We start from the raw sequence: 144,179 nt of genomic DNA, 5'->3' as shown, positions 1-144,179 counted from the left end.
GTGCGCAGACGCGCACTTCCCTGCGGCGGCGAGGACGTGCACAGACGCACACTTCCCTGCGGCGGCAGACTTCCCTGGACAATTCGTGGACATTTGGTATTTTATTTTTGTGTAGTTTTGTACAGTAATCAAAAAAAAAAAAAGTGTACTTTAGTTTGTCTTTTTTTTTGTCTTATGGTGGGGGTGTTGCGTCCCCTGCCTCTGCTTGCCTGGGTAGTGCAGGTGGAGGTAGTTGCTTAATTACCTAATTGCCTGATTGCCTCCACCTGCCTGTGGCCCAATATAAGCCCAGTAGTATGAGGCAGGGGAGATTTTCTTTTGGGGCTTGTGGTTTGTGTGGAGATCTTTGGTTTTGGGATCTTTGTGTTTGTTTTAGTTTGTCCCTTAGTTTGTAACTTAGATTAATTAATGTCTGGGTTTTGTTCTTAATCAGTTTTTTGGATTGATTTTTTGGTGTATAGGGACATTAAAATATTAATGGGCATGTTTGTAGATAAAGACCTGTGTATTAGTTTTTTACAATTGGTTATACCCATGTCACAATACTAAGTACACCTTTTCAAAACTCTTAACACAGTTCTCTTTACCAACACGCAGGTTGGCACAACAGTTAATCTTGCCTGCAAAATGCACTAAGTCTACCAAAACACTTCATACATGTCTCAAAATCAATGCATTCTACCATAACACTGGCTAAAGGTGTCGCCCAACAAGATCACTTTGTCACTCATAACAGAATGATCTAAAAAACACTAACAACCTGTGGCATTACCAGATGCATAATTTTATCTTTGAAAGATCTTTTTCTTTACATAAACCCAAGGTTCTAATACAAAATAAGAATGGCCCTTCGTTACTGTCTGCAATGTAATAAATTATTTTAATGAATCAATAATGCAGCAATATTTATCAATATGCTTTATTTTTGCCATATTTTTGCATATGCAGTCGTACTGCAATTCCAAAATGCCAACACAAAACGAAACACAAAATGAAACAACATTTCCAATACCGTATTATCAAAACAAACAAACAAAAAAAAAACACATACTGTATGTATAGAATACTCGTTGATAAACATGTACATCATTGCTACGCGGTCCTCTGGATTGGGCCACAAGTTCTCATCGACGTCACACCGTATATTCTCTCTTGCAATACACCTGTACTATTGTAAATTGCAATTCACTCACGTGCCCTTGCAGAATGCCAAATCTTACCTGTTGGTTTGCTGGAATATTCGCACAATAGATGCCACTGTTGAGCGTGGCAGATTTGTCTACACCCTCAGTCCAGCCTCTCTCATTGAGAGACCATGATTTATCACATGATCAATTATAGTAGCCCTAATTTCATCGGAGACTACTGTTCCCTCTCTGCGGTCTTCCACCACCCCTACGCCCACCTCTCCCTCTCCTGGCCACTCCAGCACCCACTCCTCTGTCTCTGGCAGGGTCCATGTTTGGATAAAAAAAAATCAATCCAAAGTTGTCCCCTTGTGTACAGATGGTAATGAAGGCGAAGACAAAACACCTGGGTAGGTCATCAGCTAAAAGGGGGATCAGCTGTGGCTGTTCTAATTTTTTTGTATTCTTTTTATTTTTAGATTTTCAATATATTTCAATATGATATTACCTTGGGAATGTATCAAATTGCTGTCTAAATCATTTTTGCTATGTTTTTAACTCAGGTTTAACAGTTTTGAAATCAGTACGTTAACATGTGCAAAAAGTGCTGTAAAATAGAGTATTGCTGGTGGTTGTGTGTGAGTGAGAAAAGGATTCATGAATTTTGAAAGATGTTGTCATTGAATGCATTTTGTGTCAAAGCAATGAAAAATGGTCCACAGTTTAGTCCACATAGAATGCTGTTGTGCTAACTGTGTGAAGTTTTGAAAAAGTAAACTCAGTATTGAAAAATGCTTGTTAGCATTTGTAAAAAACTGTAAATGGTATGTATTTACTCATGGTTAGACAGGAGGGACCATTAGAGATATGCTATGCAGGTTTTTTGCTGCCCCACCCACACCTCTGCTGAGGACGCCCATGAGTGCTATAGGCAAAATGTCAAGCTAAGAGGTGAGGTGGTCAGATACATAGAAGATAGCATTTTTAGCAGCATAAACAATTCCATATAGATGGTAACAGTAATTAGGCCATGCTATAACAACATTTTACACTGAGTGCACCCCTTAACGTGTGAGAACATTGCATGGGGTGCAGCTATTTTGTGTGTTGCCACGTTCAGTATTTAGTTATTCTGGACATTTAGTGAGAACCGGGATATCAACACGGAATTGTGGGTGGAATAAGTAACACTGGCTGGCCATAGGTACATCATTGCTAGCTGATACACTTGTAAAGTGAATGACTTTTTCACAAAGTTATCTGTATCCTATTCAAATATTAGCATCCTTATTTTCTCAAATACAACATAATGTGTACAGTATATGTTCATGGCTGTGGATAACTGATACTTTATGCAAGTTGTGGCTTATTTACCTGACCTGTGTTCTATAGTTGTTCCAGCATTCTTCGGTACAGTTATTGTGCGTTGCTTCGGATACATTGTCGTATGCCTGAGGTATAGAGAATAAATTTAAATATTTCAATATTTCAAGTTATGCTGTGTATTATCATTAGTGAATCCTGATGAGGACGGGGAGTCTTTGTTTGCAACTTTGTTAGCTTTGTTAGCGAATCTGGATACACATTGCTAGATAGCATGCAATTCAGTTCTCGACTGAAATAAATGCTGGAGGATTACTAAGATTGCAACTATAAACAGTAACAGCAGTTCCTATAGGGAGGAAGACATCTCGATGGAAGTACAGTATTCAAGCAAGTCCCACCTCACATCTGTGCCTAAAAGACGAGCTAGAATTACGAAATTTAAATAACAAAAAAGGAAAGCTGCGATTTGGTGAAACGTACAGACTAGATTGCCAGACAGAAAATTCCTTAGCAGTTTGAATATTTCAAGTAAATCATGGGAAGAGCCCTGTTAAGTTTCTGCCGGTATGTCCTTGTTTCACCTGGCATTCCTTAAATTAATTATTTGTTTTAAATGTATGCAGAAAGATGTCATAATTTCATCAATCACCAAGCTGGCATTAGCCTATGATAGCACGCTTAGACAAGAAGCTACCGCTTCCACTCTTTGTGGTGTTGTTATAAAGGCAGACTTGCTGATTGGGGAATGGGCCTGACTTAAGCCAAAGGTAGATTAGCACCGTAATGTTAATCTTAACAAGTCTTTAGCCACTGAGCTCAGGTAATTTTTTACATGCGTATTTTACCCCAAAACACCCCACACCCACACTCAACCATACACTTGTAAATTTTGTCTAAGCCATACAGCATACTCATGGCTCAAAATGCTAACTTTTCAGACTGCAAACCGTAACCTTCTATACTGGCCTGCTTTGGTTGAGACCCTTGGTATACACAGTTGGCGTATTTTTGGTATAAGAAGTAGTTCTTGATGGAAGTGTGCACAAATTAAGCTCTGTGGACCTTTTTGTTTTTTTTTATTTTTTGGCACATTCAGCACACTGAAGAAGGCTTAGTAAACTAAACGTTTAATTTGTGCGAGTCACTGATGGATGCAATGAAACAATAGTTCATAATATTCTGGTAAGTGCTGTCTATTTCACATTTCCGTTTATAATTTGTGGGATCCAGCACATTACTATCAGTTAATACGCTTGAGTGAGCATGTTTATTTAATTGATTTTCGATGTTCGTGATTAACGATGGCATTACATTTGGAAAGAGACAATGCTGATGGTGCACCACAAAAATATGGGTCCATTGAGGTCTGTTGTATCAGGGTGAGTAGGAGCAGATATATAGATGGTACAGCGGGAAAGTGGAAACATACCTTAATTAAATATTGGGGTGAACTGTACATTTCAGGCTGTGCTGTGGTATGTGCTGGTCATAAAAGCTGTGCAGTGTGGTGTGCTGGTTATGAAGGCTGTGCTGTGTGGTGTGCTGTTTATGAACACTGTGCTGTGTGGTGTGCTGGCTATGAACACTGTGCTGTGTGGTGTGCTGTTTATGAACACTGTGCTGTGTGGTGTGTGGGTTATGAAGGCTGTACTGTGTGGTGTGTGCGGGTTATGAAGGCTGTGCTGTGTGGTGTGTGCGGGTTATGAAGGCTGTGCTGTGTGGTGTGTGCTGTTTGAACCTGTGATGGTGTGTGCGGGTTATGAAGGCTGTGCTGGTGTGTGTGGTTATGACACTGTGCTGTGTGGTGTGTGTGGGTTATGAAGGCTGTGCTGTGTGATGTGTGCGGGTTATGAACACTGTGCTGTGTGGTGTGTGCGGGTTATAAAGGCTGTGCTGTGTGGTATATGCTGGTTATGAACACTGTGCTGTGTGTTATGTTCTGTAAATATGAGGATGAGTGTGAGGGGACCTTTAATCCCACCATGTAGATGGAGGAAACTCCTCAGCTGAGTTTTTTTGCTTACAGGCCTGTAGTCCCCTGACTCTGGCTTTCCGAAAACAAAGCTCATATTATAAGTGGGAAGAAGAAGAATGTGTGAACGAGTAACTAGTAACACCTCATCCACCTCATTGGAGCCTTTAAAAGATCTCTGAATGCAGCCATGTTGATGCTAATTGCCACCTTTCAACATTCCATTCAGAATATTTTACCCTACCCTTTTGTAATTTCTGACCAGTGCTGTTATCCATGACAGTGATGAGTTGAATTGAATCTTTCAATGCTATCTGTGAATTATTTCTACCTTCCATCTGATTGCTAAATTTTTATCATATTAATGTGTCATTTTACTCCTGCTGTCTTCTGTATTGCACTGGCGTGTAGTTTGCGTGGCACCTTTGTAAAAAAATTCCTGTAAAACAGACAGTACATATTATGGGATTTTATTTGAAATATGCTTAACTATTTTTTCAATTCTTAAACAAAAACTGGAAACTGGAAAAAAAAAAGACACTTTGGGCGAAGCCAGGCCACAGCCTCGTCATAATTAAAGAAGGTGGAGCCACAGCGAATGATAAATTAAGGGGGCAGGGCCAGGCTGCAGCACAGCACATGATAAATAGAGGGGGCAGGGCCAGGCAGCTTTAGCGAATGATAAATAGAGAGGGCGGGGTCAGCAAGCCTCACAGCGAATGATAAATAGTGTGGGTGGGGCCAGCCAGCCTCACAGCGAATGACAAATAGAGGAGGCAGGGCCAGGCAGTCTCACAGCGAATGATACATAAAGGGGGCGGGGCCAGGCAGTCTCACAGCGAATGGTCCATCGAGGATGCGTGGCCAGGAAGCCTTTACTATAGGGAGGGGTGAGGAGGGGGCGGGCATACCGCAGGACTGTGTGGTTGGATCCCTCTGAACCCCAAGGCATTGAAAGCTGCTTGGAGAAGGTTTGGTTGGATTTCAATGCAGATATGTGGCAATGTAAGGGCCTGGAATTGTACCCCAACCATCCTGTCCCCCTCCAGGAGCTGCATTCACAGCGTCTGGATATCCGAAATCCACCCAGCCGTGGACTGCGCGTGGATAGTGTGGAGAGTTGACACCCAGCACCACTGCGTAGCGTCTGTGGCTGAAATACAGGCGTGAGCATCTGGACTTTCCACGGAGCCTTATTTTACGTTTGCGCTGGCGTGCGCAAGTTGATGGTCGAGACCGCAGCCCTAATGCTAATGCTAATCTTAACTGTGTAAGACTATGGCATCGCACCCTGTAGACTGTGGGCCAATGCGCTGCACGTCCAGGCTTGACCTCTGACCTTTGGCCACACGTGGTGAGGGAGCAGCGAGCACTTGTGTGTGCTCCCTTCGGCCTGCATGCGGAATATATAGCCTTTGTTTACTGTTGTCCTCTGGGTGATGAGCTTCCAGATCACTGATGCATCGTGGGAAATGGCAAAGAGTCTTAGCATGGCACGATTACAGAGGTTTCTCAACAATAACTCCATCTAAAGGCCTTTCAGCTTGTCCTGGACAGAAAGATAACAGCGGCGGCAAACATCGCACTCAGCAAAACTCCTTTGACTTCATTTTTAACATCTTCATTTATTTCACAATAAGGAATTACATTGAGAACCCCGCATTGTTATTTATTTTCGCTCTTTGCCCTTGAATCATAACATAATTATGAATGGGGATTATTCTTACAAATGCATTTTGAATATTACACTAAATCACAGGTGCCTGCAAAATAATGTCTGGAAGCATCCTGAAAGTAAATTTAATTTGTGCGCACAACCATAATCACAAAAGAAGGAAGTAAGGCATTGTTACTGCAGTATAAATAAAACCGGTCGGGCAGTAATAAGACACACTAAATGCAGCGGTTCCGTAGCCTCTCTTCCCTTCAGATGCAAGCACTGGTAGCTGAAACAGCAGTCCGGCTACATGAAGAGCAAGTTGAGTAGCGGTTAGCTGTCAGCTCTTTTTGGGGAAGTTCAGAGGATGAGTGTTGAATGATGGCTAACTCAGTGCATCAGTAGCCTGAAAAGTCTTTCCTGGAAAAGCCATTTTAGAGGAACGTGCAGTTGGTCGTTCGTAGAGTGCAGGCAAAATCATGCAAAATTATGCAAACAGAAAATCCAGAACATGTCAAGCAGGTTCAGTATCTTTGCAAAGGGGCGAAATGTCATAGGAACTCAGTCCTTTTTTTTGCCCCAGGGCTCAATCATTGTGCTGCATTTCCTTCTAATGATGATGACCTCTACTTCAGCGCTCCAACTGAATTAGAATGAGAGAAGCCTGTGTTTTATTTGACCTGTCTGGCTTTGCATCTCTATTCCGATGCGTCCCTCGGGTCTGAGCAGCGAGTTTGGCACACCATCCATGTTTCTGACCATTACTTCACCTGGAAAGGACAAGTAGGACAGGTTCATAGCTTCTTCCATTGCCCACATTCCATGTTAATATTTAAATTATGACCCGAATAGTGTTGTAACTATTGCTGTATAAGTATTAGTATTAGTAATTATTCTTTTTAAGTAATAAGGGTTTCTGGAGGGAGGATAACAGGAAATGTTCATGCCTGAAGTAGATAAAAGAAAATTAAAAAAAAAAAAGATTTTCTTGGAAGTCAAAAGCTAGGACTCCATTGTGAAAGGGGCATCCCATCATACTATATCTCCCCTGTATTCTTCTGCCTTGTTTGTAATGATATGCATGTGAGCTGTATGTGAAAACCTCAGGACAAATGACTGGATTTGATCTTACAGGCCAGTTCTGACTTGCTGGAGAAATATATTGAGCTGTAACAATGAGAGACATGACCTTGGGTGAAATATGACTGATTGAGGAGGCTTAATGGGATCATAACTACGAGCACATTAACATCTTCAGCCAGTTTAACAGGGATGTGTCTACGAGCATTATAAAGCATATAAATTAGCCCCTTATGAAGGTTTAAGATGAAACATCGATATCAGATTAAAAAATAAATGCAAAAACATTGTCACACAATGTGGTACAGCAAATGTGTAATCATTAACTCTAGTATGATTGTCTGTACTCTACAGCATGCAATGTTTTCTTATATGGGGATGGGATGACATTAAAATAATATTCAAGCATCCACCATGTTTTGGCTATGTTCCAGCTCATGTCACATCCGGTACTACCGACAGCAACGAACAAACCCTTACATTACAGTGTGAAAAATCCTTCCTATAAAATACCAATAACCTATTTAAGACATTCAATTTCAAAAATAATGTATATAACTGAAATATTTTGAGTAGTAGCACTAACATGTCGGCAAATAAATCTTATCTGTGTTCAGTACATAGAGACAGAATCAATGCTGTCGTTCTAATCTTCGGATTAGTACAGATAACAGTATGTCAGCTACGTCTGTCAGCAAGCATATGCCTTAGCCATGCTCAGAGGTTCTCAAGAATAGCATTGTTTTCCAAAAAAGACCAAACTGATTGATAACGTTTCGCCAGGTGCAGTGTCTTTTACTGCAACCACAGAGTGAATGCGTAAGGCGGGGATGATGAGTCCCAACTTTCGATTACACTGACCTATAAAACGCGATTCCAAAAGCAAAATCAGACATGTTATACATCGTTAAAAAGCTTACTCTGTCACCTATTGGATAAATTAATTGTCAGTCAAGTCAGATTGTACAAGGCTACAAAGGCTGACAACACCGTAAACGGCGTGTGGTATTATGCACAGCTATTTTGGAAGGTACTCAGGCGTCACAAATGAGTGTATATTTCACAAACAGATTGTCCAAGGCAATATATGACCACTCAAACTCAAAAGGGACATCTCTGCGTGTAAAACCAGTGGTTGTATATTTATTCCGTATTTAGTCCCAAAAATTAACAGTAGAATGACATGGTATAATTTTAGAAGAAATTGTCTTGTTTATTTTGTTATTCAGTAAGCTGCATTTTCATTGCTGTATTAGCATGTCTTAGGGCTATTGTTTAGTTTATCTTGTTGCTATAATGGAATAAGAATTTTTAGTGGTGAAAAAAATGTTTTTATGAATGCCGTATGCATCGTTGGTGAGGGGTTTAGCTGCAGATGAGACTGCAGGGAGGGGGTGCTTTGTAAATGCACGACCAGCGGGACAATGGTGGCCCAGAGAAACTCTGTCTTCAGCATAGTTGTCCCGAATTGTTGTTACTAATAAATATGGAACACAGAGTTTGTGTTTTTAACTCATAGTTTGGTTGCAGGAGCACTGAAAGTATAAGTTGGAAAAGCTCAGGACGCTGGCGTCATGACCAATTGGGGATTGCACTGTCAAATTAAGATTGATAACATCGTGAAAGTTACAAGTATTATGACAAAATACAAAGAAAAGAGAGATATCATTTCTGTCTGATAGATCTAATGTAGGCCACCTAAATAGAAAAGACAATAGTAGGACGGAGTGTAGCACAGTGGGTAAGGAACTGGACTTGTAACCGAACGGTTGTAGGTTCGATTCCCGGGTAGGACACTGCCGTTGTACCCTTGAGCAAGGTACGTAACCGAAATTGCTTCAGTATATATCCAGCTGTGTAAATGGATACAATGTAAAATGCTATGTAAAAAAGTTGTGTAAGTCGCTCTGGATAAGAGCGTCTGCTAAATGCCTGTAATAATAAATAATAATAACAAAACAAGGCGCAGCTGCATGGCTGCCATCAATTCATGATATTATTTTCCCAAATTAGGAGCGTTCCAGTCAGGCAGTCTTTGCTAATGAAAGTGGACAGGCTCATGGGATCTTACATTTATTAAGTGTGTTAGGTACACACTAGTGTAGTATACACATGCATTAGCTTTTTCGTCGAGATATAACACAGAAAAACTGCTCCTCAGCTGACTTGTGAACAACATTGCTGGGCAAGTAGTTGTTCGTGTGGGTAACATATTAATCATGCCATGTAACTTGCATTGTTTATGTACAAATTATTAGCAGTCTATGGGTCTATTTGCACATGCTATTCTCATTTAAAGCCCTATTAAGTGAACCAGGAAATTGTTGATTACCCCAAATGTCTTTGATAAGTTTTTTGAAATGTACAGTATGGGTCCCCAGCATTTAGAAACTGCCGGATGCTAACTTGCATATGTTGGGCAATTACCATAATTAGCATAATTAGCATGGTTTTGGGGGTTATTGAGGATGCTGAATCCATTTCTGACATTTTCAAAATGGCCATTTAAACCAGACGTGGCCATATTTCAATTAGTTAGTTAGCTACTGTTAGCTTGTTAGCTAGCTAATATTAGCATAACTCACTTTGCCAACTTTTGATAGTGATTATATTAAGACAACACTTAACAACTTGAAATGCAGGTCCAATGTATTAAACATATAAATAACCTCAAAATTGACTCAAAATTCATCAAAATCGGCCCACCGGGATTTGAAATATGGCTGAGCTACTGGGGCCACGACCCTGTGTCATTGCATGCGTTCTGAAGCCATTTTATTAGCTGGGGACCCAACTTGTATGCTGGGTTTCAGCTCTGACTACTGGGGACCCTCCATGTGTAATGCTGAGTTCTGGCCTGAGTACTGGATACCCCACATGTGTAATGTCTGGTCAGCCGAGTCGCGCGACTGACCCCTGTTATGCTGGTTCAGCCTGAGTACTGGGGACCCCCTGTGTATGCTGGTTCAGCCTGAGTACTGGGGACCCCCTGTGTATGCTGGTTCAGCCTGAGTACTGGGGACCCCCTGTGTATGCTGGTTCAGCATAGTAACACTGTACCGGAGAAAGAGACTGGGCAGCACATTTCTGCACATACCTATATTCGATCAACACACATTTTACTGTGTGTTGATCGAATCAAGCGTGTCCAACTGGGCTGTATCTTTAATTCATTGGAGTCCTATCGTATCCAAAAAGGGCGTGGCGCAGGTTTCTGTCCTAGCGCAGGTGTCGTAGCGCTGGGCTGCACCCACACCGACCTCTTTCAGATAAGAATGGACATCCCTGCTTTAAATTCTTCCTGTTCCCGCTTTAGTTGCTGCCGCCTTACCGTAATGCCTTTAATAGCGGTAATTATTAAAACTCACATGGTCAAACTCATTGTCTTCGGGAATACAGCAGGGAAATAAATATTATATCAAGCCCCCCAACAGATGATGAATTAAACAAGATATTCAGCCTTTTATTTTTGAAGATATGTTTTATTTCTGCTAATTTCACCAACTTTAGCAGAGTAATTTTGCATTACAAAGGCTGCAATTCAGCAGGGCCTACTAAATGACATGGCATGAGGGGCATGTGTCCCATGAGGCCTAAGAGAACCTGACTAGATTTTATACCATATATCTGACCATTTGGACATTTTGATTTCCAAATGCTACAAGTAACAATCAGTGCATGAACTCACCATTGTCAAATAAAATATTGGCCTCTGAGTGTAAACGGGTGGGACTTTTAACGTCTGGACTTGAAGACGTAACTGTTCGTGTTTACAGAAGAAGAAAAATTACATTGAAGAATGCGATGGGCACGTGAATGAGTCACATTTCAGAATACCACGGATGCTGGACAAGTTAAAACAAACGTTTCCGTGGATAAAAGTAGATAAAGGCGTGTATTCCACGGATTTCGAATTTCAGTTAAACGTCTTTTAGATCACTGTTGTCTAGAATTGTTTTACTGTTGCCGCGCGTTTCTCCGCGTTTTTACCGTTTTTACGGTACGCAAAACCCTGTTAACATGGTAGAGCTAGGAATGTAAAGAATGCGCGAGACTCCTATTATGCTCAAGCGACAGCAGCATTTAAAGTGACAGTGAGCCAAATTATAGTACGCCTACGTAAACTCACAGGCTGTTTATACAAGCAAGTCGGGCGAGATGAGTAATTAATATTTTTAAATATTTGATATAAAGTATATAAATATCAGATGTTAGTGTATGATGATAATATTAATTTCATGTTTTTGTAACTTTAAGTCTTTACAGGCACGTATTTTAGGCTAGCATCAGCTGCATTGTGGTTTAAAAATACAAAACAATGAACAGACATATGTATAGCTTTGTATTTACGATTATTACTTTAAGACAGTCTTTTCTGCAATGTTGTATTTAAATCAAGTCCGATGTGGCTAAAATTAAGAGGGTTGTGCGACGTTCGAAAGTCTCTATAGACAAAATACAGTACACGATGCAAAATAGTTGTTGAATACCAAAATATGTGCAGGAGTGATGCTTTAAATGTATTGTAAATGGCTAGGCTACCGCATGAATTAGAATAGAAATAATATAAAATTAGCTGAAGGAATATTCAAAACAATACGGAATCAGTATACAGTTGCGGAGTTGCGGCAGCTGGATGTATTTATGTTTTCAGAAGTAAAGACTGCTATATTGCACTGGGCAGTACCAGATACCAAAGTATTTGCATGTTACACTGACAATTCTTATTTCAAACTAAAGAAACATTTTTTCGCAAATTACACATAAAAAATGTATTAGTATACGTTTGCACTTTAAATGTATCTCCATTCGACGGAGAATTTTCTACTTTCCAATGTTCCCTTAGCTGTGAACCACTCAAAAGAAAGGGAGAGTCAGTTCCTGCTGGAGTTCTGCCTGGCAACAGACGTTTTCTCCATTGGTTTAAGTTAATTTACCCACATTTGGTTTCCTCCCATTTTAGGCAGGAAACTTCCGCTCAAGTTTCTGCCAACTTTCCTGGCGGTTTAGATTATCCTCTATTGCCCCACGTAGAAGGACGGCAGCTCTACACCTCACATGGCGAGTAGCGCACGAGCCATATCAGTCATGCAGGCCCTCATAAAACTATTTTAACTGAAAAAGCTGTACGTTATTATTATTATTATTATCTGGCATGTGGCCTGATGAAGGAAAACATACTATTATTAGACTGGACAAGGGCGATATGTGAAACACGCGGTGTATCTAGTCGCACTGATTGCCTGCTGCTTCATCTTTTTGTCGAAATTTTGGTTTAAAGTTTATGAGGCAAATAATAAAACCAATGCGAACCCAAATCATTTTGTGCTTAATTACTGCATGTCCCTCCATTTTGCGCACTACTTCTTTGTAAATACAATCTATGATCTATGGCTCACTTTAGGAGGGTTTATATTGTTGATATTTCGATGCGATACATCTTCCCACAGACACGCGCGTAGAGGAAACGATAGGTGGCAGCGCGTGGTAGTTTCGAATGCGCCTAAGATACCGCCCTTTCCTACACATGCGTTTGAGTACTTATTGCAGCTTTTGATGCAGTCCCTCCGGCAGCTCTCTCTCTCTCTCTCTCTCTCGCTCTCTCGCTCTCTCTCTCTCGTGTTCAATCTGTCTTTGATCTCCCCTTAACAACAGCAACGTCATTGCACAGAGAGCTAAAGGGGAATTTCGTTAGCAGAGTGAAATTCTGGGACCTCCAGAGGAGTTCAACGGCAACAGCAGCGAGGAGCATTCGCGGAACTTCTTGCTCAGCTCTCCTTCCGACTTCACCGAAAGCTCGAGCAAGCCTAAAAAGAGATGGAACACCAGCTACTGTGCCGCGAGACTGAGCCGATCAGGAGAGCTTATCAAGATGCCAACCTGCTAAATAGTAGGGTGCTACAGACATTGCTAAAAGCGGAAGACAATTACCTTCCCTCTCCGAACTACTTCAAGTGTGTGCAGAACGAAATTGTGCCTTACATGAGGAAAATAGTTGCCACATGGATGTTAGAGGTTTGTGCGCGGTTGTTGTTTTTACCCAAATTAAATCGTCAAGCCAATTTACATTTGCATATACTCTGCAGTATTTTGTGTCTTTATACTTTTTGTCATGCCCTTTGAACCCATTTTAATGTATTGGAAATGCCGGCTTGTGTTGATGTGGTGCAAAGCCCAGCCAGCCCTTTAATGCCACGTATGTTCGTTTAATGTATTCTACTGTCATATAATGTCAATATTCATTCAAATCTTGACTTTCCTTTGCTTTCTATGCCATTGCGTTTTCCGACTATAAGCAATATGATAGTTATTGCTCGTAAGCCAAGGTTTGCAGTCTTTACGATGACTTACAGTGTACTTAGTAAATGATTAAACCGTCGTTCATTTTCTAAGCCTGGAACCTAAAAAGATATCTTATCTTAATTTATTTTAAATTAATATCAATGTTACACGTATGCAGCGCAACTCGTGCCAGCAATATGCGCCATCTTTGTTCTCGTGCGGTAAAGTGTTTATTATTGTTTAAATTCTACAGTAAAAGGGTTACTGACTTAAATTAAACAAATACATTAAATACCGCGTCTTTGTGCTGTTCCTATAATTTAATAATGCACCGTGAGAGAAAACGTTTTAACTCTGAGCATTAAGAGTCAGAGCTCAACAAATTGCAGTTCCAGTGTTCAGTTTCTAAAGGTCGCTTCTAAAATATGATATATAACACGTAATATTTTGAAATAATTCTTGTGAAAATGATATAGTCTGTTAGTATACAAACTATGTAAGATTTACACGGGTTTTATGTTAACATTCCGGACGAGCAAATATTTTTTATAAATTTTTGAATTTTCGTATTATACCGAGCTCTAAATGCCGCAAGCTTCTTTCGAATAAGCGCCGCCCTATCATATTAGTTATTTTCCTCAATTACCCACATTTTTATTCGGTAATGTTTACTTGGACCCAATAGAGTATGTACCAAAAAACATTTCCATGTGTTTATTTAACAGTGTAACAATTTTTAAATATTTTAAAATATTTTTTGAAAAGATGACGAACTAAAAAAATCTTCCCCGTTCCCTGCTTTGGACGCCACCTTTGTGTCCTCGAAGAAATGGCTGAAAATATTAGCCAATATTTTTGTTGTTGACAATTATAGCCACAATTACTGAAACGTTTCTAATTTCGTAAAAACGATTTTGAATAGAACTTTTTGTAAATAATTCTGGTTATTTATATTATAAATATATAGCCTGTGTGTGTGTGTGCAGCTCACAAAGAGCAAAACAGCTATGGCTATGAATAAAGTTTGTTGTTAACTGCGAAATGTTTATTCTTCCGATTTCGCTTCCTTTTCCGAATGCACAGGTGGGGACAGGCTACACTTTACTCAGCTCGTACCCTAATTTTATTTTCCTTTTGAATATAGGTCTGTGAAGAGCAGAAATGCGAAGAGGAAGTATTTCCTTTGGCTATGAATTATTTGGACAGATTTTTGTCAGTGGAACCGACAAAGAAAGGAAGATTACAGTTACTGGGAGCTACTTGCATGTTTCTGGCTTCTAAAATGAAGGAAACGATCCCGCTGACAGCTGAGAAGTTGTGCATATACACCGACAACTCAATCCGACCAACTGAATTACTGGTAAACTAACACTAAATGTTTTCTTCGGAAAGTGCGACACACACTGATATTGAAAATGTTTTTTTGTTAGCTTCCTGAATTACAGCTTCACGGGTGTCATTGCTGTATGATGCCTGGCGTAAGCACGTTGCCTCGTGTCGATTCATGTCGCCTAGCTACATTTCATTTGAGTTCAGTTATTTAATCACTTGATAAACAAGCCTATTATCATTTAGACAATGGATTGTATTGAAATTCCAGTTGTAAATGTTAAACGAAACATTTTTTTGTATTTATAGGGAGGTTCTGTTATGCTGCAATATTCAGTTATTTCTGCCCGCACAACGTTGTGTGCTGACATTCATAGAGCGATATCGTCCTCTAGCGGAGTTGCGTTGGAATGAATTAATAGGCATTAAAGGGAAAGTTCGCTTTTTGGTATACAAATATTTTCCCAGTTGTTTTCCGTATTGTTTCCATCTGGGACCGATTTTTGTAATGAACGTGGTGTGATTATTAAAAAAAGATATTATTTCTGATGAATTTTTGGCCTTACAATGGCTGCTTTAAAATGCCCAATACCTGATATTAAAAGTGGATGGTGACCATCCATACATATCTAAAATATTCTTAATCACTCAAATAAATAAGCAAATAAATAAAATCAAATCAGATTAATCAAAACATTAACTAAAAACTGAAATCATATGTTTGAAAAAACACCTTTATAAACTATCCCTTTAATGCCGTGAATAGCTTGTGGAATGAGTTTATGAAGCATTGCGGTTCACAATCTTCTTCTTCCTTTGTCCCCCACAGCAAATGGAGTTATTGGCTCTGAATAAACTCAAATGGGATTTAGCCTCCGTAACTCCTCACGATTTTATTGAACATTTCCTTTCCAAACTGCCAATCCATCAGGACACCAAGCAAATTCTGCGCAAGCACGCCCAGACATTCGTGGCTCTCTGTGCGACAGGTATGCACGGGATTTCATGGGTTAAACGAGTGCTCTGCTGTCCCCTGGTGTACAGGGGGACATCCTGCCATCAGGCCAACGTGTTTGAGTGACCCTAGGCAATGTTGTGTGAACACGGATCCCTGAAAATGGGCCTTTGGGTAAATCAGCTGGAAGGATGACTAAAAGGATATCAGTTTCTTAGGATCATGTACATACACCACAGGCCAGGATTCATTACTGCTTACCAGCAATGGTAAAGTATTTATTTGAAAGGTTGTGTCTGTGTTCATTTCCATTCTGCCTGCTCCCAAAAACAAAAGCTGATATTGATTTCTGACTGCCACAGCAGCTGTTGTCTAAGTGCGTTTGTGGGCCGCCGTTTGTAATTCAGAATGGGTTGTGAAACAGCGTGTGGCCACTGGGGGACCGGCCAAAAACAGCCTCTTTTCAGTCCGTAGCAATGCAGAATTTGAATATGGTCTTTGTGCTCCTATAGGCTGGTCGGTCTGTGGTCGTATAGGATGGTCAGCCTGTGGTCCTATGGGGGGTCAGTCTGTGCTCCTTAAGGGTGGTTAGTCTGTGGTCCTATAGGGTGGTTGATCTGCGGTGTCCAATAGGAAGTATATAGGGGTTCCGTCTGGGGAGGGGGATGAGAGCGAGAGAGAGAGAGAGTGTGTATGTGTGTGTGTATGTGTAGGGGACAGGCTGTTGGAGAGACCTCATAGCCATCTGAAGTTAGCACCTAATTGGGTGTCGTAAATGCACAGTAGTGTTGGATGTCACCAGCTGAAGTTAGCGAAGTTAGCGCTTAATTGGGTGTAGTGAATGCACAGTTGTGTGTGATGTCACCAGCTGAAGTTAGCGAAGTTAGCGCTTAATTGGGTGTAGTGAATGCACAGTAGTGTGTAATGTCACCAGGTGAAGTTAGCGAAGTTAGCGCTTAATTGGGTGTAGTGAATGCACAGTTGTGTGTGATGTCACCAGCTGAAGTTAGCGAAGTTAGCGCTTAATTTGGTGTAGTGAATGCACAGTAGTGTGTGATGTCACCAGCTGAAGTTAGCGAAGTTAGCGCTTAATTTGGTGTAGTGAATGCACAGTAGTGTGTGATGTCACCGGCTGAAGTTAGTGGCTTGGAGCACTTGGAACACTGCATGCTGATGAAGAAGGGGATGCTGGAGAAAAGTATTTTAGAGACAGGGCAAAGAAAGAGAGGGATAGAGGGGGAATAGAGACAGAGGGGTAGAGAGTGAGGGAGAGTGGGGTAGAGATGAGTGTAGAGAGCGAGAGAGAGAAAGATGAGCTTCCTGAACTTGTTTGTGCAGAGAGAGCTGACAGAGATAGCTGGCCAGTTCTGACCTGCTACATCCTCAGCCTCCCAAATGATCTGCATAAATCATTTGGGTGTCCCCTAATGAAACATGCTGAGTGCACAAACTGCCCTCCCTCCTCCCTTTGAGGGGGAGAGGATATAACTCTTTCTCCCCCCACCCCCCACCCCACCCCCCCCCCCCCTCTCGGGAGTGAGAGGCATTTCTGCTTTGTGCTACTTTCAGGGTGGCGGCCATTCCGACTCTTCGCCCCGCTGCTCCCGCCCCTCTCAGGAGGCGGCCATCCTGGCTCAGCCCGCTGCTCCCGCCCAGAGACTGTAAAAAATATGGACAAAGCTACTGTGACGTCACTCATTGACTCTCCGTGGGTCGCTAAAACACGTTTTGAAGCTCAATGGCGGGCGCGCCCATGTTGTCGATTTGAAGCCAAAACCATAGAGTTTAGCGGTTCTGTGATTTTTACGATGTGATTGACAGTCCGGTGCGGTGCAATCTGAACGAACGATTGCAGAATGAACTTGAGGCTAGCTGACTGTCTGCCGTTATGTTTTAAAATATATTATCAAATGTTTACGGAATTTAATTTCCATCCTGAAAATTTAGCAGTGTTTACCCCAAAATCGGGATTATATTAGCCTTGTCACATGCGTGAAGCATGGCCCAGGTAGACATTTACGGAATGTACACGACTGACAAGCCGTCAAACACGTTTGACAGATTGAATATTTGCCGGTTGGGGTTAGCTAGCTAGCTAGCTAGTCAAATGGCTAGCCGAAGTTGCAAACTGTTTTAGCATAGGCTACTGGACTACCAAATATAGCAAGCTGATTACGCTTTCTGCCAACTAATTATTTGGTTAAGTAGGCTAAAGGAAATAGTAAAAATGACTCGGCTACTGAAAATCTTCAGAGGAGGATTATTTTATGGTCGTCTAATGCAGCTGTAAATAGCACACGTCATAATGAAATCACTACGAAATGGGATGCCTGCATTTTCTGACTTCGCACAGGTGGACCGTGATCGGAGCCGCAATGTCAAGGCCAAGAGGCGCCACCGCCCACCCCAGTGACCATAGACTGTAGCCCTTACTGTAGCTGAGTCCTCCGTAGTAATCAGGAAGTGACGCAAACTGTACCTCATTGGTCCACAACAAATATTATAACAGTGCCCAAATGACACAATAAATCATGAAATTGACCCATGGACAGTCACGAATAAAATACACATATTGTGACTATTTTTTCTCATGAGAAAAAATGATTGACTTTGTATTTTGACCGCATTTGTACCGTAGACTTACATGGAAACCGGATATGAAAACACCTATACTGGAGCCAACTGTAGTGGCGCTAGTGAGCAACCAGGAACAACAAGACCAGGAAATGAGCTTCAAAAACGAAGTCTGGCTCAGCCCGCTGCTCCCGCCCGTCTCAGGAGGCGGCCATCCTGGCTCAGCCCGCTGCTCCCGCCCCTCTCAGGAGGCGGCCATTTCGACTCGCTGATCCCACACACCTTGGGAGAAGCCGGGGATGGGCTAACAGAGGGAGCTCCTTTGGCCTTTGTGCCTGTGTCAGGTCCAGGTGACAGCATCACACTGCTCCTGCTCAATGGGCAAGGCCAACGCTGCCACACTCTTTCACCGCAGGGAGAGGGGGCCGTCCTGTTATGCTCAAATGAATGACCAGCATGGTCAATAAATCGCTCGTTGTTGTTTTTTTTTTGTTGTAATGGACACTGGCTGAAGCCCTCGTCTGTGGCCACTTTATATATCCTTACATTTATATAGCACTTTTCTGAATGCTCAAAGTGCTTTACAGTGAAGGGGAATTCACCTCACCCACCACCAATGTGTAGCACCCACCTGGGGGATGCACGGCAGCCATTTTGCGCCAGAAAGCTCACCACACATTAGCGAATCAAGATTGAACACCCCTGGTTAAATGTAGCGTCCCTTTCGCTCTTAACACAGGAAGTGGGACACGCAGCTTCTGAGCACGAACCTAAGCAGTTTAAGTTTAAGGTTTAAGCAGTGGTTTATCACCCTAGGCAGGGATGCAGTTGTGCTGGCTGTGCTGCTCGGACTGTGCAGAAACAGAGAAACGCCTCTGAACTCCTTCTGGCCATGAGGTTGGGCGGCAGTGTAGTATAATGGCTAAAGAGTTGGTCTTGTAACCTAAAGGTCACAGGTTTGATTCCCTGGTAGGACACTGCCGTTGTTATCAAGATCAATGCTTGGGCTTTGTCTGACACTGAGCATATTGTTGAAGTAAGGAATGTACGTGGTGGATATGTGCATAGGTTTGTGACTGTGTGGCAGTGTTAGTGTGCATTTCTGTGTGTGTGTGTGTGCACGCGTGTGTGTCTGTGCAAATATGCGTTTCTGAGTGTGTATACCTGTATACGTGTATGTTTCTGGTTATGCATATACACTCACTGGCCACTTCATTAGGTACTTGCTAGTACCAGGTGTGGTCTTCTGCTGCTGTAACCCATCTGCTTGAAGGTTCGACGTGTTGTGAGTTCAGAGATGCTCTTCTGCATACCTTGGTTGTAACGAGTGGTTATTTGAGTTACTATTGCCTTTCTATCAGCTCGAACCAGTCTGGCCATTCTCCTGTGACCTCTGCCATCAACAAGGTCAATGGATATTTTCTCTTTTTCGGACCATTCTCTGTAAACCCTAGAGATGGTTGTGCGTGAAAATCCCAGCAAATACTCCAACCAGCCCATCTGGCACCAACAACCATGCCACGTTCAAAGTCACTTAAATCTCCTTTCTTCCCCATTCTGATGCTTGGTTTGAACTTCAGCAGATCGTCTTGACCATGTCTACATGCCTAAATGTGCTGCTGCCAAGTGATTGGCTGATTAGATATTTGCGTTACGAGCAGTTGAACAGGTGTACCTAATGAAGTGGCCGGTGAGTGTATGTATGTGTTAGGATTGGTAGTTTTTGTGGTGGTAGTGTTACTAATGTTAATGAGTGTAGTGTTAGTGTTAAGTGTTTGTGCTTGTTAATGTTCGTAGTATTGGTCATGTTGGTCAGTGTATATAGTACCTCATAAAAAACACGTTTTCAACGTACAAAAATGCCAAGTTACTCACACATACAAGACATACACCGTCTATAACTCATTCATTCAGACTGCCAAAATCCAGGCCTGCCATTAAAAGTATTGATATCAAAATGACGCCAAGTTACGGTACTACAAACAATATAGGCTATCTTGCCTCACCGAAATTAAATAAGATGTATTCCAGAGCAATGCTACCCAATATTTCCTCAATTATTTCAAGTCACTTGGCCCTGTGTGTATAAGCATGCAGTACATGGACAGGCCAACCATATGTGCGGATGGCTTTCTCAAAGTCAAGATTGATTGTATAGGCGTCTATATGTCCAATTTGTATGGGTATGTATGTATTTCGCTGGCCAGCCTTTCTGTTGCGTGAATGATTGTATGTTTCTTGGTATAAATATCTGTTCGTAAATGTGAATGTAACATACTGCGAGGGAAATGTCCCCATGGGGATAAAGAAGTTGTCTATGTATGTATGTACAACATGTGTTTTACATGCAGTATTTATTGTACGTAGCAAATATACAATCACTTCTTTACTGAAATTGAGTTCAGAAGCAAGTGTAAACGTATGTTTTCTGGAGAAATATGCTTCCTGTAGTTACTAACCAGCAGTTTTCTACATGAATTTTCAATGTGTTCCATGAGGCAATTCGAAATATTTTACACTTTGATCTCACACAAAGTTTGCATGACATTGTAAAATGGTAAGATTATAAAACACAGGGCCAAGTGACTCGAAAGAATTGAGGAAATATTGGGTAGCATTGCTCTGGAATACATCTTATTTAATTTCGGTGAGGCAAGATAGCCTATATTGTTTGTAGTACCGTAACTTGGCGTCATTTTGATATCAATACTTTTAATGGCAGGCCTGGATTTTGGCAGTCTGAATGAATGAGTTATAGACGATGTATGTCTTGTATGTGTGAGTAAACTGGCATTTTTGTATGTTGAAAACGTGTTTTTTATTAGATATCATTTCTTTTTGCAAAACGTTTTGTTATGAAAGTGAGAAATGCAAAGTGACAATGTATGAAATGGTTGTGGATTATGGCTATCCTTGTGTGAATTTGTACAGTCTAATGAGCGTGTACCGTTTAGCAGTTTCGGTTTGCTATATATGTAAAACAGTGGCTGTGACAAAGGGTGCAGTGGCGTAAGTGTAAACGCATCAGAAACGCAGGTGAAATATGGCCAGTGTATGTACTCATGGATTTGACGGCCATCCAACGAGCCTTGATTGACAAAAGAATCAGCAAGCCCGTAGAATTAGAGCTCCCTAGGTCGCAACTTGTGTACCCTTCCGTCCTGCTCCGTTGTCTGTTATTTCGTGGAGATGCACTTTTAGTGTTTGTAAGGTTTATAAGGCATTTTGATAGGCTTATCTGCAGGTAGGAATCCTCTTCGCTGTTTTGCTAAGCAAGAACCGGAAAAGTTAATAGTGGAGAATAGGAGCAGACACATATGTCCCAGCAGGCTTTGCATATGAGAAAATAACAACAGTGTGAGATAAATTAGGAGAAATTATGAAATTGCGTAGTTGAAACAATATGTTTTTAGCAGAATGGGCATGTAGGTGAAGGTTGACATGATCACAGACTATAGTGCGAAGTAAATGAAGTGACCATGAGCGAGCTTAGTTTCCTTATCGAATGGTATATATAACAGTCTGTATAAAAGATTAGTTGTTAAAGTGGAGGGTTAAGTAACGTGTGAAATCTATTACACTGATGTGCTTTTCTCATGTTCAGTAGTAGTTATAATTATGAGTGAGTCATGATTTTAAATGTAATGTTTTAATGCGGAGTTGCAGAACGTACACACGTAGTAATTGTTTGTATGTGGCTAGATAGAGAACAGGGTGAGGTATCATGAATGTAGAAACGTGGCGTTTGCTGATAAGAAGGTTTTGTACGGTAGTCAAGTGAAGAAATATAGTTAGTAGAAATGGTAGAGTGGTGAACTGGTGTAACTTTTTAATAAAAAGGAATACATTTGCCGTCATGAAATGCATATGGGTGGCCGTGAGTGAGTTTTGGTAAAGCAAATATAAGCGTAAGAAAACATTAGTGTAAAAGAGGAAACTGTCTGCCTGAGGGCGAGGCGGGATTCAATCCTTCAACCGGAGGTTTACCAGTCTGTGACTTTGTTAGTGCAGCACCGTGACATAGCTATGCAATGCGTGAAATATCATTAGCAAACCTGTCCGTGGTTTTAAAGAAGAACACAGGCCAGTAAGCACAGACGAGCTCCCGTTGAATCCATATGGCTTTGCAATATTGTAGCCGGTTAATAACTGAACGTGCAGACAGTACGTCATAATGCAGTGTATACGTTCGGTGAACAGCGGGTAGATATGGTGCAAAAGCAATAAGTGAGAAGTAGTAGACAATTATTAGTGAGGATAACAGCAGGTGAAAGAAACATGTTCCTAGCTGGGCTTGAACCTACAACCCCATGTCCCCAAGACTGTAACCTTGCCCACTAGGCCACAGGCAGGCTAGTTGTTTAAATTGGAAATGTTTCGGAGTAAAAAGGTATGGGTATTTTGCGTGTGTATGCAAGTTTTTGATTGGGTCGTGTAGGTGAAGATTTGGCTGGTGTCGGTAAAATGTCCAATGAGGAGACATGTTGTTAGTGGGATAGGCGGCAGGAAAAATAAGAATGAGAAGATGAAGAAGAAGAAGAAAGAGAAGAAGAAGAAAGAGAAAATGCAAAATCCCCTTAGTTTGGGGCTTTATTGTGTGGAAATGTGAAGTTGTTTATGAATTCTGTCTGTTGAAATGGGGTGAGAATGTACAGAATTTAATGTTTTTAAGGGCTGAGTGTCTGTGGCTGTTGTGGTTATTTCTGTGGGGAACCCTGAAAAGTGCCAAACTCTCGGTGCTGTATAGGTATGGGGCATTCCCCCGCCAAGGCGTAACATGGCGGGATGGCATACCTGCCATCCCAATTAGTTGTGGTAATGTTAGTATTAGTAGGTAGTTTTAGTGTTGCGTTAGTGCTAGTAGTTTTAGTTTCAGTGTTAATAGCGTTAGTGCTACTGTTATTAGTGCTGGTGTTAGTAGTGTCAGTGTTAATATGTGAGTGTTATTAGTGTTGGTGCTGTTAGTAGTGCTAGTGTCAGTAGTGTCAGTGTTAATATGTGAGTGTTATTAGTGTTGGTGCTGTTAGTAGTGCTAGTGTCAGTAGTGTCAGTGTTAATATGTGAGTGTTCTTAGTGTTGGTGCTGTTAGTAGTGCTAGTGTCAGTAGTGTCAGTGTTAGGATGTGAGTGTTCTTAGTGTTGGTGCTGTTAGTAGTGCTAGTGTCAATAGTATTAGTGTTAGGATGTGAGTGTTATTAGTGTTGGTGCTGTTAGCAGTGCTAGTGTCAGTAGTGTCAGTGTTAGGATGTGAGAGTTATTAGTGTTGGTGCTGTTAGTAGTGCTAGTGTCAGTAGTGTCAGTATTAGTGGTGTTACTGTTAGCAGCGTTAGCGTTAATCATACACCAATCACACGCCAGCCCTCGGAAAGCTCAGCTGCTGTTTTCTCTTCTCTGCAGACCTTAAGTTCATGGCCAACCCGCCCTCTATGATCGCAGCTAGCAGTATGGCCGCCGCGGCGCAGGGCTTGCACCTGCAGCACGGCAACAACACGCTGCTCTCCCAGAACCTCACCAGCTTCCTGTCACAAGTCATCAAGAGTGACCCGGTATGTTTCCCACACGCACACACACACACGCACGCAAACATGCACAGACGCACACACACTCAAACATGCACACATGGTGTGTGAGGGGTGGGGGGGGCAGGTTCTTGTGAGGTCCTCTGGAGTCTGGAACTGGCACAAAGAAGCAAAGGGAAACTACTGGAATGAATGCGGATTAGTCACGGTGACGGCCTTTTGGATAGAGTGTCAGGAAGGGGGGGGGGGGGGCGGGGGCTCTGAATAATTTCCCTCTGACGGTGAGTGAGCATGGGGAATTTTCTTAAGGGGCTGTCACAAAAGTTCTTTCTTTTGGTATGCTGCAGTTTTGTGCAACATTAAGACGGTATATGCATAACAGATTCAGAAATGTACAGGCTTGAAGAAAGCTCTTTTAGCCTTTTATGAAAGGGTTAAAAAAGAATTGACAAAAGGTATCGGATGGTTCAGTTTACTGCACCTTGATTATGCACACGCGGTTCTCTTGTTTCCTATTGGCTCTTTGATCCCAGGTAAATAGAAGCATGTAATTAGAATTAGAGCCCCCGGGGGGTCATCTTCCCCCTGCCCGGACAGATATTCCAGCCCGTCAGGGACTGTGGTTTATCTCCAGAACCCCCAGCCCCACTGTTGCTATGGCAGTCATGACAGCCAGCACCGGCCACCATCGTATCACCTGGGTTACGCTTACAGTGTGTATTACTTACATGGGTTACACAGTCATCACACACTTATACTATACATATAAATAATACAGTATATATACATGTAGGTATTCCATATCTGAATATATATACAGATAGTATATATACTCAACTTTGCCTTTGCCGCATTACCTCTCCCATCGTACATTATTTTCCAATAACGGGACAGTCCATTGTGAGCTATATGTATATATATATATATATATATATATATATATAAAGTGAGCTGCGTAATATGTGGAACAAACATTTTTTTCTTGATTTGGATCTGTACTCCACAATTTTAGATTTGCAATAAGACAATTACAATGCTTGTTTCGGGGCTAGTTGCCTGAGGTTTTTTGTTTTCAGCGTATGAAACGCATGTTCAGTTGGACTCAGATTGGGTGGATGACTTGGCCAGTCAAGGGGAATTTTCCCATTTTTGGCTTTGAAAAACGTTCTTTGTGTTTTAGTAGCATGTTTGGGATCATTGTCCTGCTGTAGGATGAAGTGCCATCTGATGAGTTTGGAGGCATTTGGTTGAACTTGAATAGATAAAAGCTTGTTTGCATTTCAGAATTAATTCTGCTGCTGCTATCAGCAGTTACATCATCAATGAAGTCTAGTGAGCCAGTACCTGTGGCAGCCATGTATGCGCAAACAATAACACCATAAGCTTTCCGTCATATCTGACCTGTTGGAGGGGGGTTGTGTGTAGCACATGAAGAGGGAGGTTTTATTTTTAATATTATTATTATTTTTTTGGTGAGAAACTTTTGTGTCTTGTATGTAATATAAACTGAGTTCTGTACCTGTGGCAGTGGTATAATAAAGGGATGTTTCAAACTAAATTCTCTCTCTGTTTGGTGTGAATGGGGCTATTTGCGTGGTCAGGGACAGGGAACTGAATTTGTACCTGACTGTAGTAGCTTTGTTTGTTTGTCGGGGGGTCTGTATGCAGGGTGGCCAACAGTGCTGTGCATCTTGTGGTGGATGCTGTTCATTATATGTAATGGATATACCGTGAGTGGCCTCTGGGTCTCCCGGGGAAATCCCGTGCTGCCTTTGGGTTGTCGTAAAGGGCTGTGGGTGAGTGACGCCGTGAGGTTGGATGTAGGTGTGCTGCAGGTGTTTGTTGGCTGTGAGTGTGAGAGGGTGGGAGGGGCAGGGTCTATTGTATCTGTTAGGATTATTAGGGGTCCAAGCAGCGAAGCTGGTGGAACCCTATTGTATCTGTTAGGATTATTAGGGGTCCAAGCAGCGAAGCTGGTGGAACCCTATTGTATCTGTTAGGATTATTATTATTATTATTCTTATTTTTCTCTGCTAAAAGTGTCTGAGGCTGAGCAACGATAAGTCCTAGAGCTATCAAATTTGGTAAGTGGGTTCCTATGGCTCCCCACTACTCAGGCACTACAAATCACCTGTGTCGGCCAGATGGTGGCGCTATAACAAAGGGTCATGCGTAAAAAGCCATAACTCCCACACCATAAGTCAGAACACAAAACTTAATCGACATATGCACCTGAATGTGCTCTACAACTTTGCTATTTGCTATGTCCGCCATATTGGACTTTTTAATAAGTTGCGGTGCGGAAGAGCTGTAGCTCCACATCTAAAGTGTTACGACATCTAGTAAACTCCATTACGGCAAGCAGCTAGAAAACCATGGCGACGCAACTAAGTAATCCGACACTGTTGGGTCTAGTTTTTATCAGTGAGGGGAGGATCAGAACTTCATAATGGACAATATTGTCTATCTGGGCATTCATAAAAATATTCTTTCACCACTCAAAAATCGTATTTCATCATAGCAACAAGATAAACCTGACAATAGCCCTAAGAAATGCCAATACGGCAGTGAAACGGCTGCTCACTAAGTAACAAAATAAACGAGACAACGTTTTAAAAAATGATACCATGTCATTCTACAGTCAATATCTGGGACTAAATATTGAATAAATATACAACCTTACCGTTGGTTTTACACGTAGAGATGTCCCTTTTGAGAGTGAGTGGCCATATATTGTCTTGGACAATCCATTTGTGAAATATACGTGCATCTGTGATGCCTGGGTACCTTCAAAACTAGCTGTGCGTAATACCACACCTGTTATTTACGGCGTTGTCGCCCTTTTTTGTACAGCCTGGCTTGATTGACAATTCATTTATTCAGTAGGTGAGAGTATAAGCTTTCTAACGATGTATAACATGTCTGATTTTGCTTTTGGAATAGCATTTTATTGGTCAGCGTAACCAAAATATTTCTTATCATCGCATTCACTTACACATTCACTCTGGGGTAGCAATAAAAGACTCTGCACCTAACGAAACGTTGTCAACAATTTTTCATAATTTCTTGGAGAGTACTATTATCATTGAGGACTTCTGGCCATAGCCAAGCCATATCTGACATTGTTTTCTGGAGCAAAACATAAGCGGATATTGATTTACTTTCTCTGTCTCTATCTACTGAACAAAGATACAATTTCATCATTGCTATGGAAGTATTACTGCTCAAAATATTTCAGTTATATACGTTGTTTTTGAAATTGAGTGTCTTTAAATAGGTTAGTGGTATTATATAATGTGGATATTTCACACTGATGTAAGCATTAGTAGTGTAATATTTTTTGTGATGCATGCAACAGTGATGGCGAGAGTTTTGGAACATTGCCAAAACGTGGTGGACGGTTGAAAAATGTTTTCATATCAAACCATCCCCATCCGTCATTAAGCTGAGAAATACCTAAACCATTTTTATTGATAGTATTTAAGTTTCTATGCAAACGCGCGAAAACACACTGGTATAATAAAACAATAACAGTAAATATAGCCTTTATATATATAGGCTGCTTCGTTCCGTTGTTACCATAATATAACAAACTTTCTTGTGTCTACATCTGCAGTTTTTATTTATTATTAGAAATATGTATTATTATTCTATCTGTCTCTGAGGTGCTCTGAAATGTGCATTCTCTGCTAAACTGAGCAATGGATTGGAATATGTGTCTGACGTAGTGTTGCATGGTATACCGAAACTTTAGCACTTTTTTGGTACTTAAAAAAAAAAAAAGAAACTGTTCGGTATTAGAATTTTTCCACGTTCGGTACTTTCAGGTCAAATGTAAAAGCCAGGGAAATGAGTCTCCCGACTTATTGATTGAGAGGATGAAAGGTGTAATTTGTCAAAATCTGCGCTAGATGGCAGTAGCAACTAAGGTTGCCAAGTGAGGTGACTTGCGCTTGTGTATTCACCCTCGCTGATACAGTGCAAGCTTCAACTCAGTTCACTTCAGTAGCAATAGGTGTTCGAATTTCTAATATTTATTATAGGAAGATGCTGTATTGTTATTAAAATATGCTGTTTTTAGATCTATTTAAAAGTGAAAGACCTGTTTAAAGATTATTTAGTTTACAACTGTTTCATTTTTGAAATATATTTAATATATTTTTTTGTTGTTTAGTGCTGTAACACTGTAGGCCTATGCTTATTAATATGCTGAACAGGCTTCAACTTAAAGGTTGTTAATGAACCAGGTTGTTAATAAACCGTGAATTTGAAAATGAGGTCAACCCTGGACATTACGTTTCTGTTCTCTTAACGTAATTTCAGTATCGTTAGGTACCGAGTATCGAATCAGTATCATTTAAGTTTCAAGTATCATTTCAGTACCGAGTATCGTGATACTAAACCTGGTATCGGTATCAAAGTCAACATTTTGGTATCGTGACAACACTGGTCTCACACCTTTTTTTAATTGTGGTGCAGAAGCGCTGCAGCTCTACATACACGCCAGTCAATCTAAGTGTTACGACATGCCATCTAAGTGTTACGACGTAGTAAAGGCCTTTACAGAAGTGGCCAGGACACATCCATAGCGACGCAACTAAATAATCAGACAGCGTCTCTTAGCACAAAATTGGCCACAAGTCATCAATATTTTGTACAATAATCATGATATTCAGTAGATATGTTGGGTGAAGGTATATGATCATGTGGACAAAACCATTTTAAAATCACTCCATAGGGGGCGCAATAGTGCCAATGCTTGGACCCCTCCCGAACCCCGCTTGCGGCTGTAATTTATTTGTTTTTTTGTACGGGTCTTGGGCAAATTTGCTTGTTTGCTGGTGACACGGTTTATTAAAGTCTCTCTCTCTCTCTCTCTCTCTCTCTCTCTCTTTCTGTCTCTTCCTCTCACTCTCTTTCTCTCTCTCAGGACTGCCTCAGGGCGTGCCAGGAGCAGATAGAGTCTCTGTTGGAGGCCAGCTTACGGCAGGCGCAACAGCATCACGCCGTCTCCTTGGAAACCAAGACAGTGGAGGCGGAGGTGGAGGGGGACCTGTCCTGTACCCCCACAGACGTGCGGGACGTGAACATTTGAGTGGACGGCCCGGCTAGGAGCGCACCCCCGCCTCCCGCCACTGCTATGGAGAGGGCTGTATCCGAGAGGATGCATGGAGCCTGGCTGGACCGCGGGATCGGCCTGCTCTCAGCCTCTGGAGCCCTGACCTGCAGAGCCATACCCCGCCCTGCTGCCACACCCAGAGCCACGCCCTGCCCTGCTGCCACGCCCAGTGCCATGCCCTGCTGCCACAACCGGAGCCACGCCCCGTCCTGCTGCCACGCCCAGTGAATCAATGCTTAACTTCTTTTGCTATCACCTCTCACTCTGTTTTCCCCATGCAAAAACACAAAACAGAAACAAAAATGAAAAACCAAAGTGAACACTTCACTAAACAAAAAAAAATGTTAATGAAAAACAGGGAGAGAGAGAGAGGTGAGCAATCCTGCAGTTTACAATGACATACCACAAAAATGGAGATCTGTTCCAGTCACCCACTGCTGCCAACTTATTTGTGCCTGAAAAAGCTTTTTTTTTTTAAAAAGAAAATAGGTGTAACAAGTGTATGACGCCATTTTTGAAAAAAAAACATTCTTAAAGCAGAAGAGTCCTTTTTCTTATTTGTTCTTTTTCTACATTTTTTTTAACCACTTTATTTTGTTTTGCTGTCTAGGCTTCTTATGTCTTTAGCCAGTTTATTACATTGTCTTTAACACTTTTTTTCTTATTTAGTCTTTAATGGCCGGCCTCTTTTTTTTGGGAACAGATTATTAATCCTAAAGATCATTTTTTGTCTGGCTTAGGGTATCCCATGTTTTTCCTTCCTTTAAAGGCTGTGGGTTGTTGGATTTCTTAAGCTTTTGACATAAAGGTGTAATCATTAACAATGCCTGTATAAGAACAGCTAACCACTCATCCAGACATAGCTTACATACGTGGGTTAGAAGTGCTATCACATTCTTTTAATCATAAATGTACATAAATGCAGCTAGCTATAAAAACTTATGATAGTCAATATACTGAGCCTGTGTAAAAAATCTCTTGTGCAATCTACATTCTAGTTTTTTTGTCTTATTTTCTGAATCAATTCCATTTGAAAGCACTTTCAGCCAGTTGAGTCTTTCTGACTCTTTGAAAAGCACGTCGGGCATGTGCAGATGGGATGGCGTGGGCGGGGAATGAGGCACAGTGTATGCACAGTGTATAACTACAGTGTAAGCACAGTGTATGCACAGTGTATAAATACAGTGTAAGCACAGTGTATAACTAGTGTATGCACATTGTAAGCACAGTGTATAAATACAGTGTATGCACAGCGTAAGCACAGTGTATAACTAGTGTAAGCACAGTGTATGCACAGTGTATAACTACAGTGTAAGCACAGTGTATGCACAGTGTATAACTAATGTATCCACAGTTAATACGACAGTAGGTCACAATTGTATTTCTTATTGCTTTAACTGTATCAGGAGCATTTGAAACACTAAAGTATGTAATTCATAGTTCCGTTAAGTACTATTTATTGCAATCTCCTCTTGAGGCCAACAACTATGACCGAATACTTAGTCATTCTTTTATTCATTGAAATGCTGCCGAGTGCATTTGTGATAGTGCTTTTCTAAATGCAAAAATAATTTCATTTCAGCTATCAGACTCTACTGAGGACGGTCATGCACAAGAAGTGCCAGAGTTAAATTACACAGATTTGGTGTTTTTGAGGGGGAAGAAATGGGGGGGAGGCTATTTCTGGACATGGTTCCTGACCCCTCAAACGTTAGTGGATAATTTTAGTGGATACCTTTTTGCACAAATTCGAAGATGTATTTTTGCGTGCTTGTTGAGAGAAGTGGAGGACGAAGTCGGAGGGGAAAGGAATTGAAGTTTGGTTAGGGAGGCAGAGAGAGGGCTTGAAGCAAGTGAAAAGGTGTTATTCGTGTGGACGGGATTGCAAAAGTAGAAATCAGTGTGAACTGGAGGAACACTCCTCTTACCAGGCTGCTATTGAGGAATGCCCAGCAAAGTATGATGACTTTTCAACTTTTAAAGAAAAGCAGAAAAAAGAAAAAAAGGCTTTTTTTCCTCTTATCCGAGTGTTTTGCTGCTATTTTTGTCTATTTTGTTTATTACAATGTCAATATACTGCCATGTAATAGATTGAAATTTTCTCATAGAAAATTGATATTATTGACATCTGTTATTTTTGTAGTTTTTTTATGTGATCAGTTTACTTGATGTGATTTATGCGCTATTCCAAAAAAAGGAATATAGAAAAATAGACAAAGGTTCCTGTTTTTTTTTTGTTACCTCATGCAACAGTCAAGATTTATTATTAATTTAGTCTGGGTTGCTATATTTGTTTCTATTTTATTTTATTTTGTTTATCTATTCAGAGCCTGATGGGTCTGTTTTTTTTAAACTGCAAATAGAAATGCATTTATCATTGTCTGAATGGGTCCTACAGGGAAAGCACAGCGTTGATTGAAACTGGTGCCATAACAAACCTGAATTAATAACTCTTTGAGTTTTAAGCTGTTTCATTGAAAGAGACTGTATCCCCATATTAGGCCATTTGAAGGCCGTTTATATTTATAAGGCTTTTTGTACAAATTAAAAGCGGATGTGATGGGATTTGTAAATGCCATGTCTACTAAATAAAGCCATAGCATTTTTCCTGCTGGTAATTTAACACTGTTCTTATTAAAGTGTACCTGGTTTTTGTCTTGTCTTAAACATGGGCGGTTTAGTAGTGTGTATTTACTACGCAATACATTTTAAGCAGATGAAATTCTTTTTTTAATTGCCGTTTTTCCTCCTACCTGTTAGAATGTGTATGCACTTTGTGTTATGCACTTTGTACGTCGCTTAGGATAAAAGCGTCTGCCAAATAAATGGAATGTAAATGTAAATGTAGAATGTTTCAGCTGTTGTCTGGAGGGTGTTTGACAGTACCGAGGTACGTTTAACAGAGAGCATTTGCACACATGCCCGTTTCCATTAACAGAAATGTGTTCTCCACCAGCATTAAAAAGGGAATCCTCTTTAGCCGTTAGGATTAGCCACAGTCTTGTTGCTGCTGCATGTATTTGTTGAAGAAGCACAAGGGAAACCGGGCAAATTGTCAAAGTGTGTGGGTCTGACCAAACAGTCCCTGGCAATCCCAGGACGCATATGTGACAGCCCTTAGTGGGGACCTGTGGAGTGTGTGAGAGAGAACCTCCTGCAGATGTTTTAGTAGAGTCTTGCTAGAATCTCTTGAGTAACTGAAAGACGAAAACAAAATGGCAGGATATCAACAGCACCCCCACCCCTCCCCAATCATTTAAAATTGGCAGTGGGCACCGAACAAAAATCTGACAGTCATGGCCACAAAAGTAAAATCTGAGTTTGTACATCCGCTTGTATCTGGCAACATTTTGTAGTCTTAGCTGTCTTACTCTGAAGGGTCAAAGTTGATTGATGGCCCAGGACTGAAAAGAAACCGCTTTCTGAGTTATTTGTTTCACGCTGGTCTGAAATGCACACTCACAGACCTGCAGTGAATATACGAGCAGAAAACCAAACTACAGTTAAAAACACTTCCAAGGCATTCTGTCTGAACTACTGCCATATCTATTCCCTATCTTTGCAGAGGAAATTAAGGGTGTGTTGCAGAGCGATGCAACAATATTTGGTAAATAATATTTCAAGATGAATTGTGCTAATCATCACACTGTGTTCTGATGTCAAGTTGTATGGTCCTTGCATAAAGAGAAGAGGTCTGTGCAGTCACAGTGTTGGCTGCTATATAGATTGAGCTCTGTGCAGTCACAGTATTGGCTGCTGTGTAGATTGAGCTCTGTGCAGTCACAGTGCTGAATGGTGTGTAGATTGAGCTCTGTGCAGTCACAGCAGGACCTCAGCTCATCACCCTTCTGTGGATTTGAGAGACAGTTCAAACATTGTGTGCAACTGGTCAATCTATGTTCTTAGGAACATTGCTTTATCATACGTAAAATAACACACAAAATCCTTTCATTTTCTAATAAATGTACATACAAAGATCCTACATTCAGGCTGTATTGCTGGCACCATTTTTAAGATAAAATAAATGTTGTTTAAAATAATATCTTGATTCTCACAATTCACGTATTTGTAATTTAGGGACTTCATTTTCATATATTTGAACACTCCACATGTGAGTTACTTTCTCTGAATTTAACCTTGATATTACCTTGAAATTTGATGATGCCTGTTATGTTTGTGGTCAAATTGATCTCAATTTTGACAGTTTGTGTATTGCCTTCACAATCACCCACAAAAAAATATATAGAAAATAAATTAAAAGTGGAAAATTTTTAACATGACCCCACACAACACACGTGTACACAAAGTTGGTACAGGGCTTTTCAAAATATATCATTACGTTGATTGAATGTATATAATTTAATCACACTGAATTAGGAGAAGTCATGTAGTATCAAGAAGGAAAAATAGGGTTAACTGTTTTTTAGATGTCAAACATTGAATGGGATCAAATTGATCCCATCCACAATAGGAAGGTTAAGGCTGTCAGTTGATGCTTGCTTAGGAAATCATTCCATGCTCTACACAGCTAAAATATTTTGATTTTCTCAATGTTTTTGAATATTTGAGGCTAAAAAATGACAAATATCAGAATCTATACAAAACAAATTCATATTCATATCATAAGAATATTGCATGAAGCCGGTGGAATTCTACTGGATTGCTGGAGACCTGCAACATCCTGTATGTTGTCACTCCTTTGCCTGGGCCAGAAGGTTCCTGCCTTTCACAGCCTAGCAAAGGGAAACCAGCTAGAAGCACTGATACTCAACCCTTATGGGTGATCCAGGCAGGAGCACTGTCACTCAACCCTTATAGGTGACATAGGCAGGAGCACTGCTTCACAAACCTTCTGTGTGTCCCAGCCAGGAGCACTGCCACCCAACCCTCATTGGTGACCCAGCCAGGAGCACTGCCACCCAACCCTGTCACTCAACCCTTATGGATGACCCAGCCAGGAGCACTTCTACTCAACCCTGCCACTCAACCCTCATGGGTGACCCAGCCAGGAGCACTGCTACTCAACCCTGTCACTCTACACTTATGGGCGACCCAGCCAGGAGCACTGCTACTCAACCCTTATGGGTGACCCAGCCAGGAGCACTGCTACTCAACCCTGTCACTCAACCCTTATGGGTGACCCAGCCAGGAGCACTCCTACTCAACCCTGTCACTCAACCCTTATGGGTGACCCAGCCAGGAGCACTGCTACTCAACCCTGTCACTCAACCCTTATGGGTGACCCAGCCAGGAGCACTGCTACTCAACCCTGGCACTCAACCCTTATGGGTGACCCAGCCAGGAGCACACTTACTCAACCCTGTCACTAAACCCTCATGGTTGACCCAGCTAGGGGCACTGCCACTCATGGTGCCCCACAGTAGCCAGTGTCTGTGCCTCTGGCTGATCAGGCTGTTCGGTATGTGCTGAAAGGTGCTGGTGCCTCTCCCTCCTAAGAGGGCGCCGGTGTGGCCAGGCCAGCACGCAGGACCCTCCACTGATCCATGAGGGACACTTTTTTGGTGGGGCTGCAAATTGCCGCTCCTGGCAGTTGCACTTTCCCCATTTTGTTCACGTGGCCGCTCACCACCTGCCTCACAAATTCCTGCACATTTACCCAGCCCCAGCCGCCCCACACACACACAGCTCCCCAACTGAAAAGAATCATAAGAAATGTGCTCAAGCCTATTTACATTCCCTTGCTCTTGCCAACCCTCCTCCCCCCCCCCCTCTCCCTCTCTCTCTCTCTCTCCATCTGACTGCAGTGTCACAAGCTGTGTTAGCCTGCGGATCAGTCTGACCCTTAGTGAGGGGGACTGGGAAGCAGTGACACCCAGCGAGGAGTCAACCCTGCTTAGACGCCACTGATTTTCTGCAGTGGACTTACAATGGTGTGCTGAGGAAGGGAGGGACGAAGGGAGGTGGCAGGGTCTGAGTTTCTAGCACACCGGACGCACACACCTACTGATCCTCATAATATTCGCTGGAAAGAACATCTCCTAGAGCCTTTTTTTCTCTTGTGAAACACAGAAAATGTTGCTGTTTCCTGCATTCAGCTACTTGTCATACGGAACAGACACAAGAAGTGCTGTAAGAGGCCCTTAGGAACAGCCGTGGCTGGTGAAGCAATGCGACGGCATCCTTCCTGAAGCCGTGCGTCACGCAACGGCAGGATGTTGTGTCACACATCAGGACACCATAAGGGGCGAGCGGAAAAAGCAACAGATGTCAAGAGGTTCCTTGATCCTTCCAGAACATTCATCCTCCTTCATCTGAAACATGAAGATGAATGCAGGAAATTAAAGAGGGGCAGAGCCATTTATCAGCCTTCAGAGTCATGTGACTGGGGAGTGCTGCCGACCTGTGAAGAGCCCAGACTGGGCATCTGAGAGGAGAGAGGGCGAGCCACGCTAACCGCGCTAAGCAGAAGCAACGTCCCCGGGTGTACGGGCTGCTGAATTTTGATCTGTGACCTGGAGAAAGGGAGCTGTCCTGTAGTGGAACAGCTTCCCCAAAGGCCTTCATTCAGCCTCCTACTGCTACTGTCCCACATAGCAGGGGGCACAGGGGGCCTGATTAGTGCTACTGTCCCACATAGCAGGGGTCACAGGGGCCTGGAGCTACTGTCCCACATAGCAGGGGTCACATGGGGCCTGGAGCTATTGTCCCACATAGCAGGGGTCACAGGGAGCCTTATTAGTGCTACTGTCCCACATAGCAGGGACCACAGGGGCCTGGAGCTACTGTCCCACATAGCAGGGGTCACAGGGAGCCTGCCTAGTGCTACTGTCCCACATAGCAGGGGTCACAGAGGGCCTGCCTAATGCTACTGTCCCACATAGCAGGGACCACAGGGGCCTGGAGCTATTGTCCCACATAGCAGGGGTCACAGGGAGCCTTATTAGTGCTACTGTCCCACATAGCAGGGACCACAGGGGCCTGGAGCTACTGTCCCACATAGCAGGAGTCACAGGAAGCCTGCCTAGTGCTACTGTCCCACATAGCAGGGGTCACAGGGGGCCTGCCTAATGCTATTGTCACACATAGCAGGGGTCACAGAGGGCCTGCCTAATGCTACTGATCCACATAGCAGGGGTCCCAAGAGGCCTGATTAGTGCTACTGTCCCACATAGCAGGGGCCACAGGGAGCCTGGAGCTACTGTCCCACATAGCACGGGTCACATGGGGTGTGCCCAGTGCTACTGTCCCATGTAGCAGGGGTCACAGAAGGCCTGCCTAGTGGTACTGTCCCACATAGCAGGGATCACAGGGGCCTGGAGCTATTGTCCCACGTAGCAGGGGTGAGAGGGGGCCTGATTAGTGCTACTGTCCAACATAGCAGGGGTCACAGGGGGCATGCCTAGTGCTACTATCCCACATAGCAGGGGCCACAGGGGCCTGAAGCTACTGTCCCACATAGCAGTGGCCACAGGGGGCCTGGAGCTACTGTCCCACATAGCAGGGGTCACAGGGGGCCTGCCTAGTGCCACTGCCCCATGTAGCAGGGGTCACAGGGGGCCTGCCTAGTGCTACTATCCCACATAGCAGTGGCCACAGGGGGCCTGGAGCTAATGTCCCACATAGCAGAGGCCACAGGGCCTGGAGCTACTGTCCCACATAGCAGAGGTCACAGGGAGCCTGCCTAGTGCTACTGTCCCACATAGCAGGGGTCACAGCGGCCTGGAGCTATTGTCCCACACAGCAGGGGTCACAGGGGCCTAGTGCTACTGTCCCACGTAGCAGGGGTCACAGTGGGCCTCATTAGTGCTACTGTCCACTTCAGTGTTGTGATGCTAAAATATTAGCGAAATGTTTAGCCTATCGTATTAAAAGGGTCCTGTCGGATATTGTCCACCTTGATCAGTCAGGCTTTTTACAGGGACGATACCTGGGGGACAATATAAGACAATTGCTTGAAATTATAGAGCACTATGAGACGTCGAAGAAAGCCGGCTTAAATTTCATAGCAGACTTTGAAAAAGCCTTTGATAAAGTGCGTCTGGATTTTATTTACAAATGCCTAGAATTCTTCAACTTTGGTGAATCTCTAATTAAATGGGTTAAAGTCATGTATAGCAACCCCACATGTAAAGTTATAAATAATGGTTATTTTTCAGAGAATATTACATTATCAAGGGGCGTAAAACAAGGCTGCCCTCTATCACCATACTTATTATGGCAATTGAAATACTTGCAATAAAGATAAAATATTAATATCAAAGGATTAGAAATTTGAGGTTTAAATACGAAGGTCTGTTTAGGAGGACTAATTATAAATTATCATGTGCAAATGTAAAAGATAATGTGTAAACTAGGTACTGTTTAAAAAAAAAAAAAAAGTTGTCCTCTGAAGAGGGGGGGTGGTGGTGGGGAAAGGAAAAAAATAAAATAAAATAGCTGCCTCGTAATTATTTGTGATTATTCATGCCCCAGCAGTGACATTAAACGGTTCGGTGTTCTCACCGAGTATGCCGACAACGGCCAGCTTTACGGAGTATACTGCCAGCTTCATTCTCCCGCATTCCACTGTTCAGCCTCACCTGCACTTACAAATGGGTCGCAGGGGAATGTTTGCATTTTTCAAAAGCCTCAGAAGACCGGAAAATGAATTTATCGGCCCCAACGCTAACATCAGCCTGCTCTCCATCAAGGGGTATTAACATACATCTTTGACAACTGCTATAACCCTGTATACGTCTACTGACCTTCAAACAACATGTTCTCACCACTGGGCAGCGTATGATTCAAACCTTCTCTTAAAGAGCCTAATTCATACATGCATTGACATTTTGCATGTGTCTGATTACATCTGTTAGCACTGAACAGGTTCAACAGCATTGTGAGGAATTAGCGATGTGATACCACTACAAATATGTAATCTCAGTACGTACCTCAGCAACGAGTCAAAATTCCAAGACCAGATTTTCTGGAGGTGTTGATGACATCATAACCTAACTTTGGTGAAAATTTTATTCATTTTCAAATATAGGTCTTTTCGCAGAAAAATTTGTCAAGTTTAAAATCATTCAACCTTTATTTTTGGGTGAACAGGTACATGTGTAAAAGAAATTAAAAAGACCTGTAAAATGATACAAGAAACATTTCTCTGTTACCGAGAGTAATGTAGACATGGCAAGTCAAAGTCATTGAGTCACACTAATATGCCTTCAACAGCCTATATCTCCCCTAATAATGGTCTGAGACAAGTGTAATTTCGGTTCCAGTGGTTTCTTATAAGACAAGGGGTTTTATTTATTTTTTTTTTTTTTATCTGTGACGATGTGGTCCAACATTGTGTTGAATTGACTTGGACCCAAATACAGATATTGCACGGTACATGCAATGCAACTCTCAAGATTTATATATTTTTAAAAATGTATTGCCATGCATTTTCCCTCAAAAAAACTCATCATCAATAGGTTTGGTTAATATAAAATTCCTGTAGAATTTTAAAGTAGAATTGGGAAACACTAATATTCACTGCAGTCTTCCAGCAGGGGGTGCTAAAGCCTTGCACTGAATATGGCAGACATTTTCTCTTAGGCAGATGGTGGCAACACTGGACTACATTTCCCAGCTTTTCAAAATGCATAAAAATCCATTTGTATGAACAGTAAACTTCCAGACAAATGTGTACGTGCAATTCTTTTCACAGACATTCCCTCAGTTTCAAAGGTGGTCTATGACCCTACATGAGATTCATTAATCATTGTGAATCACATGGAAGTAAACATACTATAGGGATTTAAGAACAGAAAACCATGCAAAAGACAGGTAATGAGACGGGGTTCAACTCATTCACTTTGCCGTTTAACATTTTTGTGAACATTTCATTTTGCAGTAAATGTCTTCTGCTTTTCTTACCAATGACAGGGTGTGTGTGTGTGTGCGTGTGAGAGAGAGAGAGAGAGAGAGTATTTACATGCACACACTCAAAAGGAAATTATGTACTATTGAACATGAATATAGTTCCACACTGTTTACAAAAAATATGGCTTATGCCTTTTGGTTAGGATCTGAATTGCAAGTTCAACTGCAACACAAAATTGCCTACTGAGGCTTCAGCCACCACCAGTCGTCACCTTTAAAACTATGTCAGTGCCAATGTTATAGCGCCACCTGCCTGTCTGGGGGTGTACCGACTAGACTCTAACATTTCCGGTCTTTGGGTAACAGAGCTCAGACACTGGCAGGCATACGCATCGGAGCGCGAAAGCTTCGGCGGGCGCGGAGAAAGGCACAGCGTGCGCTCCTGCGCCCCCGCGCTCCTGCGCCCGTACAGCGTCTCCACGGGGCGAGATCTCCGAGGCGTCTGTGCCGCCGCTCAGAAAGACATCCCCGTCGCCACGGTCACATACTCCCTGAAGTCTGCAGGCACGTTCATCATGGAACAAACCTGAAATACAAACACTGAGACTGCAGGAGGATGCATGAAGCACTCTCTCACACACACACACACACGTGCACTCTCTCAACACCCACACTCTCACACACTCACACACACACTCATACGCATACACGCATGTATGCACGCACACACACACATGCACTCTCTCAACACTCGCACTCACACACACTCATACGCATACACGCACGTATGCACGCACACACACGCACTCTCAGCACCCGCACTCAGACACACTCATACGCATACACACAATATGCACCACAACCCCACCCACACACACCACACATGACAAACTCTCTCATACAACCATGCACATGCACGACACACACCACAGCACACACACACACTCACACTACAGACTGTAGCCACATGCATGAATGCCAGAGATTATTTACCCTCTTAAGCCACGCTGTCAGAAATAGCTATGCATGCCATGAAAAATAAAAGTCCCATATTCTCTTTGTGCTATATTGCAATCAATTATAAAAAGAGAGTAAAAAAAATGAAAGCAACATTAGAGACTGAGGTGAATCAATAGGCTCCTAACTGATGAGCGTGAACACCTGGCCACTAAAGCTAACCATCTGGAAGATAATTAACAATTCAAAGACAAAGCAAATGATAATGAGCCAAACCTACACGGTGTTAACAAGCTTAAGTCGGGGGGGGGGGGGGGAATTAATAAAAGAACTCGTGTTGAACACACAACACCTGTCCAACAACTTTCACTGAGTGAGAGACGGGATGTAACAAAAACCAGCATACAAACAGGTCCCCCAGGACCAAGTCAGATCCCACAGGAGTGAGGGATGCAATATGGGGGTGATCAGAGCAGGCCCCCCATTACATTACAGGCGTTTAGCAGGCGCTCTTATCCAGAGCGACTTACACAACGTTTACACAGCATTTACACTGCATCCATTTATACAGCTGGACATACACTGAAGTAACGCGGGTTAAGAATCTTGCTCAAGGGTACAACGGCAGCGTTCCCTCCGGGAATCGAACCAGCGACCTTCCGGTTACGGGACCAGCTCCTGGCCCGTTACGCTGCGGTGGCGAAACCCAGGGCAGGCGGTGACGCTCACCTGCCGGAACTTGGCGCGCGCCTTCTCCACGTCCGGCTGCAGCGAGGCGTGCCGCGGGTCGTCGTGGGGGAAGGCCTGGACGTGCTCCGCCAGGGCCTCCAGCGCCCTCAGCCGTTTCCTGCAGCGGGAAAGGACAAAAAACCGCACGCGCTCAGTCCGGGCGAGCGGGGAAAGCAAAGGCGGCGCTCAGGGACAGCCGCACGGCAAACACTTCGTCGGCCCGCGCGTGAAACACGCCAAGCACTTCCTCAGGACCTCTCGTCCCATTTTTAGAAACGCATCGAGTCCTACAACTTTTATTCTGCTCGTAGAAAATGCTTACCATATTATTCTACAATATTCTACATCGGTAATGGCGGCACAGGTGTTCAAGATGGCGGCACAGGTGTTTTAACGTTTTAACGTTGTCCTCTTCTTAGCGTCTTTTATGTTTTAACGTTTTAACAGGTGTTTTAACGTTTTAACGTTGTCCACTTCTTAGCGTCTTTTATGTTTTCTTTTTTGTTTTCGGTTTAGTTTATGTCTTAAAAATTGATTTTAATCGCGATTTGATCAGTGCTACTAGAAACCGGCAGTTGATAGCCTGTTAAACAATACAGTATTAATCAAAACTGACTTAACCCACTTCAACAATGTGGCCAGCCGGGCTGCTCTACCTGTTGAGTAGCCTTGCACTATCATCTCCAGTGGTGAATAGGACAATGGATGACGGTGGATCGGATGTTTCACTGTGGATTACCTCCTCATGCACTGTAACAATGCCCCATTCGGATGTTTCTCCGTTTACAACAAACCATTGGATCACAGCGGGGTGTCTCGCTGGTTTGTTTGAGTGTGGTGACGTGTACCTGCGGCACGCACAGCGCCGGATAGGGACCGTGATCTCGGCCCGGGTGGCCTCATCGGTTGTGCACAGATACAGCAGGAGAACTGTTCCAGCAAAGAAGGTCTGGATGATTTTCCTACTTCTTCTATCAGGTAACATCCACCCTAATCCAGGTCCTGGACTGACACAGTTTGAAAATCCGGATGATCTTAAAAACTGCAATGGATTACGTTTCATTCACCTAAATGTTCGCAGTTTAATAAACAAAATAGACGCAATTCGTCTCTGGGCAAAGCTGACTGACTGCGACATTATAGTTTTGTCTGAAACGTGGCTGAAACCCTCGATTTCGAACAATATGATACACATCGATGGATATAATATCTACAGGACAGATCGCGCTAACAAAGGAGGGGGAGTAGCGATCTATGTAAAAGTAACGTTGAACTGCTCCTGTGTCGAATCGATCAGTAAACCAAAGTGCTTCGAACTGTCTGTAATTAAGTTACATCTTCCTAATGGTGCTGATCTTACAGTAGTAGGATGCTATCGCCCACCATCGGCGTCACATGAAGCTGTAGGACTGCTTTCAGACTTCCTTCATACGTTTTCTGACAAGGAGTATGTTTTATTGGGAGATTTAAATTGGGACTGGCTCTCGACGACCTCCAATTCACTTAAGGACATTTGCGACACTCTAAATCTATCGCAACTAATTAACTCTCCAACTCGGTTAAACTCCAAAAACATGGATAAGTCTACATTGCTTGATGTTATTCTCACGAATTCTCCACATAAATACTCTGCAGTTGGAATATTCAGTAATGATGTCAGTGATCACTGTACAATTGCCTGTGTTAGAAACTGCAAACTACCCAAGACTAAGCCCCGTTTTATTTTTAAAAGAAATTATAAACATCTCAATGAACAAGCCTTTGCGCATGATTTGTATAATAGCGACTTGGACCTTGTTTGTGAAATGGCGGACGTTGACTTGGCGTGGAATTATTTTAAAACAACCTTTTTGGCCCTAATTAATAACCATGCACCTCTGAGAAGATTTAGAGTTAGTGGTAAAGACAACCCATGGTTTAATGAAACCATCTCATCTTCTATTAGAGAGAGAGATAAGGCATGGGCCAAGGCAAAAAAAGTAATGATGCCAGTGACTGGGTTCAGTATAGGGCATTAAGAAACAAATGCACAAAATTGATAAAAAATACAAAAAGTGATTACTACCTTCATTTAATAAATGAAAACCTTAATGATCCAAGTAAATTTTGGAAGTTGATTAAATCTTCATCAGGGTCTATGACACCCTCTACTCTTCCTGATCTTTTAAAGGTAAATCAAAATGAAATAAAGGGTACGCATAACATAGCAGATGCATTTAATAAGCATTTTATCAATGCAGGCTTAGCCACTCTCTCAAATCTCCCTGTAGATGGTAAAGACAGTGTAGCCACCACCCTAAGTTGCCCAGGAAATAGTTTTAATTTTTCCCCTATTTCTCCCACTCAAGTTTATAAAGCTCTATTGAGTCTTGATTGTAAAAAGTCTGCTGGTCCTGACCAAATTGAGCCTTATTTTTTTAAAATAGCAGCAGATCTGATTGCGGGACCCATTGCCTCCATTTTTAATCTTAGTCTAACCAGCGGTTTGATCCCCAGCTCCTGGAAGTCAGCATTTGTCCTTCCTTTATTAAAAGGAGGAGATCCCTCTGTTCTGGATAATTATCGCCCTATCTCCAGACTATCCGTTATAGCTAAAGTATTTGAATCCCTAGTAAACGAACAGCTAAAACATTTTTTGTCTGATAATAAAATTTTAAGTCAAACTCAGTCAGGTTTTAGACAAGGGCATAGCACTATAACTGCAGCCATATCAGTTACAAATGATATTATTACTGCTCTGGATGATAAAAAATCATGTGCTGCACTTTTTATTGACCTATCCAAAGCGTTTGACTCAGTGGATCATGGTCTTCTCCTGCAAAGACTCAATTGTATAGGATTTAGTAACCCTGTGCTAAGTTGGTTCTCAAATTATCTGACAGGGAGAACTCAGTGTGTGTCTATTGACAATTATAATTCTGTACCTCTAACTGTAAAGGCAGGTGTTCCGCAAGGATCTATTTTGGGACCGATTTTATTTTCTATTTATATAAATGATCTTGGGGTAGGGTTAAATCCAGCAAAGGTACACCTTTATGCAGATGACACAATTATTTATACTACAGCGCCATCTTTAAAAGTGGCAATGGATTCCCTACAGACTGCTTTTAATTTATTGCAGATGTCACTTGTTAATTTAAAATTGGTTTTAAATTCTAAAAAGACTAAGTTTATGATTTTTTCACGTTCCCATTCATCACCCACTGACTGTACAGTTCTAACACTAGATGGTACTCAGCTAGAGAGGGTTAGCTCTTACAAATATCTTGGCATCTGGATTGATGACAAGTTGACCTTTAGCGTCCATATTGATAGCCTTCTAAAAAAACTTCGACCAAAGTTAGGTTTTTATTTTCGTTTAAAAAAATGTTTTCCTTTTACTGCTAGAAAAAGATTGGTTCAAAGTACTTTTTTGTCAGTATTAGACTATGGTGATGAAATTTATATGCATGCATCTTCATCTCTGTTGAAAAAACTGGATGTAGTCTATCATGCTGCCCTGCGGTTTGTAACTTGTGCAAGTGTACATACGCACCATTGTAACTTGTATGAAATGGTTCAATGGACTTCATTGTATTCAAGGAGAAAAACCCATATGTTAATTTTTATTTTTAAAGCTTTACTGGGTAAACTACCGCAGTACATATCCGGCTTACTGAAATATTACTCCAGTAGCCATAACACTAGATCCTCAGAGAAAATTCTCCTCATGGTCCCAAGTATTCGAACAGAACTGGGTAAATCAGCCTTTTCCTTTCATGCCCCGCATGTCTGGAATGAGTTACAAGGCATTCTTAATCTGAAATCCTTACCCTCTCTTGACATGTATAAAAATATGTTAAAATCTGTTTTTACTGAACAATGTTATTGCTTTTAGCAACAAGTGCCTTTTAGCTCCTGATCCTTGTATGTCTGTTTTTTTTTATTATTATATTTTTTATTTTTTTATTTTCTTTGGTATGTTTTAATATGAAACTTTTATTTTCCTGCTGCCATCTTGACCAGGACTCCCTGGCAGAAGAGATATTGTATCTCAATGGGACCTTCCTGGTTAAATAAAGGATAATAAATAAATAAATAAATGTGCAGATGGTTGCCATTCAAAACCTTAATGATAAGCGAATGATTACCCATGCCATAGCTTACATCACATTACATTTATTTAGCAGACACTTTTATCCAAAGCGACGTACAAAAGTGCATATCATGGTCACTGGAAAACTACAAAACACAGGTTCCATAAGGTACAATACTAATTTCGTACAGCTACTTCTAGCCAAGAACACAGTTCAGTTCACACAGTGAACACTATTCTGACCTAACTTATGCCAAGCCAAACTAGGAGAGGAATAAGCTACAATATTAGGACAAATACAAATTACAGAAAGTGCTGAAATGGGGGTACAAGTAACATGAGTGACCATGCTAGAGCTGGCCAGATAAATAAACCCTTACAGCACTTACACCCAAGTCACCATGGTCATCATAATCATTTGTCATTCTCTGAGGAAGGCGTGTTTTGTACCTTATGCAGTACCGCACACAACAATACATAGACTTGCATCCCGTCATGGAGTGAAAAGTGTGATCACGTGCAAACCCAAAGGTTCTTCTAGTGAAAGACCGACTGTCCACTGTGGATGCTCTATCTTTCACGGCCGAGCGATCTTTTGTACCTGGATTTGGCATCTGTGTTGTTTTGAAGAAGGCACTTCCAAGCGAAAGCAAATCCATAGTAGAAGGACATCTGGGAATCGAGGGGAAAAGTTGTATGAGTTCTTCAAAAATATAAAAAACTGAAATCAAACTAAATGTCACACTACTCAGCGCATTACCTCAGCAGAGCGCTCAGCGCATTACCTCAGCAGAGCACTGCACTCAGCGCATTACCTCAGCAGAGCACTGCACTCAGTGCATTACCGCAGCAGAGCGCTCAGCGCATTACCTCAGGAGAGCACTCAGCTCATTACCACAGCAGAGCACTCAGCGCATTACCTCAGCAGAGCACTGCACTCAGCGCATTACCACATCAGAGCGCTCAGCGCATTACCTCAGCAGAGCACTGCACTCAGCGCATTACCTCAGCAGAGCGCTCAGCGCATTACCTCAGCAGAGCACTGCACTCAGCGCATTACCTCAGCAGAGCACTCAGCGCATTTCCTCAGCAGAGCACTGCACTCAGCGCATTACCTCAACAGAGCACTGCACTCAGCGCATTACCTCAGCAGAGCACTGCACTCAGCGCATTACCTCAGCAGAGCACTGCACTCAGCGCATTACCTCAGCAGAGCACTGCACTCAGCGCATTACCTCAGCCGAGCACTGCACTCAGCGCATTACCTCAACAGAGCTCTGCACTCAGCGCATTACCTCAGCAGAGCACTGCACTCAGCGCATTACCTCAGCAGAGCACTCAGCGCATTACCACATCAGAGCGCTCAGCGCATTACCTCAGCAGAGCACTGCACTCTGTGCATTACCTCAGCAGAGCACTGCACTCAGCACATTACCTCAGCAGAGCACTCAGTGCATTACCTCAGCAGAGCACTGCACTCAGCGCATTACCTCAGCAGAGCGCTCAGCGCATTACCTCAGCAGAGCACTCAGCGCATTACCTCAGCAGAGCACTCAGCGCATTACCTCAGCAGAGCACTCAGCGCATTACCTCAGCAGAGCACTGCACTCAGCGCATTACCTCAACAGAGCACTGCACTCAGCGCATTACCACATCAGAGCGCTCAGCGCATTACCTCAGCAGAGCACTGCACTCAGCGCATTACCTCAGCAGAGCACTGCACTCAGCGCATTACCTCAGCAGAGCACTCAGCGCATTACCTCAGCAGAGCACTGCACTCAGCGCATTACCTCAGCAGAGCACTGCACTCAGCGCATTACCTCAGCAGAGCACTCAGCGCATTACCTCAGCAGAGCACTGCACTCAGCGCATTACCTCAACAGAGCACTGCACTCAGCGCATTACCACATCAGAGCGCTCAGCGCATTACCTCAGCAGAGCACTCAGCGCATTACCTCAGCAGAGCGCCCAGTGCATTACCTCAGCAGAGTGCTCAGCGCATTACCTCAACAGAGCACTGCACTCAGCGCATTACGTCAGCAGAGCACTGCACTCAGCGCATTACCACATCAGAGCGCTCAGCGCATTACCTCAGCAGAGCACTCAGCGCATTACCTCAGCAGAGCGCTCAGTGCATTACCTCAGCAGAGCGCTCAGCGCATTACCTCAACAGAGCACTGCACTCAGCGCATTACCTCAGCAGAGCACTGCACTCAGCGCATTACCTCAGCAGAGCGCTCAGCGCATTACCTCAACAGAGCACTGCACTCAGCGCATTACCTCAGCAGAGCACTGCACTCAGCGCATTACCTCAGCAGAGCACTGCACTCAGCGCATTACCTCAACAGAGCACTGCACTCAGCGCATTACCGCAGCAGAGCGCTGCACTCAGCGCATTACCTCAGCAGAGCACTGCACTCAGCGCATTACCGCAGCAGAGCGCTCAGTGCATTACCTCAGCAGAGCGCTGCACTCAGCGCATTACCTCAGCAGAGCACTCAGTGCATTACCTCAGCAGAGCACTGCACTCAGCGCATTACCTCAGCAGAGCACTGCACTCAGCGCATTACCTCAGCAGAGCACTGCACTCAGCGCATTACCTCAGCAGAGCACTGCACTCAGCGCATTACGACAGCAGAGTGCTCAGCGCATTACCACATCAGAGCGCTCAGCGCATTACCTCAGCAAAGCACTGCACTCAGCGCATTACCTCAGCAGAGCACTCAGCGCATTACCTCAGCAGAGCACTGCACTCAGCGCATTACCTCAACAGAGCACTGCACTCAGCGCATTACCACATCAGAGCGCTCAGCGCATTACCTCAGCAGAGCACTGCACTCAGCGCATTACCTCAGCAGAGCACTCAGCGCATTACCTCAGCAGAGCACTGCACTCAGCGCATTACCTCAACAGAGAACTGCACTCAGCGCATTACCACATCAGAGCGCTCAGCGCATTACCTCAGCAGAGCACTCAGCGCATTACCTCAGCAGAGCGCCCAGTGCATTACCTCAGCAGAGTGCTCAGCGCATTACCTCAACAGAGCACTGCACTCAGCGCATTACCTCAGCAGAGCGCTCAGCGCATTACCTCAACAGAGCACTGCACTCAGCGCATTACCTCAACAGAGCACTGCACTCAGCGCATTACCTCAGCAGAGCACTGCACTCAGCGCATTACCTCAGCAGAGCGCTCAGCGCATTACCTCAGCAGAGTGCTCAGCGCATTACCTCAGCAGAGTGCTCAGTGCATTACCTCAGCAGAGCACTCAGCGCATTACCTCAGCAGAGCACTCAGCGCATTACCTCAGCAGAGCACTCAGCGCATTACCACAGCAGAGCACTCAGCGCATTACCTCAGCAGAGCACTCAGCGCATTACCTCAGCAGAGCACTCAGCGCATTACCTCAGCAGAGCACTGCACTCAGCGCATTACCTCAGCAGAGCACTCAGCGCATTACCTCAGCAGAGCACTGCACTCAGCGCATTACCACAGCAGAGCACTGCACTCAGCGCATTACCTCAGCAGAGCACTGCACTCAGCGCATTACCACAGCAGAGCACTGCACTCAGTGCATTACCTCAGCAGAGAGTCTGGCACCGTGCATCTTGCCGTGGCTCATTCCCTCCAGGAGGCCCTGCCGCGTCCCCTCCGCTAGCCCCTCCCTGTACGCCTCACAATGAAACCTGCAGCAGTGACAGCACAGGTTACGCCTCACAGTGAAACCAGTAACAGAGACAGCACAGGTTACGCCTCACAGTGAAACCTGTAACAGAGACAGCACAGGTTACGCCTCACAGTGAAACCTGTAACAGAGACAGCACAGGTTAAGCCTCACAGTGAAACCAGTAACAGAGACAGCACAGGTTACGCCTCACAGTGAAACCTGTAACAGAGACAGCACAGGTTACGCCTCAAAGTGAGACCTGTAACAGAGACAGCACAGGTTACGCCTCCCAGTGAGACCTGTAACCGAGACAGCACAGGTTACGCCTCACAGTGAAACCTGTAACAGAGACAGCACAGGTTAAGCCTCACAGTGAGACCTGTAACAGAGACAGCACAGGTTAAGCCTCACAGTGAAACCTGTAACAGAGACAGCACAGGTTACGCCTCACAGTGAAACCTGTAACCGAGACAGCACAGGTTATGCCTCACAGTGAGACCTATAACAGACAGCACAGGTTACGCCTCAAAGTGAGATCTGTAACAGAGACCGCACAGGTTATGCCTCACAGTGAGACCTGTAACAGACAGCACAGGTTACGCCTCACAGTGAGACCTGTAACAGACAGCACAGGTTACGCCTAACAGTTGAAACCTGTAACAGACACCACAGGTTACGCCTCGTGTGTGTGTGGTTTTATTTTCGTTCAATGCAAACGGACTGCTATTCTGACTCTATACAGTATATCTTTGGTTTATGGACACAAGAGAAAAAACTTGAGAAAGTCAGAATACCGGTCCCTACCATCAAGAGTGAAGATGATCATACACAGAGCACAGCCTTCCAAGTGACATGTTAGGCCTGTGCACTAGTCCTGCTGTTGGTGCAAATTGGTATTTTAAAATCTCATTAGTCCTTAATAATAGTTCCACCTGAAATTAGTAAAAATACAATTATTAGAAATGTGTATGATGCAAGAAACAAATATATTCATTTGTAACAGGGCCTCCATGGAGCAGACGGACAAACCCCAAATGGACTAGTCACTAGTGTACCGTCCAAAGGGGCCTTCAGGTGAGGCCCCCAAGCCCATGAGGCCACAAGGTACCTGTTGAACAAGATGGTGGCAAAGGAAACCTTAAATACACCAGTGAAAAGCTGTCTCAACCACCAGTGGCATGGATTTAGTTATTATGCGTATTCAACTTAGACACTTAATAAATTTTGCTTCAGGATTAAAAGTGCATTTGTTCTTACTATTCATGATGTACGTGTAAGTCAACACAAAACCTTTTTGCGTCATTAAGCTTCAGCTAGAACTCGCCTGCTCTTTGTGATGCAACTCCTATTGTGATGCAATCGTTCAGAACATCCTTACATAGGTATCACCCATGCGTCTGTATTCTCCAATGGCAAAAACAGTACGAACAAGCTTTTGTGTCTGTATGCATTTTATTCACTGCAAAATACAAACGCATACCAATGTTTGCTACTGTAAAATTTGATCTGTATTTATACGCACAATGACAGCATATCATCCAACTGCAAATGCATTATCTTTAGTGTCCATATATTTGTATTTATATGTCCCCACATTTTTAGATTTACAGCTGCCTTGCACTGATTACTATGCTTCACTGATTACTATGCTTAATATTTGTGTTCTTCATTAAAACTCATTTAAATCTCACATTACAATATTTTGAGCTCATGTTCTCGCCATTGTGTGCATTTTATGCATATATATGAATTTATAAACACATGCACATTTTGTGTCGTTAAACTTTGATACATATTGCAATATTGTACCTAACATATTTTTTAAAACTAGATTTAAACAAAACTCAACATCCAATTGGTACTAAACAAGGCAAAAATCATAACTGTGTATGTGTGCGTGTATGGAGTCAATTTAGTGCCAAAAGTATTGTCCGCGTACGAAAAAAAAATCGCACGTGTAAAAAAAAAAAATAATCGTAGGGATAGATGTGGAAATGTTTCTCCTGATCAAAAAATATATATATATCAAACGCATTCTTCTGAATTGTAAACGAAAAAGTTATGTTCAGAAATGTAAAAAATAAAATTGCAGTTGTTTTTCTCACTCATGTTTACGATTTTACGAGTACGATTTCATTTTTTTATTTATTTTTTGAACACGAGAAGCATTTCCACATCTACGCCTACGATTTTTTTTCCTACGCGGACAATACTTTTGGCACTAAATTGACTCCATATGCGTGTACATTTATTTCATTGGATGACGAAACCACAGCATCTCACTGAGAGATGAGTATTGTATAATGGTAGATATTAAAACCATCCTAGGGAGGACAATCGAAAAATTTATTTCCGGAAATTAACATAAGTATTGTGATTAAAATACCAGTTTAGCCTTAAATTAACGTATTGTGAACAGCGATCGTACATATATGGAATATTAATGTGATATATTGACTGTTTTGTGGCCTTTTAGCTCGCACTTTCCCAAAATTCCATCAATGATAAGATCGGGACTCCGACGGCACCGAAAACCGATAGATTTCACTGAACATTCGACTGTTTACATTTATGGGGTTCTGAACCAGTGACATCATAATAACTCTTACTGGTTGATTTTACGCGGTCATTTATGGCAGTTGGTTCTCTCAGAATTCTGACTGATAGCCAGGTCAGTATTTTCACTGGACACTTGATACATCCAGACTTATAACTTCAAAGTCCCAAGTCATTTGTGAATGGTTTAAATGGATTTTGAAAGTAGACACTTCATGCTACAAGCATGCTAAGGGATTTGAGTGTGCTGTGAAGTTTAGGTAGCAAACAACAAGGCTGAATCCTTCTGACGTAATTTACATAGCGACTATATGCTCAGATCGCCTAGTTTCACTCACTACGGCCAAGCGGAATCGATAAGGTTTCAGAAAATATATAACTTTTAAAGATTTAATTCAATCTTCTACTGGGACTTTTGCCGTTTATCGAGGGTGTGACAGAAAATTTCGGTGCCGCTGACTATAATCGAATGTTTTTCACATTTACCGTTCGATTGACCAAGTACCAATCAAAGTACATTTTTATGGGTTAGTACTGTCAGATTGTGCTAGCTACTTCACATTAACCTTGTACAGCGATCAATAAAGGCTAACAGCACAGTACCACTTAATTCTATTAACTTCTATCACCACTGTAATGAACTAAAAAAAGGTAACAAACGACCTTTTCTGTGAGAAATGTATTGTCAAGCTCACGCGCATACACTGCTGGCGACATTCTAAAGCTTCGTTTTGCCCTCCCTACCATCACATTGTGATTGGTGACCAGGTGTCCCAATTCAATAAGTGATGGTTTGCCATGCTTTTTTCTCTCTCTCTCTTAGAGCACGGCTGTGTGTGATTATGAGATCAGCTTGTTAGCTATCTAGCTTCTTCCTGCGTCAACGCAGCATAGTAGTGTGTGAACCCCCAGTGATTACACGTGCAGTGTGATGCCAACACAAAAGGGAATGATGTCTGATCCACAAGCTAGCCACTGCGCACACGACCTGGTCCTTCGACTATAGCTAGCTAGCACATCAACAGCCACATAATTCCACACAAAGACAGGTTAACAAGCCACGTAAATCGCGAAGTCATGTCTTGTGGTACATCAATTAATTTCAAATGTGATCAACATCGCAGTGTACAGTCAAACAGACTAGCAAGTCTGCAATGATCGTTAGCTACTTTGAAGCTAACAAACGGAATAAAGCTCGTTTGCATGGTATCTAGATAGACATCGGTAGCTACCTGTTGTCCGCCATGAAAATGCTGTCAAATGGGTCTTCACTTCCAGATTCCCAATTCATTTTTCGTATTGGTTATGTGTCAAAACTAAGATTGAGAACAAATGAGCAACCTACACTCAATAACAAACAGCTAAGTAAGGCAGTCCCCACGGGTCATTGGTAGTGCGCAAGAAACGCCTGTGTCATTACGGTTCCGGTAACCACTAAGACGTTACATTTCAAAATAAAAGCAGACGTAGTCTTTTTCTTTTATAGAGTTAAACCAAATTTAAAAGTGCAGTGTGTAGAATTTAGTGGCATCTATTTAGTGACAAATAAAACGCTATTCCAAAAGCAAAATTAAACATGTTATGCATCGTTAGAAAGCTAATGCAGCCTAAATGGTAAGGAAAGGTGCTTCAATGCTTCCTTTCTTATCTCCTTTAGCATAGGGCACACTGGACCGTCCTTTACGAAAGGAAAGGAGATAATGCCGTCCCACAATTGCTTAGCGACGCACCATTCGGCCGTTCACGAAAACAAACGATCAACATGACTGAGTTGTGTGGTGGTTCTTAAGCTATTATATGCATAGGCTTATAATCAGACCATAATCAGCATATTAACCATAACACAGAAGTCTGTCTTTCAAGAAAAAGGGATATGAGACGTTTTTAGCCAGTTGATGTTTATAATTCAACATGTTTTAAACTTAAAGTAATAATCTCGAAGATTTTCATTAAAATAAATGTCTGTTAAGTCACTATCTATCACCAAATTATGTAAAACAATGGTGATTAAGCGTATTATTATATTAATTTATATTATTATTATTATTATTATTTATGATTAAAGAACTGGGTGTCTGTGGCGACATTCCCGGGAAAACATCACAAGCGGCGTTAGTAACGTTACATTTGATGACAATGTAACGTTACTAAATTACATAGCTATTTGCACGGCTAACGCTAGCTACCGGACCATGTCAAGAAAGGCAACATTAGTTTAGACAACGTTGCGCACAGTATCCATCTCTCATATCAGGTAACGTTGCGTTAGCTAGCTAGCTAGCTAATGTAAATAACACAATCTAATGTCAGCTAACAATTATAAAAAACGTTAGCTAACACTACCGACCGGTACCGACCTTGCAAACCGTCTCTCGAATGTAATATGCTACCTTGTTGCAACGTTGCAGTGTAGCTAACTAAAGGCCAGTTCAGATCAATGATTCGCAACGAGACTGGATGCAACTTGCAAAATTCCAAGATGTCTGATTGTAAACGTTCTAAAACTGCACTTGGCGATTTGACAAGGTGGGTCTTTTGAGACCCCATGCAACGGCTTCAGACGCTCTGCAGCTAACCAGTTCACACCACTGCAATTTTCTCTGCAACATTCTAAAACCGTTTCGTCTTGTTGCGAATCATTGATCCGAACTGGTCTTAACGATACCGTTATTTACATTGCCATCAAGTTTAATTATCGGAATAAAGCCGAGGTATAGGTGGAGCAGAGCCAGGTCTGATTTCTGTGTAAAGATGTCAAGCCGGAGAAAACTAAATAAAAGAATACGGCAGTATGGATTAGCATTGTTGTTATTTTATTATGCTTCCTCATATGTTCCTTCAGCCCGGATGCCCTTTTTTGATGAAATCTCCTTTGTTTTTGTTTTATTCTTCTTGTTCTGATTGCTAATTTAACACCCAGCTCAGCTTTATCCTCAAACAGTTTAGCTAGCAAAACCAGAAACACCAAGGGTAACATTTTGCAAGGCAGTTGTTTCAAAAATATCACGCAACAATCATTCACCAGATACATAATTGCACGAGCCACAACGAATCCCGCAAATTCTTCTCTGCAGTGTAAAGATGTTCGTACCGGGCAAAAGGTGGATAAAGAACGTTTGTGAAATTTTTATTCAGTAAATAGTAACTGTTATAGTTCGCATGGCCCAGGTGCCAACTGACTGACGTCACACAGGCAACACTGGTTGGATCCGGTTGGATCTCTGGGAAGTGAGGTCCAAAACCACACCTGCAATTACTGCTTTTCGCCATTGGTACCGCCAAAGAGAACCAAACGGAAATCTTCGAGATTGTAACTTTAAGAATGATGATATGTACAGTAGTAGATTTGTAGGCCCAACATGTTATGCCTATCTTGCATGAATTTAACAATTATTTTAATACAATCATACTAATTGGGATTCATGTCGATAAATATGAGTGGGCAGGAGGGTGAGCAATTAACCATTCTCAATGTGACAACCATTTCGTTTCACTTTTGTGACTGGTAGCCTACAGGCCCTATTCCTTTTTAATTTAAATTCCAACCTTGGAAATGAAGTAATATTTTTCACAGGGTTGTCCACATTTATATAGCCTGCTTGAAACAACACAGTAAGAACGAACGGGGCGAAGTATCTAAGATGCGCTTTTAGTAGTCCATCTTCGGAACATTGTAGTTTCACCACGGCAGACTCACTTCAATAACATCCGCCGTCACATAATTAAGTAGCCTAGTGTAAGTGCAGTCGGATTCTCTTAGCACCGCGGTTGTCTTTTCCTAAGTCCTTATGAATTCTCCTTCACATCTTTCCTTGACCCCATGACGTTTTCCATCGAGGTCAAGGAAAAGTGGGACGTAATTTTTTTGACTATTCCACTTCCACGGAGGCCGCCATGTTGCACCGCCATGTTTCTACAGTAAGCCCAGAACAGACAAACGGCTCTAGAGAGGGCCTTTCGCATTTAAAAAAATATTTATTTATTGTTTTATTATTTTGGTGGGTGGCACGAGTGCACCAGTTGAATACGAAGAAGAAGAAAGAAGAGACTGAGTGGTCATATTGTCTTGGAAAATCTGTTTGTGAAATATACGCACATTTGTGATGCCTGGGTACCTTCCAAAACAGCTGTGCATAATACCACACCTGTTGTTTACGGCATTGTCGCCCTTTTTAGCACATTTTGGCTTGATTGACAATCCATTTATTCAGTAGGTGAGAGTATAAGCTATCTAACGATGTATAACATGTCTAATTTTGCTTTTTCAATACCGTTTTATTGGTCAACGTAATCAAAAGTTTTGTTATCATCGCATTCACTCTGTAATAGCAGTAAAAGACGCTGCACCTAACGAAACGTTTTCAACAATTTTTCATAATTTCTTGGAAAATACTATTATTATTGAGGACTTCTGAGCATAGCTAAGCCATATGTTTGCTGATAGACCTAGCTGACATTGTTTTCTGGTGTAAGACAGAAGCGGATAGATGTTGCTGATTTACTGTCTCTGTCTCTATTACATTACATTACATTACAGGCATTTGGCAGACGCTCTTATCCAGAGCGACGTACAACAAAGTCTATCTCTATTGAAAACAGATAAGATTTCATCATTGCTATGTAAGTATTACTGCTCAAAATATTTCGGTTATATACGTTATTTTTGAAATTGAGTGTCTTTAAATAGGTCAGTGGTATTTTATAATGAGGATATTTCACACTGTAATGTAAGCGTTAGTTATTAGTAGTGTAATAGTTTTGTGACACATCATGTCTTTCTATGATTTACCATGCAAAGCAGCTAACGTTAGCAATAAAATGCTACCTCAATGCGGAACAATTAACCGTCATAATCACTATCTTACTTGTAAGCTATGACCTGTAGTTTTACAGACTAAATGACTAAATACAATTTATAAATCTACCAAGGAACCTCATCACTTGACCTCACCGCTAGATGCCACTAAATCCTACACACTGCACCTTTAAAGGTATATTATGTGGGATTTTGCGGTCCTTGTAGACTCTGTGTTTATTAACAAATACATCGGTGTTAGGTTTATAGAAACCAGAAGGACAACTCAATTGTATCTCAAAAAGGTATCTGATATCTCTCTGACTGCGGATACCCACACAGTACAGACAGTGCCTATGCATACATTACAGTCGGAATCTCCGTACTCAACTCCACCCACACATCCACTGCGGACACACCCTTGAGTGCTACAAGAAAAATGTTAAGCGAAGACGTGAGGCCATCAGAGATATTGAAAATAGCATTTGTAGCTGCATGAATCATTCTACATACATGGTAAAAGAAAATAGGCAGTGTTATAATGATCTTAACACTGAGTGCACCCCTTAGCACGTGGGAACATCGTACAGTCATTATTCCATGTGGTTGCTACTTTGTAGTGCCATTGCAGCTATTTATTTATTCATTTATTTTTTGTCCTTGGTCAGCACAATTCAATACAAAAGCTACCCAACTTCTGTAACATAACTATCTAAGTAACTTTACTAACAGATCCAGCAGAAAACAGGTAAACTCTGCATCGCTTTTCATCCCCTTGGTGAACTTCAGCTGAAGCCACCAAAGAATAGTAATTCCAAGATTGATTATAGTTTTCGAATGAACCCTGTTGGCTTGTCTTTTTGCTTCGCTGTATCTAGGCTTCTTAGCATCTGCCATTGCAGTTGCTAACTGGAAACAAACGCTTCGCTGGAATCTGATCCCAAACCACAGGCTCTGTAGCCACACCCACCCCTCCCCACAAAGAAAAGAGTGCCACGCCTAGAAACGTCTCAAACACGTTAGAATAAAAAATACAGGTGAAAGGTGCTCAAATTTGGCTAAAGTGTGTAAAGACTGAGATTGCCAATGTATCATAGATATGCCTTAGCATCGTTATTTTAAAATATTTTCTGATAAAAAATCCAACATAGTGTTCCTTTTACTGAATGAATCATTGAAAGTGTAATTGTTACCAGACCAACAAATTCCAGTTGCCTTGTGTTAATTTGCAATAAAGTGATCTTAATGTAATCATCCAAACCAGTCAAGATGCAGACCTTTTTAATAAATATACTGTGGGTAAACTATATATGCCATTTTATGAATATTGTATTGAACATGTAGCTCCAGGGGAAATATTGAAGGTAATGGGGATATTTTAGAACAAGCCCACATATAGACACAACCAGCTTAATCCCACCTATCTACAGACCCATCCACCTCAATCCCACCCATTTATAGACATAACCTAACCACTTACAGGCACAACTCCCTCAATCCCACCTATCTACAGACACAACCACCTCAATTCCACCCACCTACAGACCCAACCACCTCAATCCCACCCACCTACAGACCCAACCACCTCAATCCCACCCACCTACAGACCCAACCACCTCAATCCCACCCACCTACAGACACAACCACCTCAATCCCACCCACATACAGACCCAACCACCTCAATCCCACCCACCTACAGACACAACCACCTCAATCCCACCCATCTACAGATGCAACCTACCCACCAACATACTCTTCTGTGGTCCAGTGTACGTTTTGATCAGTGTGATCTTCCGGAAGCACAGGCAGGGGCACTAGCACGGATTTTAACCCACATGAAAAGATCTCACACCACCTCAGGCCACCCCAAGAAAAATAAACCATTAGTTTTAATGGAGGCCCACCCAGTAATTTTGGCTGCTAATTTATGCTGATTATGCAGATGGTACCTCAGTACCTCATGGATTATGGTACTCATAGTTTTTAACATCTTGCTGTGGCTTCTTGGGAAACAAGAAGCCTGAGCCTTTGTTACTGTTACAGTTCCCATAATACTACTGTGGCAATGTCAAGTACATCTGAGGTAGTTATGCATGCTTTATTTGGCAAAATGATAGCAACAACATCTGTTAGTATCTTACCCGTTGAGAGTGTTGGCAAAGTTTCTCCTGTTCTGGGACCAGCATGGAGGGGTCTGATAGGTGTGTAGGGTCTGGTCTTTTGAAGATATGATGGAACTACCCCTTTAGCTGCCCAATATACCAGGAGCAGGGGGGTCAATGAGGAGGGAGTTGTAATAGTCTAGGTGGGAAATGATCAGTATAGGAAATAAGAGCTTAGTTGCATAGGTGGTGAGGAAGCTGTACAGAGGAAGAATGCCTGACATCACTATTGTTTTGAGAGAGGGATTGTTTCTGTCAAGTACCACTTAGAGGTACTTGACAAAACCGTCCATTAAAATCTGGAATTCTGCAAGTTAGCTCCTTGCTATGTGGGGACATTCAAAATTTTGAGGAGAATCAATCAGGTGGTCTACCTTCTCTTTCCCTGGTCCATGTGGAAAACCCCACTCTCCATTTCTCCTGCCTCAAGCCAGTGGTAACCAGTCTTGTTTCCTACCACTAAACCTCCTCCTCCTTGGCTAATCGATGTTCAGCCTGCCTACATAATTCGTTGCCTCCTCGACTCCCACCAGGTGGGGGGATCCAGTACCAAGTAGGATGGGAGGGTTATGGTCCCAAGGACTGTTTTTGGATTATTGCCAGGAACATACTGGACCCGGAGCTCATTCCAGACTTTCAATGTTGCCACCCGAACCATCCTGGGGTAACAGCTGGAGATTTTCCTAGGAGGAGAGTGGGTAGTGGGTACTGTCATATTTCCTGTTCAACACCAGAAGGAAGAAAAAAAGTGATGCTGTGCTTGTTGTGGAGTTATGATTCTCACATTTCCCTTGTTTTCTTGTGTATGTAGTTGGATGTGGCTCCAATTTAACACATTTTCTTCACTTGCTCTCTAACCTTGAGTGAGCTATTCTGTGATCAGATTTGTGATGTGCAACAATCAAGCGTAACTGCTCACAAGGGAGGACAGACAAAGAACAAGCCAAAATGGAACTGAAAGGGGCCCGCAAGCTATAGAGGAAGTGCTACCCAATAGAAACCTCTGCTCTCTGAGTATTTTTTTGCATAGACTGACTTTGGAAGATTCATTAATAATTCATAGCAACCTTACGTATTTTGAGTGATAATAAAACACCACCAGCTGGTCTTATAAAGATGCTATCACCGGTCTTTCTGGAACCTTTAGTAAAGATTTCTTGAAAGAACACCTCACTCAAAAACAAAAATGTGTAGGCTAAAGGATCTAACAAAGTTCTATTCTCAATTATAAATCCCCCCTCCCTTCACTGTCAACATGTGCTCCTAAATTATTCACAAAACTTTCAAACTCATCCAATAAAAAATAAATATTTCCTCCTCCATTGACATCACACCGATTCATTCTCTCTTCTTTACATGTGAGCACTGCATTGTGGGATTCCCTTCTAGCTGGATGCTTGCATTTTATACCCTTGGCGGGAGGGAGGAAAAACGAGGGAGCAATTATATTCCCTTGCTTTCTTCCTGTTCATAAATTGTAACTGAACACCACTTAGTGTGGCTGCCATGTTTTATCCTGGCATTTTGGGGATTTCCCATTTGACGCCAGGAAGGGAAGGGAAGGGAAGGGAACATCAGGAAGAAAACCTAAAACCGGGACGAGGAATGCAGGCTAAGTTTCCCCAGTTCTGCCCTTCATTGCTCAGTTGTGGGGTATCCTGCCCCTGTTCTGCCCTGTGTCGCCCAGTCCTGGGGTATCCTGCCCCAGTTCTGCAATCATCGCCCAGTCGTAGGGTATCCTGCCCCAGTTCTGCCCTGTGTCGCCCAGTCGTGGGGTATCCTGCCCCAGTTCTGCCCTGTGTCGCCCAGTCGTGGGGTATCCTGCCCCAGTTCTGCAATCATCGCCCAGTCGTGGGTATCCTGCCCCAGTTCTGCCCGTGTCGCCCAGTCGTGGGGTATCCTGCCCCAGTCTGCCTGTTCGCCCAGCTGGTATCCTGCTCAGTTCCTGCCCAGTCGTGGGGTATCCTGCCCCAGTTCTGCCTGTGCCCGTCGTGCGTATCCGCCCAGTTCTGCATCTGGTGTGGGTATCCTGCCCCAGTTTTGCCCTGTGTCGCCCAGTCGTGGGGTATCCTGCCCCAGTTCTGCCCTGTGCCGCCGAGATATTTTGCCCAGTTGCCTGTCGCCAGTGTGGTATCTGCCCCAGTTCTGCCCTGTGTCACCCAATCGTGGGGTATCCTGCCCCAGTTCTGCCCTGTGTCGCCCAATCGTGGGGTATCCTGCCCCACTTCTGCCCTGTGTTGCCCGGTCGTGGGGTATCCTGCCCAAGTCCAACATTTTTTACACATCTGTCTCACACGCTACCCAGAATTGTACTATAATAAATCTCTAACAACTAACTAATGCTCTGTTAAGCAATGTGCAGCCTATAGCATTGTATCTGAAAAGTTGTACCCATAAAACCAAAGAGTACAGCAAGAATATTTTCATTATATTTTCCGAGCAGTTGTACAGTTTGACTGTGATCTTGCTAATAACATTTACAACAGTAGATGGTGCAATTGGTGCAATTTTCTCCAGTCTTCGTCTTAGTTGTGCTCTTTCTGAAAAACACGTTTCAGTTCAATCTGTGCAAATGTTGAGACATTTGTCTGAAATCCAAAAACTCAGAACTTTACAATAAACAAAAAATATCCTGTGAGTGGCAGTCCTGTTGGCAAAAAACAAACATAGAGGTCAGAAGAGAATGGGCAGACTCATTCAAGTTAACAGGAAGACCATTAATTCTTTAATTACAACTGTTTGCCACAGTGATGTGCAGAAGGGCATTTCTGAATGCACAACACGTCGAAACTTGACGTGGATGGGCTACGGCAGCAGAAGGTTTCACTCATGTCAACTGAGATCAGGAAGATGGGGCTGCCGTGGGCATGTGATCACCAAAACTGGATGAGTGAAGATGGGAAAAAAGTCACCAAGTCTGACAGATTCCGATTTCTGCTGTGACTTGCAGACGGTACGGTCAGATTCTGGCATAAACAGCATAAATCCATGGATCCATCCTACCTTGTGTTAAAGGTGCGGGCTGCTGCTGGTAGTGTATCATCAATCAATCAAATTTTATTTGTACAGTGTATTTTACAGCAGTTGTCACAATACGCTTTACTGACAACCCTGGCCTAAACCCCCACAGGAACAAGCCTAATGCAACAGTGGCAAGGAAAAACTCCCTGTGGCAGATGGGGAGAAACCTCAGAAGGAACCAGGCTCGAGGGGAAACCCATCCTCCTCTAGTCGGCTCAGGGTGCCGACTGGTGACCAGCATGTCAGTCAGTTTTATCAGAGTTTATAATGTGGCTCAGATGATGGGCGGGGCCAGATGGCGGTGGTGGGGAGCAGCAGGGTAATGGTGTGGGGAATGTTTTCTTGGCACATATAAAGCCCCTTAATACCAATTAAGCATCATATGTCACAGCATACCAAAGCATTTTTGTTGACCTAGTGCTTTCAAATGGACACTTCCAGCCGGACAATGTGCCTTGCCACAAAGGACGCATCGTCTCAACCTGGTTCCATGAACATGGCAATAACTTCTCTCTACTCCCATGGCCTGCACATGTTTCCAGCGCCTTGTTGGATCCATGCTGAAAGAATTCAGGTTATTCCGGAGGCAAAGGGGGTTCTGCCCTACACTAGATAGTTGTACCTTGCGTAGATTCTTAGAAACAAAATGGCACATTTTGAAGGTTCAAATGTGTTTATTTATTGAAAACATATTCACAATAATATGCAGGATGTATAAAAGCAGTCTACCTTTAATACAAGCCCCCAATTATTTTCAGGTCAACTGTCACATGACATCTATAATACTGGTCCAGTCTCTATATAGCTGCTCTCCACTTCATTCTCAACTTCATACAGTGCCATTAAAAAGTATTTGCCCCCTTCCTGATTTCCTCTATTATTGCATATTTGTCACTCTGAATGGTCTTTAGATAAAATATTATATTTGACTACGGGAACCTGTGTAAACACAAAATGCATTTTCTAATGACTATTTCATTTAACAAAAAAGGTTTTTAAACACACATATCACTTATATATCACACATATCATATGTGAAAAATGAATTGCCATCTTGAACTTAACTGGTGCACCAACGTTAGCAGCAATAACTGAAACCAAATGCTTCCTATAATTCAATACTTAACTTTAACTAGGCCGCTCCAAATCTTTAATTTTGTTTATTTTCAGTTATTCAGATGTGCACTTGCTTTTGTGTTTTGGATTGTCTTGTTGCATAGACTGATTTAGACAAACTGATATATTTCACCAACTTTTTTTATAATCTCTTCTGGAATGTTATTTGATTATGGCATAGTGTACTTGTAGAAACATTATGGTGACTATTTCAGTCTGATGATAAGGTTCAGGATGAGTGAGGTTTAGATAAAACAGCGCTGGCTGCAATCAAGCATGGTTGTGTTCAATCAGTTGAATCTAATTATCAATTAAATTTGGTTAATTGGTCGATTGAGTAAATAAGGGGGCAATAATTTTTCACATGGGTGATATGAGAGTTTGATAAATAAATTAAATTATTTCAAATGTGTTGTGTTTACACAGTTTCCCTTTTACTAATATTACATTTTGTCTAAAGATTTGAAACCATTCAGTGTGAAAATGCAATAATAAAGAGAATCAGGAAGGGGTCAAATACTTCTTCACAGCACTGTAAGCAATTTGATTGTCATGAAGAGAACATTCTGTTTCTTAATCACTGAACAGAAGGCAGAGATCAATCTGTTTTATTTGAAATACCAGACAAAGTGTGTGTGCATTTAGATCTGAATTCAGGAGGCACGCTAGTCCTATTCTAACCCTGGAATATTTACTGATGGAAAATCCACAGTTTATGAAGTGAATGCGAATCACACTTGTGTAAAGTGATTTTATTATATATCATTTGTCAACACAATTATTTAAAGGGTTTAAAAAAATAAGAACATTTGGCAAAATGTTATTTACAAACTGATAAAAATACATTCTCTATAAAATATAGCACATGTGAAATCATATTATAGATACCACTAGATACAATAAAGACAGCAAAAACAATAATTTTAGAAATGCCCACAATAGTGGATATAGCAGCAGTGCCTGACAGGCTCCATAATTCTCTCAAAGAATATCACAACAAGAAACATCTGAATGAAAGAAATCATTAAGCAAGTGCATGACCAAATATCGTTCACTAAGATTAAACACATCCCTTGAGCATTATTACTACAACAGTGTTCACTATGATTAGCCACATCCCTTGTCCATTATTACTACAACAGTGATCACTAAAATTAAACACATCCGTTGTGCATTATTACTACAACAGTGTTCACTATGATTAAATACATCCCTTGTGCATTATTACTACAACAGTGTTCAAGATGATAAAACACTTCCCTTGTTTATTATTACTATAACAGTAACAGTGTTCACTATGCTTAAACACATCCCTTGTCCATTATTGCTATAAGTGCTCCCTATGATTAAACACAACCCCTGTGCATTATTACTGGAACAGTAAGTGTTCACTATGATTAAACACATCCCTTGTTCATTATTACTACAACAGTAACAGTGTTCACTATGATTAAACACATCTCTTGCCCATCATTTGCGCAACAGTGTTCACTATGATTAAACACGTCTCTGGCCCATTATTACTACAGCAGTAACAGTGTTCACTATTAATAAGCACATCCCTTGTCCATTATTGCTAGAACAATGTTTACAATGATTAAACACACCTCTTGTCAATTATTACTGAAACAGTGTTCACTATGATTAAACACATCACATGTGCATTACTACTACAACAGTGTTCAGTATGATTAATCACATCCCTTGTCCATTATTGGTAGAACAGTGTTCACTATCATTAAACACATCCCTTGTGCATTATTACTACATTAATCCTGTTGAGTCTGTTTGTCTGGAGTGGTGAATCGCATCGTGCTGCAGGATTGTGCATTTCCGTGGAGATAATTACAAAAGAAATACATGTCACCGTTTCGTAGTTCGTCTAGCTCTTGCACTCCAGTTGTTCATGCCACGTGACGTGGCCAGAGCTCAGAGGGGAGGGCCCACAGGACAATTCCTCCGTTTCCCCCCAGAGGACACGCAGAACGACCTATCTCTTACTGAAACTGGGGCTCTGTATGTACATTTGGGACAGTTTCCCGAAGGGGTCCATGCTATCGAGCTCAAGAGCAGGCGAGGCCCCCTGCTGGGGGTCGGAGAGCGGGTCCCCCGCGCGGGCGTCTGGCGGCGGCAGCGTGGAAGGGGTGCTCGCCATGGGCAGGAACTGCGCCGGAGAGGGCGGGGCCTTCCCCGGGAGCGGCGGCCGCTGCCGGTCGGCACTCAGGCTCACGGCGGCCCCGTGCCTGCCGGAGAAGTAGACGCTGTATCCGTCGGACAGGACGCGTTCCAGGAAGTAGCAGTCGTCTCCCACATAGGTGGCCTGAGGAGGCAGGGGCAGACAGAGCAGACAGGTCAGTGGCAGGCCGCCGAACGGCCTGGGGGCGGCAGTGTGGTATCACAAGTAAAGGGCTGGTCTTGCCACCTAAAGGTCACAGGTTTGATTCTCGGGTAGGACACTGCCATTGTACCCTAGAGCAAGGGTAACCTGCATTGCTTCAGTATACATCCAGCTGGATGAATGGATGCAATGTAAATGCGATGTAAAAAATAAATAAATAAATAAAATAAAATAAATTTTAAAGTTACGTAAGTCTCTGGATAAGAGCGTCTGCTAAATGCGTGTAATGTAATTGAACGGGGCGGCACACGGCAGGGCTCCGCGAGGCGCGTGTGTTCAGCCCGAGTTCTTCGAGGGCTGTTTGCGGAGCGCACGCGGAGGCTAGGGGGGCCAAGGTTGTTATTGCCGTTTCCTCCCGTTGCGCTGTCCGCTCGGCAAACAGACATGCTGCTGGGCAAAGGTTGCCTTCGCGATGAACGACCCAGATTAGCGCTTTCAGCAATTTACACCATGCGTTCTGTTGTATGTTCAGGAAATAATAGTAGTGATGGTAATTATAATGGATCACATCTGAAAAGACGCATTTCCAAATTTATTTCGGGGAACAAAATAATCTTGTGAAAAATTATACAACTTTGATATTCATCAGTTGGGCTTCAGTTTAATTATTTTACAGCACCTGATACTCCGGAATTGCCAACTAGTTGCAAATGGGAGTTGACTGAGTAAAAGCGATATATTTCCAACTGACCTGCTTCCTCCATGCATGATTTCCAAACAGGCACTGCTTTAATAATATTCTGGATTGCACATCTTCCTCGAAACATCACCTCCCCATCCAGGCAGGGAAGGGACTTACTTTAAACCTTATGCAACCATTTTACCTTTATTACTGTTTTAATCGGTTGTATTTCTTTATTCTATTTAACTTTAATTGAGTAATGTGCTTGGTGCACCATGCAAGAAATGTTTGGGCAGATGAAGTCATTACTGTTATCATTACATATTAATTTAGGTGCATCGTAATTAATGCACTGACGTGGAAAACATGATATGGGAATCATACACGTGCTTTCATTTTGGAGGTAAAATGACGCTGAAGCATCCGTTATAGTATCTGGCTACATTTGGGCGACAGTGCAGTGCAGAACGATAAGGGCAGCTGAATACGAAGCTTTAGCTATCGCCCGCGGAAAGAAAATGAGAGAACAGCCTGCCCACTCACAGTGTGCGCGTGCTATTCAGAAGCAGATCTGAACAGAAACGAAACGTTCTCAGAACTATTTTGTCTCCGGGTTCGGGAGGAATAAACGTTTGACCAAAAGATATCAGCATAAATAAATATCTGCAGAGCATGTCTGCTAAAATAGCGCACCACTCATCTTATTTATGATGCATTTGCTTTCTTAGCAGGTGTTTGATGAATATTGGCAACAGTATAGGTTGATTAAACAGACCTTGATTATAGCACTAATAAGATTTTTACCCAACCACCTCACGCGATTGTGTGATGTATTAATTAATTGTAGCTCTTCGCAGTAAGTACAATTACGTCCATAATATACATTATGGCTCAGAACAAGAGTCACAATATGAAATATGCGAATGCGACATGTGCAGAGATTACACATGGAATAGTCTGATCCAATAGACTTCACTCTGTACTAGGCCTACTTCATGCATTTGTGTGTTTTGTATGCAGTGGAATGACTATGTATTTTCTTCAAATAATAGAAAAGATTCATAACTTACAGATCCATACATGTTTCCCGTCTCTTCCATGCACAGATATTTTGAACTTGTTACTCCTTTCATAACAACAAAGCCTGTATCGATTGATCGAATTTCCAGCAGACCTAAAAGACAAATGCATTAATGTATTCATTCATTTTCATTTTTACTTGCTGACAACATTAGGCAGCCCATGCTGAACAATGAACAGTCATGTTATGTTATGTTTGAACATACGACTCTATCATTATAACTCCAATTAATTATCAGATATTATTTTACATCCGCTGCTGGTGAAATGTTATTTTAAAATGTACTTAGAATTTTTAATGTAAAAGTTAAGGGTGCTCGGGTGATTTGACCACCAATCCAATGATGGGACATTAATATCCAAAAAAAAAAAAAAATGATACAGTATATGTGCAACTGTGTCTGATCATATCTTCCCGTCGCAACAATTTACAAGCTTTTCTTGCGCGTTTTTAAATCGGCATTTTAATCAAACGGGGTAATTAAGCAGAATTCCTTCACGAAATAAAAGTATCAAGACAGACCATTGAAACTTTCTTATAAATGACATACTGCTCCTTGAATTTTCCATAGTTTTTACTCACTGTAAGAACTTTGGGAAGCGGATCCGTACACTTTCCCGTCCGCGTTTATGTGTAGATGCAGTCCCTGCCTAGCCGCGTACAGATGTCTGAAGCGCACTGGGTCCCCCCAGCCGTTGGCTATGTGCGGTCCTGCATGGGGTAGCGGAAAGCACAGCGCCCCAACTGCAAACAGAATATGCGTCAGGCTAATTGCGGCGCAGACGCTCAGCAACATGCCGAAAGCTCCTTCGGCTGTGCAGTCCAGCCTCTTCTATCTAAAGGCGCTCCTCCCGGGCCGCCGGGCTCCGCAGTTCGCCTTTTGGCAAGTTGGAAAAAGCCAAATTCCTCCGCCCTTTAAATATTCTCCTTATCAGTCAAATCGATAACCCCTCTCTTCGGGGCGGTTCTGAGAACCGCATCATAACATCGCCTACTCCAGCGGACGTCTCACAAAGTGATGGTTATGCTCTCACACTCTCAATCCAGTTCCGGTGGTATTTTTTTGGAAACAGAAAATTGTTTAATTAGGAAATACAAATTGGGTGCTCACTGCTTTCGTATTCCAAGCTCCGACCCATTTTAGAATAAAGTTAAAATAAATCGCCCTGTTCAGAATTTCATTTGATGATTATCAGAGTGGTCGTGGACAGACTGGCGAAGGCACTATTAATATAATATAAGTTGGCTTGTTTTGGCTGAATAAAGTCTTTTGGCTAAGAGAGGCCGTTGCGTCCAGTTAGCTGAGACCTGTTTGCGCATTTGATCTCAATGTATTAGTGACGCGCGCATTTATATCTGTTTTTGTCAATGGGCTGGATTTACCCTTTGCTTTATAGGGTAAAGTACAGACGTGATGAACCTGAGGGTAAACCTGGTGTGAGAGCGTAGCGCAGCCTCTTCCCGACTCGGACAAATTGTGCGAACAGCACCTTTCTGCCTTTATTTGAATTTTATAGAGCGATTCCGTCACACGTTTTTGTGAATTTGACTTCCGACTCGATTTAGCCATTTATAAGTTAAAGAGTAATTCTAAACAAATAATACCATTCATGAAAATGTTACAGAAGAGATCAAAGTCACAGAGGCCAGCACTTGCTATGCCACTTTGTCAAACTTTGATCCACCGCATAAGTGGGTGTTAATGGTATCACATGAGGTGAGTTTTCTCGTGCTTTGTTGTTATAGATATGTTTTCTTCATCTGGTACACAGCTTTAATGAGAATACCAGCGTTTCTGAAATAAATGAGAAAATATCTGAACGCGAGATTGTATAGTCTGTATCGATAGCACTCAATCATGCTGAGCTATCCGTACAATTATGCTGTAATTAAAGCCGATAGGTAGGTGGCGCTCTATCGCAAATAAGTTTTCATTCTTGTTAGCAGTACTGTGTGTCCTTGTAAATTAATATCGCAATTCGAACAAGGGAAAGGTGGTCCAAGTACTCAGAGAGCCACACCCTAAAAATAATTCGCTGTCTTTACTAAAATTTAAAAAAATTAAAAACCCAGAACAATTTGCACAGAGCTTTGAGCTACACTTGTGGTATTAGTAAGTAAATTCTTTTGAATGTAAATTTATTTTATTTTGTAAGTGCAAAAAAGTACCAACGCAACGGATAAACAGAAAAGAAAAGTGTAAGAAGAAAGGGAAGGAAAACAGGAAAAATACTGAAAAAGTTAAGGGAGATTATCCTATCAGTCACAATATATAAAATAAATACAATATATTTATTTTACAATAACAGTCTCATAGTCATTGAATATCAACAGTTTTACAACCGCTTTTCTTTTCTTTTTTTTCGGAACAAGCTGACATACAATACAATATTAAAAGTTCGTATTTCTCTATTTGGTATTGCAATCCATCATTCTTTTTAAAACAGTGCTTGTCAATCTACAATTTACAATAAAAAAATGTAATGTAATCTCGGACCTATATACTCGAGAAAGGGTGTCCATACCTCATAGAATACATTTACTTTACAATTTGTCCCATAAGTAAAATATTCCAGCGATATAATATTCAATACTACCCTGTACCAGCCCCAAACATCAGGAGGACGGTCCTCTAACCATCAATATTTTTTTTGTGCTGCAAACGTCGGAAGACGTTTCAACTTCTTTCCGGGAACGCCCTTCACTTGAGCACTAGGCATACCCAGTAATGAACAGAGAGGCTTTCTTTCCCAATGAACATTGGATATGAGATTTAATATTCAATACATCTTTCCCCAGTAGTCAGAGATGTAGATACATGGCCATACATCATGAATATCTACCAACCTCAGTTTTATACTTTGAACATAAATCCGTTTTTATTAGGATCCATTTTATGTCTAAGTTGTTGTGTGATGTGTAGTCGATGTCATAATCTAAACAGTAATTATTTTGTATGGTAGCAAACAGAAATATTACTTTCTGATGTTCAAATATGTTTGTGGTTTGTTTGAGGGTCTTAATCTTAATACCAGAATTCTCTCGCCATACTTTCAATATAATTTCTGGTTCTGCACTGCTGGTTTGACGTAGTGCGCCCTGCGGACAATGTTTCTGCTGTCATGACTTAACATTATCTGTTCTACTACCGAGGTTTCCAGTGAAACTCTGCACATGCTGGTATCTAAAAAATGCATTATGAGTCAAATTATATTTAATATGCATTTGCTCAGATGAATACATTATTTCTTCTTTAAACAAATGCCCCAGTCTAGTGATACCTTTGAGCTTCCATAATTCAGTCAATATTTCCTGGAGAGAAGTCAATATTTCCTAACATTGGGGCAAGAGATGATAAGGTTTTTGGACAGACCCTTTGGTTTCCGTATTTGTTTCCCGGCTTGCAGAGTCTTGTTAATGATAGGATTGTCAATCTTTCTCTTTATACCTTTCTTATCCACATTAAACAGAAGAGCATACAGAAGATTCAATGTCTAACCATCCTGAATCAAATGCAGTTTTATAACAAGTTATGGTATAATACAGTTGTGAGGCCAGTTGATGTAATTTCACATTGGGGAACTCTAAACGTCCATTCTCTAATGGCTTCTGCAGTCCGGTTAGGTTTAAGCTGGATTTCTTTTTATTCCAAATGAAAGTGATGAACCAGCTTGTTTATTCTTTTTAAAGAGTATTAGTGTTTATCAAGACTGGGATCATTTGGAAGAGACAGAAGAGCAAAATGTCACTGAGTTACGTATAAGTTATTTATTTACAGGTTATCCTTCCAAGCTGTTATAATGGTAAAAACCCTCATCTCTCTAAAACATCATGTATGTGTTTTATACTTTATACGTATCAGAGAGAAGTGGGGTAATACATATTCCTAGATTATTAAATCCATGTAATGACCATTTCAATGGGCCCAAGGTAGAGAGGAAAGCTTAGGTCTGTAGACCACCAACCAGTAGACCCTCTGATTTAGAGAAATTAATTCTATAGCCTGAGATTTTACAAAAACTGTTTATTACATCCAGGACCTCAGGTGTAGATGTTGAGGGATCAGGGATAAATAGAAGTAGGTAATCGGTGCAGAGTGCAATTTTATGATGTTTTTAAAATGCATCTGCATGCACTGTATAGACCAATTGCGTCGCATTGCATCCACTAAGGGCTCGATAGCACATGCAATTAATAGCGGTGAGAGTGGCCACCTCCGGCTTGTTCCCTTACCTAGCAGGAAATAGGAGGAGCATTTACAATTCCTGTTCATGCATTGTCATATCATTTAACCAAATTAATAAAGGAAGCCTCTCATCCAAACATATTTAGGGTAAAAAAATAAGTAATTCCACTTTACCCCATTGAATGCCTTCTCTGCATTCAAAGTCTCAACTACATCTTTCTGAGAGTCCCTTTATTAAATCAGTCTGATCTGATTATTATGGTTGACAACACCTTTTCAAGACACAAAGGCACAGTTTTAGACATGATTTTAAATTTTGCATTCAACGGGACCTATGAGAGGAATATTATTCAGCTGGCATGTCCTTTTTTGGGATAACACTGATATTTGCTTCCAGTAAAATCTTCCATTCCATTAAAGGCAATGAGCTCGTACGGTTCATTAAACATATCAAGCATTGGCATCATTATTAAATCTTTAAATTTTTGTAAAATTCATAATCAGATCCATCGAGACCAGGGGATTTTCCAAACGTTTTGCAAGGTTTTCAGTGCATTTAAAAGCTTGTCTTTGGAAATAGATTAATTTAATACCTTTTTTGTTGGCCTGTTACTTCAAGTACTCTAAGTTTAGTGAAACAACTATCTTTTAACTCTTGAGCTTTCGATGGCTGATCTGAAGCATATAGCTCTTCCAAAAAATCTTACAAATGTCTCATTTATGCTATCTGTATCAGTTTTATATTGACCCTTTAAATCAGTGGTGTCAAACTCGTTGCCATGGAGGGCCGTGTGTATGCAGGTTTTCATTCCAACCAATTAATGCTGCCTTAATTGAGTCCAATTACTCATTCAGCCATATGCGTTTAACTGCATTGAAGCACAGAATATAAGAAAATTTTTATTTAGACAATGCGGGTCACCATAGACGTCGGGTCACCATTGTGCACAAACCTGCATCCCTAATTCAGCAAATAATTTAACTAATTATATAATCAAGATCTGAGGCTGGAATGAAAACCTGCATACACACGGCCCTCCATGGCAACGAGTTTGACACCACTGCTTTAAATCTTTGATGGTAAAGATACATTGCATGTTAGTATGTCTATCTACTAATATATTTCCCAGGTTTATTTCCAAATTCATTATTTTTTTCTTTTGCAAACCTAATACTTTGTTTAGTTTGATGCATAAGCAAGGAGTCTAGTAGCATGAATCTTATTTCACATGGTGCCTCATGCCTTTTTAAGATAATTCTTTTTTCAAATCAGACAGTTGTGCTTGAAGGGTTCTGAGCAGTTCCAAACATTCACTCTTTACTTACTTTTAAAATAAGAATTAATTAAACCTCTGAAGTAAATAATGCAAGACTAACATAGCTAATTTAAGTACAACCAATGTGTTTTTCCTCCGCATGGATAAGCTTACAGTAATTGTAGAACCTACAAAAAATTCATGTTTGTCACAGTTCCTGCTTATAACCACCAGAGGCCGCTGATTTCCCAGTCCTAGTTTGTTCTCTGTTTTGTTTGTCCAGTCTCTGTTCTTTCTTATTAGGGCTTTGTTAGTTCATTGATTAGTATTAGCACCCGTGTCTTGTTTAGTTATTTAGCCTCACCATCTCTTCTGCGTTAGTGGTATCATCATTGTATTATTGGTTTCATTAATGGTTGCACTTGTGCTTCATTCATTTATAATTTCCACCTTTGTTTCTGTGTATTTAAGTTCCCAGCTCATTGTTTATTGTTGTTTTAGTGTGCTGTTAATGCCACGCAAGACACTTGTTACTTGTGGCTAGGTTTTCTTGGTTTGTTTCCTCTAGTCATTCCCCTGTTTGTTGTTTTGTTGTTGTTGTTGTTGTTCTTGTTTCTGTGCTCAGTGTCCAAGTAAAGTCACTATTATTACTCTTCCCTCTGCCTCCTTGTGTCTTCCCTTCCCCTGAGAATGTATCCACGTTCGTATTCATTGAGATATTAAGCTAACTATTCAACTAACAAACTTGCTACCCATATCTTTTTAGCAGTATTTTGAATACATTATCCTTTTCAAAGAAATCAAAGAAAAAGGCTATTGTTCAGTTGACTAACTAAAAGTAAAAGGTAAAATGACCTCAGTGGTTGTAGGAGGGCCAGAGAGCTCTTTCCAATCACTTATTTTATCTGCACTGTCTCCTCGGTCCTTGGCTGACCCAGAATTTGATCGAGGTCTGCCAACTTTAAGGCCTGTAATTGACATGGCTTCAAACTGACGCTTGAAATAGCAAGGATGTTCCATTTGCCTATTACATCTTTCCTTGATTCCTCTGTCCTCACATCCTGTCCTCACATCCTTTCCTTTCCATTAGGTAGAGCTAAGGAAGCGAGGAAAGGACATGACAAAAGTATGCAAGAAAGTAAAATAAGTGATTGGAAAGAACCTTGATAATCTTTCAGCGGTTATATCAGGGACAGAGACACTTTCAGGGGTTATAGGAGAAACAGGGACTCTTTCAAGGGTTATGAGGGACAAGGACTCTTTCAGAGGTTATGAGGGACAAGGGACTCTTTCATTGGATATAGGTACACACAACAGACAAAAAAAAAAAACCCACAACCAATAAAAAAAATCGAGCAGTAAAAAAAAAAACCATCAAACGATCAGTAAAAATGGTCAGACTCCCAGAAGCGATAAACCCCAAAAGAAAACAATAAAAGGAGCTTTTCTCTCAGCCCCCATGCAGCACCTGACACAGGATTTACAGGGTGTGCCATTCTAACAGATTAAACCCACAGTCAGTGGCACATACAGTCTAACTCTGAACTGCTGTCAACAGCCATCTCAACACCTGACTTACAACCACCAGAAATCAAAGAAAAAAGCTAAATTCATTTTGTTTACCGGGTGCAGGGTTAACTGATTGAGTTTGAAATTGAATTCAATAATATACGGTCATGTTGTAACATCATGCAAGTTCACTGAGGAGTCATTTTTGTTTTTGTGGTTCTGTGGCAGGCAAGATGTATCTGGGAGTTGTAATTTTGGTGTGAAGGTGATCACACCTGTTACTTAGGAGACCCTGCTGTCAGTGGTATTAGTAAGGCTGTTTTCTGTATGTATTTATTGCGAACACAGGTGGCTGTGAAGGCCCGCAAGTGAATTAGTCGTTTATGGGAATGCGTGTGATGTCACGGTGTGGTGATTACTGTGGAGCAGTATTTACACAGTGTGTGTGTGTGTCTGCACGTATTTGAGTGTCAGTGTGTGGGTGTGTGTGTGGGTTTTGCCCTGTGTGGCAGTGTTACATGCTGTTTTGTATGTGGGTTTACACTTTGTGTATGTGTGCTTGTACACTTGTGTTTGTGTTTATGCCTGTGTGTGTGAGTGTGAGAGAGAGAGTGAGTGACTGCGCTTTCGTGCATGTGTGCGTATGCGTGTGTGTGTGTGTGAGTGTGAGAGAAAGAGTAAGTGAGTGAGTGAGTGAGTGAGTGAGTGAGCGTGTGTGTGTGTGTGTGTGTGTATGTATGCGCCTGTGTGTGTCTGCCTGTGTGTATGTGCATGTGTGTGTGTGTGTGGGTGTGAGAGAGAGAGTGAGTGATTGGCTGTGTGTGTGTGTATGCCTGTGTGTGCATGTGTGTGTATGTGTGCGTGTGTGTGTGTACAAGCCTCGGTTGCAGGCCTATCAGAGTGGAGAGCTTAACGTAAGCTTCAATTGTTGGCCTGTCAGAGATGAAAAGTGTGTCTGAAGGGTTGACATGCCTTGCTTCTTCCTCTTGGCCTGTCGCCTCTACCTGCAGGGGTTTTTGAGTAGGGGCACCGGGCCTGTCAAAGGGAGTTGAGTGCAACGTTTTAGACCTGGGCCGTGTTCTGCTCGCCTGCCGTCGGCTCCGCAGGTATCTGAGGTGGCGTGTTGGGGCAGGAGTGCGGCTAAGGGGTTGTATCCTGGGTGCCAGGCGAACGCTGGCCGGCGAGGGCGCTGTGAACGCCCTCTCACGTCCCTTTGGTTCTGTCATCTCCTGTCTTTGAGCAATGGTGTCGCCCTCAAGTGCAACGTGGTCCCTGTACACAGCAAAGTGAGGCGAGGTCCACAGCGACTGATGCTTTGGGGGTGCGGGGTGGGGGGGTTGGTGGGTTGTGAAGCTGGAGAGGCTTACCAATTAGGGAGGCTCAGGCAACACTGTGGCAGTCTCGCGGGCAAGGCGTGTCCGATCTGTGGTTGCTGTCGCTCGGGTAGCTGGTATAGATCAAGTTCAGGCATCCTGCACACCTGCTGATGTTTCTCTTGGCTCAGGCTCAACCATATTCAGTGAGAACTCACCTTCCATCTCTCTCACTGTTTTTGTCGTAGAAAGCAATGGCCAGACATTTTTTCCTAGGGCAGGTCATCCTGTTGAGTTCTGGATGTTGACAATTCGAGCATCCACTTTTGTTACGTGAGATGTTCCGTTGCTATGATATGGTGAAAATAGTTTTTCAGTGTGGAAATGTTCAGAAAAGGCTCTTGGACCAGGCTGATGCAGGAGTACACTGGGAACTGATGAGACTAAAGCACGCTATTTAAGCTTGTTATGTTATTCTACATGTACTTAGCGTTGCACATGCTCGCCTTCATCAGCTTTGGTAGGGTTTAAACCTTCAAAGTCTGTTTTCATGATTTTTTTGTCTTTTTCCGCAGACTTTATCCAGCTTAGAAAGGTTTTAGAAAAAGCTGTAAACGTTCTCCTTAATGACATTCTCCTTATTCTCCTTTAATGGTTTGTTTGACTGTCACAGATGGTGTTGAACAAATGCTGCTGTAGGTTTGATTCGCCTGATCTAACAAACCCCCATACAGAACGGCCTTGCCACTACTCACAAAGGTAACGCCTCCACTAGGGTCGTGTGCATCTTCAGTGGGTGGAGGTCTGGAGATGATATAGCGCCTTGCGGGTGGAGGTCTCTGGCACCTCGCCCCCACACTGCAGACAGCCCAGATCTGAAGCTGGCGCACAGTGGATTATCGAGCTGTGGCTTAATGAAAGGAGACATCTCCTTATGCTTAACTTGCAGATCGGATATCATACATGTCTTTCCCCAGTGGGCTGGCCCCGCCTCTGATCAGCTTTGATAGATGAAATGTGAAGTCTCCCCCCTGCAGTGGAATACGCCATCTGATGGGAACCTGGCAGCCCTTTATCCTCAGGCACATCACTGTGGACCGCGCCAAGGCAGTGTGGGAGGGAGGGGGGGCGCACCTGGGTTTTGCTTCTGTTAATGCCAGGAAGAAGCAGGTAGTACCTGCAGCAGGTCTTATGGGAGCTTGCCCTGGGATACAGTGGAAATGGTTTGGTGTGGTTGTACACACTGATACTGTGCTCTGTACACATTGAGAGACACATTGAGATTGTGTTCTGTACACACTGAGACTGTGCACTGTTCACACTGAGACTATGCTGAGTACACACTGAGACTGTGCACTGTACACACTGAGACTGTGCTCTGTACACATTACGTCTGTGGCCTGTACACTCTGTGACTGTGCTTTGTACACACTGAGACTGTGTGCTGTTCACACTGAGACTGTGCCCTGTGCACATTGAGAGACACATTGAGATTGTGCTCTGTACACACTGAGACTGTGCTCTGTAGACATTGAGAGACACATTGCGATTGTACTATGTACACACTGAGACTGTGCTCTGTACACATTGAGAGACACATTGAGATTGTGCTCTGTATTCACTGAGACTGTGTGCTGTTCACTCTGAGATTGTGCTCTGTACACACTGATACTGTGCTCTGTACACATTGAGAGACACATTGAGATTGTACTATGTACACACTGAGACTGTGTACGGTACACACTGAGACTGTGCTCTGTACACATTGAGAGACACATTGAGATTGTTCTCTGTACACACTGAGACGGTGTGCGGTACGCACTGAGACTATGCTCTGTACACACTGAGACTGTGCTCTGTACACATTCAGAGACACATTGAGGTTGTACTCTGTACACTCTGAGACTGTGCACTGTTCACACTGAGACTGTGCTCTGTACACACTGAGACTATGCTCTGTACACACTGAGACTATGCTCTGTTCACACTGAGACCGTGCTCTGTACACACTGAGACTATGCTCTGTACGCACTGAGACTGTGCACTGTTCACACTGAGACTGTGCTCTGTACACACTGAGACTATGCTCTGTACACACTGAGACTATGCTCTGTACACTCTGAGACTGTGCACTGTACACACTGATACTGTGCTCTGTACACACTGATACTGTGCTTTATACACACTGAGACTATGCTCTGTACACTCTGAGACTGTGCACTGTACACACTGATACTGTGCCCTGTACACACTGATACTGTGCTCTGTACACACTGATACTGTGCTTTATACACACTGAGACCCCTATAATTTCGTCTGGATTAGAGTGTCTGCTAAAGCCTTGTACAAAAAATATAAACTGCAACATATTGTGTATATAAAAATATGCTATGTGTAATTTAACGTACACTGTAAATATATTGTTAGTGTAAATATTTGTAACAACAGTTTTAATATTTAAAAAAATGATTCTGTAATATGTGAAAACTTTGAACATTTGACCACATAGGGTTTAATGACTGTCCCACACCTGGAGATTTTCCCCTGCCAGGGACTAAAGGTGGCAGTGTACTCAAGACACAATCAAACATTGTGTTTGATGTGGCCCTGCTCAATAAAGAGACAAACCAACAGACCCAGTGTTTTGAGTCCACATGGCATGATATGGACAAGCGCCCAGCACAAACTGCTCACAAGACGTTCGCTAGTTCGTAGACCTCCCCCTGTCTGCAATTGGTCCCACCTAAATATCACATGGGTGACCAGCTGTGGGACACAGTACAACTTCAACTTCAGTTCAACAAATTTTCCTGTTTGTCTCATCACTGTGCTGTCACGTAGTGGGTTGCGTCGAGATGGGATGCAGATTTAGGGAAGTGGTGTCCTATCTGGCAGGGTCATCACAACAGAAGAATTACATTGTGTCTTATTCCTCCTTCCAGGAAGAAAGTTTGGCTCCATTTGACCCCTGTTGCACTACAATGCATTAAATGACTAGAATATAACAGTACAGAACAGAACAGAACAGAACAGAACAGAACAGAACAGAACAGAATCAAAATTCACTGTATCCTCTAGAAAATGGAAGGTGCCTTAAACATTATTATTATGACAAAAAGCAAAATCGGGTAGGGCAAAGCCTGTGCACAGGTTTAGGGAACATTATTGGCTGGATCGCAACAGTGGAGCCAGCCCTACAAATGCGAATGTTTGTGACTGAGTGACTGAGTGACTGAGTGACTAAGTGAGTGATGAAGTTACACAGACGGCAGATTTGGGAAATGACGTGATTAAGTCACAGACAGTCAAATTAGCTTAGCACTCAAACTGCAAAATGACCGTTGAGCCATCCATGTTCTGCCATTTTAGAAGCCTTTTAGGCTGTGGACCAATGTGAAGAAGTGCATTTTGTGCTGGGCCTCAAGCATATCTTTAAACAAGACCAGGTCAAAGCCTAGTATATGGCTGGACCGGCCGACCAATGGTGTAACTTCATCACTCAGTCACTCAGCACTTGATCACTCAGTCACTCAGTCACAGACATTCGCGTTTGTAGGGCTGGCCCCGCTGTTGCGCTCCAGCCAAAAAGTATTCCACCAAGCGAAGTATTTAGTTTCCCTGGGCTAGAACGAAAACCTGCACCCACATCAGCCCTTTTTCGAATGAGACTGGACACCCCTGGTATAAAAAGTCTGTATGGTGCCTTCATTCTCATATCTGTAGCTCCATGGAATTATACAGACTGCAGTTTCCAGATTCCAACTTCCATTGAACGCAACCCACTGCAGTAGACCACGCTCACACACACCCACGTCACACGAACACACACCCACGTCACATGAACACACACCCGCGTCACATCCACACACCCGCGTCACATGAACACACACCCACGTCACATCCGCACACCCGCGTCACATGAACACACACCCACGTCATATCCGCACACCCGCGTCACATCCACACACACCCGCGTCACATGAACACACACCCGCGTCACATGAACACACACCCACGTCATATCCGCACACCCAAGTCACACGAACACACACCCGCGTCCCATCCACACACCCAAGTCACACGAACAGACACTGAGCGCACTGCCTCACCGCAACGTGCAATCCCACAAGCCTCTGGGCAGCCAGCAGGTTCGAGTGCTGGGAGGAGGGAGGAGGCTGCGAAGATTCTTCTAAAATCCAGAAATCCAACAGAAAGGTTAAAAAAGCTAATGGAATGCCAGTGGTGTGTGTCATTATTATTATAAAGCATCTCTGTCTAAAAACAAAATGCCTTCATACATAAATTGATATATAAACAGCAGCTTTCACATTAGCATGTATGCTTTTTGCTCTGAGATGTTTCCTGAAAGACTTTAGTTTGTTAAAAAAAAAAAAACTCCTGGCCATGATTGGCAGGTATGTTTAACAATATGTGAATGCATCATCTTGCAATAGTTTCACAACAGTTGTCACTGAAACATATTTTTATTTAATTTTATTAGCACACCTGCGCGATGGCGCTAACGCTAACGCTGGCGTCCTCCAGCACACCTGCGCGATGGCGCTAACGCTAACACTGGCGTCTCCAGCACACCTGCGCGATGGCGCTAACACTAACGCTGGCGTCCTCCAGCACACCTGCGCGATGGCGCTAACGCTGGCGTCCTCCAGCACACCTGCGCGATGGCGCTAACGCTGGCGTCCTCCAGCACACCTGCGCGATGGCGCTAACGCTGGCGTCCTCCTGCACACCTGCGCGATGGCGCTAACGCTGGCGTCTCCAGCACACCTGCGCGATGGCGCTAACGCTGGCGTCCTCCAGCACACCTGCGCGATGGCGCTAACGCTGGCGTCTCCAGCACACCTGCGCGATGGCGCTAACACTAACACTGGCGTCCTCCAGGACACCTGTGCGATGGCGTTAACGCTAACGCTGGCGTCCTCCAGCACACCTGCGCGATGGTGCTAACGCTGGCGTCTCCAGCACACCTGCGCGATGGCGCTAACGCTGGCGTCCTCCAGCACACCTGTGCGATGGCGCTAACACTAACACTGGCGTCCTCCAGGACACCTGTGCGATGGCGCTAACGCTAACGCTGGCGTCCTCCAGCACACCTGTGCGATGGCGCTAACGCTAACGCTGGCGTCCTCCAGCACACCTGCGCGATGGCGCTAACGCTGGCGTCTCCAGCACACCTGCGCGATGGCGCTAACGCTGGCGTCCTCCAGCACACCTGCGCGATGGCGCTAACGCTGGCGTCTCCAGCACACCTGCGTGATGGCGCTAACGCTAACACTGGCATCCTCCAGCACACCTGTGCGATGGCGCTAACGCTAACGCTGGCATCCTCCAGCACACCTGCGCGATGGCGCTAACGCTGGTGTCCTCCAGCACACCTGTGCGATGGCGCTAACTCTAACGCTGGCGTCCTCCAGCACACCTGTGCGATGGCGCTAACGCTAACGCTGGCATCCTCCAGCACACCTGCGCGATGGCACTAACACTAACGCTGGTGTCTCCAGCACACCTGTGCGATGGCGCTAACACTAACACTGGCGTCCTCCAGCACACCTGTGCGATGGCGCTAACGCTAACGCTGGCATCCTCCAGCACACCTGCGCGATGGCGCTAACGCTGGCGTCCTCCAGCACACCTGTGCGATGGCGCTAACGCTGGCGTCCTCCAGCACACCTGTGCGATGGCGCTAACGCTGGTGTCCTCCAGCACACCTGTGCGATGGCGCTAACGCTGGCGTCCTCCAGCACACCTGTGCGATGGCGGTCTGCCACATGCTGAGAGGTCCTCGCAGGGGAGCCCGGTGCTGAAAGAGAAGGTACAAATCTGCCACGTAATCCCCCCATCCCGTGACCCTCCCCTGGCCCGGCTTTTCGGGTCCCCATTGATCCCCCTTTATTTGCTCAGGCTGCTAGGGCTGTGCTTAAGCTCCGTCCCGCTGTGAGCGACTCCCCCCTGCCTGTGCCGTCCCACCGGCTCTCAGGCCCCAGGCTCTGCTTCGGTTCGTGGGCAGGGTAACGACTGGGACCGCTGCAGCTCCAGGCTAATTGCCGCTGCGGCCTGGGAGTCCTGCTCCATAGTAGGGACGAGGCAGTCGCTACGCGGCAGGCCTTTACGCGGCAGTTTCACATTTAAATCGCCCGTTAGACCGGCGACCGGGAACTGCCCTTTCTGAAGAAACTGCCATTAGACTTACGCCAAGTCGCCCACCGTCGCTAGATGTGTGCATTTCAGAGGATATTTAACAATATTTGTTTGTGGAGACACTGACATCATTCACTGGACTAATAATGTAATTCAACATAATAAAGAGGGAAAGACTTATTATAAACAGGTGAATGCCCTCTTAACCAGGACACAGTCAGGAATTGTTTAGGAAACGGAGGGTGGCTGATTGCCGTCTTTCTCTCCAGAAACCAGAAATCCCAGATGATGACACATGCTTGTGAATTTAAGGGAAGCCCTCAACCCCCCAAATGACCTCTGGAGGGGTGCTTTTTTGTAGCCTCCCCACAGCTAATCCCCCCACCCCCCCCCCCCCCCCAGCCCCCCAACACCAAACTCAGTCCCTGATTGAAGTGTCAACTTCGACAGGATTAAAGATGGACAGACAAATCACATGCCAAATTCTGAAATCTCCCCCTGCCGAGTGCCACATCCCCCCCTTCTATGTTCTAATACACATGCCTGTGCCCTCCCTATCTTGTATGGAGCTGGGCCAGAGTTCTCCACCAGAAAGGCCCTATGGGAACATATGGATTTTAAGGCTACATTGACTGCATGAGGGTTAGAACAGTGACAGATGGATACACCTGGACTGCAGTGAAGTCTGTGTAAAATTATAGCTTACCTGCAGCAGTTCATGTGGTAATCTCATAGTCTGTGTACGAGTAAAATTCCTGATATGGCCTCTGACTGGGGAAAATCAGCCAGGCACTGTGACCTGTTAATGCTGCTGTTCTTATATTTGTCCTTTCAATATAGTATAGTCTTAGCTGTTTTCACATAGGCTATTTTTCGAGTTCTGTTTATTTTTTTTATGTCCAGTTTTAGCACTCAGAGTAGATGTATCTATAGTTTGTAGTGTGTATGTGTGTTCATCTTTGTTATTCTCAGTGGTGAAAAACCAGCGTCATCCAGGGGATTCATACGCTGTATTCTATGACGTTCTTTTCTACTCTGTTCGACATTGCACGAAGAAAGTCAGTTGTTAACCACATGTGACAAAATTAAATAATTAATGGTCAATAATAATGAATCGATAATGAAATAAAAGAATATATGCAATGCAATAGATATTTATTAAAAATGTATTTGTCTCTTCTATTTCATAGCGTTTTATAACCAATGGCCTATTTATTTCTAGGCCCATCAATTTCCACTCGTATTTATCTCGTGTTGTATTCGTTTCAAAACGACTCGGCCTGTCAGCTATCAGGAAAGGGGCCGGTCAGCTATGATCACAAAGACAGTGAATATACAGGCCATGCCCCCAAGGCTACAACCATTATTTGCGCATTTGGTTAGAATTAGTCGGCCGTGGATCATGAAGATTATAAAAATGCCGAAATGTTAAGTGATGGGCTGTAGGCTACAAATGCCAAGAACACCGATTTTAATTTTTTTTTTTTGTCCACCCGTGCAAAAGGACTGAGGACATGAGGTAAAAAAGGTGGATTCAGACCATTTGACACGAGGTGAAAGGAAAAAACTCTGGGATGCTAAGTGAAGGCATGTGGCACTTAGGCACTGTCTGTGATCATATCTAACTCCGCCCCTTCCATATTGTGTGACAGGCCAGGTTTAGAAGTACATACGCTTAGAAATGAATATGCGAGGAAGTTAATAAAAGAGCCAATGCGCAAAATGTTCTAATGAAATAAAAACGCCATGAAAAAAGCGGCATAAGATAATTAAGATAGGCTATTTATTTATTCCATTGCTTAGGCCTATTTATTTAATTATCTATTCCATTGCCTATTTATTTGTTTCATTATCAATTGATTATTATTTAAAGCTATGTATTTATTTAATTTAGTCTAGTTTGGTTTTCCATACATTGCAGCCGCAGTGATAATTTTGACGAGGCGGGTGGGGTGGCAGTCACGGAATGAGATTTCCTTTCATTCCTGCCAGTGTCCTGGAACAGTTCTCGTTCTTTTCTGTTCGGCTCTTGAGGGAAAGTTTCATTTAGAGCAGGTCGTCTGAAATGCGTGTGTATTTGTGTACTGAACGGACACACCTGGCTGTCCTGGCCAAGTTTATTTCACTCTGAAAGGAACACGCTTGAAATAGTTGACCGAAAGCAACCTAAAAATAAAAGAATGGGTAAGAGGAATCGCTCCGTAGAGGAGACTACATTTCATCGTGCTGTAAAAATATGACACGTTTACCATTGTTACTTTAACGTTTGAAATGATTTTAGAAGGCTTGAAATCCTGTGTTTCGTTTTCTGTTGAGATGAGAAGGTCGTCATGGGAGTTAAAAATCAGGGAGGGGACCGAGGAGGGAGGTTAGGTTCTCTAAAATAGAACATGCCTTCCACTTCCTGCCGTTAGCTCACACTCTTCAGCGCCGCCCGTTACTTCAACTTTCACGCAGTATCCGCGCCACGCGAACCAGCGTTTCAGTTCTGTTTGACCTTATTTTCATTGCCAATATGCTGACCACATTTGGAGAAGACACTTGAACTTACATTAGATTGTGATAGAATTTTAATGCGAGGAAATGTTTAAAGAGCAGGCTAACATGGTAACGTGTTTTCCCAGCTGTGTAGGCTACTGGTAGTTGTGCTGTTGTTTAAAGAGAAGGTTAACATGCTAACGTGTTCTCCCAGCTGTGTCCTGGTAGTTGTGCTCATCCTTCATGTTGCAATGGTTTCACAAAAATCAAAATATAAAAAATGCAACTCTTTGTTTGCTGTAGTGTTTGGGCAATTGCTTTGCGTTAAACCAACCGGAACAGACATAAAGGTGATTTTCCTCTGATGGTTTTGCTGTGTGAGCAGCAGTCTGAGCTGGGCAAGATAAAGGAAGGAGGGTTTTTTAACTTGCAGCAGAGGACAGAAACACTCACAGAAGGCCCGATGCAAACTATCTGACTATATGCTTAACATTGTTGGAATCCCCATTACTTCAAGTGCTGTAATCAAAGATCTTGGTGTTACCTTTGATCCAGAACTTGCATTTGATATACATATTAAAAACATCTCTAGGGTTTCTTTTTATCACTTGAGAAATATCTCAAAAATTCGGAAATTACTGTCCTTACATGATGCAGAAAAGCTAGTTCATGCTTTTGCTATTTCAAGATTAGATTACTGCAATGCTCTTTAGTCTGGATGTGCAAATTCCTCTGTGAAAGGGCTCCAGCTAGTTCAAAATGCAGCAGCTCGCATTCTCACTAGAACAAGGAGATTCGAGCACATCAGCCCAGTGTTAGCATCGCTCCACTGGTTGCCAGTTAAATTCCGAATAGACTATAAGATACTACTTCTTACCTTTAAAGCCTTACATGGGCTTGCCCCTTTGTAATTAAATGATTTACTTCTTCCTTATATTCCCTCATGCATGCTTCGTTCGCAGGGTGCAGGCCTCCTTGTTATTCCTAAAATAGCGAAAAGTACCATAGGTGGTAGAGCCTTCTCCTATCGTGCTCCCCTCCTGTGGAACAAGTTGCCTGCCCATGTTCCGTGCGCAGACACTATCACCTTATTTAAAGCTAGGCTCGAAACGTATCTTTTTAGTCTCTCCTATATTTGAGGGGCAGGAGTGGGTGGCGGGCATAGCTATAGAGCAGGGGTGGCCAACCCAGGTCCTGGAGAGCCGCAGGGCCTGCTGGCTTTTGTTTTTACTCGGCACTTAATTGATCAATTAAAGCAGTTGATTACATAGTTAACTCATCTCACCTGGTTTATTTTGTATAAGTGGTTGTTGTATTTAAGGTCAAAACAAAAACCCGCAGGCCCTGCGGCTCCCCAGGACCAGAGTTGGCCACCCCTGCTATAGAGTCTCTGGTGGACTGAGCTCCACTGCTGTCACTGGATCATCATTGGTAGTGCTGTGTTAAGCTGAACCGGTCATGGTCTGGTGATGACTGTCTCAAGCCTGCCCTCATGGCTACGTTGGCCCCTGCCTCTGTTTCCCTTATCTATGCTGCTATAGCCTTATTCTGCTGGGGTTTTCCTTATCGCACGCAGGCACCTCTGTCTCTCCTGCTCTGCTTGCTAATATACCTTTTGAACACCCTAACAATGTTTTTTTTTCTCGTTTCCTCGGCTCTGGGCACCTGCCTGGAGCTCTAGCCCAAGTTTGTTGAGCACCTCCCCCCGGCCTGGAGCTCCAGCCCTAGACCAGCTAGACCAGCTGGGCACCCCCGCCTCCTGCCACTGTTGATTTTCCGTAACAAACCGGTGCCTGCCCGCGTCAGATGGGTCCCCCCCCCAAGTCCGGTTCTGCTCAAGGTTTCTTCCTGCTATCAGTCAGGGAGTTTTTCCTTGCCACTGTAGCCCTAGGCTTAAGCCGCTTTTCCACCGTAGGGCCAAACCGTTACCAGGGCCACTTCGTGCCGTTCCGCACTGCTCAGTACTTGTGGGAACGGTTACCGTTTCTGTTTCCACTGTCGGGCTACTAAAACCAGGACTAGGATATATCTTGTAAGGACAGCAAGTGACGCGGTGGATCAGCAACGGTGTCCCGTTGTGAATGTAATATGCACCAGTTGTTGTCGCCGCTCTTCATACTGTTTTGTTTTTGTAATGTTATGTTTCGTTGGCTGACGAAACGGACGAGGATTCTGTGTATTTTGGTCTGTTTTTGTTTTTTCTTTTTAGTGTATCCTCCACTGACCATCACTTGCATGCATTCAAAAAAATACTAACTGCTAACATTACAGTGTGAAATATCCACATTATATAATACCACTAACCGATTTAAAGACACTCAATCCAAAAATAATGTGTATAAAGGAAATATTTTGAGCAGTAATGCTTACGTAGCAATGATGAAATTTTATCTGTGTTCAGACAGAGACAGTAAATCAACGAGTTCAATCCGCTTCTGTTTTGCTCCAGAAAACGATGTCAGATAGGTCTATCAGCAAATATATGGCTTAGCTATGCCCTGAAGTCCTCCATAATAATAGTATTTTCCAAGAAATTACGAAATATCTTTAACAACGTTTCGTTAGGTGCAGCGTCTTAATGCGTAAGTGAATGCGATGATAAGAACATTTTCGGTTACGCTGACCTTTAAAACGCTATTCCAAAAGCAAAATTAGACATGTTATACATCGTTAGAAAGCTTATACTCTCACCTACTGAATAAATGAATTGTCAATCAAGCCTGACTGTACTAAAAACGACGACAACGCCGTAAACGATACTTGTGGTATTATGCACAGCTATTTTGAACGTACCCAGGCATCACAAATGCGCGAAATATATTTCATAAACGGATTGTCCAAGACAATATATGACCACTCAGTCTCAAAAGGGACATCTCTACACGTAAAACCAATGGTAAGGTTATGTATTTATTCAATATTTAGTCCCAGATATCGACTGTAGAATGACATGGTATCATTTAAAAAAACTTTGTCCTGTTTATTTCGTTATTCAGTGAGCAGCGTTTTCACTGCTGTATATCTTATGGCTATTGTCGGGTTTATCTTGTTGCTATGACGGAATAAGATTTTTGATTGGCATTTTGATTTATATTAGCTTCTTCACCGACCTAGCTTACGGAAGAGGACGTGAAGAGACCGTATGCGGAGTCACAAAACTGACCAATCAGTGAATACGTCATTAAGCCTGCCCACCCGAACTGTTCTGCTGCACTGAGCACAGTTGTCTAACCGTGCCGAAAATATCGTGCTGGGCATGGTTTGTAATCCTTCCGCGCTAAACCGTTTCCAGGGGGAAACACCATTGGAACCGTTCCTCTCCGTGCTCAGAACCGTTCGGCCCTGCAGTGGAAAAGGGGCTTTACTCTTTGGGGGCCGGTTCTCTGTAAAGCTTCTTTGTGACAAAGCTCCTTTGTTAAAAGCGCTATACAAATAAAAAATTGATTGATTGATTGATGTTGTGGCAACCCTAATATTTTCTGTGACCAAAAGACACACATAGTTCCCCACCACAGACCCTAACCTCACAGACACGCCCCTCCTCCCGCCCTCAATCAGAGGCAAACCGTGTCGGTCTGCACAGCTGTTTATTGGCTCAAACAGTGACTGTGTCGGTCTGCACATCTGTTTATTGGCTCAATGTGTGTTGGTCTACACAGCTGTTTATTGGCTCAGTGACTGTGTAGGTCTGCACAGCTGTTTATTGGCTCAAACAGTGACTGTGTCGGTCTGCACATCTGTTTATTGGCTCAATGTTTGTTGGTCTGCACAGCTGTTTATTGGCTCAGTGACTGTGTAGGTCTGCACAGCTGTTTATTGGCTCAGTGGCTGTGTAGGTCTACCCAGCTGTTTATTGGCTCAAACAGTGACTGTGTCACTCTGCACAGCTATTTCTTGGCTCAGTTACTGTGTCGGTCTGCACATCTGTTTATTGGCTCAGTGACTGTGTCGGTCTGCACAGCTGTTTATTGGCTCAAACAGTGACCGTGTCGGTCTGCACAGCTGTTTATTGGCTCAAACAGTGACTGTGTCTGTCTGCACAGCTGTTTATTGTCTCAGTGACTGTGTTGGTCTGCACAGCTGTTTATTGGCTCAGTGACTGTGTCAGTCTGCACAGCTGTTTATTGTCTCAGTGACTGTGTCGGTCTGCACAGCTGTTTATTGGCTCACTGACTGTGTCGGTCTGCACACCTTTTTATTGGCTCAGTGACTGTGTTGGTCTGCACAGCTGTTTATTGGCTCAGTGACTGTGTTGGTCTGCTGCACAGCTGTTTATTGACTCAAACAGTGACTGTGTCAGTCTGCACAGCTGTTTATTGGCTCAGTGTGTGTCGGTCTGCTGCACAGCTGTATATTGTCTCAGTGACTGTGTCGGTCTGCACAGCTGTTTATTGGCTCAGTGTGTGTCGGTCTGCACAGCTGTTTATTGGCTCAAACAGTGACTGTGTCGGTCTGCACAGCTGTTTATTGGCTCAGTGACTGTGTCGGTCTGCACAGCTGTTTATTGGCTCAAACAGTGACTGTGTCATCTGCACAGCTGTTTATTGGCTCAAACAGTGACTGTGTCGGTCTGCACAGCTGTTTATTGGCTCAGTGGCTGTGTAGGTCTACCCAGCTGTTTATTGGCTCAAACAGTGACTGTGTCACTCTGCACAGCTATTTCTTGGCTCAGTGACTGTGTTGGTCTGCACAGCTGTTTATTGGCTCAGTGACTGTGTTGGTCTGCACATCTGTTTATTGGCTCAGTGACTGTGTCAGTCTGCACAGCTGTTTATTGGCTCAAACAGTGACTGTGTCAGTCTGCACAGCTGTTTATTGGCTCAGTGACTGTGTCAGTCTGCACAGTTGTTTATTGGCTCAGTGACTGTGTTGGTCTGCACAGCTGTTTATTGGCTCAGTGACTGTGTTGGTCTGCACAGCTGTTTATTGGCTCAGTGACTGTGTTGGTTTGCACATCTGTTTATTGGCTGAAACAGTGACTGTGTCAGTCTGCACAGCTGTTTATTGGCTCAGTGACTGTGTCGGTCTGTACAGCTGTTTATTGGCTCAGTGACTGTGTTGGTCTGCACAGCTGTTTTTTGTCTCAGTGACTGTGTTGGTCTGCACAGCTGTTTATTGGCTCAGTGACTGTGTTGGTTTGCACATCTGTTTATTGGCTGAAACAGTGACTGTGTCAGTCTGCACAGCTGTTTATTGGCTCGAACAGTGACTGTGTCAGTCTACACAGCTGTTTATTGGCTTGAACAGTGACTGTGTCAGTCTACACAGCTGTTTATTGGCTCAGTGACTGTGTCGGTCTGCACAGCTGTTTATTGGCTCAGTGACTGTGTCGGTCTGCACAGCTGTTTATTGGCTGAAACAGTGACTGTCGGTCTGCACAGCTGTTTATTGGCTCAGTGACTGTGTTGGTCTGCACAGCTGTTTTTTGTCTCAGTGACTGTGTTGGTCTGCACAGCTGTTTATTGGCTCAGTGACTGTGTTGGTTTGCACATCTGTTTATTGGCTGAAACAGTGACTGTGTCAGTCTGCACAGCTGTTTATTGGCTCGAACAGTGACTGTGTCAGTCTACACAGCTGTTTATTGGCTCGAACAGTGACTGTGTCAGTCTACACAGCTGTTTATTGGCTCAGTGACTGTGTCGGTCTGCACAGCTGTTTATTGGCTCAGTGACTGTGTCGGTCTGCACAGCTGTTTATTGGCTCAGTGACTGTGTCAGTCTGCACAGCTGTTTATTGGCTCAAACAGTGACTGTGTCGGTCTGCACAGCTGTTTATTGGCTGAAACAGTGACTGTGTTGGTCTGCACAGCTGTTTAGTGTCTGAAACAGTGACTATGTTGGTCTGCACAACTGTTTATTGGCTCAAACGGTGACTGTGTTGGTCTGCCCAGCTGTTTATTGACTCAAACAGTGACTGTGTTGGTCTGCACAGCTGTTTATTGGCTCGAACAGTGAGTAAACGTGGAGGCCGTGGTGAGATCAGTACAGAAATACCCAGCGCTGAGCTCATGCCAGTCCTACGCATTGTTTGAGGGAAATGTAAATGTTAAATGTAAATGTAAATGTTAAAATTTGGATCATAATTTTAAACTGCAAGAGGCAATCACTGTTTTTATTTTTTTTGTGTCAAAGGCTTTTACATTTTTGGTTTGAATATCTTGGGAATGCAGTCAGACAGTCTATTGTCATAAGCATGAATTTCTATGCAGTGCACACTCATGCATAGTGGTAACCAACCCTGTTCCTGGAGATCTACCGTCCTGTACATTTTCACTTCAACCGCAGCAAAGCACACCTCATTCAAGTTAATGATCTGCATTGAGCTGCTAATTAGTAGAGTTGGGTGTGCTAAATTAAGGTTGAAATAAAAACCTATAGGGTGGTAGATCTCCAGGAACTGGGTTGGTTACCCCTGCTCATGTGCTTACTTGCATGTGTGTGGCACACAGGTGAAGGTCACGCCAAGGGTGAGAACACAAAGGGCAAGCATTCGATGCGGACATAGCATTCAACAAGACTAGGGTGCATTCTGCAGAACATAGTTTATTGACTTCCTTTTAAGTTATGATTCACAATGTGCACGGCACATACTCCACAGCATTTAACAGCACCTGTATAAAACTACAGACAAATTCTGGTAAATGCATAAAAATGAAATACAAAACACTTGACCGTTAGCTTCAGCCTTTATGCTAACGTGAACGGCAGCTACGCACCTGAATGGAGAAACCTAAGAGAATGTGAATGGCTAATTCTGAATGACTTGCACCTCCAAAAAGGGATGATTGCTACTTGAGGAAAAAAAAACATGATATATTTATAGCTGTGTGTTACAATTGCAAGCCCTGTTTTTTCATGAATATGATGATTCAGTAGATACTGTGTACAAATTCTATGAGCCTTCCAGGACTATACCAACCAAACTGCTTATTGTAAACAACAATCACAGCCCAAGAACAGGCTGTTAAAGATATCTGATATATAGTCCCTGTAAATCGAACATGTGGGACCGTCATCACCATTCAGATGGCTGAAGTCCCATTTCCATGGTTTCTTACCCAAGTAGATTAGGTGGCTGTGACACATAGCATACATTGTAGTAGAGCTAATGATTTCAGAGCACTATATCACTATGTTTCTGCTATTCTGACATCAGAGAGCCATTAAATGAAGTGAGGTCTGAACCAACGCGATTGGCTAGTAACAGTGACAATGAGGAATCTATAGTCCTGGGCGCGGGCCTGACGAGCATACCCTGGAGAAGCAGAGCCTCAGAGCAAACATGGGCTCCGATCCAGCCACGATCCCAGCTGTCCTCCGCTTCCACTCGCCGACCTGAACGAGCCTCTGGGTTTAAAGGGCCCAGGCGACAGCAGTGAGCCGGGCCCAGAGCCTTGGTTTACACACACACACACGCGCGCGCGCGCACACGGCAGGGTGTTCCTCTAGCTGCACCTCGCTTCCCCGCCCGCTACCACGAGTTTATATTTACCAAATATATGAAGAAAAATAGAGGGTTACTGGATGTCCATATACTGTAATGTAGTGTAACAGCTGTCAGCTTATATCTCCTCCATGATTATCCTTCCTAAAAGTAAATGAGTGTGATAAAGATAGCTCAAATGGGACAGCCCTCGGCTTGAACGGTCCTGGCAGCCCAACGGCCTGTATGTAAGGGTGAGGGTATAAGGAAAGCAGGCAGGTCCGGTAACCCAGCGGCCTGTATGTAAGGGTGAGGGTATAAGGAAAGCAGGCAGGTCCGGTAACCCAGCGGCCTGTATGTAAGGGTGAGGGTATAAGGAAAGCAGGCAGGTCCGGTAACCCAGCGGCCTGTATGTAAGGGTGAGGGTATAAGGAAAGCAGGCAGGTCCGGTAACCCAGCGGCCTGTATGTAAGGGTAACCCAGCGGCCTGTATGTAAGGGTGAGGGTATAAGGAAAGCAGGCGGGTCCGGTAACCCAACGGCCTGTATGTAAGGGTGAGGGTATAAGGAAAGCAGGCAGGTCCGGTAACCCAGCGGCCTGTATGTAAGGGTGAGGGTATAAGGAAAGCAGGCAGGTCCGGTAACCCAGCGGCCTGTATGTAAGGGTAACCCAGCGGCCTGTATGTAAGGGTGAGGGTATAAGGAAAGCAGGCGGGTCCGGTAACCCAGCGGCCTGTATGTAAGGGTGAGGGTATAAGGAAAGCAGGCAGGTCCGGTAACCCAGCGGCCTGTATGTAAGGGTAACCCAGCGGCCTGTATGTAAGGGTGAGGGTATAAGGAAAGCAGGCGGGTCTGGTAACCCAGCGGCCTGTATGTAAGGGTGAGGGTATAAGGAAAGCAGGCGGGTCTGGTAACCCAGCGGCCTGTATGTAAGGGTGAGGGTATAAGGAAAGCAGGCGGGTCGTCAGAGGCTAACCAACATTAGCACATTTCTGCTATAAGGGGCTGATCAATGATCTGAGGTAGAGAAAGGGGAAGAGGGACAGAGAGAGGCGGGAGCATGTTCCTCCTCTGAAATACTGCAAATACAGCACGCATACTGTCATCCATGGCAACTGCATATCAATCATTCCGTAGTCCCTCCCCCCTCTTTGCATAATATGTGTGCCTGCAGTCCCTTACAAGAAATAAAATAAATTTAAAAATCATTAAAAATTTCCTTTTTCACATGTGAAAGCCACAATTAAAATATTCACATGTGACCAAAATAGCATATGTGAACTGGACATTTCCACGTAAAAATAAAATAAGTCACATTGAGTCATTCACATTTTCACGTCACTGACTTTTTAAAATGTGAACTGCAATTTTCACATGTGAAAACAAAACATGTGACTTAAAATAGCACACGTTACTTTTTTTTTTACACTCATCTTGTGTAAGTGGGATTATTTTAAAAGTTCACATGTGCACTCTTCAAATGTTGGGTGTTCATGTGTGGTTTCTGAACACGTGGTTTTTGCACGTGATTTTTCGTAGGGGTAATGCTGATGCTTATGTGTGATTGTTGCAGTCCTCCAGCCAAAGGCAAACTATAACCTCCCTATACTCTCCGCAGTGCAATTCTGACTCAACATTCTGACTTCCCGTTGTAAAATATGCATTTATAAAAACAGCCAAGGCTGCAACAGTGCATTGGCGTGCCAGTATGGAGGCACTGCGCCTCTATCGTAGATCTGATGAAGATTGACTGCAGAAAAGTTCAAAGTTCAAGTCATGGCAGAGCTAAAAACAGAATTGATGGGTAAGGCTTCAACATGGCACTATCTGTGACGAGAAGTAAACTGATACTGTTTTCAATTAGATCCCCACGCCACACAAAGGAGGTCACACGGCTTTGGCTTGCAGCACCACCTAATTTTCACTGTAAGATTTACGAGTTCCATCCCAGAAAAAGCGGAAACGTAATCTTAAACACTAGCGCTGTACAATGGCATTCATAAACAGTGCAAACCTCAACATAAAACAAAGGTATCTCACGTGTCCAAACACTTCATAGCAGCACACTGATAGATATTTTAAAAAATAAATAACTCGGAGGATTCTCTACATTTTCTCCACGACTGGAGGGCCAGTTTGTTAGAAATATAAAATGACCAAGAATAATAAATATACTTCTGCCACAATATATACATACTTAAATAATTTAAATATGATAGACCTACTCTTGCATAAAACTCCGTTTGAAAGTGCGCTTGTTTTAAGTCCTCAGGTTCCGCCTCTCTGCATTGAGGTAACGTCTCGCTGCATCGGCGTCACATTCTGGGTAAAAAATGTGTCACTGTCATGGCTGGAGAAATGCGGTTTCCTTTTTTCGTCCTGCCGGTTTTGGTCAGTCCCACGTACATCTCCGGGTACGCCCGTGACTCGTAGGCGTTGTAGTTGTTGGCTAGTAGCTTCTCCTTGAACTTGCATTCCTCACTGAAATGTCGCTAAAACAGGAAGCAACACACAAGTGTCAACATCCAAACACTCGTACGTGGACTTTTGACCCTAAAGGAACACTTCGTTATATCATTATCTACCTGTGTATCACGTATGCAAGAAAAAAAGGATTATTAGCAGTCTGATATTCTAAAATATAAAACTGTCCATCCAAATAAATCCACTGAAGGGTCCCTATCGCTTAGGTCTATTTAGCGGGTGTTTCTGTGTTTTTTTTTTTTTGTTTTTTTTTTTAACAGTGCTGTCGATTTAACCTAAATTAATGTATAAATTCACAATAGCCCAATTTACGCTATAGAGCTTACATTTTTCGTGTTTGAATTTATAATAGGGGTTGTTACATTACGGACAGAAAGTGCTAACAGTGAACCGCGGCCTAGGCTACACATGGCATCAGATGATACTACGTTCAGTGCTACAAGTTTTGTGAAGTCCGCCATAGTTTTCTACACGGCCGTTTTTTGAACATATGTCTGACGTGGAATGAGGCTACCTAGTGTTTGATCCGACTGAAGTCAGGTTGTGACAGCCATGAACTATGCCAACTAGTTTCTGATATGCTGTGTTAATGTTGCAGATTACTGTAGCAGCAAATCCAGCTAATCCCATGATTACCTTACATTACATTACAGGCATTCGGCAGACGCTCTTATCCAGAGCGACGTACAACAAAGTGTATAACCATAACCAGGAACAAGTGTGTTGAAACCCTTAGAGGGAAGTACAGTTCCAAGTGCAGGGGACGACCGCGTAGTTTAACTTGGACCATGACCAGTTGAGTACAGTAGACTACCATTATATGGGGGGACTAAGATAAAATAGCGCGGGACGCAGCACGGGTCGTCCTGACCGACCAGCCCATCCGCACCACAGTTAATTGATCCGTATAGTGAGTGGACTGTAGGCGCGTGTGTTGGTTGGCAATGCAAAGAATGGAATGCGCAGTCCGAATGATGTACTGCGCGACCGTTCTCAAGTGTATCCGGCGTACAATGAAAACACAGCAAGGCACTGCAGGCACGTCAGGACCGCGCAGAGAGGGCTGGCGGAGGAGAGGCCGCGTCGATAAGACCGGCGGAAATAAGCCCTAAATCACTCGGTATACTCACCGATCCGTACAACTTCCCCTTGCTGTTCATGGCCACGAATAGACCGCTCCGAACGCCAAATAGCGTCACAACACCTCTTTCCACCGGAGATATTTCAAGAAGACCTGAAGTGAACAGTAAAGGAAGCAAAATGTTTTGTTCATTTTTTAATCTATTTTTGAAATCAGGCCTCCCCCGTTTCCGTAATTGTTTACGTCACTTTTGTGTAATATATTTATCCAAACAGCCGGAATTGTTTGTTTCTAAGTACCTGGCGCATCGACCACGCAGGATATTTTACTTTCCGCTTAAGCGGAGGCGTAACATCCTCAGAAACCGAACTTGCACGTTTGTATGTTTGGACAATTGTGCTTGTAAATTATACCTTGAAAATAGTCGCACCAATGAGTCCGCGCCTCGCCATTACGTTGCCAACTAGCACCTGTGAGCCGCTATTCCAGGTCGGCTGGCTGGATTTTTTATTATTATTTATCAATTTTTTTGGGTGTTTGTCAAATTTAATTATTTGTCTGTTTACGCGAACATTATTGGCATTTAGCACTGAAACTATGCGCTTATATCTTCAACTACTGCGGGTTCTGGCCGGCGATATGCAGTGGCCGTTTTTACCTGACGGATAATGTGTCTGATGTAAACCCATGTAGGCTAACAAATCCCCTTTAACTTCCTTTCTGAGCTCAAAATAGTTTGGGGGACACAAAACGGCCCCGTGCTGTCCTGTCAATCGCATGCCTATCCCGTGGGGGTATTCTTACTTGTAAGCAGATGATTGAACACTACCATGCATATCGATGGCAATGCAGCTTGGGACCTTCCGACAAAAGTTTATTATTCCTCCTGTCTGCCAATGTTCCCCGATATCCCTCTGTCTGGGAGCGACATTAATTGAACACATCGGGCCAAAGGGTTAACCCCCGGTAACAGATGCACGTCGGTCACTCCTAAGTTTAGGACTGGTTATATTGTCTTGGATCTCTAGGCAGTCAGCTATCTGAAAAAGCTATTGCCAAGGTAGCGAACGCTCTGAAGAGTTCTCTAAGGCTCCGGATGCTATATCTCACCCGCACCTGATTCCTTTTGACACTTCAAAATAGCGTTTTTTTTTACTTGAAAACGAAGCCGCGCAATTTGTTCAAGCAAGCGCACGATGAGCTGTCTTCAAGGTAGCACACTAGTAAGTTGCTCCTCAAAACAGTAACGCGCCCTGAAGCTAACTTATGAATAAGCTTTTTTTTAAAAAAAAAAAAACTTTCACTTAATTTAAGAAACAGCAGCCTAAATCGAACTGCAATGTATTTCTGATATCACACGCCCTTCGAAGCTTTGTTCCGCCGCGTAGCCTATCTGTTCCTTTGTGACTGTAATCGTGTCTGTTTGATACATGACGTATATAGCCTATAAAACGTGATTTTATGTATTAAAATGTGTTCGGGTGTACGACACAATGGTCTAATGGTTTTCCGTCATCGCGCCCTTTATATTATTGGAACGTGAGTTTTCTCACTTCAGGAACGTACACACACAGAAAACTCTCAGAAATGAAAGAAAGCGGGTCGGTAATGCCACAGGCAATGGTATGTGCGGCTTGTCATTTATTCATATTTGAAATTATTTATATGATTTTATATCCCACACACGCGGAATGGGACTGGACAGCAGTATGAAAAAGATCAATAGTGAAACTTACTGTATCGGTTTTCGTTATGGACTCCGGTTATCTTTCCGTCGGGTAAAACTTGGATGTGAAATCCAATGCCTACATTACAGTAAAGACGTCGCAGCCTTTTGATGCCCATAAGATAGTCGCTGTCCCGGCTGATGTCTCTTGTCTCTCCGGGCATCCGAGCCAAGGAGCGCGAGTAGAGAGTCTGCCAGTCTCGCTCAAATGTGCCGTTGTGCCTCACATGCAAAGGGGAGCAATGCGCCAAACTCGACACCAGCCCCATCGCCAGCATTGCGAAGAAGGCCGATTCGACAGCCATCCTGATCCGCAGGGGAACACCTGCTCGAATGAGTCAAATTAACTCAAATACTTTCTTCTCCGTCCACTTTGTTCTTCGGGCGAAAACGGTAAGGGCGAGAATACGGGGGAAAACAAAATGTCAGTTCCAAATGAAGCCGCGACTTTCCACCTGGTGCTGCATGGAGTGGCGTTGGTAAAACGCCGTGGCATCCGAAGAAGTTTTTTCTGTCTTGATCCCCTAAGTTGTTTTGTGCCCAATGATACGTTTTTACGTGTTGCTCGGGTATACTAACACAGCTTTTCACAGTGTGACGATATTTATATCTTCTTAGAAATTACATCACACGCCACCTACTTCAGCATGAGGCAGCCTTCAATCCACCCCGACACAATCGTCGCCCACTGATGCTGAAGCGCTTCTTACTAGGGATTGACTTAACGTGAGCTCCCGATACAATGCGGCGTAGAGGGGGGTGTGTGTGTGCGTGAGTGTGTGCGTATGTCTGTTGGGGGTCCACAAATGCCAAATTAAAATTCGTTGAGATAAAAAACACAATAAGTTCTTACCTGTAGTTGCAAACTGAATTGTGTGCCCGGAAATAATAATATTATGGTTTTGCGCAGTAATACTTTGTGAGCCTTCAATAACTATACACCCATTGACAGCTATGACATACGGGTTCTCATGAAACATCCTTCATCATCTGCCAGAAATTAATTTATTTAAGGAAGGATGTAAAGTAGGAAGTTGCAAAGCTAACAGTCTACAGTCCTGTACAGGATACGGTTCTATACATGAATAATAACAGGAAAAAACAAGATCTTAATTCCACGTAAAACTCTAGCCTACTTTTAGACTGATTTAAAACGAATTACTCTGACTGGTAAATAAACAATGACAAAAGGCGACTTGAAGCATGCGTGCGTTTGCGTTCTGATTAACACAAATGCTGGACAGAGATTAAACGATAATACACCGCATCATGTTGGCAACTTCAATTTGGTCTGTTGAGGAGAAGGCTGCATGAATGAGTCGTGATTCCACTGCAGATGTATTTACTCATCTGTTTCAAAGTGCATATACACACCAGAACCGACATTAGTTCCCACGGCGTGTTGTTTCATTTTTTTGGTTGGTGTGTGCGTCAGAACGTAATCTTAAAAACGAAAAATTACAGCTTTTTGGACTCGTGTATCTATGAATTCTTGTCCCGTTGTAACCACGGGCGGGTCTGGCCCGTTCACGTAGAGCATATCTCCTGCTGGTATGTGACTGGATGCTAAGGAAAATGCATAGGCTAGGCAAGAAAAAAGCTGAAACAAGTGCGAAAACCGCCGACATTATAGGCCTACGCCGTACACGTTTACAATGGGGAATTCGAATCATATTCGAACTATTGTAGCGTAATTTTTCATTAGCTACACACATATTGTAAAGTTAATAAGAGCAGCCTAGCCAATTCTTGGACGAAGAGACTCAAAAATTCCCCAGAATGGTGCAAACGATTGCACTTGTTGTATTTGTTTATTTTTGTACCCCTATAAAAAAATCGTAATTATCGATTGACGGCCATGCATATCTTCATTAAAATTGCTCCGTAATTATACTTAAGATTTAATTCACTGATGAGAAGAGTCGCATGAAAACTTTAAAGCGGCAGAAACGTTGCCAATGAAAAATCATTTATCGAAGGCAAAACGGTAGGCCTGGTATGTTATGTGTTATATATATGAAATCCCAGCCGTTGAACAATGAACCATTGCTGGCTGCTGTTCTACATGATTTCCACAGTGTTTTGACAAAACACTGAACATCGACACAATCCTTAAAAATCCTACTTTTATCGTGAACATACAATTTTTTAGTGTGATTACACAGTAAAATGTCCAGTGTTTATTAAGCTGTAGCCTAACAGATAACATTTAGTCCAGCTTTGGTCAGAGTAGGACAAAATGTTATATGTTAGAGTTGAACTAACACTGGATATTTTACCGTGTGTCTAGATTAGAATATACAGCAGGAGTTTCGCTTTTTTTTCTTGGTCAAGAATGTTCGGACAGATCTTGAGGCCGTACCCCGAATCCAAACCTGTTGCTGGGTGCACGGGCACTGAAATGTTGGCCGCTGTCTTCTTCTGTCGGGTCGTTTGGTCGCATAGCGTTTCACCTGCGGGCTTATGCATTCGCGATAAGCACAATCTATGGTGCAGATCAAATCTCCACTTTGCACCTGTTCTATTAAACAGTCCATAAAAACTGAAAATAGCTGTAATGAATGTCATTCATTGAAAAGGAATTATATTTTTTTACGATTTTCCTTTGTATGTCTATGAAAACTGCTGCTTTGCAGTGACAATTTCTGCATTATTATTATTATTATGATTATTTTTATTATGATTATTATTATGATTATTATTATTATACATGCTTGATTAAGGATCTAACTATGACCGGTTATGTTTCAAATAATTAATTCACTCAAATGAAGAAACTGGATTTAAAATATACCCATTTGTTTTGTGGAATCTAAGCTGTGGATCTGCTACGACTCCCTGCAGTTCGATAGAACTGAGCAGTTTTTAATATTTTCACTTTGAGGGTGGCATTTCATGACCATGCTTAATTTTCCGCTTTCCGTGGTGCTGTATATGCGTTCATTTTTCAGTTCTTAATTTATACAGTTAAGTTGATACATATTTAAATGTGAAACCGCAGTATGTAATGTTAATACGTAAATCAACCATATATTCGATCAGATGCGTCAAAACATTCAAATGAAATGTGAATCAACATCGACTATTTATTTTAATGTAAGATACAGGCATTGTGACATGAGATAACGAGAATACCTCTGAGTTTTCCTCTGAATTTGTTCGGATTGGCGCGTTTTGTGGGAGCATACCGCTAGATGTAGACTTTTGCGACAGTTTGGAATTCAGAATGTGCACTTGCGTTCCTGTCGAATTTGATCTAATCCTGTTTACTTTTTCTTTTTCCTTCTTTTCGCAGTTTATTCATTGTTTCTCAAGTACTGTCCCAACGTATTGGGGCAGTATATTCTCTCTGATCGGTAACAAGGCGCAATTGACAGGTGATTGGGACCTGGAGCCACTGTTCTCTCCGCGCCTCTATACCAGCACAGCAATCAGCAAGTATGCGCGAGATCTCCCACCCAACAGCTTCCCTTGCAGGTGCAACCCCAAAGCTTTCATTGTATTAAAGCCTAACCACTTAAGCCCGACTCTCACTTGCCACCACCTGCCCCAATTTTTTTAAATCCTAGTTTATTTCTGTATTGAGAACGTTGCCCAATGTGTTACGAAAAAACGGGTTTTTAAAATAATGTATCTTGCTGCACGCGCGCCTGTCATGCATTGAATACAGAATCAGACTGATTAGTCTGCCCTCTATAGGCCATATAATGAAATGGCTGTCTATCTGTTTACGTGTGCGGGCTAATTCCTCACAGTTGGGTTTAATTCCCACACAGTGTTCCCATGTTTTAATCTTCCTGCAGCTTCAGAGACATATTAATCTGTCCAGGTCAAAACACAACAGGTTTGGAACACTGTCTAAATTCAACTGTTTGATGGTTGGTATTATAACTGATTCATTACATATAGTTTATTGATAATTTATAAATGTATGTATGTATCATACATAATGTGGGCCTGGTGTTCTAGAATTTCATCATACCAAATTGTCCTACCAAGAGGTATTGTGCATGCGCACATCACAATCACGTCAAGTTTAGTTTTTCATCATTGGTGTTGTTTTACTTTAACTTCAATTCTATTTGTGATGTTAATTCAACCTTCCTTCAAGCTTATTATATGAAGCCAGCTTACTGTCCTTTAGCTCTTTGATTTTGTTTGTGTTATCCTAATGCCCTAACGTAGATTGTTGCAAGCTGAATGAGTTTCACGTTTGTTTTGATTTCAAAACATCAAGTAAAAAATGCATTCTTGTGAGGCACACCACAAAAAATCACGTTCTCACGAGAGAACTGTGTCCAATGTAAATAAACAGACCTAGTGTTTTTTATTTGTTTGGTACAATAATCACTGTAATGCCATACATTATATTACTGCATTGGGATGGCAGGTATCCCATCCCGCCAAGTTACGCCTTGGCGGGGGTATGCCCCATACCTATACAGCACCGAGAGTTTGGCACATTTCAGGATTCCCTACAGAAATGACTGCAATGGCCACAGACTCTCAGCCCTTATAAATATACATTTCTGTTCTTTCTGATCCCATTTCAACAGACAGAATTCACAAACAACTTCAAACATTCACACAATAAAGCCCCAAACCTAAGGGATTTAGCTTTTTTTTTCCTTTTTCTTCTTTTTCCTACCTGATCACATCATCAATGCTCCAAGCCCACAAATAATGTCTCCTCACTGCACATTTAAGGTACATCAGCCAATAAAAACATCAAATGCACTCGCAAAATTACATATATAGAAGTGTACTCATTAAAAATAGCAAAACTTTGCCATTCATATATCTCCTTTACTAGTAGCTCACTGGGTAGTGTGTTTGGCAGCAACACTTTCGGATGAGTGACAGGCACGGTTCGAATCCCCCCTTGGACTTCTGGAAATCTCTCAGTCATTACACTGCCTTGCTGGGTAACGAAAAGTAAAACATTTAAACAATTGCTTTTGCGTATGCATAATCTTTGCAGGAAACTCATTTATATTTCAGAAATACAAATAAAATGCACCCATGCTTCAGAGATTTCCACTTTCTACATTTTGACTGAGTTTAACATTAGCTACCTTGCTAATGACATGGCAGACCGAGTGTGTAACATTAGTACTGCAGATGGCTGTGACATTAATAAGCATTAACATCACCATTGCACTACGATCCGGTTGGTGACATTATTGGTCGTATATAAAAAGTGGTGCAAGATAATGACTTCTTCATGGCAGGTAGGCCTTATATTGAGTGACAATGTAAAATGGGCCGATCTGCCATTTCTACTGTTTCATATTTTTAAACAAAGCTACTGTCGCTAGTCTGCAGCATTACATTTATATATTAATGTTAGCTAGCCCTATATATTCTCCACCGACATACAGACAGTTAGTAAGTCTGTGGTGTACAGTAGCCTATTAAAAACACTTCCTATTAAACATGACATACACTTTCATTTATTTGTCATTCATGGAAAAGGAAATATTATTTAAGCCATGCCTATGTGTTTCTTTCAGCTAGAATGTGTGTTAGCATGCATGCATTTGGTATTTCTACATACTGGTTATTTTTATACATATTTGTCTCACCAAGTAGAAATTTCAGCCCATTGTATACATAGGGCTGTGCATAGAAAGTCTGTTTCAGAGCACCATAATGTTTAGGACATATTAATGTGATGAGTGACAAGTAGTCATGTTTAGTACTTTGTTTGATATCCTTTGCATGCAATGACTGCTTGAAGTCTGTGAACCATAGATATCACCAGATGCTGAGTGTCTTCTCTGGTGCTGCTCTGCTGGGCCTGCACTGTACCCATCTTCAGTTCCTGCTTGTCGGGGCTAGTTTCCTGAAGTTCTCTCTTCAGCATATGAAACGCATACATTATGTTGGTTTCAGATTAGGTGAAGGCCAGCAAGAATATTACAGATTTTGGTTTTGAAAAGTTTCTTTTGTTGCTTTAGCAGTATGTTTGGGATCATTGTGTTGCTGGAGGATGAAGTGCTGTCCAATGAGTTTGGAGGCATTTGCTTGAACTTGAGCAGATACAATGTTTCTGTACAGGTCAGAATTTATCACCACCACCACCACATTTCACAAGTGATTTGTATCTTGGACATTTCCTTTTGGCCTCCATACTTTGCTCTTGCCATAACTCTGATACAAGTAAATTTTGGTCTCATTTATCCACAAGACTTTTTTATCCACTCTTTTAGGTAGTTCTCAGCAAACTGTAACCTGGCAATCCAGTTTTTGTGGCCAACTAGTGAACTAGTTTGAATCTTGCGGCGTAGCCTATTTAGTTCTGTGCGTGAAGTCTTCTGCAGACAGCAGTCACTGACACATCCACGCCTGCCTCCTGAAGAGTGTTTTTATCAGCCAGACAGACGTTTGCGGTTTTATCTTCATTATGGTGAGAATTCGTCTGTCATCAGCTGAAGAGGTCTTCCTTGGCCTAGCCAGTCCTTAGGGATTACTGAGCTCACCAATGCTCTTATTCGCTAAAGTTGTCATAAAAATACTTTATCCAACCAACTGGATATTCTTTATTATCCCCAAGGGGTCATTCCTTTGTCAAGCAGCAGTAAACTGCAAAAAATTACATTAAAAAGGCATTAAAAACATAGTTTAAAAACAGAAAACAGAACACCCTATACCATATTGTTAAGAGTGCACAGTGTGTGTTGCGGGGAAAAGACAAATAAATCTAACACCATAATACAGATTGGCATCGGCAGAAAGGGTTTCCTAATCCTCTCCACAGTGAAAAGGAGCTGGAGAAGAAATATATTGATATAAAGAAACAAGAGAGATTACTGTGCTAACCACTGTACTGACAATCTAGATCAGTCCTGCTGCTACTTGGGCATACGAGGCTGTTGCCCAGGCATATGTGTTGAGTAATTACTTTACCTCCTCCTTTTTCTGATTGGGCGCCTGATAGAACCAATCACATCTCAGGCTTCCCTCAGAAAGCATTGCAGTAAATAAAACTCCTATGTGCAATTTGCACTGTTCTTTAACAGCACGGTATGTCAACAGGTGAACTGTCTCAGCATGCGGTGCAGAGGTCGTGTCCTTACCACTAGAGAACGCTCAGCAACAACGCCCGTGACTACCTCTGACCGTACCCTCTCCTCCGCAGACTTGCACGCACGTTTGAGCTTTTTGTTAGGGTCAGACCTAAAGATTTCTCAACTTCATCAACATATGGCGCGAGCACAGACAACGCCCTAGAGGAAACTCGTTGATTCAGGGAGATGATTTCTAATGGGTGGAAATACGGATTGCTTGGCTGTTTCTGAATAAAAACCCAAACATGTGCGTTGCAGGTGAATAAAATATACTACATGTAACAAATTTTAATTAACATTTTAATTGACCCACAATCCACTTCCTGCACATTTTATTGAAGCTTTACGGATTTGATAAACGCGAGCGATATTGAGCATATGAGCGCACTTTCTCTCGTGCAAAAGAAAAGACGACATTACATCAGATGTTGTGGTTTTGATGCAGTATTTTATGCGCTCTAAGATTTATCTGACAGTATGCGGTACTAATAGTGTTATCATTGTTCATCATTTATAGGCTACCCATTAATGAATAAATAAATGCTTACCTGATGTGTCGATCAATTTCACACAGACATTAGTCTGTTGCTCTGCTGACTAAACCTTTCTGTAGCAATGTTGGAATTCTGCCAAGCTTTAGGCAACTAGGAACAACAAAGGCAACTCCGCTTGCCAAAAAATTCAAAATAAAGAAATTCTGTCATATGGTAACATGTTCAGCATCTATAGCAGTGGTTCTCAAACTCGGTCCTGGGGGCCCCTGTGTATGCTGGTTTTCGTTCCAACCACAATTGCAATCCCAGAATTTTAAGAAACAGTTCATTTTTCTTGATTAGGTGCTTTCATGTTTTAGAGCAGTCCCCAATCTTATCCAGAAAGCGCCGGTGTGGGTGTCGACTTTTGTTTCAACCAAGCAGTAACACACCTGATTCTGCTAATCAAGGTGCTGGGGGCCCCAGGACCGAGTTTGAGAACCACTGATCTACAGGCAACACAAAACAAATATCTTGTTACACATTTCTTACAAATCCAGAGATTTTGTATCACAGTACAGGGTTAGTTACTTAGTTACTGACAAAATACCTTACAGTGGCAAGCAGAAAATATTAGTCCCCACTCCCAAAGGATGCTTCATTGCTTAAGTGAAATCTATCTAAATTTCCTGTCAGGCACATTCTGTGTTGCCCTCATGTACTTTGGGTCCTTTTCTATTTATTAAATGAAAACGTTCATTGCACGTCATTCATCTGAGTCGAGCGTAATATGCGTACATGAAAAAAGAAACCATACATACACCCAAACATATGTACATACCTACAATCTTGACTCACTGCTGTAAACGTATCCCACAGTCCTGTTAAGTAATATTATAATGTGGCATTCATGAGACGTTTTCCTGTTCATCGGACTTCAAGCTTTACTCATTTTAAAACCAAACCATGTATCGGGGAAGACGGTTTCCCTTGTTTCCCCAGAAATGGGACTATTGTCAAGGAAGCTTTCAAACCTGCAAAGTATAGAGTAACACTTTTCTATAGACTTCAGCCTCCTGTGTCCCGCTTGACTGCATGAGGCTCTTTCCACACCTTGTTCAAAGAAAACTTACGAATTCCAATCCCTACAACTAAAAGAAATTGCAGAAAAAGACAGCCTTTTGAAGTTACTTTCCCTGAAGCTTTCAGTCACACGTTCACACCTCCTGAGAGAGATGACTGTGGCAGTGTAGTATATGGGTAAGGAACTCGATCCCCGGGTAGGACACTGCCGTTGAACCCTTGAGCAAGGCGCTTCATCTGCTCTGCTGTATCCCGGTATAAGGTACTATATCCCGCTCTATAAATGGATGCAATGTAAATGCTATGTTAAAAAGTTTTGTAAGTTGCTGTGGATAAGAGCATCTGCTAAACGCCTGTAATGTAATCTAATGAGGAACGGTCTCTAGAGAGGTTTATTCCGTAGCCATGCAGATGGAATCTGCATTAAATCACGTGAAATTCCACGTTTTGTTTTTGCATGTGGATATTTCCATTCACATGGGAAAATGTCAAGTTCACATGTGAAATTTTCTTTTCATGTGTGTACGTTTTAGTTCACACGTGAAAAAGCTCATTTTGAGTGATTTTTTTGCAAGGGTGCTGTACAACCTGATCTTGTGTAGTCAAACTTCAAGCCCCATGAGTATACTAGCAGGTCTAGGAATTATTTAATATAAAAATATCAGAGGTGGCATGTCTGTTCCCTGTCTCTGTCCAAACCTATATGCCTTCAGCTGTTATTAGTCTACACCAACCTACTGTACCATGTTGGTAAATTGTCTTAAAGTGCATAGACAATTTTCAAAGAGTTCACTGAAGGTTCTATGAGAAATTAACGAAAAGCAAAAAAAGTTTGGTAAGACACAGTATTTTTAAGAGCTACTGACCAGTCGATTTTTATATCTGAAAATGCTCTTTCTTTGGAAATTTTTAGATTCTGGTTGACCACATACATTCAAAGCTCAACTGGATATACGGTTTAATGAAAAATTATTGGGACAATCTTTGTTTGGCTCTGCATTCTGGATTTGAAAAATAAAACAATGAATATGAGATTAAAGGGTAGGCTGTCAGCTTTGAAGGTAATTATATCCATGTCAAGTGATCTGTGTAGGAATTACAGCCCTTTTTATACATAGTCCCCCCATTTTTAGGGAGGAAAAGCATTGGCTGCTCAGCTGTTTCTTGGCCAGCTGTGTCACTGCATCATTAGTTCATGTGCAAGAAAGATAACAAAAGGTCTAGAGTTGATTTTAAGTGTGGCATTTGCATTTGGAGGGTGCTGCTCTTGTCTCTTACAATCAGTACCGTAAGTATGTATCGTAGGTTGTAGGTTAATGCTTGGTCCTCAAAAAAATAAATAAATACATAAAATAAAATACAGCAACAACAACAACAACAATAATAATAATAATAATAATAATAATAATAATAATAATAATAAATATAGCCGCAAGCGGCGATGACTGGGGTCCAAGCAGATTGGGAGCATTTGGATGCTTGTTCATTATTTAATTGTTAATGAAATGTGGTTTTCATGAATGCAAGCTGAAATGATGAGACACAGTCAGCCCAAGAACTTGAAGATTTAGCATTAAGACAAGGTGAAGTAAGGCAAATACAGAGTTTGAACCCTCAACCAAAGGACTGAGAGACAAACTGCTTACCACTGAGCTATTTGACTAAATAATTAGGTAACTTTTCATTATACAGCCCTGGTACTTAGGTTACATGTGTACTTTTTGTGCAATTTGATTCAAATTAGAAATTGGAGATTTGGCACTGGAAATTGGTGATTTCGATTTGAAATTCCCTGGTCATTCCAGTCATTCAAGTCAAATGGGAAAAGGAGCAACAACCCTGTAATTGACAATATTTGAAAGAATCATGTGTTTTTCTGAAATAAATAAATAAATAATAAAAAACCGGCTACAGTATGCTCACTGATGCAGCAGCATGGTTTACCTTTCACCAGTTGTTCAGAAGGCCAAGCCAATGTCAGGATTCAAACTGAGGACCTCCGGCATGTCATGATGTGGGGTTAACCCCCAGCACCACGGAGCATCCTTGATCGGACCTACCAAATTCACACACTCAAACTGTCGAATTGTCAAGGCTCCAAGCAACTTAAACATTTCTTAAGAAAAATATGAATAATAAAGGTAATGAATGATAACTATTAACAAACATCTAACAATTATGATGTCGTACACCTGTATATTAAATAACATGTTGATTACACATTCAGAGTGGCTTATTTAGCCAACTGAAAATTCATCGCCTCATGACAAAATTTAATCTGAGAAAATAAATCAAACGGTTTGACATATCCAACTTTCTTTGATAACTTTTGGTGAGCATGGTCTGTAGATGTTTCACACTGAATTTCAGAAGAATCTGACCAACAGTCTTGGATGAGATGATAAAAGTAGGTATTTCAGACAGTGTGAATAGGCAGGAAGGCTATAATTTGTAAAAAGTCAAATTTATGATGCAAATTGATAAAAGTCCATTGTAGGAAACAGAAGAAAAAGGAATTTTGAATTTAGGTCGAGTAATTCCTGAGATTCAGGCTAAAAAGTAAACGTCCTTGCTGTAGTGCCACCTTTTGGCTGTTTTTTTCCAAGGTTGTGTCCATCCCTTTTTCATGATGTCATAAACATATGTACCAATGTCGATTGGACGTTCACAATGGAAATTAGAAGCTGCTGAATTTTTATTGGCTGCTGGCAACCACAATGATTAAGTTATCAAAGCAATATTTTGACAAAAGTTAGGAAATGTTACCATGAGCCACTGTACCAAATCTGAAACTTTTCTGAAAATTTGTCACTCAAAAAAAAAAAGAAATTTTTAGTTATAGCATCTCCTAGTGGTCTGTTTCTACGAAATTTGTTAATTGTCCACAGAATGTTGTAAAGATCGTACATGAAGTTTCATGAAAATTAGACAATGCGTTGACAAGATACAAGATATCTACTGTACTTTTCGATAAAAATTGATTGGCTCGTATATTGGAAACGGATTGATGTATCAAAATTTCATTTTTTTTCATTTTCAACAACTTAAAATCAGTGAAGTCTGTAGATGATCCTGACTATGTTTTGGGACGATTGGGCCAACGGTTTCTGACAAGAAGTTGAAAATAGGTTTTTGAGAAAATTGAGAAAAAGTCATAGAATTTGACATTTTTAGAGCAGAAGACCAGTGGTGCAAGATGCACGTGACTTGAGAGATTGACATGAAGAAATAATTTTGACTTCAGGCCACACAGTTCTTGAGATATGAGCCAAAACGCAAACTTGATTATTACAGCGCCACCTATGGGCACAGTTCCTCAGGTTTTGGGGCCTGAGTAGTGGGGGGAATTTGGGACCATGTTGTGAAGGTCTTATAGTTTTTACTGCACAAACACTTTTAGGGGAAAAAAATAAAAAAAAATAATCGGAACAAAAACAATAGGGTTCCCACAGGTTTGCTTCTTGGACCCCTAATAATAATAACATAAACTGTATTTAAAAAAACGCTCACGTTGGTAATCTGTTGTTAAAACACTAATAAGCCTATGTCTCAAGTGGTGAAATGTTCTACCAATTAAGTCAACCTTACAAAGCCACGAAGTTATGGTTTTTATTTAATTTATCACGTGAAATATCTGCATACATTGTACATATTCCCCCCCCCCCCCAAAAAAAAGTGGGTTGTCTTCTTCTAGCGACCCGACTATTTTCTTGTTCGGGTGTATTTGCGAATGGTATTTGGTGGCACAGTACAGTTTTCTGCACCTCGGTACCCCTCCGAGGTGCTCGTAGACTCCCCCGCGTCCCCCCGTGTCCTCCTGCATCTCTCCGCTGCCTGGGGTCCCACGGCTGGCCCTCGCCTGACTCGGAGGCAGAGATAGGCTACCTGCTCACTTGGATCCAAGAGACTCAGCAACAAGAAAACCGGAATTATTGTGGCATGGTCGGAAATCTTAGTCTTCTTACTGGAACATAATGGAACCGGCCGGCCAATGGTGTAACTTCATAACTCCGCTGACCGATGGTGTAACTTCATCACTCAGTTACTCAGTCATTCACAGACATTCGCGTTTATAGAGCTGGCCCTGCTGTTGCGATCCAGCCAAAAATGAACACATAGGGTCCCATCAAATAAGTTCAGCTCGGAGCTGCTTTTCTTATAACGCGCAATGATCCAGTCGATTAAACCTTGGCAATTTTTTATCTTTTTTTGTAAATCTTATCCAATGTTTTCATTTTATAGGGAATGTTCATGTATGCTGCTCATAATCGTGGATCTGACAGCAGCGTGGATTTGTCTCAAATGTGGTGTCTGTGGTGGCTATAGGTCCTTATTTCTCGCCAAGTAGACCGCATCAATAAAAAGCCACTGGGTGTCATAAGGAAACAATCTTGAGATTTCGCTGATCAACAGCAAATAGAAGAGAAAATAACCTTCCAGTAATAACCGACTGAACTTAGGCCATTTGATGCAAAGGGCAAGTAAAGCGAGATATCAGTCTCGTCTGAACGATGACAGTGCAGCAGGGATACAATTACAAAGCATTACACACCTTGGCGTAGTGAAGCGGAGTTAGCCTGTTTTCTACACTGTAACAAATTTTCCTGTAGTCGCCAGTATTTTACTGTATTTTTACAGTGTCACTACCGTAATTTATTTCAACAGTTCATTACTGTACAATTTATTACAGTACTTTACAGTAGAATATGAGGTGTACCGTTTAATACTGTAGCTAGACTTTCCAGTATACCGTACACACAGTTAACAGTAACAGATACAACACATAAAATTGTAGTTTACTGCATAACCACTAAAACACCTAACACAAAAGAGGAAAAGGCAAGTGACATTTTGTGGAATGGAACAATTATTGGAAGGCAGCAATGTATGACAAATTGCAGGACAAATTATAGTCTATTAATGTTTTAAAAAAGCAAAAAAAACATGTCAATGTAAACTTATCAATAATATTCTGAGCTGCCTCCAAAGTCAAGTTGTTAGTCTAAACATACGTAACTGCTTTCTGAACTGTGCAAAAACCTTTTGTTCAATGAAACAAAAAACAATATACAGTAATATCAAAATGAAACAGAGTATAGAATAACAGCTTGTAATGCCTGTATACGGGTGTTCCGGCTGACTGCTCACTGCATGAGATATAGACGAGAGAGAGAGAGAGAGAGAGAGAGAGAGAGAGAGAGATTAAACAATTGGAGGGCAGAGAAACATTTCAAACACAAAGGAACACCTAACTAACCTTTATGAAGTGCCACTCAAAATCCATCAGGTTTGTTAATGGAGTGGCGGCATGTGGATTTACTGTCTGCGTCTTCTTTTGGACCATCTTGCCTGTCTTTTTAGACACCATCTTTCCACGGCTGGCCTTTGTTCCCCTCTCGGGGTTAATCTCAATGAAGTGCCTAAAACAAACAAGCCCAAGATCAGGGAATGCAAGAACTCACAGAATGTAACATGAAATTACAACTGATTGTAAAATAAGTATCACTTGAATGCCATTTTAGTTCATAAGAATTAATCCTTTGAATACAAATTACATTTTAGTAGAATGCACCTTTTTTAAAGAGACATTTACCTGTCAAAACCTGAATGGCTGACACTGAATTAAGAAATAGGCTGAGTAAATGACATTCCCATATGGGTACAGCAACAAAGTGACAGGCAAAGCTGCGTCTGGCTATTTCCCTTAACTGATCACTTTTTAATGGATCCATTATCTCATCAGTCCCATGTACAGTTTGCTGTTTGCTGTTATGTCCATGTCTTGTAATGGATGATCTGATAAACAAGAAATTTCTCCACCATACCCATGCACAATATTTCATGAACACTGAAGAGCACATGCACCTCACAGCATTCATTGACCTGTTCGATGTCTGTTGCTCAGTGCGCCAGTGGTTTCTTTCTTTTTCAGGACATATCACGTTGCTGTACAAGCTATCCCCAATGCTTGTGCAATGGCTCTGATAGATTTCCCCTATTTTCTAAGCTTCAAAATGGCTTGCTTTTCTCCCAAAGACAGCTTTCTTCATGTTAGTTTATCTTTTATAACACAAATGCAGCCTTCACAGGCAAAATCCAAGGCTAAAACCAAGACTAGACATTCAGAACTATTTATTGTTTAACCAATCAATATAACAGGACACATCTGGGCAACAAGAAACACCTGTCAGTCACATGTTCCAATACTTTTGCTCACCTAAAAAATGGGTTGTCTGATACAAAAGGTGATATGTTCTAAGTTGTTTAACAAATCTAGATAAAAATACCAGGAAATAAAAGCTGAAATTCAGATGTCATCTCATGTACATCTGTACAAACTCAATTGTCTTCAATGTATAGCAAAAATAAAGAAGTTGACCTTGCTGTTACAATACTTTTGGAGGGGACTGTATGTTTTTGTGTTATTTTGTCTGTTCACCACAGTGGCCAACCCCCAGCCAACCATCAAAAAGATGGCTGCACTACAGGCCTAAAAGAGCATCACCAGAGAATATACTCGGCACCTGGTGATGTCTATGGGTCACAAGCAGTCATTGCATGCAAAGGATATGCAACAAAGTACTAAACATGTCTATTTTCATTTACATAACATTGTACCAAACATCATGGTGCCCTGAAATGGAGGGCTATGTATAAAAGTGCTGTAAATTCTGCACAGTGAAATCAAAATTTATAATAAAAGCTGAGAATAGGCACTTTGACCACATGTGAATTGTTTGATTACAAAGCTAAAATTGTGGAGTACAGAGCCAAATAATGAAGAAAAAAATCAGCCTTTCCCTCAAGCATTGTGGAGCTAACTGTAGATGGGCTGAGTGTCCTCCAGCATATTCCTGCTGCTTATTGTTCCCGAGGCTGTTGAGGATTCCACCATGCCAGAGAAGCAAGTCTACTCTTCTCCCAGTGCCATGGTTATATTTGGTGTGCACAAGCAGGGTATACAAATGTGTGTTACAGGCAAATATGGATTTACATAACCATTTTGGCTCTGATTTTGTTCTGTTAATCGCCATTCATAGTTTGCTTGATTTTGTCGATGTTCTACGGCAGGTGCTTATACACTTAGTTACTTGCTCTTTATAGCACCTCCACACTGCGAATGATCCCTGACAGGGAAAGAATGTGTGGTGGATCCTGTTCAGTGTTAGGTTTCACAAGCGAGGGACTGCCAGCAGCCACTGAAAAACTGCATAAAAGACACAAGCACCTTGCTATAAATACATGCTGGACACAAGTAGAACCTGAAGAATTTATTCAGCTGTGGCAGGGGTGCAAATGCTTCCCTGATCCAAGGAGCAGTGGCGGCTTGTGTCAGCTCGTGTTGGCGTATGTCTGCAGATTCTCCACAAATGTGTCACAGCAACTGCCGTTGTTAAAAACCATAGTCTGACTGATGATTCAGATCTCCTTTCAGGGACAAATTAATAATACTGCAATTCTTTCAACTGAGGAACACACCTAAGCTGAGTAAGATGATGTCTCTGTTGGATGCAGAAAAAAAAATGGCTCTTGCCTTGGTAACCTCAAGGTTGGGTTACTGTAATGCTTTATTGCCTGGTTGCACTGAAACGTCTCCAAATTATACAGAATGCGGCCGTGAGTGTACTTACCAGAGCTGAGAAAGGTGAGTATATCAGAAAAATGTGAGAGCATATATAGGATGTTTTGCTTTCTCGGAATCCAAGCTGGAGAGTGTTCTGCTCTGAACCAGTGGAACAGAGGCCTTGACTGTATAGCTCGGAAGTACAATTATTTTGGCCCTGGTCAGGCCAGACTGCCCTCTTCAAATGGCAATACAAGAGTAGTTTGTGTGAGTCTTGGAACATTACTATTCTTCAAAACTTTTCCAACAAAGGAAGTACAGTACACTATCTAAGAGAGGAGAGAGGTAAATAATTAAGCATGTATAAATGAAATAATCCATCCAACCTCCCTTCTGCTCCTTCCTGCTGTAGTCACAGTCAATGAACTCACCGTCTCTCATTCTGTTGTAGTCACAGTCCAGAAACTCGCTTCCACTCCTTTCTGCTATAGTCACAGTCCTTAAACTCACCTTCTCTCTTTCCTGCTGTAGTCACAGTCTATAAGCTCCCCTCTGCTCCATTCTGCTGTAGTCAAAGTCCATAAACTCACTCTGCTCCTTCCTGCTGTAGCCAGAGTGCATAAACTCACCTCCTCTCATTCTGCTGTAGTTACAGTCAGTAAACTCACTTCTACTCATTTCTGCTGTAGTCACAGTCCATAAACTGTCCTTCTCTCAATTCTGCTGTAGTCACAGTCCATAAACTCACCTTCTCTCTGTCCAGTTGTAGTCACAGTCCATAAACTCACCTTCTCTCCGTCCTGCTGTAGTCACAATCCATAAACTCACCTCTGCTTTTTTTGGCTGTAATCAGAATCCATAAACTCACCTTCTCTCCTTCCTACTGTAGTCACAGTCCATCAACTCGCCTTCTCTCCTTCCTGCTGTAGTCACAGTCCTTAAACTCACTTTCTCTCCATTCTGCTGTAGTTACAGTCCATAAACTCACTCTGCTCCTTCCTGCCATTGTTACAGTCCAAAACTTCTATCTGCTCCTTTTCTTTCACTGTCACAGTCCATAAGCTCTCTGAAACATGTCATAAGCATAAACAGCACCAAAGCTTTTTCCAGTGTAAATGCGAGTTGTCATGTTGGCTCACTGATGTTATTGTCTTTTCTGGGGGTAGTGGGCATGGCAAGCATGGTGGGTGGGGCAGGTGTGCAGGTGCATTATGTGGGAAAGTTTTTGACCCCATTCCAAAGTTCACAGCCTCTGCTTGATGTCTGTGGATGTGACGACAAGTGGATATTAAGCGGGAAACGGAGATGGCTTCACCTGTGCTAATAACACAGTAGGGCTCTCATTTAGCAGGCAGCATAACCCTATCACTGACACACTCATTCCTAAGGATTGTAGAGTAAGACTATAGCCCTGTCACCCATTCATGAGAGCTGTAGGGGAAGACGATAGCCCTGTCACTCATTCATGAGAGCTGTAGGGGAAGACTATAGCCCTGTCACTCATTCATGAGAGCTGTAGGGGAAGACTATAGCCCTGTCACTCATTCATAAGAGCTATAGAGAAAGACTATTGCCCTGTCACTCATTCATATGAGCTGCAGAGGAAGACTATAGCCCTGTCTCTCATTCATATGAGCTGTAGAAGAATACTATAGCCCTGTCATTCATTCATAAGAGCTGTAGAGGAAGACTATAGCCCTGTCACTCATTCATAGGAGCTATAGGGGAAGACTGTAGCCCTGTCACTCATTCATAAGAGCTGTTGAAGGAGACTATAGCCCTGTCACTCATTCATAAGTGCTCTAGGTAAAGACTGTAGCCCTGTCATTCATTCATAAGAGCTGTGCATGAAGACTATAGCCCTGTCACTCATTCATAAGAGCTATAGAGAAAGAGTATTGCACTGTCACTCATTCATATGAGCTGCAGAGAAAGACTATAGCTCTGTCACTCACTCATATGAGCCATAGGGAAGACTATTGCCGTGTCACGCATTCATTAGAGCTGTAGGGGAAGACTATAGTCCTGTCACTCATTCATCAGAGCTGTAGGGGAAGACTATAGCCCTGTCACTCATTCATAAGAGCTATAGAGAAAGAGTATTGCACTGTCACTCATTCATATGAGCTGCAGAGAAAGACTATAGCCCTGTCACTCACTCATATGAGCCATAGGGAAGACTATTGCCTTGTCACGCATTCATTAGAGCTGTAGGGGAAGACTATAGCCCTGTCACTCATTCATAAGAGCTGTAGGGGAAGCCTATAGCCCTGTAACTCATTCATAAGAGCTGTAGGGGAAGACTATAGCCCTGTCACTCATTCATAAGAGCTATAGAAGGAGCCTATAGCCCTGTCACTCATTCATAAGAGCTGTAGGGAAGCCTATAGCTCTGTCACTCATTCAGAAGAGCTGTCGGGGAGACTATAGCTCTGTCACTCATTCATATGAGCTGTAGAAGAAGACTATAGCCCTGTCACTCATTCATATGAGCTGTAGGGGAAGCCTATAGCTCTGTCACTCATTCATGAGCTGTAGGGGAAGACTTTAGCCCTGTCACTCATTCATAAGAGCCGTAGGGAAGACTATAGCCCTGTCAGTAATTCATGAGCTGTAGGGGAAGACTTTAGCCCTGTCACGCATTCATAAGAGCCGTAGGGAAGACTATAGCCCTGTCAGTAATTCATGAGCTGTAGGGGAAGACTTTAGCCCTGTCACTCATTCATAAGAGCCGTAGGGAAGACTATAGCCCTGTCACTCATTCATAAGAGCTGTAGGAGAAGACTGTAGCCCTGTCATTCATTCATAAGAGCTGTAGGGAAGACTATAGCCCTGTCACTCATTCATAAGAGCTGTAGGGGAAGCCTATAGCTCTGTCACTCATTCAGAAGCGCTGTCGGGGAGACTATAGCTCTGTCATTCACTCATAAGAGCATTTGCTCCTCATTATTTCTTTTATTTTCAAGACAAAATGAATACTGCATTGCCTTTGTGGATGTTTACAATAATTCTCTTTTTACACTAATTGTTTTGACATTTAAAAGGCTTATTGGTCACACTGTTTTCATATTTGTTTTACTTTTTCAATCTATGTAACTCGACATTTTTGCAAATTAACATTTTTCCTCAATGGTTTCTCGAAATTAAATATATTTTCGGTTGAGTTATTCTTTAAGTGCATAATTACTCTTCCGGGGATTGTTCAGTTGATTATGTTTCACCTAAAAGAAAACCCTGTCCATTTGACATACTACCATGTCCATTTGACATACTACCAGTAAGTACATTTAAGGTACCTGAAGTTTCAGTCTGAGCTTTTCATTGAAGTGTGCAGATTATTTTAGGTGAATGTATTTCCTCTGTTGCTGCAGCCTACTATTTGACCGGAATAATGTTTGTTTTGGCTTTACAAGTCTTATGGTTAAAAATTAAATTAGCGCACATGACACAACACTGCAGAAGACTGACAGAACACTGCCACCTACTGATTACACAATGAACTGCCACTTTCTTTACCTCTTGTCTGGAGAGGATGAGGTCTCAGTTTGTAGCTTGTTTTTCAATCCGTTATTAATTTTTTAATTTTTTATTAATAATATTTTTGATTCATACTCAAGTTTCTGACGACCATTCTGCTTTACAATAGAGCCGCAGTGAGTAGCGAAAATTTAAACGCAGCTTATACAACAGTGTTCTGTTTTAGGAGGTTGTAAGCGTGCATAATACCTACACATACTGTCAGCTTACGGCACAGGCAAGGGACATTGTTCCTGTGTGGCATGATGGGTTTTCTCTAAATTCATTTAGCAAAATTGTATACTTTGCTTATTGTTTAGATAAAACCTATAGAATCCTACATTGCTTATAATCGCCTTCTAAATGCCAATATGTGGGCCATTGAATGCAGATAAACTACTACATTTTTTAATTGTCCCGTAGATACTTTCTTACCGCCTGCTGCACGGAACGCTGCTCTTTAGCCATCTGATGTAGGCTATACTTCGTTGCACGACCCTTTCGTCAAGTGTCGCATTACAAAAACGACGTAGGGCCTATTTTCAATGGGAAAAAGTGTTGCGCACCTCAAGAATTTTGTTATGTCGCAGAACTTCATGTTTTGTCCCAGTGTTGGTTGGACAGCCTAATGGAACGCCTACATTCATTGTCATGGACACGTCCCTATTTTCGGTTTATCTGAGTGACAGACCGGCTTCTTTTTTTATATGCATATTTATAAAAACAAAAAACAAAAGTAGATATTACATGTATTGCTCCTCTATTTCTAAGTAATTTCACCGGGCGCGGCAACGTTTTTATAGATGTAAACGTCAGCAGTTTGGCGTCTCGTTACCACAGACAACAGAACCCACTCTACAGCCCTTTGTGAAAGTATTCAAAATGTCGTGCGACACTTTCATTTTTGTGGCCGGATACTTGTCCAAAGGGTCGCGCGTCGAAGTATAAGTCAGGCCTTAGTGATGCTTCTCTGCGGTTTCACAAACGAAATTTCTCTCAGTTGGGATGGTAGGACTGGTCACCGGCCGTAAATGTAGGGGAATTATGAGTCATAAACCATCGGCAGTCTGTCCAAACTTTCCGGTCAACTTTTTCCAATCTTTTTCTCAATTCCAAAAAGTTACATCTGAGGTTGGGCAACAATACTTTTAGAATGTTTTTACTGGAATATTAGGCTATTATGCGCGTAATTCCGAGTATGCCATTATCATTCTCTCTGCTTTAGCGTATCGTGCTAAAATCTCCCGGCGGAATAGAAGCTTTTTTCCAAAGCGGAATACAGCAATTATTTGGAATCTGGGACACACTGAAGAGCACGCTTATTGAAGCATTTACTCATTTTTAATATAATTTATTGATATATCGAGGCTTGGCGACATGATTGGTGTAAATGTAACCTCATATGGCGATGACTATTGGCTTATTGAAGAGTAGCCTCTTGTTCATACGATGCAATTAAAGGTCCTTCGCATCTGATAAAGGCAAAGGACCTGCCAATTCATTTTGTCCCCTATTGAGGACATGAGTTTCTTGTCTTAATCTCAAGAAATAAAGGGCATTCTGCTATGCTGAAACCTATGCATAAAACCCATTTCAACAAAAATAAAATTAATAACATCTTAGAACATATTTCCCTTCAACATGTTTTTTGTCGTGCAATACACTTCTGTTATATGAGAATGTTCAAATACTTAAACAGAGTATTTAAATTTATGGAGTCGCTTGTGCATAATTTCTTGCACTAATCACAGTAGTCAGATATGGATGAGGATTTTTTTTTTTTGACTTGTGTGGCATAGACCGTGCCATCGTAAGTGGGGAGGAAGGTGGTGATAATTCTGGGGGCCCACAGCCATAGGGATTTTGGGAAGGACACAGAAACACAGTAGGGCCATGTATAACTTCAGCGGTGTTGGGGCTCAACCTTTCCACGGGGCCCAAATTCCTTGGAGGCACCCTTGGGGCAAAGACGTGTTGCCTTTTCAGCCGCCTCCAGGTTCATATTGTTTGTGCGCCTCTGGCACCCTTGGCAGTCCTCCACGAGCCGGGGTTATTCAAACTCGGCTGAGGTTTGAACAGGTGCGGAAGTCATTGGCAGCTGGCGGGCAAACACCGCGGAGAGCAGCGGGCTCGGATTGGCATGGACGCTGGACGAGATCGCGGGGCGACCCGCGCGGCGGGGGGTGGCGAATAGAACGGGCAGATCTGTTTACTCTGACTGTCGACGGCGGTGTCGTTCAACCCCAGCTGTGGGCCATGGAGAGCGGCGGTCGGCCATGCTGTCTTTTCACGGACCCGACGCTCGACCGCCCCCGCCCCGGAGCGCCACTCTGCCCCTCGCCCGCCATTGCGCTCTCCGTGGCCTCGTCTTCTCATCCTCGCACGGTGCCCCGCCGCGCACAATGTTACTCTCCTTTGAAGTTTGGAGGTTTGCCTTTGTTATCGGACAATGATAACCGTTAACCTTTCGTTGACACATGAAGAGGTAACTGTAATTCAAAACCCTGTGGTTACCCCAAGACTAGGCTGGGGGACGAGTTCTTCAAGACTGCCCAAAAATTAATGGGCCAAGATATTGCCCTTTTTGCCCCAAGTGCCCCATGTGTTTGTTATTAGCATTATTATTGTTCCGTCATTCATTTTGATGGCTATGTTTAATAAAGAAATGGGGCAGGTAATAAAGACAGGCAAAATTCTGCCCAATAGCTTTCTGTCATTTCTCTCACTTTGAGCACCTACCCCACAAAACATCACTGTATGAGGGGGGCATTTCCTGTGCCCAGGTTTCTTTATGACCCTGTTGGGAAGGGGGGGGGGGGCGGGCTTTCCTGTCTCCAGGTTTCTGTACAGCCCTGTTGGGTGGGCGGAGGGCTTTCCTGTCTCTAGGTCCCCGTACTGACCTGGCAGGGGAGGCGTTTCCTGTCACCAGCAAAGACAAGCCAAACGCTGGAGGGGTGAGCCCCAAACGTTTGTTCAGGTCGGCCCTGTGAAGATGTGATGGCTGACTTTATCAGTGGGGTTAATCCGCAGTGTCAGACGCATCGGGGCAGTCTGTTGAAGGGCGGCCTTGTGGTTTCGTCCCGTTTTGACGTTACGGATGACCGGCAATATGTATCAGTCGTGTGCCCCACAAACAAACACGCGTGTTTTCAGAGGAGTTGCAGCTTCAAGGTGAAAGAAAAGAATGTTTCATCTTTATCTAGGAATTTCCCTCGCCGTGTGTGTGTGCATGTGCATGTTTGTGTGTGTGAGTGTGTGCGTGTGTGTGTGTGTGTGAAATGGAAATACCTGGAGTTTCATCAAGAGTTCAGGTAAAGTTGGAATGTCAAAAAATGCAAATGCACATCCCAAGTCTACTTAAGACTTACATGTCTCCTGAGTGCAACTTACTGTATTTGAGAACTGAATTTGATGGACAGAGTTCAATGTGGAGGGTGATGATATTAAAAAATATCTGATTTCTTCCAGGTAATCAGGCAGCTATTGTGGGTAAAATTACTCAGTTAAGCATGTTTTTTGTTCCTGGGAATGCAGCATTGTAGCTGGTTAGCAAATGCATTTTCATGTAGGTACGTATTTCACTCATTTACACCGTAAAATCTAGCTTCAGCTGGGATATTCTCCATTTGCTCCCGGTTTGCAGTAACTTATTCCTATCAAGAACAAAGCTGTTTCAAAGAGTGTTTAGCAGATATATATATTTATATATATATTTTTTTTTTTTTGGCATTCTCTCCTATTTTCTCCCCAATTTAGTCGTTATACCAATTCCTTGGGTGTATCACACAGTCCTGGTCAATGCATTGTCCTCTGTTGGCCTGGGGAGGGCGTAGACTACCACATGCCTCCTCCAATACATGTGGAGTCGCCAGCCGCTTCTTTTCACCTGACAGCGAGGAGTTTCACTGGGAGAGCGTAACGCGTGCGGAGGTAACGCATGCTATCTCCCCCAGATCCCCTCCCTGCTGAACAGGCACCGCGACCAACCAGTAGGAGTCACTATTGCAACGATCAGGACTCATATCCTCACCGGCTTCCCACCCGCGAACACTGCCGATTGTGTTTGTAGGAACGTCGGACCAAGCCAAAAGTACCTCTGCCGGGGATTGAACCTGAGTCTCTGCGGTGGTAGGCGAGTGCTTATACCTGTACACTTCCCAGACAGCCCCTAGCAGATATTTTTGAAAGGCCAGCAGTAAATCACCGGAACAGTTATTTATAAGGTTAAGGTTCACTTTATTGTCTCCCAAGGGAGAAAATTGTCTTGGATCAGAGAGATCCTACTGCATTTCATATTCACAGTTTATATGTTACAATATCAGCATTAAATATAGACATATACATATTATAGTCCATCAGTCCGTCTGCTAATCTGTCTTCTGTCTATCTCTCCATTTGTCTGTTCGCCTCCAGTTGCTAATAATGAAATTAATTGAACATGTAGGGTTGGGAAACGGCAAAAATGGTAACAGACTTTATCTCTGAATATCTTGCATGTTGGTTATCATGTTAATGCCGATGAGAGTCTGACTTCAGCCCAGGTTAATGATCACAGTGGATGGGGAGGTGGGCGAAGGAACCCATTTTCATACAATTGCAGAACCTCTATACCTGCAGTTCTGGACGAGCAGCAGTTACAGACTGTCTGCAGGTTCTGACGGTGTGCACTTTCAGACATTGTGAGCGGGTCAGTTGTGATTGGCTGGGCAAGTCATAAGATTGATTGTGATTGGCTTGATAGCATGTCATGAGAGGGCGTGAGCAGATAGCAAGGTCACCTGCGATTGGATAGATTGCGTTTATTTTGTGTGTGAGCGTGTGTGCGAGAGTGCGAGTGTCTGTGTGTGTCTGTGTGTGTGTGTGTGTGTGTGTGTGTGCTAACTAACATGGGACAAGGAAGCTATGCATTTGCAAAGGTAGTTGTGTAGCTGCAACAAACAAATATTTATCCAAAGACTCACTGCTTGCAAGATAATTCAATAAATTTGAACTTAAACCAGCAAAACAAGGAGGAACCATACCTCATCCTGTCCCTACTCACATTATTCATATCCACCCCTATCCACCAGTATCCCTATCCAGCATTGGCCCTATCCACCATTATACCTTTCCCCCACTATCCCTATCCACTATTATCCCTTTCCCCCACTATCCCTATCCACCATTATACCTTTCCCCCACTATCCCTATCCACTATTATCCCTTTCCCCCACTATCCCTATCCACTATTAGCCCTATCCACCAGTATCCCAATCCATCACTATCCCTATCCACCATTATCCCTTCCCCCACTATCCCTATCCACCATTAGCCCTATCCAACATTATCCCTTTCCCCCACTATACCTATCCCCCATTATCCCTATCCACCATTATCCCTATCCACCAGTATCCCTATTCACCATTAGCCCTATCCACCATTATCCCTTTCCCCCACTATCCCTATCCACCAGTATCCCAATCCACCACTATCCCTATCCACCAGTATCCCTTCCCCCCACTATCCCAATCCACCATTATCCCTATCCACTATTATCCATATCCACCTTAGCCCTACCCACCAGTATCCAAATCCACCAGTATCCCTTTCCCCCACTATCCCTATCCACCATTAGCCATATCCACCATTTCCTTTATCCCCAGTATCCCTATCCACCAGCCTATCCACCAGTATCCCAATCCACCAATATTCTTATCCACCATTGTCCTTATCCATTTCGCTATCCACCTGTATCTGTATCCACCAGCCAATCCACCAGTATCCCTATCCACCACTGGCCCTAATATCACTAGTAACTCTTTCCACCATTATCCATACCCACCAATGCCTCTGTCCACCTTTGGATCACAAAGATAATTATTTGATACAGTGGCAGTATTGGCACAGAGTAGACTAGATTTCTTTAATACCCATTCAATAATATTAACTGTCATAAATAATGAGTGCCCTTTCACATTTTCACTAATTATAGTTGTGTATTTGGGGGTAGTAAGCCATCCTGAGGAGGGCAGCTGCAACATATTAACCAAGTTAGAACAGAGACTTTCCAGCACACTTTAGCTTTAAACAAATGGCTGGTCTGACTGCAGTGATATCTGCTACACTTCTAAAGCCTTTACTGCTCTCCTATACCATCAGATAAACCTTCAGTACATACACTCTTTAAGCAGTGCTCAAACTGAATCGTGTTTGTGAATATGTAACGTCCTTGTAGAGGAGGGGAATATTCGGTAGTGTGACGTCCCGGAGGGGTCTGAGTGTCCTTTAAACCCTGTTCCCCCTGAGAGGCGAGTGACGTGGTTGGCTTATCAGCTGTGACATCACACAGAAATGTGCATCATACAGTACACAGGTTTCTAGAAGACCAGCAGTGCTACGACCTGTACATTATGTAAGGAAAGGACTTCGTTTACTGGGCAAAAGCACTCCTCTGTCAGCGGGGCCTTTGCTTCTTCTTCCTTCTTCCTACCCTTTGCTGATTTTTAAGGTCTGTTTGAACTAAATCCTGCCACCATCAGCTCACATGAGTGCACCATAGAATGTAAAATTTAGAATGTCATCCTCCGGTCCCTCCCCTTTGAGGTCTGTAGACCAGTCACTGGCCCCTGTCGTCTACACACGGCGGTCTCTCTCCTAAACTCTGTCAGTTTCTACTTCCTCACAACGCAGCTTCCTGTTTGCCTGACCGCAAAAACGCAAATGCATGCTGGGTACTGCATTTCACCTTCCAAGGACATTTCGCATATATGGCACAATCAGTGACTTTGAAAGAAAATCCAACTCAGGTCCAGAATGACGAAATGTTCTTTAGAAACATATCTTCGGTGTGTGATATAATATATATATATATATATATATATATATATATACTGTATATACGTATATATATTAAACAAAATCCTCAATAACATGAAAAAGATATCTGACAAAAGACAGACACAAACACGATATGAGAATTTAACAAAGGAAAACTTGAATTCTTGATATAATGTTGAGCAGAATTATTTGTAATTTTATCTGGGTTTTTTGAGCATCTGAATTTCCTGATTTTAACGGAAAGCATTAAAGGGAAAAATGGCCTGAGGTCAAGGAAAAAGGGATGGTTTTGAATCTGAAGCAGTCAAAAATACATCATAACAGAGAAGTTTATTTCTCTGCCAGCCACAGGGTATTAGCTACCCTTTTCTCCGTGTGGAAACTGCACAAATAAAAGAGCATACATACACTACATTTCCAAAAGTACACTATATGACCAAATGTATGTGGGCATCCCTAGGTATGGGGCTGTTTTTCATGGTTTTGGCTCGGCCCCTTAGTTCCAGTGTAGGCAAATCTTAATGCAATGACATTCCAGACAATTCTGTGCTTCCAACCTAGTGGCCATAGTTTGGGGAAGGCCTTTTCCCGTTTCAGCATGACAATTCCCCCAAGCACACAGCGAGGTCCATAGTGAAATGGTTTTGTCAAGATTGGTGTGGAAGAATTTGACTTGCCTGCACAGAGCCCTGACCTCAACCCCATCCAACACCTGTGATCAATTGGAAAGCCAACTGTGAGCCAGGCCTACTCACCCAATCAGTGCCCGACCTCACTAATGCTCTTCTGGCTAAATGGAAGCAAATCCCTACAGCATAGCCCCAATATGTAGTATAAAGCCTTCCCAGCTCAGAGATACAAGCTGACTCCACTGAGATACAAACTGTTACTGACTCCACTGAGATACAAACTGTTACTGACTCCACTGACAACCAAACTGCTACTGACTCCACTGAGATGCAAACTGCTACTGACTCCACTGAGATACAAGCTGTTACTGACTCCACTGAGATACAAACTGCTACTGACTCCACTGAGATACAAACTGCTACTGACTCCACTGAGATACAAACTGTTACTGACTCCACTGAGATACAAACTGTTACTGACTCCACTGAGATACAAACTGTTACTGACTCCACTGAGATACAAACTGCTACTGACTCCACTGAGATACAAACTGCTACTGACTCCACTGAGATACAAGCTGTTACTGACTCCACTGAGATACAAACTGCTACTGACTCCACTGAGATATGAACTGTTACTGACTCCACTGAGATACGAACTGCTACTGACTCCACTGAGATACAAACTGCTACTGACTCCACTGAGATACAAGCTGTTACTGACTCCACTGAGATACAAACTGCTACTGACTCCACCGAGATACAAACTGTACTGATTCCACTGAGATACAAACTCGTTAATAACTGACTACCACTGAGATACAAACGCTACTGACTCTGTCGAATACAACCAAATGACTGACTCCTCAACCGAGCGCCGTATGAAACCAGAAGCAGTCCACACAGTTACAGTTCCTCAATGTCAAGCTCTTTACCATCACTGAAACAAAAGTTGAGCATTTAAACCAAACTGAATCACACTTTCCATTCATAAAGAAAAACTGGAAATAGTATCACATTTCGATGAATAGGCTGGGCTAGTCCTACTTCAAATGCAAATGAACACAATTGGGAAAGTTAGCAGAGTTAAAGTGTCAGAACAAATTCAAACTTTTTTTGTATCTCAGTCATACTGCATTGATGAACTAGAGAAAAACATAGCTAATATTGTGTAACACATAAAATATGGAACGTTTTCTCATTCAGTCAGAAGCTGTCTTGAGTTTTCTGCGTAAGAGAAGTGTCCTGTACTCCTTCGTTCCATCCTGTGTTTACCAAAGCTGTGACTCCAAATCTGCGCTTAATGCTACGCAGCGTTGAACACCACAACCACTGGCCGTGACGACAAGGCCACAAGCGTCAGAGAAGCATCAATGCTGAATATGAGCATCAGAATGAACGCTTCTGCTCTTAGGCACTGAAATGCTGAAGAGAACCCCACACGCACACTCTCCTCTCCTGCTCCTAGGCGCAAGCAGTACAGCATCTTATCACAACTGAGCGCGCTCAGAAGTCACAATATGGTCATACGATTCATACACTGCTGAGCTTGAGCTGTTTGGGGGTCACAAAATGTTTTCCTTCATATTTTTGCATTTCTGCCTTATTTCCAGAAAGACACATGCAGGCGAAGGTCAGAGGAGGCTACTGCAGGCGTGCCTGTGTGTCAGGGTGGCATGCACCATAAACCCCAATTATATAACCCCGTTGCCACTGAAACTTTACTTTGATCCCGTCAGGACGGTCAGCCGCTCAATACAACCCCTTTCATCATTTATTTGCCTGGCGCTCATCTCCAAAGTGTTTGGCAAATACTGTGTCCATTTACACAGCTGGCCTGGCTGGACTCCCGCCAGGTAACGGCCCGCACGCCTAGGGGGCCGCAGGCCTGCCCAAAACGACGGCCCTACAAAAAAAAATATGGCCCTTTCCCCATCCCAGACCTGGCCACGTGCTGAGGTCATCGGGTGCTGTTTCCCTGTGGGGTTGTCGGCCTACCTGCGAAGCCTGCCTAAACTGCCGCTATCTGTGAGGGCCTGGAATCCATTTATACCTTCTGAACGAGCGAGATGAGTGTCTACTCCGGCAGCTTTTCAGCTGTTCCTGGTCAAGTTGAAGCACCGTCCCTCTAGATTGCACACTAAGAAGAAGAAGAAGAAAAAAAAAGATTTGGGCTACAGCCGCCCTTGATGCAGGGAGTGAAGACTGATTTGTCACTCGTGCAATACACGTGACCCACTTGACATCAGTAAGACAAAGCAATATTCCTGTAAAAGGGGAAGTCAGCAGTACTGATTAATTTAAGCAGTGTCTGAATGAATTGCACCAGCAGTACTGACTTATTACTGCAGTGTCTGTATTAAACAATCAGTACTGACTCATTGTGGTGGTGTCTGTATTAAACCAGAAGTACTGACTCATTGGACCAATGTCTGTATTAAAGCAGCAGTACTGACTCATTGCGGCAGTGTCAGTATTAAAGCAGCAGTACTGACTCATTGCGGTGGTGTCTGTATTAAACCTGCAGTATTGATTCATTTCGGCAGTGTCAGTATTAAAGCAGCTGTGCTGACTCATTGCAGCAGTGTCAGTATTAAAGCAGCAGTACTGACTCACTGTGGCAGTGTCAGTATTAAAGCAGCAGTACTGACTCACTGTGGCAGTGTCAGTATTAAAGCAGCAGTACTGACTCACTGTGGCAGTGTCAGTATTAAAGCAGCAGTACTGACTCACTGTGGCAGTGTCAGTATTAAAGCAGCAGTACTGACTCATTGCGGCAGTGTCAGTATGAAAGCAGCAGTACTGACTCACTGCGGCAGTGTCAGTATTAAAGCAGCAGTACTGACTCACTGCGGCAGTGTCAGTATTAAAGCAGCAGTACGGACTCACTGCGGCAGTGTCAGTATTAAAGCAGCAGTACTGACTCATTGCGGCAGTGTCAGTATGAAAGCAGCAGTACTGACTCACTGCGGCAGTGTCAGTATTAAAGCAGCAGTACTGACTCATTGCGGCAGTGTCAGTATTAAAGCAGCAGTACTGACTCACTGTGGCAGTGTCAGTATTAAAGCAGCAGTACTGACTCATGTGGCAGTGTCAGTATTAAAGCAGCATACTGACTCACTGCGGCAGTGTCAGTATTAAAGCAGCAGTACTGACTCACTGCGGCAGTGTCAGTATTAAAGCAGCAGTACTGACTCACTGCGGCAGTGTCAGTACTAAAGCAGCAGTAATGACTCACTGCGGCAGTGTCAGTATTAAAGCAGCAGTACTGACTCATTTCGGCAGTGTCAGTATTAAAGCAGCAGTACTGACTTACTGCAGCAGCGTCAGTATTAAAGCAGGAGTACTGACTCACTGCGGCAGTGTCAGTATTAAAGCAGCAGTACTGACTCACTGGGCTTTTCTGCAGTCAGGGCTGTTTTCATCATCAGCCTGGCCTGCAGGCTTTATTGAGCGGCTTTGCACAGCTGTGCTAACAGAAAAGGCAGGAATGACGTCAGTGTCGCTGGACTCAATGTCACAATACCGGTTACCAAGAAACGCATTTCCCAATCAACCACTCCAGGGGGATCATGTGAAGTTCACTAATAAGACTGTAAAAACTGAGCTCGGTCTAAGCACTTTGCTATGTTCAGTCAAGTCGAACGTTTGAAAGCAGCTATTTTTTTTCTTTTTACAAGACACTGCAAACGATATTAGTGCAATGTCAGTGAACAAGCAGAAATAACTCAGGCTTGCATGGCCTGCATTGTGGCACTTGCCGGTTTGACCATCAACAAAAGTGTCCAAATCTGAAAAACTGTCACTTATTTGTGGTCTCCTTTCAAATTCGTTTTCTGACCGCACCTGGAGTTGGGAACAGTAACTCACCCACCAATAGGATTTAACTATTCACTTGTGACAAGATGGCAAAGAAAACAAGCGCTCAGTATATCTATAATTATTCTGATTATGGGATAACAGACAGAAATAGTGCTGTGTCTGTTAATAATTGGGTCTCCACATTTTAGACAAACTGCATGTACATACACTCAGGTGAGGGAAAGGTGGAGAGAGTGAGCTGTCCTTCCTCTTCAACGCACACACACTACAAAATGAGAAAATAATGATAAATGAATATAAATTAATAAATAATAAATAAAAGCTACGAATACATGATGCACACATGCAAGTGTACTCTAAAAAATATCTGCATCCAACCTGCGATCACAATGACTTCTTAATATGGAAATTCAAAGACAAAATGCATTGGGTTCAGATATGCCAGTCCTAAACACAGAGAAATGTTCTCTCACCTCGGCCAACGTAAGGGGGGGACATGAGAGTCATGTCAGGTGAGGGGGGGGGGGGGGCATGCAGGGGAGGGGGGGGTATGTGAGTCATGTCAGGTGAGGGGGCATGTGGGGGGGCGGGGGGGGGGGGGGCATGTTTTGGCCCGGTTTGATTGGAATAAGCTTTGTGATGTTTTTTTTTCTTTTTTTACGTTTTGTTTTTTTATTTTGACTCCACAGAAAGAAGCGTCTATTCCAAAAGATGAATTCCAAAGGCCTCAACAGACTCCTGAACTGGACTGTACAGAATACCCCTCCAGTGACAGGTCAGAGGTCAGCCCTTCCTGATCTGCAGTCTGCACTAATCTCAGCATTTAGAGAACATGAACATGGCTGTTTTGGTGATGGAAAAATTAGGCCTACACTGTGTCCTGATCTTCATTAGCCAGAAACTTCAGAGCTGCCCCTGCAGACTGTCTTTTTTCACAGAACCACACAGATATTAGTCTGCACATGCTCATAATGGTCAGATATTAGTTTGTACATGCTCAGAATGGTTAGATATTAGTTTGCACATGCTCAGAATGGTCAGATATTAGTCTGCACATGCTCAGAATGGTCAGATATTAGTCTGCACATGCTCATAATGGTCAGATATTAGTTTGCACATGCTCAGAATGGTCAGATATTAGTTTGCAAATGCTCAGAATGGTCAGATATTAGTTTGCACACACTCATAATGGTCTTACTCCTGGTGGGGTCCCCCCAATACATACTACTGCCACTTTACCCACTGTCTGTTATATTGCAAATTCCCTAATTGCCGTTTCTACCCCACACTGCCAGCGGGGCTCTTGCTCCAATCTTCGAGAGTGCTGTCGTCTGGTCTCCCCCCACCACTGCGGTCCAGCCCCTCTTTCGTCATTGCCTCCACCCTGCTCACTTCCGTCGCCACCTGCTGTTCCCCACCACCCGGCCCCACCCATCATCTGAGCCACATCACATATCATATCTTGTGCATAAACTGGCTGACATGCTGGTCACCAGTCGGCACCCTGAGCCGACCAGAGGAGGATGGGTTTCCCCCTTGAGCCTGGTTCCTTCCAAGGCTTCTTCCCATCTGCCACAGGGAGTTTTTCCTTGCCACTGTTGCCTTAGGCTTGCTCCTGTGGGGGGTTTAGGCCAGGGTTGTCTGTAAAGCGTATTGTGACAACTGCTGTTAAATATATTATACAAATAAAATTTGATTGATTGATTGATTTGATCATAATGGTCAGATATTAGTTTGCACATGCTCAGAATGGTCCTGTACATGCTCATAATGGTCAGATATTAGCCTGTATATGATCAGAATGGTTAGATATTAGTTTGCACAAGCTCAGAATGGTCATATATTAGTTTGCACAAGCTCAGAATGGTCCTGTATATGCTCAGAATGGTCAGATATTAGCCTGTATATGATAAGAATTGTTAGATATTAGTTTGCACATGCTCATAATGGTTAGATATTAGTCTGCACATGCTCAGAATGGTCAGATATTAGTCTGCACATGCTCATAATGGTCAGATATTAGTCTGCACATGCTCAGAATGGTCAGATATTAGTCTGCACATGCTCATAATGGTCAGATATTAGTTTGCACATGCTCATAATGGTGAGACATTATCCTGTATATGATCAGAATGGTCAGATATTAGTTTGCACATGTTCATAATGGTCAGATATTAGTTTGCACAAGCTCAGAATGGTCAGATATTAGCCTGTATATGATCAGAATGGTTAAATATTAGTTTGCACATAAATGGTCGATTAGTGCAATCATATGGTCAGATATTAGTTGTGTCAACTGAATTAGTTCATGCTCAGAATGGTGAGATATTAGCCTGTATATGATCAGAATGGTTAGATATTAGTTTGCACATGTTCATAATGGTTAGATATTAGTTTGCACATGCTGATAATGGTCAGATATTAGTCTGCACATGCTCAGAATGGTCAGATATTAGTTTGCACATACTCAGAATGTCAGATTTAGTGCACATCTCAAGTCGTTGTGACATGCTCAGAATGTCAGATATTAGTTCACTGCTCAAATGGTATATTTGCACAACGATGATAGTGCACTCGTATAGTGACTGCTCAATGCTATTAGCTGCACATGCTCATAATGGTCAGATTAGTCGAAGCATAAGCAGTATTATTGCTGCTCATATGTCACATATTGGACTAGAAGTCATATAGTCTCACATACAGATGCTCAGATATTAGTTTGACATCTAGATGCAATATGTTGACATGTCAAATGTTTTCATGACGTAGGTGACAGCGGTTCCTGCATGCCTGCTTGGAAGGATCTCTACAGATTAAGCATCCTATTCATTCAATTTACATCCACATTGCTCAGAGATAAAAAAAAGAGAACTTGTGCTGACTGTTCACATATTGAACATGCAGTCCATAATGAATGCCTTTCTAGATAAAAACTTTCCACTTGTTTCTTCCTGACTGACGGCTGAATAATCGACTGTTTATTTAATAAACAGAGGTAGGAAACAGGATCTGTCCTTGTTTGCCTCCTTTGGTGAAGGATCCCATGTTGCATCCAACATGTAATTGAAAGCATGACAGAAAGGTTGGTTCATAAATACACAGCGGTATGCTAACACAGAGAAGGAAAGGAATGAAAGGATAGATACATTTAGTGAATGTACGTAAATCACAAAGACAGGTCAAAAAAAGTTGCATAAATGTGTGATAGCTTGAACAAACAGCTTGTTGTTACAGAAATATAACAGCAAGTCAGTTTCTAAATAGTGGAATTGTCAAAATAAAGGTATTGATGATTTAGGCCAGGTCAGAAAATAACAGGACTGGAGCAGCCATATTTCAACATCACTCCTGAAAGATGTGGCTGCAAAGCAACACAGCTGTGAAGGAGGTCCCAGTTCTTATGAACTCTCTGCCCTCATCTCCTCTCCTCCTTCCCCTTCCTGTTTCCTAGTGACAGTTCGGAGGAGCAAGCTAGACAGGAGAAACCTTTAACCCTGTTGTTCATTTTTAGGTACAGCAAATGTCGGTCATCCATACAGGGGTTTGCAATACGAAATGAACCATTTTCATTTAAAATGTGATTACACTATAGGCCAGTAAAAGAGTTTAATACTGAAAATATTTTAGTATTTCTAGATTTTCAACTTAAAGGTCAATTGACCCAACATAACAGGAGGGTTAAAGAGTTCAAAGGCTGTCGGTGACTGTGACTGAGAAACCTTTTAAAGAGTTAATATGCAGTATGGGACTGTGACTGAGGAGGCTTTAGGTCAAATGCATTCTGAGACTGTGACTGAGGAGGCTTTTAAAGAGATCAAAGGCAGTCTTGACTGTGACTGAGAATGCTTTTAACCCTTTTGCGCACATGCCAAATCTGGCCAATCTTTGCCCATTTAGGGGGTACCCTATTTAAAGCTTTATAACTCCAGATGTGAGCATCGCAGGGACTTGAAAAATGTCTTAAATGCCATTTACAATATTAATAAATATGTGTTTATATTCATAAATTAGGGAGAAATACAGTGCCACAGAGGCAATTGTTCAGGCAAAAAAGCAAAAAATGAATTTGCTCCTTTTTAGTTTGCAATGAAATACTGAGAGATCCCCTATTTACAACAGGTTAAACTATACATGTCCTGGATCAAAAATTCCTTCACCACAAGTTCATAAAATCTAAGGGTGGATATGTAGAATTACTAAAGATCTATGGAGCAAAACAAAGCAGTGTACCCAGCATCTCCAAATCTATCCAAAATGTCTAAATTATGTATTGCTGTAAATCACAACATATTCACATATTTCACTACAAATCAACTGTTTTGACTCAAGAAACTCACCGTTGCATCATTTTCAAGTGGGAATTACAAGCTTTCCATCAGTACAGTGGTCTACAATCTCAAGGGGTCCAGAAACATATCCAAAATCTCTCCAAAAATGAATAAAATGCTTTTTGTCCATTATAAAGCATATACATGAGCCCCTTATGAAGGTTTAAGATGAAACATTGATATAAGATTTAAAAATAATGCAAAAACATTGTCATACAATGCGGCACAGTACCTAAATGTGTAACCATTAACTCTTGTATGTTTTTCTGTACTCTACAGTATGTGATGTTTTCTTGTATGGGGATGGGATGACATTAAAACAATATTCAACCCTCCACCACGTTTTGGCAGTATTCCAGTTCAGTTCACATCCAATGCATTAAACAGAAACACTGCTTAGCAAACCAACAAATGTTTATGTTACAGTGTGAATTATCCTCATTATAAAATACCACTAACCTATTAGTGGTAAAAGAATGCTTTCATGTATGCCCAGATCAACACTATTGTCGAGTGGGTCATGTATGGGGGTTGTAGTCACAGATAAGACTGCAAGGAGGGGGTGCTTGGTAAATGGGATGACCAGCGTGACAATGGTGGCGCTTAGAAACTCCATCTTCGGCACAGTTGTACTGAATCGTCTACTAGTAAACACAGAGTTTGTGTTTCCAACTCATAATTTGGTTGCAGGAGTACAGAACGTCTGAATTGAGCAATCTAGGCATGCCAGCGTGCCGACCACTAGGGCCATTGTGCAAAGTGGTTAGCCAATGAAATTACGTTTCTAATGGTGCATAGGCTGTTATGCTTGCATAAAAGGAACCACATTGTTTTTTCGGCGTAAACGGCATTTTACACATAAAAAGGTTGCGGTTTCACAATGAACAATTATTTTGCAATGCCGTGTGAATATATAAGTCAGCACTGGGAGGCCGTGGGAGAAATCACTTGCCTGCCGGAATATTTCTGAGGAGAACAGTGAATACAGATTTGATTCCACAGCCGAGGACATATTCAGTGAACGACTTGATCCCACTTTATATCGGCGAGCATTTAAATACATTCACTAAATATTTTTATTATTATTATCATTATTATTATAAATAAGGAGTAGGCCTAATTTTGAATAATAAATGTGGCATGTGAAATTGTGGGATGTGTTTGACATGTTGAAGGGGGTGGAGCATTTGACTAAAACTTCAATCAATGGATCCCAATCAATAGACTAGTAAACTAGAGAGCTAATGTAGTGATTTCTTCCTGACCTGATCCTGCCAGAGGTGGCAAGGAAAGAGTAAGGAGAAGGAGGTGGAGAGGGAGGAGGAGGAAGAAGAAGAGGAGGATAGGCAGGGCGAAAAGGGAGCTAAGCATGGAGAACAGGGGCAAACAAACATGATACAATAAATAGTATCTTACACCTCTAAAGACCCATGATATCACTTAGTCACCAAGAGTCCCTTTGGAGACTCCAAATGATCTTTTTGGAAACCTTCTAGAAAAAACAATGCAGAATACTCACGTATGTACTTAAATATAACATTTGCATAACATCATTACTTTTATTCTTAACAATTAGCTACATGCTTGTTTCTCAAAATATACAAATTTCTTGATTTCATAAATCTCATTTACATCACACATTTAAAAAACAAAGTGAATAGTAAACTGTGGTTTACATTGTTTGGACATGCATAAGAATTTAACAGCAGATAGTTGCATCTTTGTTTCAACGAAACGCACAGTAGGAAAAGACCCATTTTTTTTCAAATACCCATTCATTCTCTGGTGGAGTGTCAATCAAAAAAATAAATTAAGTAAAACCAGCACTCTAGCTCTGTAATTCCATAGTAAAAACACACGCATAGTCCCAAGCAAACCTTTGGCACCAACACAATATCCATCTTAATACAGTAATTCAATCATTTTGAAACTAATTTACAGTGATTAAGAGTAATCTTTAGATAAAAGATCTTTGATGTTCTTTCCATCACACATGGAGGTCTAGGTGTAACTGCAAAGCACTTCTTTTTTTTTTTACCTTGAACAATGAAATTCAAAATCATGACATTTTTACAATAACTTCAAACCAGGGGCAGGCTACTCAAACTGTCCCTGGAGGAACGTTTTGGGGCCTTTACAGATCCAGCATTCCAGATTTGGAGCAGGAAGTTAAATCTGAGCGTTTGAAATGCTCTTCAGCGCACCTCAAGAGATGTTTGGGCAGATCACGGGGGTGGCAATGCTGGGAATCTGCTCAGCTGGTGCCGGGGTGGCATACTGCAGTCATAATGTGTGAAATTTGTCACAGTAGAAAGGCTACGTCCAGTCATCCTCCCTTCGCACCTGCAGTATTCGGCAACTGGACAGTCAGTATGCTTCCGTTTTGGGTTTAAAACGTAGGTAATACTTTAGCCCCAGCCCCTTCCCAAGTCCCCTTGGGGACTGGTTTAGGTCTGGGACACCAGGTGAGTGGGTCTCCCACCAATCAGTAATCAAGTAAGTCAATCAATCAATTAATTAAATCTTAGCTAGAAAGGAAAACCAGCAGTAGTACTGATGTGACAGGTACCCCTGAGTACGCCAGGTTTACACTATTAGTGTTTCCCCACCACCTAACACATAATGCTCTATGAATTAAAGAGGGGATTGTCCAACATGGGCTTTAGAGCGCTGACACTGTGGGATTGCTGGTGTAATATGAGTGTGGGCCGTCCTTTAAACCCCGGTGACACCCCTTGTATGTAGGGGTCGGGGTGCAATCCAGCGGATCAGTTGGCCATCTTCCAGTACAGCAGAGCCCCAGTAAGGATCCCAGCGGCAAAAATGGTCACGTTGTTCCAGCGCAGTACGCAGTTCAGCACGCCCTCCTGTAACGGTCACAACGACCGGTCATCTACACACCTTTATTAACCGTTCAGTTAGGTTCTATGTGTGAGCGAATGTGCGCCTCTGATTATGTGTGTGCATTTGTATGAATCTCTTAATTGACTGTTAGCTTAGGGTTGTAACTAGGTAGCTCTTTCGTAGGTGACTTAGTTAACACACTCATCTTAACTTGTATTGCTTGTATTTTTGCATAGACTGCGTTGTTACTGTTCTCGTTTGTGTTAGTGTTACTAACAGTTGAACTATGCGGTTGTTCCCTGCACTTGGAACGGTACTTCTCTCTAGGGGTTTCGACATACTTGTTCCTGGTTATGGTTATACACTTTGTTGTACGTCGCTCTGGATAAGAGCGTCTGCCAAATGCTTGTAATGTAATGTAATGTATGAGTATGTGTGCGTATACTGTATGCCTGCACATGAGTGTGTGCACATTAATATGCAGAAAACATAAGCATGCGATTATTTGTTGTTTGCCTATTCATCAGTCAGTCCATTTGTCTGTCCCTGGGTCACTCTCACACATGTAAACACCTACTCATACACAGACACACAACTTTCACAGTTATGCAGACGACACAATTATATTATTATTATTATTATTATTGTTATGTTAATATTTTACTTCATTTATCTCATTTTTTTGGTCTTGTTTATATTTCTTTTTTAATGTTAAGGACTTTGGACTGCAATTCATTGTATGAAAATGAGCTATACAAATTAAAGCGTTGTTATGAACTCACCCATCCTCCATGCTGTCGGATCCATGAGGATATGTTTTCCCTTATGAACTGCAACACCCAGGCTATGATCCTATGGATGATTTCTGTGTGGTTCTGAGTCAGAGCCTGAAACAGAAACCACAGGGTCTCCTAAAACTGCACACTCCACTGAAACTGCCCGTTTTACTGAAACTGTCCGGTCCATTGAACCAGCACAATTTAGGGAATATTGCACACTACTGAAATGGCGCAGTCTGCTGAAACTGCACATTCTACTGCAACTGTACAGCCCACTGAAACTGTAGGCTCCTGGACTTCACAATCTACTGAAACTGCAGTCTCCTAAGACTGCACACATTACTGAAACTGCAGTCTCCCAATACTGCATACATTACTGAAACTGCAGTCTCCTAAGACCACACACATTACTGAAACTGCAGTCTCCCAAGACCACACACATTACTGAAACTGCAGTCCCTTGGAATTATGCATTCTGCAAAAATGGCACAGTCCACTGAGAGCAGAATCTGCTGGAAACTGCAGGGTCCACAGAAACTGCACAATCTACTGAAACAGTAGACTATTGAAACTGCAATATTGACACTGCACAATCTACTGAAACAGTAGTCTATTGAAACTGAAATACTGAAACTGCACAATCTACTTAAACAGTACAGACTATTGAAACTGCAATATTGACACTGCACAATCTACTGAAACAGTAGACTATTGAAACTGCAATACTGAAACTGTACAATATACTGAAACAGTAGTCTATTGAAACTGCAATACTGAAACTGCACAATCTACTGAAACAGTACAGACTATTGAAACTGCAATATTGACACTGCACAGTCTACTGAAACAGTAGTCTATTGAAACTGCAATACTGAGACTACAATCTACTGAAACAGTAGTCTATTGAAACTGCAATACTGAAACTGCACAATCTACTGAAACAGTACAGACTATTGAAACTGCAATACTGAAACTGTACAATCTACTGAAACAGTAGTCTATTGAAACTGCAATACTGAAACTGTACAATCTACTGAAACAGTACAGACTATTGAAACTGCAATATTGACACTGCACAATCTACTGAAACAGTAGACTATTGAAACTGCAATACTGAAACTGTACAATATACTGAAACAGTAGTCTATTGAAACTGCAATACTGAAACTGCACAATCTACTGAAACAGTACAGACTATTGAAACTGCAATATTGACACTGCACAGTCTACTGAAACAGTAGTCTATTGAAACTGCAATACTGAGACTGTACAATCTACTGAAACAGTAGTCTATTGAAACTGCAATACTGAAACTGCACAATCTACTGAAACAGTACAGACTATTGAAACTGCAATACTGAAACTGTACAATCTACTGAAACAGTAGTCTATTGAAACTGCAATACTGAAACTGTACAATCTACTGAAACAGTACAGACTATTGAAACTGCAATATTGACACTGCACAATCTACTGAAACAGTATAGTCTATTGAAACTGAAATACCAAAACTGCAAAATCTACTGAAACAGTACAGTCTATTGAAACTGCAATACTGAAACTTCTGTCGGAGTTGGTCTTGTAACATAATGGTCACAAGTTCAATTCCCCAGTAGGACTATGCCTTTGTACCCTTGAGCAAAGTACTTAATCTGCATTGCTCCAGTATATATCCTGCTGTATAATTCGATACAGTGTAAGTCGCTCTGGATAAGAGTGTCTGCTAAACGCCTGTAATGTAATGTAATGCTGTCTACAGAAGCTACATAATATAGAGCGATTCCAGAATCTTCTGAAAGTGCAGTGTATGGCACAGCCTTCTGAAACACACAATATATTGAAACTGCACAGTGAAATAAAACTAATTCGAATGAAACAGACATTTCAGTGCTCATCTTTGTCTAACCTTCTGCTGCAACTAATGTGAAATTGATCTCATGGTCTTGCTACTGTGAGATTGCTCTGAAAAATCACTACTTTTTGGAGTTATGCACTTACTGACAGCCTACGTGAAAATAGACCATCTAATGTGTAGTTCCTCTTTATTTGGCTTGAACACCTGTGGTGATGCTACAGTTAGGTATAAAAGCCATCAGCTTGTCACACCATATCACTGATTAAGGCAATATGCCAGAACGACTGACCTCATCTAAAAGCACTACATGTGGAACTTTTCTGAATGTAATTGATATAAATACCAGGCACAGTCAGCACTGACACAGCCCAAATTCAGTACCGAACCACGGGGCCTGTGCATGCACTAGAACAGCTGATGGATGGATAGATGGAGCCATCCAGCAGCCCCCAACTGCTGTTAGCTAGCTTGCCATCTAATCACACCGCATAGCAAACTTGTGAACATCATTAGCCACTCTAACCTGACTAATGATATGCTAATGAATTAGCAAAGATTCTATAAATCCTTTGTCAGTGGCCTCATTAACATGATTAAGTGTTATTAATTGTTAAACTGTTATTACTTTATAAAGTAACAAATGATTTGTCTATTTCATAGGAATTCATGACAACGTTAGTGAACATGACCAAATATCCAATGCAGTATGTTTATGTAGATTTGTGGATTCTAAACATAAAGAACTGTCATTCCTGCTTTGTTTATGCTAATGCTAGCTGATTGAATGTTACCATACAGTGTTGCCTGTAACTCAACCAAACATTTGGTTTTGAAATACTTAATGCACTGACCACAATAAACACATGGATGTTATCCTGTCCTAATAACATGCAAGCCTAAACCCTTCATTTGAATCTCGGTGTGAAACTGGTACACGGTCGCTCCACGGGCGTGAATAGTACCTTGTATATGAGTCTGTAAGCAAAATGAAAAAAGGCAACCACCCTCCCCCAGGAAACCTCATCGGCGAAGATCTTCCTGGCCACAGAGAAAAAGACGTCTTGAACAGAATCCAGATCAACAGCATCTAAGAGGCTGTGAAAGAAAGGGGGAAAATAACAAAGCAACAATTCAACAGGGTTGGGTATCATTTAGATTTTATAAATTCCATTCCGGTCTTGCTTATCGAATTTGGTTCTTGTCAAGCGCCAACAACTCGCCTCTATTAGTGAAGCCTTTCTCCCCAGTGGCTAAAGAGTGAACTGCAACGCCTGGTTGCAAAAACAACCTGAAACCGCGCCCACGCATATTAATTTCAGTTCATGCAATGTGGCTTGTCCTACTACCGTATGCCCATATAAGGACATTCACCATCCTCGCAGCCAGGCAGTGCTTCAGCGGCAGGTGTAATGCTGTGTTGTTTTATTCTGATTAGCTAGATTACATACGATCTCACCATTTTAAGTCCAAGGTCCAAAAATGTTGTGTGCTGCTTTCAACTCATAGACCGTATAAAAATAGGGTTCAACTGTAGGCCTACTAACCGCTATTCTTCTCTCCCATTCTTTCGGTTAGTACATTTGAGACATTTTCAGATAAACAATATTCTATGTCAAAATGCGATTTTTGACCATTTCGGGGTTTCAGCTGATTCTCATAAAATCTCGTCTTTGTATATGCTGTTGGTGAAATCAGATTTGTAAGCAGTTTTGAAGCTTCCTTAAGAAGACAAGCTAGGGGGATTTTAAAGCCTACTGTCTTGCTATCGATCTATCTGTCTATCTAGCTAACTTGCTAGCTAGCTAGTTATCTCGTGATATATCTGTCTAGCTATCTAGAGATCTGTTATCTGTCTATATAACTAGCAAGCTCGTAAGCTAGCTAGCCAGTGATCTATTTTATCTGTCCATCTATGTAAATATCTAAACACTAAACATATTTTGCACAATTAACTTTTTTGAAATCTTATGACAGTGCGGTTCTATGGTTGTACAGACACGCTTTTTGTCCAGACGTGGGCATGTCTAATTACCACAAGGTAGTTGGGGTGGATTTTCCTGTAGTCGTGGACTCCGCTCTTTCGCTCCACTGCGCTTGCGTTGGTTGCAACGGGCAATGGCTGCGCCCTAGTTTGGGCTTCATGCGCCAGTGAGCACTAACCGTAGCAAATCAGTGGGTGACGTCATAATCACTTCGTCCATATTTTTATACGGTCTATGGTCCTGATCGAATCCTGGTCCAGATTCTTGTGACATTTTTTTGGGTAAAAAAATGAAACCGAAATGTGTTGTACGCAAATCCACCTTTATCTTTAGCAGATTTGGGGAGCCATAAAAAGTAAATTTCCAAGAGAGCGCCCCATAGAGTTAATAGTAAATAATCGGTGGATTATCAAGACTACAAACATTCCGAAATGTTGTTGTGTGGTGGGCTGTACGAAAAACAAGGACAAGAACCTAAATCTGAAGTTTTCTGTGCTCCCGTGCAAAAAGGTGCTTTTAACTAACGTTATTACGATAGCTGCTTTTAACTAATGTTAACGTTAGGTAAAAACTGCTAGGTCTATCATAGCTAATACGGTTAGTTAAAAGCTTCTTAGTTAAATGCAGCTAAGCTATCATAACAACATTAGCTAGGATGTGGTGCGATATGTAACGTTGCTAACTATGCAATTACATGTCACATCACATCCTAAAAAACTAATTAAACAAACATACAAATGACTGTTTCTGACACGTTTCTGACATTTATATATACTTATCGGGGACAAAATGGGTAATTTACTACAAATATAAATATGGCTGGATTCCAGATCCCAGAGTTACCTGGCTTTCCATGGACCCATATATTGGTCCTATCATTCCCCTAATGTTTCCGCTTGTTTCTCCTCATTGGCGTGATCTTGCATGGGAGGACATAAAACTAAAAATCTGGGTCCTTGGCTCTGTCATTTGTACAGCCCACCATCCAACAGCTTTTTTGGCATTTTTCCAATTTTGATAATCCTCTGACTAATACTAACTACATGTTTTCACCCATGGTGGGGGTGTGGCCTATTGCAGGCGCGTTGATGCATGCGTGTTACGCAATCATAAATGTCTGTGTAAGTGGAGCCGGTCCTGGCAGCTGATTAAAACTCTCTGCATTTCACTCATCGCGAATGCCACTGAAAATACATCTTCAGGATTCCATAAGCAGATTTGAAAGGCGCATTTCTTAGCAAATTCCCAGTTCTTGGAAATTTGGAACCGGTTACTATTTGAGACTGTTCTTGATAGCCAACCCTACAATTGAATCACTGATTTCAATGAGAAGAAATAATCAATAAAACTTGGGTGCTGCCTTGCAGTTCCACCAGGGCACATGAAACATAATACATCATTTCTACAATAAGATGCCATTCTCAGAGAGACATGACTTATATCTTTCTCTTGCTGAAGACAAGAGTTTCACCATTGTACAGAACCAGCTGTTTTTGTGTTGAGTCCCCCCTTTTCAGCGGTGCAAAATTAAGTTAACAGATGACTGACAGGTGTTAACTGTTTCTCAGGTGTTTTTTTGCATGATTTGTTCATACATAAAAGAAGAGTAGGCATCTCGTCTTGGTTTTAACCTTTGTTTTCATCCATGAAGATTGCATTTAGCGTCAAAGGCATATGTCATCATGGAGGCCAGAGAACTAACTATGGCTGAAAAACAACTAATCAGTGAGCTGAGAGAACATAATGAATCATTAATAATAGCACGTAAATTGAGTATATCAAGTACAGCAGCTTGGAAAGTCTTGAAAATATATGGTGGACTGGTGGACCATACAGGTTGGCCTGTAGGATGACTACTGCAGTTAATGACAGACAAATCTAAGAGCTGTGAAGAAAAACACTAAAAGATTGGTCAGTGATATCACCAGCAGTCCCCAGAGGGCAGTGGTGAAAATATCACAAGCCACTGTACGCTTTGAGAGCAAAATTATAGAGGCTACACTGCAAGACCATTACATCTCATCTGCAGCAAGAATCAAAAGCCAGATTAGAATTAGCCAAATAATACAGACACCAGCTAGAAGAGTTCTGGAACATTATGTATTATGGACAGATGAAACCAAAATAAACCTTTACCAAAGCCATGGAAAGCCAAACGTGTGGAGAAAGGAAGGAAGTATAGTCGTTTCTCTAACAGCCTCACTTATCTTTATTGATGATATAACAGAGCATGACAGCAGCAGGATGAATTCAGAAGTGCACAAAATGTACAAAGAAATTCCTCCAACCTCATCAACCTGCAGCAAGACAACCCCAAACACACTGCCAATGCAAACAGAACATTTTTCAGTAGGAAAAGGTGGAAAGATTTTCACTGACTAAGTTTCAGAACTAGCTGAATAGGAGACTGAAGAACCCACCCCCCCCCCCAAAAAAAAAGAACTGAAAGCTGAAAGCAGCTGCAGTGAAGGCCTGGAAAGGCATTTCCAAAGACGATACCAAATGTTTGGTGATGTCGGTAGGTAACTTTAAGCAGTTATTGCATTTAAGGGCTATGCAACCAAATATTACATGCTTTACTTTTAAGTCAATCTGTTAATGTAATTTTTTCCAGCTGAAAATTTGAGGACTCAACACAAAAACAGCGCTTTCTGTGAAGAAGTAAAACCCATACATATGTACCATGAAATAAAAGCCGATTGTCTGTACTTTTGTCTTATATTCACATTCAATTAATATCAAATCCAAATGCCTTAAGTATATAGCAAAAATAACAAAGTTCACTCCACGTCAACAAACTTTTGGAGAGCACTGCATATACAGTATATTTAGCAGCAAAAGTGTTTGGGCAGCACGAAGCAGGCAATGGAGATGCTAGACAGAGAAATTTGTGATAAAATAGTGATAAAATTATTTTAATCCAGCTCTGAGATCTGAAGTTATCCAGGATGAGGTCAGCTTCTGCTGAGTTAGCCTACTTCTCTAAATGGCCCTTAACCCTTTTTAAGGGTTAACTCAGTTAAAACACAAAACAGCTGGTCCTCAAATAAGAATAATGCTAATATCAAACAGTGTTACAACCAAAATAAAAATAACACTCAAATATAAAAAAAATGAATATATTTTTTAATCTGAAAAAATCAGTGTTGGTTTAAATTTAAAAACTGCTATTGATGGTTCCCATTAGTATCAATGGATAAAATCAACTTAAAATTAACATTTTGACACAAACTGAGCTATCCATCACCCTTTAGATTCTCCACATCTATACAGCATTCAACTTAAAGATTCTCTTCTGTAAAATGGTCCACACATAAACAAGATGCTGGAGAGTGCTTGGATTATATATATATATATATATATATAATATTTTATTTTATTTTTTAATTATTATTATTTTGTTTACTTATCTTATTTATTTATTTTATTATTATTTCTTAATTTCTTTTTTATCTTTATCAATTTATCTTTACGTACAAAGCGACTCCTTTAGGGAAAAACATACTCAGTGTTTCCAGGTGAAAGCCTTGCTGATTAAAAATACTCTTACCGCTCCAGTTCAGCATCCCTGTTGAGATCCTCTGCTATCTTCCGTAAACGCAACACAACTTCTTTCACCTCAGGTTCCTGTCCTTCGTCTGCCCTCCCACCAAGATCCTCAGGAACCAGGTGCATTCGTGGATCATCTCTGTTTACACTCTGAATTACATATCTAAGAAAAATTATATTTAGAGTCAGTGTTAAAGAGAGCGCATACAAATGATCTTTTCAGCAGATTATAAAATAAAGTGGTTCCATGAAATTATTGAGACAAAAATTTCCATGGTTACCCTCTGAAAACAACTGCTCCTTGTTCCATAATTTTGTCATCAACAGTGTCTGAAAGTAGAAGTATAATGGTAAATACATGAATCCTTCATACGGATATCCTTTATATGGGTATTCATCACTGCTGCAGGACATAAGCATTGTTGGTACTCTCTTGGCTATGTGCTGTGATCGACCCACGTCCTATACGGTTTTGTGTTTTGCTACCCGGCTTTCATAAATGCTTTGGATTATTTTCAAAGTGCAATATAGTGACGTCACTGCATGTCACTAATGCTCTTTTCTGGGAAACGCCTAAACCTCGCTTTTGAAAACTGCAGAGTAAAACGTATTGCTGAAAGAAAAGGAAACCCAATTGACAACATGAATCTAATAAGCGTTTCCATTGTCTAACCATATCTGACCTAAAACCGGCTACGCCGCTCCAACCTCTCCCCACGACTGCAGTAAAATTGAGGAGCCACTCCGCGGAAAAACAGCGCTGCCCTGCGTAAAGACATGTCCTGCTAGCCACTTTTTCAAATGAACACCAGTTCTACAGTAGGCTAAGCGCGTACGTAGCCTACCATAAATGCCCTGTCATCTCAAGTGTATTGACAACAATTTGGTGTTCATTCAGTAACAGCTGATGAATTACCTTCTCCACCAGTCGCTCCCTTCTGATCATTTTCCATGTCGCTTCACTGGAAACCAGTTTTGACTCTTATGAGGAACAGCTAGGTAATCCTTTACCTGAGAGTCACCGTCTTTACACTACTCCTACTCACTGCCTGTCACCAGCCGCAAAACTAAACGTTGTACATTACAACAACATGGGTATACAAGGTAATGGAATACAAGCAGTCTGTACAACGCCCGAACAAAGCTCGTCCTACGGAAGAAGGTCCAGTCCGAACTTTAAGCAGGCAAAGTTACTAATGCGGAAATGCCGAGGTTTCGGTTTTAGGAAGACGTCACACACTTTGCATTACTCAGACTTGCGTCTATAATGTTCGTTCATGCGATGACAAAAGCCCAAACAGGTTTAAATAATAAATAAATAAATAAATAAATAAATAAATAAATAAATTCGGTTAAAATGATTTGTCCCATCCCACGCAAGTAGCTTTACCAATTTAGAGAAAAAACTAAAATCTAAAAATCTCAGTCTAAAAATATTGGGAAAAGTATAATCGTCAATATTTTGAAGTTTACAGCATTAACCTTAATTGATAATATGCCGTGTTCAACATTGAAAACTGACGCTTTATTTGTACAAACTTGCATAAAACGCGAAATTCCTTGAATCATCATGTGTGGGACAATACATTCTACGGAAATTTTAATTATAAAATCTTTTCATTTTTCGATATTAAATACGATAAATATATATTATCATATTTCTTGGAGCACAGTTTCATTTAATTTCATCCATTGCTCGCAGCCTATGTGATGAGTTCGACTGGAATGCCCAAATTGTAAAAAGTAAATAAGAAATTCTGTTTTATTTATTTATTAATTTTTATAGGGTATGTTACCTTATTTTGATTGATGTTTTCCTGACAGCAAGACACTCGGGGACGGATCTGCTCGGATTCCGTTCAGAAGCCATGTCATCCATGCCAGATCCTGCCCGGAGTCGCTTGCTATCTGGGTTATTATACAAATTAGTTACATATCATTTTGCGTAAGATATGGAAAATGGATTCTCCCAGAGAAGTTCTCTAAATTTGTATCAAAGTTCGCGCCTTTTATATTTTATTCATGTAGCTAGTTCAGGGAGGGTGTAGTTTTGGATGGGCATTTACGCATCTTGCGGCGAGATGATTTCCCAAAATTTCGCAATTCTCTGAGCTGATTTCCCCTGTCGGAATTCATGACTAAGCACGCATCCCACTTATGGTCAGTGGATGTCGCTGTGGTCTAGTCCTAAATTTCAGTTCTTGAGCGACGCTGCTCTGAAGTACAAAAGCAAGGCTACAGTGTAGCACAATGGTTATGGAACTAACCTGTTATGCTGCACTTCTGTTTTTATTTATTTATTTATTTATTTTACAGAATATCTCAGAA

At 42.3% G+C, this 144,179-nt stretch overlaps 5 protein-coding genes and 1 long non-coding RNA gene across 8 annotated transcripts; 2 read left to right on the top strand and 4 right to left on the bottom strand.

Moving 5' to 3' along the window:
- Positions 1-11,218: 11,218 nt before the first annotated feature.
- LOC135242427 (G1/S-specific cyclin-D1-like) lies at positions 11,219-31,552 on the top strand. 2 transcript variants are annotated; one of them, XM_064313512.1, is made up of 6 exons: positions 11,219-11,324; positions 12,818-13,177; positions 14,589-14,804; positions 15,603-15,762; positions 23,699-23,847; positions 28,751-31,552. In XM_064313512.1, the coding sequence occupies exons 2-6, from the start codon at positions 12,980-12,982 to the stop codon at positions 28,913-28,915; spliced, it is 888 nt and encodes a 295-aa protein (XP_064169582.1). In that variant the 5' UTR covers positions 11,219-11,324; positions 12,818-12,979; the 3' UTR covers positions 28,916-31,552. The 2 variants fall into 2 exon arrangements, with proteins under 2 accessions (XP_064169582.1, XP_064169583.1); XM_064313513.1 differs by lacking the exon at positions 11,219-11,324 and adding an exon at positions 11,351-12,288.
- A 6,402-nt stretch (positions 31,553-37,954) lies between these two features.
- lto1 (LTO1 maturation factor of ABCE1) lies at positions 37,955-52,164 on the bottom strand. 2 transcript variants are annotated; one of them, XR_010326327.1, is made up of 6 exons: positions 51,966-52,164; positions 48,091-48,196; positions 45,112-45,182; positions 40,436-40,553; positions 38,915-39,335; positions 37,955-38,378 (listed from the first exon to the last, which is right to left on the bottom strand). XR_010326327.1 is itself a non-coding variant. In XM_064313519.1 (5 exons), exons 1-5 carry the CDS (start codon positions 52,022-52,024, stop codon positions 39,264-39,266), a joined length of 426 nt encoding a protein of 141 aa, XP_064169589.1. In that variant the 5' UTR covers positions 52,025-52,164; the 3' UTR covers positions 37,955-39,263. The 2 variants fall into 2 exon arrangements, 1 of the variants encoding a protein (XP_064169589.1); XM_064313519.1 differs by having other exon boundaries at positions 37,955-39,335.
- A 10,414-nt stretch (positions 52,165-62,578) lies between these two features.
- Positions 62,579-67,268, bottom strand: fgf19 (fibroblast growth factor 19). Its single transcript, XM_064313515.1, has 3 exons — positions 66,511-67,268; positions 65,918-66,021; positions 62,579-64,147 (listed from the first exon to the last, which is right to left on the bottom strand). The coding sequence occupies exons 1-3, from the start codon at positions 66,722-66,724 to the stop codon at positions 63,818-63,820; spliced, it is 648 nt and encodes a 215-aa protein (XP_064169585.1). The 5' UTR covers positions 66,725-67,268; the 3' UTR covers positions 62,579-63,817.
- A 14-nt stretch (positions 67,269-67,282) lies between these two features.
- Positions 67,283-128,199, top strand: LOC135242469 (uncharacterized). The gene is made up of 3 exons (XR_010326360.1): positions 67,283-67,645; positions 98,837-99,018; positions 127,204-128,199. It is a non-coding gene; the product is annotated as an uncharacterized LOC135242469 (long non-coding RNA).
- LOC135242434 (fibroblast growth factor 4B-like) lies at positions 89,385-96,193 on the bottom strand. The gene is made up of 3 exons (XM_064313518.1): positions 95,552-96,193; positions 93,865-93,968; positions 89,385-92,742 (listed from the first exon to the last, which is right to left on the bottom strand). Exons 1-3 carry the CDS (start codon positions 95,844-95,846, stop codon positions 92,566-92,568), a joined length of 576 nt encoding a protein of 191 aa, XP_064169588.1. The 5' UTR covers positions 95,847-96,193; the 3' UTR covers positions 89,385-92,565.
- A 4,163-nt stretch (positions 128,200-132,362) lies between the features above and the next one.
- On the bottom strand, positions 132,363-143,074 carry zgc:153993 (uncharacterized protein LOC767645 homolog). Its single transcript, XM_064313517.1, has 6 exons — positions 142,768-143,074; positions 142,133-142,181; positions 141,853-142,014; positions 137,283-137,415; positions 134,469-134,573; positions 132,363-133,709 (listed from the first exon to the last, which is right to left on the bottom strand). The coding sequence occupies exons 1-6, from the start codon at positions 142,802-142,804 to the stop codon at positions 133,611-133,613; spliced, it is 585 nt and encodes a 194-aa protein (XP_064169587.1). The 5' UTR covers positions 142,805-143,074; the 3' UTR covers positions 132,363-133,610.
- Positions 143,075-144,179: the final 1,105 nt, after the last annotated feature.

Source organism: Anguilla rostrata, chromosome 16 (genome assembly GCF_018555375.3).
Source record: "Anguilla rostrata isolate EN2019 chromosome 16, ASM1855537v3, whole genome shotgun sequence".
Taxonomy (NCBI): Eukaryota; Metazoa; Chordata; class Actinopteri; order Anguilliformes; family Anguillidae; genus Anguilla; species Anguilla rostrata.
Note: the sequence above shows the minus strand (reverse complement) of the source record. Positions and strands in the feature narration are given on the sequence as shown.

What these genes read in the sequence shown, in the direction of transcription:
- LOC135242427 (XM_064313512.1), top strand. Translation starts at nt 12,980, where the DNA reads ATGGAACACCAGCTACTGTGCCGCGAGACTGAGCCGATCAGGAGAGCT. An exon ending in TTGCCACATGGATGTTAGAG is followed by an intron (nt 13,178 to 14,588) that starts GTTTGTGCGCGG and finishes TTTTGAATATAG; the next exon opens with GTCTGTGAAGAGCAGAAATG. An exon ending in CGTGGCTCTCTGTGCGACAG is followed by an intron (nt 15,763 to 23,698) that starts GTATGCACGGGA and finishes TCTTCTCTGCAG; the next exon opens with ACCTTAAGTTCATGGCCAAC.
- lto1 (XM_064313519.1), bottom strand. Translation starts at nt 52,024, where the DNA reads ATGAATTGGGAATCTGGAAGTGAAGACCCATTTGACAGCATTTTCATG. An exon ending in GTGCCAGACTCTCTGCTGAG is followed by an intron (nt 45,183 to 48,090) that starts GTAATGCACTGA and finishes CTCGATTCCCAG; the next exon opens with ATGTCCTTCTACTATGGATT. An exon ending in AACACAGATGCCAAATCCAG is followed by an intron (nt 40,554 to 45,111) that starts GTACAAAAGATC and finishes TTCCCGCTGCAG; the next exon opens with GAAACGGCTGAGGGCGCTGG.
- fgf19 (XM_064313515.1), bottom strand. Translation starts at nt 66,724, where the DNA reads ATGTTGCTGAGCGTCTGCGCCGCAATTAGCCTGACGCATATTCTGTTT. An exon ending in CGCTTCCCAAAGTTCTTACA is followed by an intron (nt 66,022 to 66,510) that starts GTGAGTAAAAAC and finishes TTTGTCTTTTAG; the next exon opens with GTCTGCTGGAAATTCGATCA. An exon ending in CGGGAAACATGTATGGATCT is followed by an intron (nt 64,148 to 65,917) that starts GTAAGTTATGAA and finishes CTGCCTCCTCAG; the next exon opens with GCCACCTATGTGGGAGACGA.
- LOC135242434 (XM_064313518.1), bottom strand. Translation starts at nt 95,846, where the DNA reads ATGGCTGTCGAATCGGCCTTCTTCGCAATGCTGGCGATGGGGCTGGTG. An exon ending in CCATAACGAAAACCGATACA is followed by an intron (nt 93,969 to 95,551) that starts GTAAGTTTCACT and finishes TGTTCACTTCAG; the next exon opens with GTCTTCTTGAAATATCTCCG. An exon ending in AGGGGAAGTTGTACGGATCG is followed by an intron (nt 92,743 to 93,864) that starts GTGAGTATACCG and finishes TTCCTGTTTTAG; the next exon opens with CGACATTTCAGTGAGGAATG.
- zgc:153993 (XM_064313517.1), bottom strand. Translation starts at nt 142,804, where the DNA reads ATGGAAAATGATCAGAAGGGAGCGACTGGTGGAGAAG. An exon ending in AGGGATGCTGAACTGGAGCG is followed by an intron (nt 137,416 to 141,852) that starts GTAAGAGTATTT and finishes TTTCTTTCACAG; the next exon opens with CCTCTTAGATGCTGTTGATC. An exon ending in TCCGACAGCATGGAGGATGG is followed by an intron (nt 133,710 to 134,468) that starts GTGAGTTCATAA and finishes TGACCGTTACAG; the next exon opens with GAGGGCGTGCTGAACTGCGT.